Source organism: Delphinapterus leucas, chromosome 3, assembly GCF_059928025.1.
Source record: "Delphinapterus leucas isolate spDelLeu-1000000601 "Yukka" chromosome 3, BTC_Dleu_Yukka2, whole genome shotgun sequence".
Lineage (NCBI taxonomy): Eukaryota > Metazoa > Chordata > Mammalia > Artiodactyla > Monodontidae > Delphinapterus > Delphinapterus leucas.
The window spans coordinates 118217502-118339397 of NC_143131.1; the positions used below are offsets into that span (position 1 = coordinate 118217502).

Consider the following 121896-nt stretch of genomic DNA (forward strand, 5'->3'; position numbering starts at 1 on the left):
TAGGGAGAAAGAAGGGAAAAGAAATACCCTGATCTCTCTTTCTTCCTGCTCTTCTTTCCACCCCTGTGCCAAGCTTCTGCTCAACCCATTGGAAGCCAGAGGGCAGGGGAACCCAGGTGATGTAACCCATAGAGATCAGTGCTCCATGGTTCAAAGCAGGATAGGGAAGGATGGAGAGTGACTCTAGGAAAGGGGGTGGGTCGGGGGCAAGCAGAGTATAATTAGCACAGGAAGATAAGATATCCTTTCATGAAACAATTAAAGAAACAACTAAATGAAAGAACATATCAATATTAGGAATATCAACTAAATAGGACTATGTATGGAGCACTAAATATGTGACAGAGATGAAGGGAGGAGAGAGGGAAAGCTGAATAAAGCTAGCTAATTCTTAAGGCTTTAGTAAATCTTAGCTTTCTTTAAGTTTTCTTACTAGACCAGAGGTTTGGAGAAGGGGGGATTGATTATTTTGTGTCTTGTTTTATCAAAGAAAATGCTTTATTTTCCCTTTATTATGTACAAGGCAGAAAATTCTAGAGGCAAAAATATATGTTTGACTTTTGGAGAAAAGGGATCCTCTGTAGATTTTCATATCCTCTTATCCCAGTCTCCCTCCACCTGCACCACTGGAAAGAGGTCTAAACCTCCAGGAGACAGTGGCTTACTGAAGCTTAAATTTGGACAAAAGCTTGATGCAGACATTTGAGGTTACTAAGCTTCTGTCACCATATGGACACAATCAAACAGAAAGCAATACTGCATTGTGGTTAAGAAGGTAGGCTCTGAAGTCAGATTGCTTAGACTTAAACGCTTGCTCCACTACTCACTAGCTGTATGACCTGGGGCAAGTTACTCCTCTTTTCCTCCATGCCATCTGTAAAATGGGGATAATAATAGTACTTATTCCACAGGGTCATTTTATGAGGATAATATAAGACACTTCACATAAAGTACTTAGGATACTGTCTGGCATAAAGTGAGTGCTTAAGAATCTTATTAATAAAGCCAATTTCCTGATTCCAAAGTTTTCTGCAACCAACTCCATTTCTCTTGAATAACCTGGTCTTGGTATCATCTCCACATCTTTAGATTTGTCTCTGGAAACCGCACCCCCTCCAAGCGTGCGCGCGCGCGCGCGCGCACACACACACACACACACACACACACACACACACACGGTAGATAGTGGAGTCCACATTTATAGCAAAGGTATAATCATATACTTTTTTTTTCCCCCAGCGGGTTCCCACCTCCCCAAGGGACGCGGGGCGCGCGCGCGGGCGCGCACACGGCCCCAGCCAACACGACGGCCGCCGGGTAGCCCCCTCCCGATGGCCGCGGCGGGGTGGGGTGGGGAGACCAGTGGCGCGCAGCGCGGCGACCCGGTGTTCATATACTTTTAAATTCATTCATGTGCTCACATATTTATTGAGCACCTGTTATGTTCTAGATACTGGATTAGGTGCTGAGCACAATATAAAACTGAGAAAAAACAAACACAGCCCTTGCCCGAGGAGCTTGTGATCCAATGAGGTATACAGACACTAATCAAATTACTACAAATAAGCACTGTATGATAGGGCAATGATAGGATCATTAGTGAATCATGATATTACAGCTCAGTTTTTTTCAGATTCTAGAGAAAAGGAGTTAAGCGGGCTTCTGCGAGCTACAAGAGAGACATAAGGCTGTGATGTCCAGTAGGGTAGCCACTACCCACATGTGGCTATTTACATTTTAATTGTAAGCAATTAAAACTAAATAAATTTAAAATTCTGTCCTTCATTTGTACTTGCCACATTTCAAGTGCTCAAGTACCATATATGACTAGAGGCTACTGTATCAAACAGTAAAAATGCAGATTTCCTGTAGAAAAACAGGCAAAAGGCATGAACAGACGATTCACAAAGAGATATATAAAGATAGTTTTTAAATATATAAAAACATATCAACTTCATTCATAATAAGAACAATTGACATTCTTAAAGCATATTGAGATATCATTTTTCACTCATTAGATTGACAAAATAATCAAAACCTTGGCAGTACACTTTGTTGATAAGGATATAAGAAAACAGATACTCTCATACATTGCTGGAGGGAATATGGCAAAACTACATACAAATTTACCCTTCAACACAGTAATCCCATTTGCACAAATTTATCCTGAAGTTACACCTTTAATAACATAAAAATACCCCTGAACAAGATTATACATTGTAGCATTATTTGTAATTTCAAGATATTGGAACCTCCCTAAATATCTAACTGAAGGAGGTTGTTTGAATAATGCACTCATACAATGGAGTACTATGCAGCTGTAAAGAAGAATGAGGAAGATCTCAATGAACTGATATGAAATGATTTCCAGGAGATATTAAATGAAAAAAGCAAAGTGCAAAAGAACATATATAATATGCTACCTTTTGTGTAAGAAAAAAGGGAAAAACAAGAAAACGTGCATTATCATTACAAAAAGAAACATGAAGGATAAACCAGAAAACAACAAAATGTGTTTCCTACAAGGAGAAGGGGTGGAAGGAGTAAACAGAAGGGAGTGACCCTTCTCTGAATGTAAATTTTTATATAGTTTTGACTTTTGAAAGCTTGTTAATATCTTACATACTCAAAAATAATAAGGGAGGAAAAACTAAAACCAAAATCCAATCATACAAATGAACACACTTTATTTCAAATGAATACCATGACCACACTAAATGGGAATAAAATTTAAAAAGGGAACTAATCCAAGGAATTTATGGACACGTTATATCCTAAGTTTTGGAGAGGGTAGAGAGAGAAAAGGGCAAACAAATCCTAAACTCTTTTTAGCATGATTGTTAATTATAATGGTATGGGCAAAGCAATTCTGAAACAATTTTATATGTAATCTAAGATTGAGGAAATTGTTGGGAACCAAGTTTCTCACTGTGGAAGAAAGGATACGTAAGTATAGAATAGGGAGGACAAGAAAGAATCCTGCAGAGATAGGTTGGAATTAGAGAAACTGGCATGAACTCATGATTTCTAAAATATGAATATGTGTGTATATACATGTTTATGTCTGTACCCATGTATATGTACATATATGCCTATATTTCCTAGCTCTGGCTATTCAAAGGAAAGAATAGCCAAAGTAGCAAATATAACCCAATAGCAATGAGCATATCTGGTGTCCAGACCTTGGTTTCTAATACCATGCCCCACTAAAAGGAACCTGGGCTCCTTTGAGAAATGGCTGATACCAGGGCTGGGGCAATGTAGGTACAATTGGAGCCTGGAACATCTTGTTATGCCAGATAGTAAGTGCTAGAAGATGACAGGAGCATATTACATGGGAGCCAGCTTGAAGAGTCTCCCACTGGCCAAATCTGGGACAATCTGAGCACCAAACTAAGTAAAAACAATAATGAACTATACACCATTGAGAAAAATAGCAATCCATGAGTCCATAATCTTAGATAGATAGATAGACAGACAGACAGGTAGATAGATAGTCAGATAGATAGATAAATGGGGGAGAAGGGAGGCCTCTTGCGTAGTGCAGAACACTGAGGGCCTAGAGTCAACTTACCCATTAGGCACAGTGTCTAAATACCATGATACTTTTTAAAAAATTAATTAATTAATTAAATTTATTTATTTATTTTTTACTGCATTGGGTTTTCGTTGCTGCACCCGGACTTTCTCTAGTTGCAGCAAGCAGGGGCTACTCTTTGTTGCGGTGCATGGGCTTCTCATTGCGGTGGCTTCTCTTGTTGCAGAGTGCAGGCTCTAGGCGCGAGGGATGCAGTAGTTGTGGCTTCAGGGCTCTAGAGCGCAGGCTCAGTAGTTGTGGCACACAGGCTTAGTTGCTCCGCGGCATGTGGGATCTTCCCGGACCAGGGCTCAAACCCGTGTCCCCTGCATTGGCAGGTGGATTTTTAACCACTGAGCCACCAGGGAAGTCCCAAAATCCCATGATACTTTTAAAGGCTAATGAAAATGTTTTAATTTTTATTTCTTTTAAAAGAAACCAAAAGAAAAATAAATGTAATAACAATAAATCTAGCTTGGATCATATTAATCTTTATACCAACATAGTCATAAATATAATTTAAAAAAAATTTTATGGAGTAAAGGGCCCAGGAAGGCAAAATATCATAGGGCTCATGAAAGTCATAATGCAGCCCTGTGAGGTACTAGTGGTAAATATGGACAGGGTGCTAGATGGAAAATCATCATTTGGCAGTGTTCATGGTAAAGATAGGATCAAGAGTCATCCAATAGATGCTAAATGTAAGAGAAATCTGGGGGAAGAATAGAATATATGAATGGTCTTAAAGTATCCCCCCCACTTCTTATTAGTTGCAAGGAAAAAAATTAAAAGATGATTATACGGTGGAGGTAGTGGGTACCACCTTGACTGCATGATGAAAATTAAAACTGTATTACCTGTGAGGGACAGGTAGACATCATGTGCCTTCAGATGTAATATCCTGAGAAGGTTATGACATCATCTATACAGTATCCCTACTAAAAGTGTATGATGATATAATCACGAGGAAACATCAGACAAACAGAAAATGAAAAATGTTCTATTTTTTTAAAAAGGTGGAGGTGGGGCAGAGTTACATTCTTCAAAAATGTCAATGTCAAAAAAAGGCAAAGAAAAACTGGGAAATGTTCAAGATTTAAGGCAGCTGAAGAGACATGGCAACTAAATACTGTACCTGACCCTAAAATTGAACCTGTCCTGGAAAGAGAAAAGCCTATAAGGGACATTATTAGATCAACTTAAAAATTTGGAATATAGACAGTGAATTAGATAAAAGTATTCTACCATTGTAAATTTATGAAGTCAATAGCTATAGGGCAAAGCCCTATTCTTCAGAAATATATGCTCAAGTATTTAGGGGTAAGAGCTGTGATGTATGTAACTTACCTCAAGTGGTTCAGGAAAAAAATTGGCATTTATTATGTGTGTGTATGGAGAGAGAGAATAAATGACAAAGCAAAGGGGATAAAATAACAATAGGTGAATCTTTGTAAAAGGTATATGACTGTTCTTTGTACTATTTTTATTTTTGCAACTTCTTATAAGTTTGAAGTTATTTCCAAATAAGTTTTTTTTCCCAAATAAGTTTTTAAAAACAAAAAATAAAAAAAACATATTAGACTGTCACATACAGATGTATAACTAATATTGTATGCATAACATTGGCTAGATTTTTCACATTATAAATAGTTTCTCATGTTATTACATAATCTTTGAATCTATCATTTTAAATGTCTGCATAGTAGCATTCTAACAAACTGACACTCTAGAGTTTACTGGGCCATTTTCTTTATTGTTAAACATTTAGACTATATTCATTTTTTCCTGATTTAAACAATGTTCACAATGATTAAGCTTAAGAGCCATAAAAAAAAAAGAGCTATAGGACCATACTACCTATATTCAAATCTCAGCTCTGTGGTTTACTAGCCCTGTAGCTTTGATTAAATTACTTATCTCTCTATGCCTCAATTTCTTCAAGTCAGGCATAATATATAGTATTTATAGAAATGATGTGAACATTAAACGAGATGCTCATGTAAAGAACTTACAGTGGTGCCTAGCACGTAGTCAGCATTCAACAAATATTAGCTATTTGTGTAATTTTTTGTGCATTCAGCTTTTTTTGTTTGGGGAGATCTAACCTTTTGTAATATTAATAGTTTAAAATAAAAGCAATACTGATAGTTTGGGATATGGAAAAAAGTGCATAATATAGATATAATAATGGCAATATTTTGAACAATGAAACCAATGGTTTTATAATCCTTGATTTCTTTAATTTTTTAAAAAAGTATACAGGAATTCATCTAATAAACAAAAACACATCTCCTGCTATCCTAAAGTACACCACTAGGTGGCGATATAACCAATTAATTGACAATATTAATTTAGGTAAATTTCAAACTCAAATTTACAAAATCCCAAAATAGAAAGAGGGTTCTTTGAAAAGAAGTGTGGTCACAGCAGACACATTAAATCTACGGCTGGTGACTAAGCTGAGGTACATCTGTCCCAATACTTCACTAGGTGTTAGGTTGCCCAGACGTCTCTGAACTGATTCATCTTTCCTCTGACCCCATTTCCACCCAGCTTAAAAACCCTTTCCTCTTTCAGACTTTCCTATCTCAGTAAATGGCACTATTACCACCCGCCTATGTGTTTAAGGTAGAAACTAAAAGTTACTCTATTGTGGGGTGTGGGGCTTTTTGTTGTTGATTTCTAGTTTTGTTATACTCTTGTAAAAAATGGATGTAGTCCATGTGATATCAATTCTTTTGCTATTTCTTGAGACTGGCTTTGCAGTAAGATGCTATAAGTTTTCCCTGTGTACTTAATAACATGTAATCTCTGTTAGGTGAAGGATTCTGGCTATATCCATGAAATCAATCTTGCTAACTGTGTTGTTTATATCTTCTAATCCTTATTAATATTTTGTCTGCTTTTTCTGTTTCTGTAGGAAATGTGGTTAAAAAAAACCTCTCCCACTGTAATTTAAAATGTGTTTATTTCTTGCAATTCTGTCAATGATATTTTTACTTTATATCTGTTGAAGATATATTGTAAGTTACATATAGATTCAGAATTGCTATATCTCCTTGGTAAATTATTCCTTTATTACTTATCTTAAAAATAAATTTATGGGACTTCCCTGGCAGTCCAGTGGTTAAGACTCTGCCTTTCAATGCAGGGGGCATGGGTTCGATCCCTGGTCGGGAAGCTAAGATCCCACATGCCTCAGGGCCAAAAAACATAAAACCGAAGCAATATCGTAACAAATTCAATAAAAACTTTTAAAATGGTGCACATCAAAAAAAAAAGAGGTACCTTTAAAATATAAATAAATAAATAAATAAATAAATTTATTCCTAACAGTGCTTTCCACCTTAAAGTCTATTTTGTCTGGTATTAATATCACTACATTAACATGCTTTTTGGGTAATATTTGCCCATCATATATTTTTTCCATTCATTTGCTTTCAAATTTCTATGCCTTTATGTTTTAGCTATGTCTATGGCAAACACATATAGCTAAATTTTTTCCTTATTATCTAATATAAGCAGTTCTGATTTTAACTGCCAAGCTTAATATATTTATATATTTAAATTATTGACATATTTTGACTTATTTCTACAATTCTATGATGTGGTTTTATTTTTCAATTTATAATGCATCTTTTAAACTTTTTTTCCTCCTTGCATGCCTTTTATTGGATGGTTCTGGTTTTATTTATTCCTCTTTCTTCACCTTTATTGATTTAGAGCCTTTATGTTTCTATCCTTTTGATAATTATTCTCACCTTCTTAACATGCACATTAGAAAGTCTAAAGTTAATTTACCTATTCTCTTCCCGAATAATCAAGGGCTTTGTAAAACTTTATCTCCAATCACTTTCCTTCCCATCTTGCTCACTGTCGTTATCTAATATTTTAGTTTTAACATCTTCTCAATCTAGACTTTAAAATCATTGTTAATGTTGTTTACAATAAATGCTTATTTAGATATGTTCACATGTTTAGCAATTTTCTTGCTTACCACTTCTTGCATTATGTTATTCCCTTGATTAAAATTCTTCAGTAGCTTCACATTAGAAACAATAATATCCAAACCCTTTGCCATAGTATACAACACTTCACATGACCTGGTCCCTGCTTGTTTCCCCAGCCTCCTCTCTATCACTCTTCCCCATTGCTCACTGCCCTCCAGCTATAATCATCTTTTTTTAGTTTCTGGAACATGCTATAACTGAACACCAATTTTTTTCCCCACCTCAAATACTATGTACGTTCTTTTCCTTCAGTTCAGTATGGTCTTCTTTCTATTCTCCCTATTGCTGGCTCTCTCTCATTCTTCTCAGCTTAAATGTAACCTTCTCAAAGTGTTCTTTTGCCATTCTATATAGATTAGGTCCTCCCCATCCCATATAACAGCCCTCTGTTTATTTCCTCTATGTACTGATTGCAAGTCATAATTACATATTCGAATATGTGATTCCTTGCTTGGTGTCTGCCTCTCTGACCATATTGGCTCTATAAGAACAGCAGTGGGAGTAAAAAGAAAGCAAATGTGAATGAGAAACATTTTAAAAGAAGGGCTTAAAATTTTTTATATCAAATTAGATGAGAGGGCAAGTAGAAGGAAAAGTTAAATGTAATTAAGTTTCTCTTTTGGAAGACTATAAGGATAGAGATACCACTTGACAGAAATAGAATAATTGGGAAAATAATTCAATTTGAATGAAATTGAGGAGGGAGAAAATTACTTCTGCTTAGAAGTATTAAGCCTTAAGTAACAGTGGGACATTTATGTGAAGATATCACATAGACAATCTGAATTATGGTAAGTAGAACATAGGTATGAGGTCAGAACGGGAGATGTAGTTTGGGGAATAACTTACATATTTTTCATCCCTTATCAATTTAATATTCAATTTCTCATTTAGCCATTCCAAACCTTCTGCTTTATATATTCAACAAATATTCTTCCTGGCTCTGTGCTAAATACAAGGATACAGTAATTAACTAAGATGGGTGCTATTCCTGCTCTCAGGGAGCTTACAGCACAAAAGAGGAGAAACGAATAAGCAGTTGCAATAGCGTATGATACACTCTGCCATAGGGATTAGATAAGCATGCTATTAGGAACACACAACAGGAAAAGTTAACCTAGTCTATGGGCCAGGGAAGTCTTTCTGGGGGTGGGGGGAGTAATGCTTTACTGAAACGCAAAGGAGAATATGGAGTTATTCAGGAAAAAAGGAAAAGGAGAGACTCCTTAAGTGAAGGACACATGTATGCAAAAGCTTTAAAGCAAGAAAAAACGTGCGTGCTCAAGTGTTCCTACCAATACTTTTTCCCAGAAACCATTCTCTACCCAACCATTTAAAATTGTTTTTTGGACTTCCCTGGTGGTCCAGTGGTAAAGAATCTGCCTTACAATGCAGGTGACGCGGGTTCAATCCCTGGTCCTGGAACTAAGATCCCACATGACGGGGGACACGACTAAGCCTGCGAGCCACAATACTGAGCTTGTGCGCCTCAACTAGAAAGGCTGTGTGCCTCTACTAAGACCCAACACAGCCAAAAATAAATAAATAAATATGAGAACTATTATTTTTTTAAAAATTGTATTTCAAGTTGATTGAGGTATAATTTATATATAGTAAAATTCATCCTTTTATGGTGTAAGTTTCTGTGCATTTTGACAAACTTATGCTGTCATGTAACAATTACAACAATCAAGATATGTAGTATTTCTATCACCCTAAAAAGTTCCATCACACCTCTTTGTACCTCCCCTACCCTCAGCCCCCTCGCAACTGCTGACTGGATTTCTGTCCCTATAGTTTTCCTTTTTCCAAATGTATAAATGGAACCATACAGTATGTAGACTTTCGAATCTGGCTTCTTTTGCTGAGCGTAATGCTTTTGAGAGTCATTTATGGTGCTGCATGTATTAGTAGTTTGTTCCTTTTTACTGCTAAACAGAATTCCATTGTAGAGGTGTACCACCGTCTGTTTCATGTTGATGGACATTTGGCATGTTTCTGGTATTTTTAAAATATGGACAAAGCTGCTATAAATATCCCCATAGAGGTTTTTTTAAATTTTTGATTGAAGTACAGTTGATTTACAATATTGTGTTAGTTTCAGGTGTACAGCAAAGTGATTCAGTTATATATATATATATTTTTTTCAGATTCCCATAGAGGTTTTTGTGTAGGTATAAGTCTTCATTTCTCTTGAGTAAATACCTAGGAGTGGGTTTGTTAAGTCATAGAATAAATGCATGTTTAACTTTATAGGAAATTACCAAACTGTTCTCCAATGTGACTGTACCATTTTGCATTCCCACCACCAATGTATGAGAGTTCTAGTTTTTCCACATCCTCAGCAGCATTTGACATTATCAACTGTTGGTTTTGTTTTATTTATTTATTTTTAAGTCATTCTACTAGGTATGTAGTGATGCCTCATTGTCATTTTAATTTGCATTTTCCTAATGACTAATAGTGTCAAGCATCTTTTCATGTACTTATTTGCCATCTGTATATCTTCTGTAAAATGTTTGTTCAAATATTTTGCCCATTTTTTCTTTTTCTGTTTTTGATTGTTTTCTTATTATTGAGTTTAGTGAGTCTTTTACATATTCACGTTACCAATACTTTATCAGATATGTGTTTTGCAAATGTTTCTTCCCAGTGTGTGCCTTGTCTTCTCATTTTCTTAGACTGACTTTCAAAGACCAGAATTTTTTTCTATTTTGTAAGGTCTAATTTATTAATTTGTTCATTTCTACCCAAAGTTTTAATCCCATTCCTTTCCATTTCTTTCTAGAATAATCTTCTTTTTCTGCCTCCCATCATGCAGAAGTCTCCCACTTTTTGCAAAAATCTTCACTTGCAGTTATTTCCCACCCTACATTGTTACTGTCCTTTTTCTCCTTCATTTCCCTGCCAAATATTTGGAATGAATGTTCCTTACTACTTAGTCATTCCTGAAATCCCCGAAAATTTGCTTCCATTCACACCACACTACCAAAACTAACCTCTGGATGTCACCAAAAAACCTCTTACGTGTCGATTCCAATAATAGTTTCTAGACCCTAATTCTCTACTTCCTTTTAGCATAACCCTTCCTTCCAAAAATTATTTTTTAACCTCTTACTTTCAGCGTTCCCAAAATGCAGATCTAAGGTGTATAATAGCCCCTTAGGGATTAATTCAGTTGTTGAATGCCATGTAAACAAGAGTTTCTTTACTGAATAAACTCAACATTTTTTTGGTCTGAATTCAGACAGAAGCAATAAGTATGAAATAGGTGTTAAATTATTTACAGGTTATTAATTCCCTTAAATGACTTGAATATCACCATTTGTTTTTTCAATGACTTCGTTGTCATTTTTTAAAAATCTATACCCCCAATAGCATAAATTTCAGCACAACCCACAACTGATTTTTTAAATTCTGAATTACTAGAGTCCAAATGAGTGAAATTTTACTCTAGCTTTTTCATTATAATATATATGTTCATATATATTATATATTTGGAAGAAATACAATCCAGGAACAATCTCCAAGCACAGGGACAGAAGTAGTTATTAAAATAGCAAAGTTTGTTTCTAATATTTATTAGGTAGAGAAACTGAAATACAGTGAAATAGATTTTCCCCCTAAAAGTAAAATCATAAAGAGGCAGAGCAAAGAAGTTTCAGTTTTGATTTTGCCTCATTGGGACCATAAATAGCAAACAGTTTATTTCTCTCAGGTATTCCCCTAACCACCACTGTTTTCCTTTCCATTTGCCTTCCCTTTCTTTTTAATTTCCTCTAATTAGCATAATGACCAGACAATATGACTAAATTAAATCATTCCATTTTTCTCAACTCTAGGTCAAGGTAATTACTTCTGGTTACCCTATCTCTTCTGCCAGCTTCCCTTTACCTGCTGAAAAGTCTGCTTTCAGATGGACAGCTCCTGCTTTGTTCTTGGACAGAGCAAAGGCTGAAATTTTCCTGAAGTTCATTAGTGTCATAAGGCCAGGCTAGGGAAATCTGTGCTCTGAGGTCTTGTATGTCTCTAGCATGAGAATATCAGTACATTCTGAGCATATTGGGAGGCAGCATAATATAGTAGAAACAGCTTAGGAGTTAGACCCCAATTCAAATCAAACTTGACTGACACGTAAATAAAGTCAATAAATCCTCTGAGCATGTTTCCTCGTCTGTGAAAGAAAGATAAATAATATCTACTTTAACCGGAAACATGAGTAAAGAATCTGATAATAAGTACTCAATACAATTTGGTCCTTTCCTCCCCTCTCCAGCAAATTCTTTTAATCGAGAATAACTTTTTATTCATTTATTTATTTACTTGGCGGCTTCGGGTCTTAGTTGTGGCACACGGGGATCTTTGTTGTGGCACACGGGCTTCTCTAGTTGTGGCATGCGGGCTCGGTAGCCCCACGGCATATGGGATCCTAGTTCCCCGACCAGGGATTGAACCCACGTCCCCTGCATTAGAAGGCGGATTCTTAACCACTGGACCACCAGGGAAGTCCCAAAAATGACTTTTTAAAATGTCACCCTTTCTTGGTCCACTGATGCCAGGCCAATCCTTTCATACTTTCCATAGTGTACACTGACATAATAGTGAGATAAGGGGATATACTGCCTCCTGAACATATTTGTGTTTTAACAAGGACTCTCAGGATAGGAGCTTTTGATGTGGCAAGGGCAGTGCTAGTGGTGATTTCTGTATTATGTTCTGGGAAATCTAAAAGTTCTATGAGGCATCTCAAGAAGTTTCTGAAAACACGGTAACAAGAGACTTATTTCATTTCTGCCTGCTCTGTGACCTACATACACCACCTTGACAATAGATACATTGGTCATGAGCATTCAATTGTACTACTTTGCATATAAAGGGCTTACAGTGTTCCATGAAGATCACACAGGAAATACAAGTCTATAAATAAAGTTCAAGGCACCTTGTATATTTTGTCCTGAAATAGTGTACATTTATTATATGAAATAAATTACACATTAACATTAATTTGAAATTCTTTTTGTCAGATTAAGAGTACACATGATCTTTTTTTTGGCCGTGCCCCCTGCAGTGGAAGCGCAGAGCCTTAACCACTGGACTGCCTGGGAAGTCCCAAGAGTACGCATGATATTTGACTCAATAATTATACTTCTAGGAATCTCTCCTAGAATACACTCATACGTGTGTACAAATATGTATGTAGAACCATATTTATTGCAGCTTATTTGTACCAACAAAGACTAGAAACAATTGCTTAAGTATTATAGAATAGTCATACAACAGAATACTATGAACCCATTAAATAATAAACAATTATTAATTAAATAGCAACTACATGCTCAGAACCTTATTAAGTGCTGAAGGAGAATAAAAAGAACTATAAGCCATGGTTCTTATCCTGGAGGAGCTTATGACTTGGTTGAGAAGGGTCAAAGATGCACAGATCCCTGGCTTAAATTATATGTCTTCTATGTGAGTCAACTTTTTGGTTTGCGTTCTTTTAAATGTTTATTTATTTATTTATTTAGGCTGTGCTGGGTCTTAGCTGCGGCAGCAGGATCTTCGTTGCCGTGTGTGAGATCTTTAGTTGCGGCATGAGACCTCTTAGTTGAGGCATGTGGGATCTAGTCCCTGACCAGAGATCAAAACCGGGCCCCCTGCATTGGGAGCACGGAGTCTTAGCCACTGGACCACCAGGGAAGTCCCTGGTTTGTGTTCCTGAAGAAGAATCTTCTGGACTAGAGGATGGCAAACTACAGCCCATGGGCCAAATCCAACTCCTTGTCTATTTTTTGTAAATAAAATTTAATTGGAACACAGCCATGCCCATTCATTTACCTATTGTCTATTCTACTTTCCTGATACAGAGTTGAGTACTTGCAACAGAGATCATATGGCCCACAAAGCCAAAAATATTTACTAACTGGTCCTTTATGGAAAAAGTTTAACTCCTCTTGTAGGCCTTTAAAAAAAAAAAAAAACCTTTAAAAATGGTTTGGGCACTTCCCTTGTGGTGCAGTGGTTAAAAATCCTCCTGCCAATGCAGGGGACACAGGTTTGAGCCCTGGTCCGGGAAGATCCCACATGCCACGGAGCAACTAAGCCCGTGCGCCACAACTACTGAGCCTGCACTCTAGAGCCCACGTGCCGCAACTACTGAGCCCACATGCCACATCCACTGAAGCCCACGCGCCTAGAGCCTGTGCTCCGCAACAAGAAAAGCCACCGCAAAGAGCCCGTGCACCACAACAAAGAGTAGCCCCCGCTTGCCGCAACTAGAGAAAGCCCGCGTGCAGCAACAAAAACCCAACGCAGCCAAAAACAAAAACAAATAAATTTGTTTTTAAGAATAAAAAAAAATTATTTTTTAAAAAAAGCATTGGAGTTAAGGATGGTGGTTTTAAAATATGTCCATAAATTCTTTGATACTCTTTCCTTTAAAAGATGAAGCTGAAGTGCTGGGGCCCCCGTGTCTGGGCGGTTTGTGCTTGCTGGTGGCAGCCGCGTTGCTTTTTGATGGAGGAATGAAGTCGGTGCCTGTGGCTTCTGGGCTGGAATCAACTGTGCTCTCCCTGGAGGCAGAGGAGCTGAGCCAGAACTACGGCCAATACACTGGTAGTCGTTAGACTGACCACTGCTGCTGCAGGATGTGCAGGCTGTTTTGCAAGCCATGAAGCATATGGAGCCTCAAGTAAAACATGTTTCACAGTCTATCAAAATCTGCCCTCACCAGTGGCTGTTACAGAGGTGAGTGTGAACCCAAAATGACAAAATGGGAAGCAGCATTCCTACTAGGAGTAAGCCCTACAGCCAATAAAGGAAAGAGGTGCTCATTGACGTATTATGCATTTAAATCACCCAGACAAGGCAGGATCTCCTTAGATAACAGTCAAAAATCAATGACGCTAAAGATTTACTAGAAGTTCAAGCTAGAAAATGAAGTATATGTATGATGAATTTTAAGTTCTTTTTCATTGATGTATATGAGTACCAGCTTTTATCATAAAATACCTCAAAGCTGCAAAAAATAAATAATTAAAAATAAAAGATGAAGCTTAATTCTCCTCTCTGTGAGTGTGGACTGAACTCAGTAACTTCCTTCTAATAAATAGAGTAATGTTCAGGGACTTCCCTGGCAGTCCAGTGGTTAAGACTCCACGCTTCCACTGCAGGGGGCACAGGTTCGATCCCTGGTCGGGGAACGAGGATCCCACATGCCTCACAGCGCGGCCCAAAAGTAAAATAAAATAGAGTAATGTGCAAATAAGAGTGTGTGACTTCTGACACTAGATCATAAAAGATGTTACAGACTTCTCCTTGCCCTCAGATCACTTGCTGGAGGAAAGCCGATTGCTATGTTGTGAGGACACTTAAGTAGCCCTGTGGAGAGGTCCATGTGGCAAGGAATGGAGACCTCCTGCCAACAGCTAGCAAGGAACCAGGCCTTCTACTAACAGCCATGTGAGGGAGCCATCTTGGAAGTGGAGGCTTCAGCTCCAGGTAAGGCTTCAGATAGCTGGAGTCCTGGCTGATGTCTTGACTGCAGCTTCATAAGAAACTCTGAATCAGAACCACTCATTTAAACCACTCCTGAATTCTTGACCCAGAGAAACTGGGAAACAATATGTCTTGCCTTAAGCTGCTAAGTTTTGGGGTAATTTGTTATTCAGCAATAGATAACTAATACAAAACTGAAAGCTATAGATGCTCTAGAGCAGTGGTAAACTTTCTGTAAACTTTCTCTAGAAGGGCCAGACAGTCAATATTTTAGGCTTTTGGACCATATGGTCTCTGTGGCAACTACCCAACTTTGCTGTCGCAGCAGGAGAGCAGCCACACACAATAGGTAAACAAATGGGCATGGCTGTGTTCCAATAAAGCTTTATTTACAAACACAAGCAGCAAGCCCGTGGGCCATAGTTTGCCAGCCTCTGCTCTAGAGAAACCAATTTTAATGATATTAAGCAATGATTAGAAAGGAGTAATAGGAGCTGGGGGATTTCTCAGCTAAAGGCTGCAAAGCCAACTACCAAGGAAACTCCTGATTAGAAAAGGGTATGTGCACAATATGGTCACAATTCTTTTTTTAACTTTCCCTGTAAGTTTTTTGCCCAGAGAAGAGAAATAAAATAATTGGAAGGGTGATGAGATTTTTTCCCCCCTAAGAAATCCTAGAATGAGGACTGAGAACCCACGAGGCAAGAGAATGAGAAAACTGAAAATAGGAGAAAACTGTTCTTATGGTCTTTTCACCAAGCTGCTAAGACCTTTGAGCACCAGTGCCAAAGCTGGTGTTTTAAACATGCAAAGCAAGTTTGTTAATAATAGGAGGAAGATTATCTTCCATTAACACCTGGAAATAGGACAAGGAACTAAAAAGTAGTTGATAACTGTTAGTGAAACTAAAAAGGGACCCAAACTTTACTTAAGTCTATTTCGTACCATTTTTCTCTAAGTGTATCACATTTTCTTTGTGGTCCTTAGAACTTCGTAATTGTTCAGATCTGTACACTTACTAAATGTATTATTATGGAAAAGAATCATAACTAACGGGAATAACATGCTGACCAGATGTCTGTCAGAAGGAAGCCTGACTGAATCTTACCACCATAGTGAGAAGTCACTATTTTTAGTGGCAACTCCTCAAATTGCAGACTTGCAACCATGCAGCCATGCAACCCTGACCTGTTACAATCACAGCTAAGATTTACTGAATGCCTACTAAACACCAGGTGCTGGGCAAAACACATTACATGCATTATTTCATTTTATCCTTCCAATAACCCTATGAGGTCAGTAGTAGCATTATCTTCACCTTACAGATGAGAAAAAAACTGAGACTCAGTAACTTATTCAAAGTCACTCAGCTAATAAGGGGCAGAGATAAAATCTGAACCTGGGAAGTCAACATATGGAGCCCACAGTCTTGACCTACACCTGCTGCAGACCCTGAGGAGAAAAGTTTAAGTGCAACATTGTGTGATAGCGATGACCTTACATTTTCTTTCAAAGACAGTAAATTTAGTTGGGTGAAGAGAACTCAAGTGCATTAAACAATTGGAAAACACTCTTACAAAACACAATAGTAACAATCATTCATTGCTATCTAGTAGAATAGCCTCTAATGGGCAGTTGGTTCGCAAATCGACATGTAAGGAAAAAAACTGAACATAGACTAATTACTCTAAAATTCCTTTAAATTGCTCATAAACTACTGTTCCATAGACATAGCTTTGTAAGGAAACAACAGATTCACATCCCCCTTCTCATGCTCACCCTGGGATATATCCAAATTTTGGTTAATGGCTGAGCTGTACCATCGAAATTTGAATTCTCTCTCCTTCTCTCTTTCTCTCCTTTCCTCTTTCTCTTCTTTCCTCCCTCTCTTGTTGTGTATATTTGAATGTACATAATTTTAAAATACTTATGATGTTACTCCATTGTCATACGAACCTAGAATGGAACATATATGTGAGGGCACCAAAGTAAAGAAAAATAATAATTTTTCTTTTATAAACACAGCACAGGAATAAGTACCTCAGGGATTAGTCTGACACGTGTCTGTCATGGCATATACACACTGTCCATTCTCCTAAGCAAACCATCCTAGCCTACCCTGTGCACGGACATGATTCAGGCATAAGAGCCTCTATCACAAGCAGAGCAAATTTCTCTTTCCTCCTAGTTGTCTAAAATCAGTACAAGGAAGTCCTAGCCACAGCAATCAGAAAAGAAAAAGAAATAAAAGGAATACAAATTGCAGAAGAAGAAGTAAAACTGTCACTGTTTGCAGATGACATGATACTATACATAGAGAGTCCTAAAGATGCCACCATCTACTAGAGCTAATCAATGACTCTGGTAAAGTTGTAGGATACAAAATTAATGCACAGAAATCTCTTGCATTCCTATACACTAATGATGAAAAATCTGAAAGAGAAATTAAAGAAGCACTCCCATTTACCATTTACCATTGCAACAAAAAGAATAAAATACCTAGGAATAAACCTACCTAGGGAGACAAAAGACCTGTATGCAGAAAACTATAAGACATTGATGAAAGAAATTAAAGATGATATAAAAAAAAGAAAAAGAATTGAGGGACTTTTTTTTTAAAACTGTTCACACCAACAATGCAGTTTATTTGTTTATTTATTTATTTTTGGCTGCGTTGGGTCTTTGTTGCTGTGCGCGGGCTTTCTCTAGTTGCGGCGAGCGGGGGCTACTCTTCCTTGCGGTGCGCGGGCTTCTCATTGCAGTGGCTTCTCTTGTTGTGGAGCACGGGCTCTAGGCGCATGGGCTTCAGTAGTTGTGGCTCCCGGGTTCAGTAGTTGTGGCTCACGGGCTCTAGAGCGCAGGCTCAGTAGTTATGGCTCACGGGCTTAGTTGCTCCGCGGCAGACATGTGGGATCTTCCTGGACCAGGGTTCGAACCTGTGTCCCCTGCACTGGCAGGCAGATTCTTAACCACTGCGCCACCAGGGAAGCCCGAGGGGCTTTTTGGGATGACAGATGACAGAACTTGGGTAACCGGGATCAACAAATTTAGGAGATGCTGCTTAGAAAAAGAAAAGTCAAGCAAATAGGAGGACAGGAAAGGACAATTAAGAATGCTCTGCCAGGGAACTGATTTCAGAGAAAGAAGGCAAAGAAGGAAGGTGGAAAGAGAAAAAGCTCCCTGCAAAATCCAGTACATCCTGCATATTCCCAGGTCTCATTATATTGAGCCAAGTCCAGGAGGGAGCTTATTAACTAACAGAACTGTCATAAGGTTAAAAAAGAAAAAAAGGAGGGATTGAAAAAGGACTAGAACTAGGGTAGGGTGAGTGACACACTCCCCTTGGGCACCAAATTTAAGAGGCACCAAAAACTCAATCATCAAGATAAATAATATTTTAATGCAATAGTTTAAAAAATCAAATTGGCAAACTACCCCAGACACCTGCTTTGCAAATAAAGTTTATTGGAACCAAGGTCAGGCTCAGGGCGATTGAGGCAGGGTCATAAAAGTGCACAATAGCATTCTGTCTTCATTTCAGATTTGGTTTTTGTTCAACATAGATTTTTTTGCTCTAATTTTGAATTAAAAAAATACTACACTGAAACATTATTTATCTTGATTGCTGATTTCTGGGGCTCCCCTTAAATGTTTTGCCTTACTCACTGCACATTAGTCCTGACCTGGGTTGTAAAAGAGAGAGGGAGAAGGCAGAAAGAGATAGTCAGTGGTTTAAAGACTTACGCAGGGATTTGGGGTCAAGACCTAAAGCAGAAAAGTTGGAGATTCCATTTTATCCTGCTGTGTGCATTCTGTGCCCTGGGCGCCCTCATGCCAATGAAGGCTGTTCTTTCATTGAGCTCCTTCTCTTGCTTTGGCAGCTGCACTCACTTTTATATGCAGGTTCTGGAATGCTGGGAGCTGTATGGCAGCCAACGTCTCTCTTCTCCCTTCTCAAACATGACATTCTCTGTAATTCACTTACAGACACCTCTTTCCTTAGCCTTCTCACCCAGGGAGCCTGATCAAGGAATCTAAGAACTAAGCCTCATTTGCCTTCTCTGGGTATGCAAGTGAATTTGCATATATCTTGTATCCATTTGCATTCTCCTCACATGGGGCATTTAGAATAAAAACAACATTCATGAATCAAAATGAAGCTTGTTCCATTCTTTCTCTGTCAAAGTATGGTGCAAGTAAAAGGATACCGCAGTGTAAGAAAAGGGCTGAAATTATATTTGCCCTGGTTATGTGTAGTTTTAAAAGCAATCCAATTTGGTGGCATTTACCACCACAGAATTGGCGTTTATAGGTTTAGCCTAGAAGAACGTAATCATTCGTGACTGAAATGGCTACCCCCTTCCTCTACCATTCTTGTAGAAATTTGAGCCAAGGGCCACTAAAAGCTGAAACTGCCCTCTTTTCCTCCCCCTGGTCACCACTTGAAGGGTGGGAAGCCTGATGGTTCCAGTTAATTGATTTCTTCATTTGAGATGAAATGCATGAAGAACCAACTAAAAAGGAGAAAAGGAAGAAGGAGTGATGCTTCTCATCCTCCTTCAGCCCTTTGGGAGCTAAAAGAACTAAGGGAAGGAAAAGAGTAGCCTGGTATGAACACTGCACAGAATTTCATCTAAAGAAACAAAGTGAACAGTGGACTACTGGTCTCAAAATGAGAGGGAACCCAAAATGATGAAAACTGATATGATAAATAACAAGGGCAAGTTCATTATAGAGTTTTTTTTTTTAAAGTAGAACTGTTAAGTAAGAATATGTCGACATGCTTCCAGCACTAAGAGAAAAAGTACCTAGCCAGAGTGTGGGATCCTTATAATCTGTGTGACAGGTAGATAGTTCAGTAAATAAGGATGTCTCAAACCTTCACAGCTTGAGAAAAATCCCCTTAGTGCATTTAACCTCCTTATCTTATAATACCCAGTTCTTGAAGCAACTTTCTGGTTATCAGATGATTTGTAACCAAGAAAAGGGGTGCTCTAGAGAATGGATTTCTATTTTCAAACAGATACACCTCTTACTATAACTACCGAAGTGACATCCTGGTTTATAATTCAGAGTTTTTGTTTGTTTATTTGTTTGTGTTTTTAAATATTTATTTATTTATTTATTTTTGGCTGCATTGGGTCTTTGTTTCTGTGTGCGGGCTTTCTCTAGTTGCGATGAGCGGGGGCTACTCTTCATTGCAGTGCACAGGCTTCTCTTGTTGTAGAGCACGGGCTCTAGGTGCGGGGGCTTCAGTAGTTGTGGCTCATGGGCTCTAGAGCGCAGGCTCAGTAGTCGTGGCTCGTGGGCTAAGTTGCTCCACGGCAGGCGTGTGGGATCTTCCCAGACCAGGGCTTGAACCCATGTTCCCTGCATTGGCGGGTGGATTCTTAACCACTGCACCACCAGGGAAGCCCCTAATTCAGAGTTTTATAAATTTGGTTTAATTGATGCCTAATTCAGCTCCTGGTTGAACTGATAAAATCAAGCTTCTGACCAGCCTGTCAACAAGCCTTATCATTTCTGCCTTTAAAATGTCATATGCAGGACTTCCCTGCATGGGAATGGTGAATTCCACCATTTTGTCTTCCAGGTCACTTATCCGTTCTTCTGCCTCAGTTATTCTGTTATTGATTTCTTCTAGTGTATTTTTCATTCCAGTTATTGTATTGTTCATCTCTGTTTGTTTGTTCTTTAATTCTTCTAGGTCTTTGTTAAACATTTCTTGCATCTTCTGGATCTTTGCCTCCATTCTTTTTCTGAGGTCCTGGATCATCTTCACTATCATTATTCTGAATTCTTTTTCTGGAAGGTTGTCCATCTCCACTTCATTTAGTTGTTTTTCTGGGGCTTTATCTTGTTTCTTCATTTGGTACGTAGTCCTCTGCCTTTTCATTTTGTCTATCTTTTTGAGAATGTGGTTTTCATTCCACAGGTTGCAGGACTGTAGTTCTTCTTGCTTCTTTGGGAACAGTAGATTTTTATAAAATACTTCTATAACCATTTAAATTTTTACAATGGTCATGTAGTTCTTTTATATTAAACATTAATTTATAGTGATTGATAATGTAGTAACCGAAGTAATTCATATACTCTATGTGGATTTATTAATTCAAATATATTACATACACACACACAAAGTGAGTGTAAAAGTAAGCACTAACACATGCAAAAGAAAACATGTCAAACAATTACAGAATTTCTCATTAAGTAGTGGGATACTAGATGATTTTTATTTTCTCCTTTAAAATTATTTTTCTAGATTTTTATAAGGATCCTGGTACAGTTTTCTTGCTGCAGATAGCACTCATTGTTTATTCTTTCCTCTTTTTTTAAAAAAATTATTTATTTATTTATTTATTTTGGTTGTGCTTGGTCTTCGTTGCAGTGTGCGGGCTCTTCACTGCAGTGCGCAGACTTCTCTAATTGCAGCACTCGGGCTCTAGAGCGCAAGGGCTCAGTAGTTGCGGTGTAAGGGTTCAGTTTCGGTATGTGGAATCTTAGTTCCCTGATCAGGGATCGAACCCAGGTCCCCTCCAGTGGGAGCATGGAGTCTTAACCACTGGACCACCAGGGAACCCCTATTTATTCTTTCCAAGTTATAAAAATTATTCATTTTCAGAGTAGAAAATTTAGAAAATATATAAAAATTTAAAGGAACACTATCAAAATTCACCTATAACTTCAACATCCAAAGATAACCATTGTTAACCTCTTGGTTAATATCCTTCTGGTCCTTTTGCAGTGTTTTTCTTATTAAAAATACGATCATATCTGCTCTGTGATCTATGTTTTTGTTTGTCTGACATATTATCCAGAATATTTCTCCATGTCCATAAAGTATTCTCCAATATGATTTTTATAACTGCATAATATTCCATAATAGGAGATATTATAATTTACTAAGCCAACTCTACTTCTGGACTGTCCCAATTTTTTTTAACATTCTAAATAACCCATCAATGAGCATTCTTTTGACTATATCTTCACATCCATCCCATTATTTCCTCTGGGTAGATTCCTAAAGTTGAAATTTCTGGGCCAAAAGGTAAGGCATAAATTTTTTTTTTTTTTTGTGCTATGTGGGCCCCTCACTGTTGTGGACCCTCCCGTTGTGGACGCGCAGGCTCAGCGGCCATGGCCCATGGGCCCAGCTGCTCCGCGGCATGTGGGATCCTCCTGGACCAGGGCACGAACCTATGTCCCCCGCATCGGCAGGCGGACCCCCAACCACTGCGCCACCAGGGAAGCCCAGGAATAAATTTTTTATTGTGGTAAAATGCATATAACATTCAATTTACAATTTTAACCATATAAAGTGTACAGTTTGATGGCATCAAGTACATTTACAATGTTGTGCAAACATCACGACCAACTAGTTTCAAAACTTTTTCATTATCCCAAACAAAAATCTCATACCCCTTTAGCAGTAATTTCCTAGCCTCTCCTTCCCCTAGCCCCTGACAACCACTAATCTGCTTTCTATCTCTATTGGGCCATAGAGACTGATTTGCCTCAGTATCTAGATTTGCCTATTCTGGATATTTCATATAAAGAGAAACCTACAACATTTGGTCCTTTGTGCTTGGCTTCTTTCACTTAGCGTAATGTTCTTAAGCTTTATCTATGTTGTAACCTGTATTAGTACTTCATTCCTTTATATGACTGAATAATATTCCTTTCTATAGATATACCACATTTTGTTTATCCAGTCATCTGTGGGTATTTGTGTTGTTTCTACTTTTTGGCTGCTCTGAACATTTGTGTGCAAGTTTCTGTTTGAACATCAGTTTTTAATTCTTTCAAATATACAATTGACCCTTGAATAACACAGGGGTTAGGGGTGCTAACCCTCCGGGCAGTCAAAAATCCACATATAACTTTACAGTCCCTCCATATCCTTGGTTACGCACCCTCAGATTCAACCAATCTCAGATCCTGTAGTACTGTAATACATATTTTTTGAAAAAAATCCATGTATAAGTGATTCCTGGCAATTTAAACCCGTGTTGTTCAAGGGTCATCTGTATACCCAGGAGTAGATTTACCAGATCATGTGACAATTCTATATTTAACTTCTTGAGGAACTGTCAAACTGTTTTCCACAGTGGGCTGCACCCTTTTACATTCCCATCAGCAACGTATAGAGTTCGAATTTCTCCACATCCTTGTCAACACTTGTTATTTTGTGTTGTTTTTGTTGTTTTTTAAAATGACCATCCTAGTGGGTAAGAAGTGGTATCTCATTTTGGTTTTGATTTGCATTTCCCTAAAGACTAATGATGTTGAGCATCTTGTCATGTTCTTGTTGGCCATTTGTGTATATTCTTTGGAGAAATGTATATTCAAATTCTTTGTCCATTTTTTAAAATTATTATTATTTTTTTGCCTGCGTCGGGCCTTAGTTGTGGCATGCGGGATCTTCATTGAGGCATGCAGGATCTTTTTCATTGTGGTGTGCGGGCTCTTTGTTGAGGCGCATGGGCTTCTCTCTAGTTGTGGGAATGCAGGTTTCCTCTCTCCAGTTGTGGTGCAAGGGCTCCAGCTCCAGAGTGCATGGACTCTGTAGTTTTGTGGCACACGGTCTCTCTTGTTGAGGCACGCAAGCTCAGTAGTTGTGGCACGTGGGCTTAGTTGCCCCATGGCGTGTGGGATCTTAGTTCCTTGAGCAGGGATTGAACCTGCGTCCCCTGCATTGTAAGGCCAATTCTTTACCACTGGACCACTGGGGAAGTCTCCTTTGTCCATTTTTTGTTGTTGTTGTTGTTGCGGTACGCAGGCCTCTCACCGTTGTGGCCTCTCCCACCGCGGAGCACAGGCTCCGGACGCACAGGCCCAGCAGCCATGGCTCACAGGCCCAGCCGCCTCGCGGCATGTGGGATCCTCCCAGACCAGGTCCCGAACCCGCATCCCCTGCATTCGCAGGCAGACTCCCAACCACTGCGCCACCAGGGAAGCCCCTCCTTTGTCCATTTTTAAATTGAGTTGTCTTTTTATTGTTGAGTTGTAAGAGTTCTTTATATATTCTGGATACAAATCCTTATCAGATATATGATTTACAAATATTTTCTAAGAGTTCTTTATATATTCTGGATACAAATCCTTATCAGATATATGATTTACAAATATTTTCTCCCATTCTGTGGGTTGTCTTTTCACTTGTTGATAATGTTCTTTGATGCACAAAAGGTTTTAATTTTTATGAAGTCTAATTGTCTATTTTTTTTCTTTTATTGCTTGTGCTTTTGATGTCATAATTAAGAAACAACTGCCAAATCTAAAGTCATGAAGATTTGACACTAAGTTTTTTTCAAAAGGTTTTATAGTTTTAGCTCTTATTAAATATAATGATCCCTATCTTTGATCCATTTTGAATTAATTTTTGTATATGGTGTGAGGTCGGGATCCAACTTAATTCCTTTGAATGTGGATATCCAGTTGTTCCAGCACAATTTGCTAAAAAGATTATATTTTCCCCCATCGAATAGTCTTGGAACCCTTGTTTAAAATCAAAGTATTACTTTGAGATCAGAAAACAAAATCAAATAAACATGTATATGTAGAATGTGTCTCCTCTTTTCTTCTCTATTACTTCTATTACGTTTCATTATGTTTTTATGCCCTCATACTCAGATTAATGCAATAGCCTTCTAATTACTCTGCTTATCAGTGACAGAGTAATATCTCTTTACTACTACCATGTTATTTCCTTACTCAAGAGTGGGTCAGGTTGCTACTGTCTAAATATTAATTGGTGACTAGACCTCAGAGCATAGTTACCTCACCAAAGTACAGTCAACTGTACCTCTTAGCCTAAAATAACCAGCCAGCTTTACCCATTGCTTCTACTATAGATGGATCTGAAGGAAAATTGAGTTAAAATATATTCAAGACTGAAGGAATAAGGAGATATATCCTTTTTAGCAGGATGTAAAAATAGTATTTTGAGCTCAAAATTATCTGTCATTTTTTCTTTCCATAAGCATTAAGTGGACACCTACTACATCTCAGGATTACAAGAAGGAAGAAGATGCAGATGCTGTGCTCTAATTGCACAGAGTTTAGAAGAGGAGACAGTTATTTAAAAAGATAAATTATAATCTAACATTGTAAGTGCAATAATGAAAGTGTGAATAAAACATTGTGGAAACACCAAAGTGCAGCAAGTTTAATAATAGGAATATTTCTTTTTTCCTTAATAGATCTGTTAAATTGCCACTATAATTACCTAGAACTAATTTTGTAGTATTTCCCATCACCAGTTTATCTTTTAATTCATTCATTTACAAATATTTATTAATTGGCTACTCAGTGCAAACAAAAGCACAAAGAAATTTCTAATCTGGTTGGGATTGAGGTATGATATATGAAAAGCTAAAAAGTAATATAGCTGTGAAGTTTTCAGTAACTTTTTTTTTTTTTTTTTGGCTGCGCTGGGTCTTTGTTGCAGCATGCGGGCTCTTCATTGAGGGCCTCTCTCTAGTTGCAGTGTGCGGGCTTCTCTAGTTGCAGTGCGGCGGCTCTCTAGTTGTGGCGCCCGGGGTTCCAGAGCACACAGGATCAGTAGGTGCGGTGTGCAAGCTTCTCTCTAGTTGCAGCACACGGGTTTAGTTGCCCCACAGCATATGGGATCTTAATTCCCCGACCAGGGATCAAACCCACATCTCCTGCATTGGAAGGCGGATTCTTAACCACTGGACCACCAGGGAAGACCCAACATTTTCCAGTTTTGTGGTATGTTTAAAAATCATATAAAATTAATACGTTAGGGGCTTCCCTGGTGGCGCAGTGGTTGAGAATCTGCCTGCCAATGCAGGGGACACGGGTTCGTGCCCTGGTCTGGGAAGATCCCACATGCCGCGGAGCAACTGGGCCCATGAGCCACAACTACTGAGCCTGCGCGTCTGGAGCCTGTGCTCCACAACAACAGAGGCTGCCACAGTGAGAGGCCCGCGCACCGCGATGAAGAGTGGCCCCCGCTCGCCACAAGTAGAGAAAGCCCACGCACAGAAACGAAGACCCAACACAGCCAAAAATAAAAATAAATAAATAAATAATAATAATAAATCATATAAAATTAATACGTTAGAAAAAAATAATATAGTATGAGTCAATAGCTCTGACCTAAGGGGAAGAACCAGGTGAGAAGTATAAATTATCAGTTCTCAACCATGATGCCTCAATACAGCGATATGTTACTATAAATTGTGCAGCATGTCATAGTAATGTGTATCCATAATTAAGTTCCATAACGTAACCATTATCAGAGTTTGCACTTTATTTCACACACACACACACACACACACACATACAGAACTGAAAGTTGTTCTTATGACAACATCATTCTCATTTATTTTCATCCTAATATACTTACTTGAGTGGTCTAACTAACGAATTCTCAAGGGGGAAAGAATAATGTATCCACAAGAAACTCCATGAGGAATTCAAAAAATGGGTAGTACTTAGAGATAAATTGGAGAAGGTCACAACCCTCTATGTGGGAAAGATGAGAATGTGCATGATGTATCAGGAGAAATAAATAGACTGACCTACATGAGCAGCGGTTTATAGAGGGAAGTATAGCAACAAATAAGTTAGGAAGTCTTATAGTAGGCAATTGTTTTTGCTGCTCTGCATCCCTTTAACCTTCTTCTTGTAATTTCATCTTGCAAATCACCCTCTCCCTCTTTTCTGACTGGATGAACTTTGGGTAGGATTGACTCTAACCACAGTCCAGGAGTGAATATGTGACTCAGACCTGGTGAATCAATGTCACAGTCCTCAATTTGTAGAGATGATTCAGGAATGGGCAATAAGACGCAATGAGACTTTTACTAAGAGAGCCACGTGGTCTTATCTTCTGAAATTGCTAATAGTAACAATGCTGTGAGCTTGGAGCTGCTGACAGGTGAGCACTTTGTGCCAGGAAATGATTCAATATAGCAGAAGGAAGAACTGAGAGATGAAGAGAGGGAGTAAGTCCCAGTGATACCATCCAGCTCCTGGATCAAAGCATGACTGAAACCAGTAACCCCTAGACTTTGCAGTTATGTTAGCTGATATATATTTTTTTTTTTAATAAATTTATTTTAATTTATTTTTGGCTGCGTTCGGTCTTCGTTGCTGTGCACAGGCTTTCTCTAGTTGCAGTGAGCGGAGGCTACTCTTTGTTGCAGTGCACAGGCTCTAGGTGTGTGGGCTTCAGTAGTTGTGGCACACGGGCTCAGTAGTTGTGGCTTGTGGGCTCTAGAGTGCAGGCTTAGTAGTTGTGGCTCACGGGCTTAGTTGCTCTGTGGCATGTAGGATCTTCCTGGACCAGGGATAGAACCCGTGTCCCCTGCATTGGCAAGCAGATTCTTAACCACTGCACCACCAGGGAAGTCCTATGCTAGCCAGTAGATTTCCATATTTACCTAAGCCATTTTAAGTTATATTTTCTGTCATATATGACAAAAGAATTCTAAATTATTTGGGTCTGTTGGCCAGTTATTAATGATCCTATGGGACAAGGTTAGAAATTAAGACTTGACCCTATGAGGGGGCCACTGGAAAAAAAATAGTTTTTAAAGCAGATGTGGGACAGAATGAACATCATTTTTTTCATTATCAAGGAAGCAAATTACCACCAAGATTAATTTATTTTGAGATGTGCATACAGGAGTAGAAATGAGATTACATCTCAGACTTCCTAGACTATGACCCTAAACTGCTTGCCCTCTATGTCATTCTGTTGTAGCTAGAACTTAGTACTTTCCAAATGTCTAATCCTATCTTTTACTTAGTTCAAGTTAGACACAGAGGTCAATTAGGCTTTGAGCAAGTGAATTTCTTAAAGTATGATCCATCTTAATATGTTCAAAATAATATGGGTTTTCAATGAATATGGTAGTGATAATGTTGTCTATACCTTAACAGCCAATGAAATGTAGCAGAAATATAGTGCCATACAAAGAATGCATCTAAAACCACTCCCCTGAATATGAAATCCATGTTTTTAATGTACATCAATAATTATATCAATAACTGATTTGTTAAAAATAAAAGTTCAAAAGGGAAAACTAAGAGAGTAGGGTCCTACTCATGATTCCTTAACAGTTTTGTATGATTGAGTAAATCATGTTTCCTTCTCTATGATTCAATTTTCCTACTTCAAAGATAGAAAAATGTTAATACTGAACTTAAAATACAAGAAGATTTAAATATGGCCTTAACCATCTTCATCTATGTTCATCAGACACTTGAAGAACATCAGGGAAAGGTACTCTAGGAATATAGAAATAATAATAAAAGTTAAAATTGAGTACTTACTATATTCTAGGCACCATTCTAAATGTTTTACATGTATTAAACTATTTATGCCTTACAACAGCCCTATGAGGTAAATATCATTATCATCCCCATTTTGCTGAGGCTCAGAAAAGTTATGATTCTTGCCCCAAAGCCCAAAACTAGCCAAGATTTGAACCTAGGCAACTGTATACTGTCTTTCTACTTACCTAATAGTGCAATAAATAATCTATAAAAAGAATAATAAATGTGAAGGAAAAAATTCTGAACAGGCAAAAGCGGTGTCAAAAGTTTTTAATGGGGCTTCCCTGGTGGCGACATGTTTGGGAGTCTGCCTGCCGATGCAGAGGACACAGGTTCGTGCCCCGGTCTGGGAGGATCCCGCATGCCGCGGAGCGGCTGGGCCCATGGGCCATGGCCGCTGGGCCTGCGCGTCCGGAGCCTGTGCTCCGCGGCGGGAGAGGCCACAGCGGTGAGAAGCCTGCGTACCGCAAAAAAAAAAAAGTTTTTCATGTCTTTCATTTTGTCATAAGGGATTCCCTCAGGCTCAAGGCCTATTGACTTTCATCTTAGGCGCAATTTTTAAAAGCGTGTTGATATTTTTTAAACTCATGGAAGGTCAGTACCAGGATGGTAGTATGTGAAAGTGGGGAGAGGTGGTTACATTCTGGATATGTTATGAATTATATTACACTATGAAGCTGGCTTTTTTTTTTTTTAATTAGCAATCCTCAATACATGTAAATATTTTCTATCAGTTCAGTTTTCCAGAGAAAGATCTCCCCCTAACTCCTGCCTGGGGATACCAGTAGTCTGGCTGCTAGCTTTCTAGAGCTGGGTAGGGAAAAGAGCAGAGTGTCCTGTTTAGAATGCAGACTTTCATGTTTTCATACCCATTCCTCAGAGCCTGGTATGTCCAAGTCCAGAGCCTCTCTAGTTCAGTTTCTCCAGAGGATGACACCTTCTGTCTCCTGCATGGAAGGAGAGAAACACATCTGGCTACTTGGGGTAGGTGTAGGGAATGAGGATCTAGGTTCTACATGATCCCTACACAGACTTGTAAATAAGCCACCCCCTTCTATACCCTTCCCTCCTTGCACATATTCTTTGCCCCTCCAATTCCTGTGGCTTTCTGAGGATCCTTGGGACAAATCTGTGTGCCTATTGCTGGTGTCTGCCTCATCTGCAGTATCTAAGTTTTACCTTTCTCTGACTTAAGCCATTTTTCTTTTGTCCACCCACTTTTAGCCTTCACATACTGTGCCTTGGGGTTAAAGATGTTTCCTAATGTCATTGAATATGGAGTTGATGTTTTTATTTCTTTTTTTTTTTTTTTTTTTTGTGGTACGCGGGCCTCTCACTGTTGTGGCCTCTCCCGTTGCGGAGCACAGGCTCCGGACGCGCAGGCTCAGCGGCCATGGCTCACGGGCCCAGCTGCTCCGCGGCATGTGGGATCTTCCCGGACCGGGGCACGAACCCGTGTCCCCTGCATCGGCAGGCGGACTCTCAACCACTGCGCCACCAGGGAAGCCTTCATGTTTTTATTTCTTGTTCTCCTCCTACAAATACCTTTAAACATATTAAATATGCCTAATATCACTCATAGAAAGCTGCAAATTAAAACTTCAACAAGATACCCCTTTCCATCTATAGGATTAGCAAAGATTATTTGCAAAGTTATTGGCAGGCCTCAGTTTCTCACTGGCTGTTGGCTGGAAACCTCATAAGCCTTTCCGTAGGTAGATTGTCTGAGTGTCTTCAAGACATAGCAACTGGCTTCCTCTAGAACAAGTGATAGAAGAGAGAGAAAGCCCAAGATAGAAACTACAGGGATTTTTTTAAACAACAACTTTATTGAGATATACATAAAGTTACACACAGGTTTTTGACTGTGTGGAGTGGGGGCAGGGGTGTGGGAAGGGGCAGGAGTCAGGACCCCTAACCCCCTGCATTGTTCAAGGGTCAACTGTAATTCATATACCATACAATTCACACATTCACAGTGTACAATTCAATGGCTTGTACATTTACAGTTTCGCAACCATCACCACAATCAGTTAGAGCATTTTCAGTACTTCCAAAAGAAACCCTGAACTAAGCTATTGCACCCCAAATTCCCCCACTCCAACCTTCCAGCCTAGGCAACTATCAATCTACTTTCTGTCTCTACAGATTTGCCGATTCTGGACATTATGTATAAATGGAATCATACAATATGTGGAATCTTATGACTGGCTTCTTTCACTAAGGTTGAAGCATGTTGTAGCATATATCAGTATTTCATTTCTTTTTATTACGTGCTCTCTTTTTTTCACTATCTTTCAGTGAAATTCCTACTTATTTATATTTACATATCCAGGTTTTTCTCTCTCTCACTTTTTTAGGTACAAGAAGGACCTGGGCCTTCTTGGCTCAGGATCTGGGTTAGCACTTCCCAACCTCAGAAACAGGTCCCTTTAGAACTGAGGTTCTAGTTGGGCCTATGGTCTTCGGGTCCTTAAAGTCTTTTATAACCTAATCTTGCAAGTGACATACCACTACTTCTGCCATATTCTGTTGGTCAGACAAACCAATTCTCATACAGTGGGGGAGAGGACTACACAAGGGTGTGAATACCAGAAGGCAGGAATCAAGGCCTTCTTGAAGGCTGCCTACTACAGTGAGGATGTTGTCATGTTGCAATCCATGTTAGAAGTAAAGGCTTAAACCTCTAGCTTTGCCTCGTCTTATAGATCACCACTAACAAGATCACAAAAGCAAACAAACAAAAAGCTCACTTACGTTGCATGGTATAAAGGAAAAGCCCCCACTTAGAGGGAGCTTTGGCGGGAGTCAGTCTTACTTCAGCAGCACCTGATGTCCCTTGATTAGTATAGAAGTGAATATCTGGTATTATGGGAATGAGGAAAGGAGGCATAACACTTGGTTTTAAAAGAGAACACTGAAGAAACCAATGGCTGATAGCAACTTGACTAAACACAGTATTAGCTATATAAATAAAGTTGAAAAACACTCACCTGGCATAAATGTATTCACCCTGATGAATGATTATCTCCAAAAATAGCTGTAGTACAATAAAGAAGAAAGTAACTGCAGCTTTCTTATGGTTTGGTCATGAATATTCACTCAGTCATTTTGTCAGTCAACAAATATTAATGATACAGAAGGGGCTTTTGCACTCAATTAATATTCTCTGAGTTTCCCTTTGGGATATGACACTGTATTTAATAATATAATAAAGAAACATAAAACAAATACACGGTCCCTGCCTTCAAAAATCTTTCATTCAAAGGTAAAAAAAAAATAGACAAATGACAAACTGATATTTGTTTATTTTTACTGTTATGTTTTATTTGTTTTTAAAGGCAATAAACACAAGGAGCTATAAATGTTCTTCTTAAAAATATACATATATTGCCACTTGTAAATTCTTTTTCCATCTCCATGTGTTTTTTTTTGTGTTTTTTTTTTTAAGGAAGATGTTGCGGGTAGGAGTTTATTAATTAATTTATTTTTGCTGTGTTACGTCTTCATTTCTGTGCGAGGGCTTTCTCTAGTTGTGGCAAGCGGGGGCCACTCTTCATCGCAGTGCACGGGCCTCTCACTATGGCGGCCTCTGTTGTTGCGGAGCACAGGCTCCATACGCGCAGGCTCAGTAGTTGTGGCTCACAGGCCTAGTTGCTCCGCGCCATGTGGGATCCTCCCAGACCAGGGCTCGAACCCGTGTCCCCTGCATCAGCAGGCAGATTCTCAACCACTGCACCACCAGGGAAGCCCTCCATGTGTTTTTAGTTATTGATGAAAACTGTTTATATACAAGATGAATTTTTTTTCAGTTAAAAAGCACACAAACACATTTTAGGGTACCATCTGTTTGGGCTTATTTTCCTGGTTATTGTGTGTGGGTCAACTCAGTGGGTAATAGTAGTAAGATGAACATCTGGAGTTTTGAAATTTCTTTGAGAGATTAATTTGCATTGCACCATATAACCATGTCAAAAGAGGGCAAGTTGAATCTCTGGTAAATTAAAATACAAGGAAATATACAAAGATATCTTTACTAAACTTGATTCAGTGAAAATATTTCAGATCAACAGATTGTAGGAGCTTTTTACTTAAAATAGTTTTACAGATAGGTTTAACTCAAGACTAGATTAATTTATGATGAGTCAATAGTAAAGAATACAATTTTGCATATTTCCATTTCTGCAGAGCATTAACAAGAAATTTTAGTTTGTGCATAATCTGGTATTTATGCAAAATCAACTTAAAAGCAATATTCAAACTACCCAGTTAGGAGCTTCCCTGGTGGTGCAGTGGTTGAGAATCTGCCTGCCAATGCAGGAAACGCGGGTTTGAGCCCTGGTCTGGGAAGATCCCACATGCTGCAGAGCAACTGGGCCCATGAGCCACAACTACTGAGCCTGCGCGTCTGGAGCCTGTGCTCCCCAACAACAGAGGCCGCGACAGTGACAGGCCTGTGCACCGCGATGCAGAGTGGCCCCTGCTCGTTGCAACTAGAGAAAGCCCTCGCACAGAAACAAAGACCCAACACAGCCAAAAATAAATTAATTAAAAAACAGAACAACTCACTCACTTTAAAAAAACAAACAAAAAAAAAACTACTCAGTTAGCAGCCTCCACCCTATCTCAGTTTTTATACCCTTATAAACTAACACACAAATAGATGACTTTCCCTCAAAGGAACTCCCAGGCACAGTAATGTCAAATGAGGCTGTAAACTCTTAATATAGAAAGGAAGAGGAAGTTTAAAAAGCTTTAGGTAAAGATGACTTTCTTCCATCCTATAAAAAGTATATATATACCATTTTATCCCCTCTAGACCAGCAAAAATTTAAGTGTAGCAATACCAAATATTGAAGAGTAAGTGAAATTCTTATAAACTGTGGGAATAGTAGAAAACTGTTTGGCATTAATTATCTCACAAAGATGAATATTTGCATACTCTACGACCAACAACTCTACTCCTAGGTATATGACCAAGAGAAACCCTTGCATGTGTGTCCAGGAGGCATACATAAAAAATTTTATAGCAACGATGTTTATAATTATTTAAAAGGCTAGAAACAAGCCAACTATGTATCAACAGAAGAATAAATTGTGATATATTCACACAATAGAATGTTACATGGTACTGAAAATCAACAATCATTATACACAACAACATGAATGAATCTTGGAAACATAATACTGAGTTAAAAGAGCAAATCCCAGAAAACTATATATTGAGTGAAAGCATTTTTTATAAAGCTCAGAAACATACAAATTAAACAATATATTATTTTAGCACATATACATTTGTGCTAAAACTAAATTAAGAAAAAAAAAACCAGCACAAAATTTAGGATACTGTTACCTCCGAGGGCAGGAGGAAGAGATAGAGGAGAAACACGATTGTAGATGCAATTTACTGGTAAATATTCTAGTTCTTGGGTAGTTCATTACATGATTAAGTTTTATACCCAATATATGTGTTCCATATATCTTTTGCATGTATTAAAAAGAAAAAAAATTAAGAGATTGACCTAATTTATCCTCATCTTCTCCAAGTGAGAGCTGATTCTTATTCTGCATATAAAGAAACCGAGGGTAATGATATCACTTACACGTAGAATCTAAAAAAGTTAAACCTGTAAAAAAAAAAAAACAAAACAGAGAGTTAACATAATGGTTATCGGGGTGGGGGTGGGGGGATAAGGGTGATGGTGTTTAAGGGTACAAGCTTGAATGAGTAGTAAATAAGCCATAGAGTCTAATGCATAGTATAATGAATATAGACAGTACTATTGTATTACAATTGTGTAATGAGATAAATACTGCTACATTGGCAATCATATTACAATATATAAATGTATCAAAGTAACACACTGCACACCTTAAACTTACACAATGTTACATGTCAAATTTATTCAAAAAAAAAAAAGAAAAAGAAACTTAGGGTGGTATGACCCTATCTTCAAATAAGGAATAAGACAAAGAGTTCTGCAAAATAGAATCCCTCTCAAAGCTACTGATAGATTTTTTAAAAGAGAATGGTCTATCTAGCTGGAGCCAAGAAAATACAAGTGAAATTAAATCCAAGTGAATTAAATGGGAATTTTTTTTCTAACATGCAAATGGATTGTATGATAAACTGAACCTCTTACCTGCCAGGAAATAGTGATGATCCAAGATGGGATCTCAGCATCACTAGGTGAAGTTAAAACTTCCAGAGATAAAAGGAGCAAGAAAAATTTCAGGAAAACGGGAGGTTCGGGACAGAATACCCAGGATAAAATGAGCAAAAAATACAAAAGCTAAATGGATTAATTCTTTTTTTCACTTTTCTTTAACTTAGACTGTGCAGCAGGGAGGGGGAAGGGACAGAGGTAATAGAGATAATTAAGACACAGTCCCAGCTCTCAAGGAACTCATATTCTAGTAATCAGAGAAAAACCTTTCAACGTGTAAATGGAAGAGATACTTCTCTACAGAACCCATAAACAGTTTTTCAGATGGAGTAAAATGGCCCAAAACCTAGAAAAGGGAAGAATACTTGGAGGCTTTCAAGAACAATGCAGGTGGTGAATCTAGTAGTGAGGAAGAGGACAGTTTTAATCTCAGGCCAATGCCGGTGAGCCTGAAATCAGAAGGGAAAAAAAATAGAAAGAGAACTTGGCTTGGGCCTTGAGTGAAGGGCAGGAAAAGTTGGTGCCACAGTGGGTGGGAGTTCACATTTATGGAATACTTACTGTGTGCCAGATCCTCTTCTAAATGCTTTTTATGAATTAACTAATTTAACCCTTATAGAATACCTATGAAGCACTTGGTATTATTACCCTCATTTGATAAATGAGGAAACTGGGGCCTACAGATGTTAAGTAATTTGCCAAAGTCACAAAGTTAGGAATTTGAAAGCAGAGTTTTGAACCTAGGAGATTTGATTACCCAGCCCACATTCTTGACCACCACACTGAACAGAGGATGTTTCACCTAAATAAAAATTAGGGAAAACAGAAGAGCTAAAAAAGTATTTCATCATATGAATTCATTAAAGTTTATATACAGTTGAAGTAAACTGTAAATATTAAGATTTTTACCCTGAGACATTATTACATCTTGGTAAATATTAATGGTGTGCCTCAAAACATTTTTTTTTCCAGGTGAGTGAAGCCATCTTTATTTATTTATTTTTAACATCTTTATTGGAGTATAATTGCTTTACAATGGTGTGTTAGTGTCTGCTTTATAACAAAGTGAATCAGTTATACATATACATATGTCCCCATATGTCTTCCCTCTTGCATCTCCCTCCCTCCCACCCTCCCTTTCCCACCCCTCTAGGTGGTCACAAAGCACCAAGCTGATCTCCCTGTGCTATGCGGCTGCTTCCCACTAGCTATCTATTTTACGTTTGCCTCAAAACTTTTGTACTGGGCACTAGGAACATGGAATATTGCAGAACTAGTAGAGAGAAGCTGTGTCTCCAGGGCATGGTCTTAGGAGAAGAATCTCATCTTTTGGATCCCTCAGGAGACAGGAAGTTACTCAAGGTAAGCCTTGGCAAAGACCTCAATTTCTCATGTAATAAACTGATGTACTTTATAGCCAATCTCAACCCACATACATATTTATTCAGTCTCTCTTTGCTTTCTCAGCAATTTAATAACTGACTTGTTGGCTCACTTGCTTCAGCACTATGCTAATGAGGTAAAATTGATGGGTTTAATTCCTTTTTAGCTCTAGTGGCCATGAACTGCACCCCTAAACTTAGCATACATGAGCTGTCGAGTGACCCCAGAGAAACTGTTTGGCTCAGAACAAGTCTATCAACGTCACACAAAAGATAATGCTTTACTGAGTATGTGTCAGAACCTTCATGTTTGTACTCAAGGACAACACATTAATTTTCACAGAGAACAAATAAAGTGATTTGTTTAATGTCTCACAATGGATCTCTGGGACAATCAAGAATAGATTCTTGGAAAGTTCAACGTAATACACTTACTCAAATTGACCCTACCTATGTTATACAGTCATAATAAAGTCTTTGCACAACCTCATGACATATACTCAATCAATCTTGATTTTAGGTAGCCAATAAATAACAAGTAAATAAATAAAAGCAGAAACTATCTCAGTTTGTAATTACTTATGGAAGAACTCTTACCTGAGGACAAACTAATGAAAATATAATCAATTCCAACTCAATAACACAAATTTAATATTCCTAGAATAAAGTGATCTGAAGTAAGCTATGTAATTCATTGAGAGAAACTTACAAAGCAGTGACAGAGGTTTAGTTGGCAGATGCTACTGCTCAATAAACTAGATCTAAACTTTTAATATGATCTGACATTGGACAAGACCACAATAATAAGGGAGGTGTCTCATAATTATCCAAAGATATTCAAATGAAAAGGATGGTGAAAGATGAAGTTAAACTGGAAACTTGTTAGATTGAGAATGAGAATAAGTAAATCTCTAATGTCAGTTTGAAATAGAAACGGCTGAAATTATAGCAGGAGCAAATAAAATGAAAAAAATTGACAGATATTTGTTTGTAAATAAAATGTAAAATTTTGATGTCTGATACTTCAGAGTAGAAGGAAAAAAACCATGCTCTTGGAAAGGGCTTATATTCGAAACTTCTCCAAAGAAGAAGGGAGGGTGAAGGGGATGGGGACAGGGAGAGTTAGTTTAGTGGCAAAGAGTGCAAACTATGAAGGAAAATTGTCTAGGTTTAATTCTTGACTTTGTCACTTAGTAACTGTGTGATTTTTAGGTTTCTTAATCTCTCTGTGGCTCAGTTTTCTCATCTGTAAAATGAGTATAATAGAACTTACTCATAAGGTTGCTGTGAGGATTTTATGAGATAATAAATAGAGAGTATTTACACAGTGCCAGGTACATAATACGAGCATTATATAAACATTATACTTTTGAATAAAAGATATCTAAAGATTAACGGCAGTGATGATATTTAATCAGAGAACCAAGAAGAAATCTGATACAGGTCTGCAATCTTTTAACCCAAATCCTTAGGGCCAGATGTGTTTCTGAATTAAAATTCATTTCATATTTTAGGAATGTAAGATATTATGCTATCTATGTTTTACTTAACTTGTGTTGTCTGGGGCAGCATACCTTAATCAAACACGTATTTCCACAATGAAATGCATCAATAGTCACACCAAATGGACCAAATGAAGACTTTAAACAGAGTCAAGTCAGTTCAGACCCATTTTTGCCACAAAATGAATTAAGAAAAAAGTTTTTGGATTTTGGAATTGCAGATAAGGGACTGTGAAGCTTTGTCTGTAGAGCCATAAATGTTATTGTATTAAATAATGGAATAATAATCATGGGAAATATAGAACAATGCTGATATTAAATGAAAAACTTTTCTGAAAACCTAATGAATTTTTTTCTCTCTTAAGAAAAAAAAATGTATACATAGTGTGATGTATATCTAGATTATACATGGGATGTTACCTGGATTGTACTTGAGCGACTGAGTTTATGTGGCCTATATAAACACCTGGAACATCTCCCCAGATCTTCCCATGACTATTTCAGGTCTCTGATCAAATGCTACCTCTTCAGAGAGGCTTCTTTGATCACTCTATTTAAAATATCAGGTGTGAGACATGCACATACACATTCACACACAATCACACAGAAAACTTTTTCCCCTTACCTGCTATTTTTTTCTTTTTAACACTTATCACTATACAGCACTATATTATATATGTGTTTATTATATTATCTGTCTTACTAGACTGGAAACTCTGTGAGAGCAAGGACTTTGTTTTGTTCGAGCACCTAAAACAATGTCTGCCATTGTCAGATAGATACTGTTAGAACAGATAGATACTGTTCAATAAATGACTCAAGAAAATAAGGCTGATTGATAAACAGTGGTGGGTTCCAAGGACCAGTTCTAAAATAGCAGGTAATACTTTCCAAAAGGAAGTTCAAGGGGAAAAAAGAGGAAAAAAAAGCCATCTAAACTAAGCATCAGTTGTAATATGTTTATGAAATATGTATATTGTGGGATTCCAAAATAGTAATTAAAAAACATTTCTCCTTTATACACATACTTATCAAGTAAATATTGATTTACTATCTAGAAAGTAAAAACTAATCATTACATTATATTTACATTTAATAATTAATTTTGAGTATTTAAATAGACAAGAAGAAAAATTATACTTGAAAGACAAAAATTCTATAGCACAAAATATTAAAGAACTCCCTTTGTATTTTTCCCATGGTATATTTTGATTCTTCCCTTCACACATTTTACTCACAACAGGAAGAAATGCAACTGATCTTCTTCTTCTAATTGCCAAGTGCTACTGCACTGGGTTGTAAAAATGGCCTAAATTAGCCTCAGAGGGCAGTGGTATCTGGTTGCATGTACATACCTACTCATGAATGTATTTAGTCTTGCTCCAGGTAATAGAATGGCAACACATTGATATCCTATAGTATGCAAGCAAAGGGTTTTGGGGTCACCATAAAATGTGCAACAAAGTTCAATGGTACTTTCCAGTCCAGATAGATCCACTCTTTGGAAAAGCCCAGCTTTCCTCTCCATCTCTAACATTCATATGTTAGTTCTGACTTGGGAATTACTTTTAAAGAGAAGGAAAGAGAAGGGAAAGGTAAAAATAAGGAGTTAGGCCACAGTCCCTTGGCAAAAGTATCAAGAGTAACTACCTTTTTCAAATGACCATACTTGTAGCCTACAAATTGACATTCCATTGATCATGGTTAAAGGTAAGATGATAGTTTCATTTCAACATGTTACTTTTACTTTTGTCTTTTCCCCCCCATTACTCTTAAATCGGGAAGGGAAAAAAAAAATGTTCCAACAGCACTCTAATGGTTTTCAAATTGTGTTACCCCGGATTATGCAAGGATTTTCTATTAGAATTGCTTGAAAAAAATAATGGAAACAGACTGTTTATATATATTTCCAACAGGACAAGGGACCTCTGAAATACGACAAATTAGCACACATGTCTGTACCAGGTATTGTTAACCAATGACTCCAGGATGGGAAGAGGTAGGTAAAAAAGTTGAAGTCAGACAATTGATACAAAAAAAGATCAGAAGCTCATAGTTATATAATTTGACAATGAGATTGAGTTTAAATAATTACTGGCCCCTTTGCTCTCAAGTTGCATATTATACTTCGTGAGTTTCATCTGGATAAACACATTTTGCTGGTATTGTGGGTAAGAGGATGAGGAGTGATTTTTCCACAGCTCTATTCCCTCAACAGAGAGGATCCTGCTTACCTGCTTCTGAGAACTGGCTGAATATCATGTGAGTACTTAAGGAGTAAACTAAAGGGTCCACTTCAATAACTCAGACACCAACGAAGAAAAAGTTATTCTTGTTTAAGTGAAAATTCAAGATCACTAGCATAGTCTGTTTTAGGGCACATATGAACTATACAAGCTTCATGCTTCTGACCCTTGTCTTCAAGTCCCTAAACTGGAATAAAACCAATAAATGCCTGAGGAGCCACTTCACACCCCAAACACGTGCAAACTTTGTTCAACAGAACACTTTACTGCCAAAACGGAGCTGGCAGAAGTTTGGAGCTAAGGCCCACAGGCTGCATGATTTGCTGGCGCAAGAGAGCTTAAAAATCTTAACATAATACTGCTGAGTTTGAGTTCTACCAATTTGCTTAAGACTCCTTCCCCAAGTTTGACTTAAGAAAAATGGAAGCTGCCATCAAGAAAGACTTTACTAACACTTCATCATCTACTCAGAAATGATTTAATTCCCCACTCCTGATGGTCATACCTCTATATTCCTTGGTGGTTGTATTTATATTGTAAATCTAAAGCAGTCTATTTTGAAATGCATGTAAATTCAGTTTTGCTTGGTTGCTTGGATATAGAAGTACAGGAAGAACGACTGTAAATATACAAGATTAATTACAACAAAGTTCTGCTTAGAAAACACTGATCCAAATAACCCCCATATATCCCAATTCATTACCCTTGAAAAATGGGGGAGAAATTAAGATACAGAATATCTGTAAATTTTTATCACTTTACATTTGTTTTAGTTCATCTTCTCACATCTCTGAGTTTGAGTAATGGTGTTTTATTTTTTACATGAAAAATGTAGGAAGCCAGGAAAGGAGCCAAGATGAGTTCTTCTCTTCCACAAGGGTCAACAATAAGGTCCTATTTGGAATCTTCATAAGTTTGATGCAGTTTAATGAGGAAAACTGCACCTGAATTTAAAAATTGTAGTGAATACTTGCAACTATACCACTAACAACTTTAAATTTGTAAACACTTGAAAAACATGCAGTATTGAGAAACTATGGTTTGCTTGGGAAGGTTATCTTGTGCTTTTTCAATAAGAGATCTTTAAAGATGCTGCTTACTCCTCATATAGCTGAAAAGTAAACATAGATTAAAAAGCTTAAAAAAGACCCTTTCTAATCTTTCCCCTCAGTAGCTCCATGTATTTTATTCATTCCTCTGAAAGCCTGTTTTTCCACCTTTAGAACCTCCTAAGTATTCTAATTCTCAGCTATGATTTCATATTTTCACCAGCTTCTAATCTGCACAATATAGTTGGAAGCATTTAGGACAAAACACTCTTTAGGATATCAAGTTGCAGAAGACTGTAGTTTTAAAGATATTTATATAGTAGTGCTGCCACCTAAAGATGAGGCGAATAAAGAAGCAATTCAAAGGAAATGACCCATCATTCTTAAGGCTGTCTCAAAATTTTTCTCATTTCCAACTAGGGATTAATAAACATTTTGCTGTTTTGTTAATATGGAAGTTTGTTTCACAATACATTATTGCTGAGCTGTAATTTTCTATGGCAGAAATTTTCAAATTCAAACTTTTTAGAGTAATCTGTGATTTGGGGTCTCCAGGAAACTCCCAAAATTTGTTTCCCTCAGACATTAGGCACTGCCTACAATACACAAGTGTGGGGTTGGGGGAGGGGGGAATCAAAAGATACCCGGAAGTAAACTATTGAGGAATCTCTGGTTTAGTGGATAAAGCAGGTAATAATAGACCTATGGTGTTTCCCTTTATCGGTGACAGACTGCTTGCAACTCTCAACAACTGACATATTTTTCTAACTCAATTTTCTCGTCCATAAAATGGGGTTAATTTCACCTCTCTCCTACTTGCCTCTAAGGCTTAGCTAGGTAAGCTTCTTGGAAGGTCCTATAATAAGTGAGTTGACAAGTCTACTATTAAAACATAAAAAAAAGAAGTCTACTATTGCCTAATAAAAGAATATCTCACAGTGTATTGCAAAGTTACCTCAAAATAAAATATACTCAGTTAAATAAGGTAAAACATTGATAAGTTTTCTTAAATCACAGATTGACTTCTCTGAGAGCTATTTAAATAATGATAAAGATGGAAGGCTGTTTTTTGCTTATTTTGAAGCCGATATTTTTAACTGATCCATCTTCTATGTATGCAGTGTTGCAGGATGGAGATGTGACAGCATACAAAATGAGGGAAAAAGTTAACGTGTACCAAAAATCTTGTCAAACCTGGTCAAAGATTTCAAGAAAACTCTTAAAGGACATTTTATAGTTCTGCATTTCGCCCTAGCATAGTAATTTATGAAAATTAACTCGTCCCTTTTACTCTCTCCCTCTCGGCCCAAGGACGCATAAATAATATTTATCAGGGTTTTGTCCTTAGTCACAGTCCCTCAAAGGGGCCCAGTTTCACCTACACTGCGTGGGAGGCTGGGCAGCAACCCCACGCTTCCTGTCAAGGATTCCTGGGGCTACAGCCTGAACGTGGTCTAGCCCGTTTCTTCTTTATGCTAATTCTGCCCTCCTAGCCCCTCTCGGCGGGCGTCTGAAGGCAAAGGTGAGACCCTCCCGGGAGATGAAAGGCCTATCGCCTCCTAAGAGATGCGGGCGGAACGGGGGCGCGGGACAGGGTGACAGGGTGGTAGCGACACTGACAACGACGCTGAGGGCCCTAAGTTGGAGCTGACGCAGGCCCTACAGGGTTCCCTCCCCGCCTGAGCCTGGCTTCCGCCCTCAGAGCCCAACAAGGGAGAAGTCCTCCCGGGGGCGCTACCGGCGGTGAGTGGAGGAAGGGTGGGCAAAGAGGCCGCAGGCAGCCCCCTCCTCAGACGCGCCTCAAGGCCTGGGCCGTGGGCTGTTGACGCGCCAACGGCGGGGAGGGCGCGCGCACGCGCGAAATGGGGGGCGGAGGGAGCGCGCTCGGCTGCCGCCGCCGCTGCAACTGAAACGGAGGAACGCGAGGGCGGAGGGCGCGAGCCACGGGAGGAGTGTGGGGGGGAGATGGTGGGTAGCGGGGAGCGCGCGCTGACGTCGCCCGGAGTCACGCACGGAGCGCCGGGTTACGCGCCGACGTCTGGCTGCCACGACTTGCCGTCTGCGGCGGCGGCGGCAGCGAGCGGATCCCGCAGGGGAAGGAGGAGGAGGGAGAGCCGAGGGGGCTGTGAGTGAGCGGGAGAAGCAGGGTGTGAGCCGGACTTGCCAGCGGGAGGGAGAACGAGTGAGAGCCGAGCCAGCCATCCGAGCCGCCTCCTCCTCCTCCCCTCGGCGTCCCGCCCCCGCCTGCCAGCCCGCCCTTCTCCCTCCTCAGCCGGCAGAGCCCGAGTGAGGCGCAGCTCGGCTCGCGCCGCTGTCCAGGACAGGTGTGCGCGCGCGCGCCCTCCTCCCCTCCCCCTTTCCTCGCGCCCGCCTAGCGCCTGCCTCGCGCGCGCCCTCCCTCCCTCCAGCCCGCGCCCTCCCTCACCTGCGGCAGGACAGCGCCCGCCCGCCCGCCCGGGTAAGCCCCTCGCGACCTTCTCTGCTGCCACTGCCACAGCTTGAGGTGCCGCCCACCTTGTCCCCTCTAATTGCTCTCTTATGCCCCAGGAATAATTACTGTAGCATTGTAGACATCCCCGCACCCTTCCTCCGGGGACCCTGGTAGTGCAGCAACGCGCCCCCCTCCCTCCGGAGCGCACGAACGAACGAACTCCTTCCCACCTCCAAAAAAGAAGAAAATCACACGCCCCTTTAAAAAAAAAAAGCAATCCTACCTCCTCTGGCGCTGGAGACCACCAGTGGTGCCGTTTGCTTAGCAATGCCTGAGCCCCATTCCCCCTGACCACCTTTGCCTGGGGCCTGGGACAGTTCGCCAAACCTGGCCGACACTCCCTGCACAGCAACCCTGGCAGGAGAGGAGAGGAAGGAGGCTTCTAGGCTCCACTACCAACCCCTCCTTTCCTCTGTTCAACCCCCGCCCCACCCCCGCAATGCATACACCCTCCCAGTGTGCGTTGTAAAAATAAAAAAGAATACACTGGTGCTGACAGCGCAGACGAAGCCAGGCCCAAAGATGGGTGGCCCGAACAAGGCATTTTTGCTGCCCCACAGAGCTAGGTCAGCTCCACAGTCTCCTCTGCCTTTGTCCGAGGGCAAAACGGACGGATGTGAAGTTAGAGGGTCTCCCCTTTGAGCGACGGTAGGCCCCGGCAGCGGCTATGTCTATAGGGGAAGGGACCCCAACAAATATATTTGTCTTGAGCCTGATCTTGGGTAGAGAAAGGCCCAAGAGTCCGGCTGGGAAAACTTTCTTTGGTTCGTTGCTGTCTACCCCTGAATAAATGCTACTTTAATTTCCGTTGTCTCTGCGGGACCCTCTTGAGGCTTCTAATTCGTTCTTATATGGGCCCCTTTACGTTTCTGTCGGGCCAGGCGCTTTTGGACAGCTTTTTGCAGCGGTGTCTCTGCTGGTGTCCCGTGTCCTTGGAAGGAAGCCCCAGTGCTTTATAATAGGCTGAATTTGGTTTGACATCTTTTGGTAGATTGTCAGAGGAGAAAAGGAATTTTTTGATTACTTCAAGACCCTCACTGTTCCCCGCCCAAACTGACGTTTTCGAATTGCGGCTTTGAAAATTGGAGTGTTGACTAGAGTGTGGAGAGAGTTGCTGATTTCATTCCTTTGGGTACTAGTAAAACCATTTAAGAATCAGCCGAAAGAGAGGGAGCTGTTGACATTTGCATCGGTTCTGTTTGGACCTTTTGGGTACATAAAATGTCGGGTTCTCTGAATCTTTTATCGAATTTAGAATGTGTGCTACATTTATTTAATTCTTCTGCAAATGCTTAAAATAACATTTGGGGAAATGTGAGGATTCTATCACATGGATTGTTCTCTTCAGATTTTAAATGTTTAATTCATATCTTTAACCCTAAACATTGAAATAGCATTGGAGAGGCATAATTTTCAAGATTAGATGAGCTATAGAAAGGGAATAGACTTTTAAAAAATGGTCGGTGAAATACTATTAGTCGTTGTTGTTAAATGTTAAGATTTACTTGAGAGTTTCCCTTAATTTTCCTGGTAGCTAGCCATGAGAAGAAATGGGTAATTCCTCCACTTTGAACAGTTACAGTACAACATTCCAGTTAGTTTTAATGATTTGGGTATTGAAGATAATTGTCTGGTTTAAGACAGGCATTTAACCTAAGTAGCACTTGAAAACACAAGTTCTAATGTTTTTGCTTCTCTTTTATTTGGGAAATCTGTGATTCTGTGAAATATTAATGAGCGTATTGTTTCTGTTGGGAACTCCGTAATCAAAAGGGTTTATTACCCAGAGGTAGATCCCCTCTCTCCAAGTTTATTTTGTAAATGTGTATGTTAATTTTTACTTTTAGATTTAGATCATTTCAGACCGTATTTCAGGCTGAGGAAAATGAGGTTTTTTCCTTCTTGTTCAGCCTAGTATCTGTTTCTTTGTGAACAGTTTTTTGTTGGTAAGATTTTGTTAAAGATGTAGAGATAGAGGGATTAAAAATAAAGCAATCTCTATTCTCGAAATGTGTGTGTAGTGTTAATAAGAGAGCACACTAAATCTAGAGACGTTTATTAGGTTTTAAAAATATAAGCAAACTTTGAGGAGGAAGGAAATATTTTTTGATAGTTCTTTCATTAACACAGATATTTTGTGCATATTAATATATTTCGTTTTCCCTTTGTTTTTCCTACATTGTATTGCAATTATAATTTTAATTTTACAACTATTTGGTTTAAAATGACAATGCAAACATCTAGACACTAGAACTGGCTTTTCATTTACCAACTTAGCATATTGTTTTGGTAATTAACAAATAGCTAGGTGTGTTTTTAAATCCACAACTTTGCTAATGGATTTTCAATGTTAGGATGCAAATTTAACTTTGAAGTTCTGTTTAAGGTTAAACTCTTTGTTTTAAGACTTTTCTCTCAGACTGCCTTTTAAGGGTACTATATTCTGTAGCCTACGGAAAGCCGCCTTTCACCACCCCCTCCATTCTGACCAAAAGCCCACACTTACAGGCTTATCCTGAAATAAACTGTCTTGTTTGAGTAGTGAAAATGTGTTAAATATCCTATTTATCATTGTATTATTTTGGGAAAGGCATTATTAACCTTGTTTGCTTTTAGATACATTTATAAAGTAGGCAAGAAGCTAATAGATAAAGGCAAAATTTTATACGTATATAATAAAAAACATGAAATAAGTAAGAACATATTTATGTGGAGAGATCCAGGTCTCAGTTGTTTACTGATTTGAGCTTAAAATTCCCAGTTTATGCGTGCAAATGATATTTAACTTGTGTTTTGTCTAGAAACTTCATCAATTGCCTCTGCGCTGGGGAACTAAGAACTCAGTTCCTGGTGACAGTCACTTTTTCAGAAAATCAGGGCATTCCCAAACTCAAACCAATTCAGAGCCCCTGGACATAAACGTTTGGGACAGAGGGCAAGAAATTTAGACTCCAAAGTTGGTTCAAGAAGGCGGGCAGTTTCGAGCCCTACTTTTTTGTCCTGGGGGAAGCGATCATTAGCATGGAAGAGTGACAGGGACCGGCAGGCGCGTGCCCCCTTATCGCAGCCCCACTGGCCTTGCTGCTTTGAGTTCTCCTGAGGGGTCAAGGGCTTGGTTCAGCGCGAAGTAAACCCTTGAGGAAGAATAGCGGCTCTTCTAGAGCGGTCTTAACCAGGTCGTAGTAGTCTCAGCTTACAGGTGGAAGCGTAATGCCCCGCCCAGTTCTGTGCGGAGACCCTGCCACTCAGCCTTTGAGACCCTGTTTGGGGCCGGGGTCTATCCAGGGTCCTGATCGCTACCGTGCAAACCTAGAGGAGCCGCCGCTTCTTACACATGTATTTCTGTGTGGTGGGAAGTGCACCAACAGTTCCTATATCTCCTTCCCGACAGACTTGGGGACAGGGGAGGGAGTGCAGAAAAATCAGCACTGAAAGGGTACTACGCAGTGCTAGAGGATGACCCTAAACTAAGGGGAAGTTCTTTATGGGGCCCAAAATCTGGATTTCTATCTCTCACAGTGGGCCTCCTCTTCAGGGAGCCATTTCAGGAACAGCTGGACAGGTGGGGTGGTTCTGAGGCTGGTTCACAGGACTATCTCAGTTTTCTTCTTGGGAGCCAGGGTGCTCTGCCCTGTTTCTTCCTCTTTAGCGGGAGGTAGCGAACGTCAGCCCAGAGCTGAAGTAGCTATTGCTGGGTTGAATGGGGCCCTTGCTAAGAGAAAAAGGTAGCTGTGAATACTTAGCAGGCAGGTTTGCCCAGGAGATGAAGGGATATATCAGGGGGCTTTAAGGTCTCAAGCATTGACAAAGCTTATGCCCTGGGCTGGTCTGGGTTTCTTTATCATTAGTCCTCTCTTTACCCCTCTCTTTTCCAGGAAGCTTGGGCAGCCAGGTACTCAGATGTCTTGGGAGCTAAGAGTGAGGGAGGCAAGTCTCCTTACTTTTGGGGGCAGGGGTTGGGGGATGTTAAATGGGAATGGAGCCTACAGATGAGATAGGTATATGCTTCTCAGGATGGAGGCAACAATCCATGCCTGAGAAAGCCAGGAATAGGGCTGTGAGGTCTGTATCACCTAAGCCCCTTGCAGAAGGTGATGGGGAGCATGTAGGGGCATAGGCAGGAGGTGCCCTGGAGACAGGCCTTAGCTTTCCCACAGCTGCTAGGACTGCAGACTGCAGTGAGGGAGTAGGAGCATTTGCTATCTATCTGGAAGAAGGAAAATAGGCCCTAGTTTATGCCTCAGATCTAGGAAGAGAGAAATCTTTTATTTCTGAGCCCCTTCCTGAGACCAGAGAAGACCCCCTTTAGCTTTCACTGGCTTAGCTGTCATTGGTAATGGTCGGTAACCTAGCTGTCTGCCTAAAAACCAGCGATCATTTAATGTTTTACTTTTTGAGAGATGGGGGCTCTCCTTGACACTTAGGAGTTTCTGGGAGGAGGAGTAAAAGGGGCGAGCGAACCTGCGTTAATGAATCCCGTAAGGAACTGCGTTTCCCAGGAAATTCCTGACATTTTTAGCTCGTGAATTTCCTAAAGCCTGCTTGGTTTTCTCTTCCATCTGGGTCCTTCCAGAGAGGAAGAGTGGGCTAGGGGCTGAAGGCTCGGCAGGGCCTGGTTTATCCGCAGAGCTGGCCGGCAACCCAGGCTGGGCTCAGCCCTGAACAGGGTGCCCCCCTTCCCCAAATCTCAGAAGGAGGAGGGGGAGGCAGGCGGGCAGTCGTTGTCCCAAAGGGGGCTGGTTGAAGGTTTTGGGGTGAGTGTGGGGTTTCTTTTTGATTGTTGCTTGGGGAGAAGGGCAGAGCCAACGGGAAAAGGCACTGCGGGCACCCCGGCCCTGGTGCGGCTGCCGTCCTCTGCTCGGCTCCCCCCTGCCGGTGAGTGCGCCCGCCCGCCCGCCCGACTGTGCGGGGCTGCGGTTGGGGGGAGGGGGGAGCGGGATCATCTGAGGCCAGAGCCGCTGCCGTGCGCGGGGAGGGGAGCGGCGGGAGCGAGGGGAGGGATAGGGCTAGGTGTCTGGTGCTCCGCGCCACTGCTGCCGGCGCCCCGTCCTCATCCCTGGCAGCCCCTTCTGCAGCTAAGGTTTACTGCTGCACCACCTCTCCTCTTCCTTGCCCGCCTCTGCGGCCAGGGCTCTGCGGTAGGAGACAGTCCAGTCAAGTGACGGGTGGGCCGATCTGGGTCTGGATGGGCCCGCTGGGGAGGGGGTGGCCGTGACTCGGTGTCCCCTCTCTGCAGCGGGCTCAACTGCGCTGCGCGGGCCCCTCCCCCCACATCTTCTTTGGGGTCACTGGAAAGCAGAGCTCAGGCCCACTCCCTGTGCTTAGTATGGCAGTCCCCTTCTAACGCCAGTCCCCCAACTCCCCGGGCCGAGGCCGCTCAGGGTCTGGCCAACAGCGACAGCCACAGTGGTGGCGGCAGTGGCGGCAGCAGCTGCGACGCGGCGCGTTCTAGTCCCCCCCCCACCCCAACCAGGGGTGCGGGGTGAGGGCCGGTGGGTGGGCGCCGCCTGGCGGGCGGGCGGATGGGGGACTGGCAACGGGGAGGGGGTGCGGGTCACGTGCTGGCGGTCGGGTGGGCGCGTACAGTAGGGCGCCCGGCTACTGTACTGGGGAGTCAGTGCCCTGTTACCGGGTCTCGTCTGTCTCGTCTCTCCCGCAGATCTCGCGAGAGTGGCTGACTGGCTGTGGGGGTTGCGGCGGCAGCAGGCGGAGCCGGGGAGGGAAAGCAGCGGCGGCTGAGGCGACTGAGGCGGCGGCGGGCGGAGCGGCAGGCGGCGGCAGCGCGGCGGCGGAGCGCAGCATCATGGCGGACCGAGACAGCGGCAGCGAGCAGGGTGGTGCGGCGCTGGGCTCGGGCGGCTCCCTGGGGCACCCGGGCTCGGGCTCGGGCTCCGGCGGGGGCGGTGGTGGCGGCGGGGGCGGCGGCGGCGGCAGTGGCGGCGGCGGCGGCGGGGCCCCGGGGGGGCTGCAGCACGAGACGCAGGAGCTGGCCTCCAAGCGGGTGGACATCCAGAACAAGCGCTTCTACCTGGACGTGAAGCAGAACGCCAAGGGCCGCTTCCTGAAGATTGCTGAGGTGGGCGCGGGCGGCAACAAGAGCCGCCTCACTCTCTCCATGTCAGTGGCCGTGGAGTTCCGCGACTACCTGGGCGACTTCATCGAGCACTACGCGCAGCTGGGCCCCAGCCAGCCGCCCGACCTGGCCCAGGCGCAGGACGAGCCGCGCCGGGCGCTCAAGAGCGAGTTCCTGGTGCGCGAGAACCGCAAGTACTACATGGATCTCAAGGAGAACCAGCGCGGCCGCTTCCTGCGCATCCGCCAGACGGTCAACCGGGGGCCCGGCCTGGGCTCCACGCAGGGCCAGACCATTGCACTGCCCGCACAGGGGCTCATCGAGTTCCGCGACGCTCTGGCCAAGCTCATCGACGACTACGGAGTGGAGGAGGAGCCGGCCGAGCTGCCCGAGGGCACCTCCTTGACTGTGGACAACAAGCGCTTCTTCTTCGATGTGGGCTCCAACAAGTACGGCGTGTTTATGCGAGTGAGCGAGGTGAAGCCCACCTACCGCAACTCCATTACCGTGCCCTACAAGGTGTGGGCCAAGTTCGGACACACCTTCTGCAAGTACTCGGAGGAGATGAAGAAGATTCAAGAGAAGCAGAGGGAGAAGCGAGCTGCCTGTGAGCAGCTCCACCAGCAGCAGCAGCAGCAGCAGGAGGAGACCGCCGCTGCCACCCTGCTACTGCAGGGTGAGGAAGAAGGGGAAGAAGATTGATCAAACTGAATGGAACCCCCCCCACATGCATACACACACACACACACACACACACAGCGCCACACACAGAGAAAATATACTGTAAAGAAAGAGAGAAAATAAAAAGTTAAAAAGTTAAAAAAAAAAAAAAAGAACTGTTAACTCCAAGGGAGCACCACCCACAGAACCTCCACCAACTGACAGTTTCTCTTCTTGACTTGCCACCCATCGCTGGATGTTGTCCACTTTATCCACCATATAAAACAGTAAGCAGCTGCTAAAAACAAAAAACAAAAAAAATACAAAAAGTAATAACATTATATGAACTGTGTTTCCTACTTGATTAAAAAATATAAAGAACTGAGTGTTTATTTCCCTAATTAACCAAGAACTTTTGTACACGTTTAAGCTATTATTATTAAAAGTGTTTGCAAAATGGTCAAGATTATAATATTGCTGAATTCTATAAAAGTCCTTTTCATGTTGAGCTAACATTTGACTTTAGCACAAAAAAGAGATATTTTAGAACACGTAAAATAATATTTTTAGTTTTTTCTCATTTTGTTACCAAATTTCAAACCTTACATGGAGGTTATTATAGTATATTTGACACCCTATATACCTGTGATTAGAGATGTGTATATATATGAGGGCTAGGCATGCTGTGTGTCTGAGCTTTGTCTAAATGTTATGCAGAAGTTTGTAGAGTTAAAGGTACGTAGGTTAATTCATGCAAGGTAAACAATAAGTGCTCTCTTTTATACAATATGCATTGCATCTGGACCTTAAACATTTAAAAATGGTCAGTGAAACTTCTGTGAACATGAAGAAATTATTAAAAAAGGCATTTAAATGAAATTTGCTAAGTTGTGATTTTTACGGTTGGAACCAAAGTTATTCAAGTAGTAAAAGAAAAAAGAGAAAGAAAGAAAAGGAAATCTCCCATAATATTTTTCTGCATCTGTTTGCTTTGACTGAGTAGGCGTTTTGTCATTATTGTGTATATGAGATGTACTTGTATCGTTCATAATATATTTTTTTTATTATGTGTAGAAAGATTTTAAAAACTTAACTAACGTGCAGCAATTTCCAGTGAACCTGTACTTGGACATCAGGTAGTGAGTCTATTTGTGGTCACTAGCACTGTCTCCTAAACTTATAAGAGGTCTGAAGCTATCCTTTGATTTTTGCCAGTGCTATTAACTTATGTAGACCCGTTAAAAAGCAGAGCAACACAATTATAGTTATCCTACTGAGCCATGGATTCTGAGCTTCATTTTAAAAGTGAAAGCCAAGTTGGTGTATGTAAAGGATTTCCATGTAGCTGTGGTGCTAGTTATTACTGGCTACATTATATGCTAAGTGTATTTGTGTTCCCCAAGTGTACAAGCCTTCTATCAAAAGTATGTTCTATAACTCATATATTCAAGGTGTAGGGTATGAAAATGCAAAGCTTAGGAGAGCACTTTACTAAGCTGGTGTCCTCCCAACTGAAATTGTTTGTAACGATAGTCTTTTACAGGTTTTCATTTAAAGATGTTCGTGTGCTTTTAATTGACAACTAACTTCTTGCTGCTGTATAGTAAAATATTAATATATTTTTATCATTAAACTGCTGCATGACTATCATCTTTGAGTGAAGAGAAAATGTTATAAAAAAAGATGCCTTAAACAGTACATTTTGGTTTGGAATTCTGTAGAAAGTATTTTGGTTTAAAAAAAAATGGATCTTGTCTGACATAAAGAGTTCTGGGGATGGAATTGTTTTCTTGGCAAATCCAGCCATATAGATCTAACTGCTGTATGTAGAAGACACCACCTGTAGGAGCTGGAAGGTATCAGTGCTTCTCACATTGTAAAGCATTGGCCTAGGAAGGTGAAACAGTTGTCTTTGAAGGATTTTTTTTTTTCTGCTGGTTCTTTGGGTTTTGATTTGGTATTTTTAAGCTCCCTGGTTGAGTGTGTTGTCTTTGAGATCTACTGTATGTGTTGAATAACAAGCTATTTCCATTGTACTGTGCATTTTCCCATTAAATTGTTTGCTTTTAATATTCATACAATGTTTAATATGAGGTGACCGTACAATAGTTAGGAGTTTCTTTACTTACAAAATCACTGGAAATGATTAAATTGCTTTTCCCCTTCCCCCAAGGTGCATTTTTCTTATTTCCATATAGTAAAGTTGAGCTTTTACAGTGCATAATGTGACATTTGGAATGCTTATCAACTGCATGTAAACATTAATAACCTGCACTTTTTTGTCTTAAGGTTTGTTGAGCTGTTTTGTTCACTGTACTTTAACTGTGATATGGAAAAGACTGCATTCTCTGTGCTGTTACTAGTTAGGAAAGAGAATTGCTTTGATTTTGTCTCTTGTTTACTATAGCTTTTTAAAGTTAAGCCTTGTACTACAGGTTGTTGGAGTACTCCTAGATCAGTGTTTCATAGTAGCCAGCAATAAGTAGTGCAAGTCAACAAAAAACACAGCAAACTTAGGCAAAGTGTCCTTTCTTTGAGATGCGAGTTCTTTCATGAGGTTTTCTTTAGGGTCCGAGTTACCTAAAGTGAAGCCTTTCTTAGCTATAGACTTCAGATTCTGCTTGGAATCCTACCGGATCAAGAAGCACATGAATTGTGCAATTGTCTTTACACTATAACAGTTAAACACAATCTTACTCAGATTTTGAAACCAGTGTCTGAATTATGGTCAGTGGGTTTAAAAAGAAATCCACATGCAGATCTTTTAAGACTTCTTAAGACGTGATCATAGAAAAGACAAATGACTGTAAAGATGCTCTTTTTTTGCATCTCACTTTACCTCCCCAAGTCCCCTCCCAAACTTTCCTTCTCCCCCCTCCTGTTTCATCCTTTTCCCACCCTTCCCCCCAGGTGCTCGGTACTTTACCAAGGTTCTATTTCTCAGTGTTTTATGTTGGAGTTTTTCCTTGTTTTTATTTTACTAGTTGGTAAACCCTGTTTGTGCTGAAACAAAAAAGGAAATGGTATATTTGACCATATGTTTTATTCATAGAAGACAGTATGATCAAATGTGCCAAAAACAAGTAAACAAAACTTAATTCATGACAAGTATGCCTTATTTTTAATGATCTGCTTTGTCTTACAATTAAGGTCCAAGAACTTGGTTAAACTGTATTATTTGCCTAAGTATAAAAGAACACTTGAAATGCATTGCGTTCTTTAAAATGAGAGACATTGTCAAGTAATTTAATCCAGAGATCAGCCACCAGATTTGAAATGCCCATGTAAGTGTATGTGCTTTAGTGTTGTTCGTTTTTTTGGGTTTTTTTGTTTTTTCTTTTAAGTCACCAAATCTTTTTTTAAGCTACTTTTTATTTGTGCCTCCTATTTATCATGCTGATGTTGGAAACAGCAGTCATCCAGCCACAGAGGGAGCTAAAGTTAACTAACCAGAACTGTAGAAATCATTATACATGCCTTTGACAACAAAGGAAGTTCATAAGAAAAGCCATGTTGGCTTTTCCTCCACTAGATACAGATTGGAGGTAGATGAATATTTGCCAAATGGAAAAAAAGACAATGTGAGTCAGGAAAGACAAACTTTTCCAGCTTCTCAAAAGCCATGGAGAGTAGAAACCAAAACCAACAGGGAAATAAAAAACCTTGAAAGTCTCACTTTCTAGTTGTCCCATTCAGGGGTTGAAATTTGACTCAAAGTGAAAAATGTATCAATGTGTTTTTTAGGTCTTCACATCTAGAGATGGATAACTATTCCAGTTTGATTTTTCAGGTAATGGAGAAAGCTGCTAGTAATTTTAACCCCTGCCTAAAGAAGATAATTTCATTTGGGAGCAAATACTTGTTGCCTTGAAAAATAGCACTGTAATAGCCTATGATAATTAGTTATAGAATAACCTTTATCCCTTTTAAACTATGCAAATTATTAAATAAGTGTAAATTAGGACTCAAAGATAGTTGATTATATTGCAATCAGATGGCATTCACAAACTTAACTGGAGCATATACAAATAAAATCTATTAGTCTAAGAGTTTTGTATGCTAACAGAAAAATATAATTTAGCTACCTATTCTAAAAATGGTGAATATTATTAATATTGTACAATAGGACTGGGAAGACTGCCTCCTTTTTTGAAGAGAGAGATTAAGGATTTTTATAATTGTTTTTCATCAAATTTTAATATTTTTGTCAAATTTTTAGGTATTTAATTTGTAAAACAGTTTGCTTTGTACTGGCATACAGAAAATAGGGTATTGATTTTAAACTTTTTGAAGCCAAGTGATCAAGTACATTTGTAATAAAAGTCAATGGATCTATATCAGTTGTACTCACTGTTTTCATTTCTTATACTTATTAATATAGGAATGCTGTGCTTTTTCTGCAGGAAAACAACTAAATTTGGGTGGAAGGGAGGGGAAAAGATAAGTCTGTTGATAATGAGAATCTGGGTGGGTACCATGGCCCAAATACTTTATGTAATATTTAAGTCAGTTAAGATTTGGTATATTGAAAAAGATGTATAGGTCACTTTTTTCTACTTTTTCTTCTTATGAAATGATGTTTGTGGGGGTTGTCTCATTCATTTTTTCTGTGCTTTAACATTTTGCATTTGGCAATGTTGAAACTTTCTAAACTAACACATTTTTCTTTTATGATATTTTGGATTATCTGCCAGCCATGGTTGACCCCACCATGGGCATGATTATTTTTATCTCCCACACATGGTTCACCCTCTCTTCAATATTCCCATTCATTTTTTTCATGTTACACATACACACATTTCCATATGATTTCAGAACGGAGATTTCTGAAATTGTTCTGGTGGCTTTCATAGCTCCACGACTTGTTTTGTTACACATGTGAACATACTTTTAAGATTTTTTCCCCCATAAAAAATGAGATACCAAATCTGATGACTTTTTTCATTTTCAATATCAGAATGAGATCCGGCTTTCTATGTAAAAGGATGCTAAAACAAGAGAATCTTTAGCAACTTAGGTTTGGAAAAATTGGTGATAACTCTGAGTATAACATTTATAGTTGATGATCCCTAAATCTGAATATCTTAATGATATATATATATATACACACTTCCCCATGAGAGTGGAATGAATAGGAAAGAGAATTTATTAGAATTCCTTAAGTGAATAAATTCACTAAAGTTATTTGTGCAAAGTTGTCTGTTGAAGTTTATCCACTTTTAAGTCATATAATATTTCTGTTTATTTTCATTGAAAATTAAGCAAATTTAGGCCATTCATAGTGAAATTAATGTAAAGCTTAAGCATTCACCTCTATTAAAATTACTGTTTTCACTCAGCAACATTAATTACCATGAAGAATTTGCAATAAATTTTTAAGAAAAGCTGATTTTAATATTTGAAGAGTTATTTGATCCTAAAACAAAACCTGAATTTAAGGCCTAGGCCATTTGATAGACTCTTTTTGAGCAGAAATTTCATTATTATGGGCTAAATGAAGATCATCTAAACTAACATTAGCATGGGTCAGGTAGAATTTCATAATGCAAGACAACCAGGTGAAAAGTGAAATACATGATTGGTTTCAAGCCAACAGCTTGTCATCTTTCAGCTGCTAAACTGACTACCAGATTTTGATGTTGAATGGTCCTAGGCAATATATGCCTTTAGGAAAGTTGAGTATGGCAAACGTCACTTGTTAGAAACATTTTTCTTGAAAAGAATTTCATAGCTATTCATTTATTTTTATTTTGTCCCCATATTGTGTTTGGCATTTCCTTCCTCCCTCCCTTCCTCCTTCCTTCCCTCCCTCCCTCCCTCCCTCCCTTCCTTCCTCCCTTTCTTTTTTTTTTTTCCTGATGTGCTTTGCTTTTATGGAAAATTGTCTTGTTTGATAGGTAGAAACATGGTGGTGAGCCTCTGTGTAAAATAAGGTTACTTCTTATGGACCAGAAATATTTTACTCATTTTGGAATTATAAGATTTTTGCATTTTCATGAATACATACTTTGTTTTGGTGATTATTAGTAATTTGCTTGTTAATTAAATTTTTGTAGTATTTCCTGGAAAAAATTTAAGCTAAAGAGTCTAATTTTCTTGATTTAGGGTACACTTTAATAAGTCTAGAAGCCTCCAAGTTCAAGGACCAAACCTTTATAATCTAGAATTTTGAGAAACGTGGAAATACTCTTGTTAGCATGTGTTTTGCTCTAAACTGGATTAATGCAGAAGGATCCTAGGAGGACTTAAGATGTTCTTATTATGAAGTGGCAGTCAAATTTATGGGACAGGTGACTTATGTATTCACATTGACCAGCTCAGTGATGGCCATCCACTGATGAATTAATAGACATATGTTGGGGAATGGGTCAAGCTCCCTTTGAAATGGAGTGGGTGGGCAGTTTCCAGTGCAGGTAGTTGTTGGTGACATTTGAGCTACTTCCCTACCATAAACACTGGAATTTTCTTTTTCCCATCCTTCTTTTCCCCTGTTTTTGTCTCCTTTATCCTTCTCCTTGCCATAGGCCTACCAGTGGCACTCCAGTTTACCTCCTTAGGAAGGAAGTAATTGCTGACTCCTGCCTTAGAAAAGAACATAGCTAACTGATCCCAGAAAGATTTCTGTATTATGAGGTAATTGGGCAGTTTTTTCTGACTGTTGTTTTCCCCATAGTCTTAAGTTGGCAGTTTGAAGAGCATCGAAATTGTTAAGAAATTTGTGAATTTAAGAAAGTAAGAAGTATGTGTATTTTGGGTAAGTTCCTGGAAGCTGAGACTTACTGGTTTGGAAATTGGAGAGCAGAAAGAGGAGAGCTGTTTAATGTGTTTATGAATGGAGAGTGAGAGGTACACAAGGGAATGGTTTCAAGGTAAAGTGGAAGAAATTTTTACTGGAGGTAGGAAGAGACACTGAGCTGGAGTCTTAAATGAGAGTTTGTTTGCTAAGGACAATGAAGTTGATGTTCACTAAGGAAGTTTCAGTAAAATCAGAAAATGGGTCCCTTGTTGGATATGGGAAAGCTATTGGTCTGTAACTAGATGTTATAGTGATGATGCAATATACAAATCTGTTTTCAGGTGTAGGATGTTTGCTTTTCTGGACAAATTAAATAGCACAATTGTGGAAGGGCAACTTTCCTGGTTAAGGCAAGTTGCTGCTGGAGACTTATTTTGAGGGGAAGAAATAAGAAAGTTTCAAACTTTTTCACCGTTACCATTTTTAAACTATCAGAAATATGTATCTTACATTCTCCTGGGTTCATGTTACAATGTAGTTTACCTTTGCTTTTCAAAATGTTCTTTAGATCAAATTATTTGATTTTATAGTCCACAAAGATCCATATTATGCCTTGCATTTATAGAACCTTGAGCCTTTGTTCCACATGAATTTCTAGAAGAGGACAATAAACCGGGTAAAAACACTGAATTGCAATTTTAGGCATCCTTTCTATTTCTTTTATATTTACAATCCTAGCAACCATTTAACATTGTAGACCTTATGAGATCCTCAATAATACTATATTTCTGAAATTAGACAACACACACCCCTCCCCCTGCAACTCAAGTTTCTGTTTGTTCTCCCACTTTCTGTGTTACTTTAAAATTGTAGAATTCTCAAGAGTTCGTTGGTGGCAAATGTTAATAATATAGTTTAGTACATCTTGGAAGTTCTTACGTCCTTTGTAGGGTGAAGTGATTGTGTTTAGATTTCTGTTCCCAGTATCCCAGGAGCGTTGTAGATTATTTAAGATAAAGAGTTGCTATCATACTTGTTTTTAAAGTTACATAATTCAAGTATATTTGGATTAACTCTGTTTTCTAGTTTAGTATGGACTTATTCTCAGTGATTTTGACAGATTACTTTCAAGTTTCATTTTACCCAAATCTGTATACGTTAGTGATAAAACCTCTTTAAAGATAACTAAAAAAAAGAGGTTCTGATTTTGTATTTGGAATGTAGTGGGTTTTTTTTACAAATGTCAAATACATTAATAATAGAAGAATTATTTTTATTTTAACTTATTTTGTAGAGTTGGCACTTAGTATGGTTTTCACATAGTATTGTGTGTCAGATTTTAAATTATTATAGTTACATACTATAACTTAAGTTAGTGTAGAGCCTTCTTAAATAACCCCTCCCTTAGGAATTGTTTAAAAAGAAGTGAATTCCCAAACCTGTGTCAAGAACCAGTGATTTAAATGACTGTGAGACAAGTCTTTGAAAGGCTTCCTTGAGTCTAGTCAATGGAGATAAACGATAGCCCATTTCCATGCTGCATACAGTTGTTAGGGTTTATAAAGTTGTCAATATGTAAAAGTGCAAAAGCAGGAAAGACTGTAAAGTTGCCTATAAAATTTCTAGTTTTCATTATTTGCACTATTTATCTTTGCACTTGATTTTTTGAAAATTAAGACTAGTCACTTTCACTTTTGTTTCTAGTCTTTTCTAATTTCTTACAGAATTATGTTTTCAATATCCCTCCCAAAGCAAAACTTATATGCAATTAAATATTCTTTATAAGTCCAAGAAAATATTTCTTAGTGTTAGCTATGTAGAACAAAAATTTGTTTTGATAAAATTTTTAATATGGGCCTTTATTTGCCAATAAAATCCTTTGTAACTGTGAGTTTTATTAGACTATTTGAATAGACAAACTGAAAGCTTAGGATAGAAAAAAAATTATATATATATATACATGTATATATATATACACACACACACACACACACACACACACACACACGAAGTAGTGTTTTTGAGATCCAGTTTCCAGCCTGAAATGGCCTGATTTTGGAGTGTTGATTTGTTTTCACTGAAGTCAATGAGATTTGAGTCTAGCTGGGTATTGGCTTTAAAAGCTGGAAGTGAAGTGGGTGGCAAGTGGCAGCTCCCTCTTTCATGTAGTTTTCCATAATACTCATGGAGTTTCCTCATGGTCTATGTGATATAACTGGTATCGAAATAATTATATTAAATGAATATTCCTTTTTGGAATTCAAGGTTGACTCACTTTTTGAGGAGGGGAGGGTGGCAGGGGATAAGAGACTTTATTTTAACTAGAGGCATTATTATAACCTCAAGATGTGCTCTAGAAAGAATAGGAGAACAAAAAGTGTACCTGTGAACATATTTTTTGTCTTAGTGAGATTGCGCGACACAGTTAGTGTTCGGAATTGCAAAAAAAAAAAAAATTGACAGTTTTGTCAATAGAACAGAAATGTGTTTTGGCTAAAATTATATTTTGTAAGTTATTTAATTACTTCGTTTTATATTCCCTTTCCCATAGCCTTTTAGGCACTTCATACTTAAAACCAACAAGTGAGAGGCCTCTTTTCAGATCTGGTTTATTTTTGGAATGCCTGAGTGTGTTTCTGGATGGGTGGGGGGGGTGGGGGGGGCGGTGCGGCGGGGCTGGTGTTTTAATTCTTGACATGCTCGTCTCAGCATGTTTTGCTATTCATTCTGGATCTTAAGTTTGCAAATTCTGCTGAAAATTCAGTGATGTATTTGAAATGAGAAACTTCTCTGTGATATAGTGTGAATGTTTGTGGCTGGACTCTATTGTGGAAACTTGTGGCTTTGTTTTTAATTGAGGTAGAAAGTTAAACTTCCGTTGTTCAGATTTTAGGTTTATCTAGTGGAATTGTGCCCGGTAGTTATCTAAATATGGACCAATTTTGGGAAATGAAGGTTGACAAATGTGTATTTGACTCTAGATAATCCTTTATTCAAAATCATAAAGGCTTACATCATTAGAGTTGTCTTAGGTTTTATGTTGTCTTGGGTTAAATGTGGATGATGATCAGCATTATATCTATGAACTTCCTTTGGGAAAAGAGAAAAATTCAGTCTCCAAACCTTTTCTTGGAGACTAAATTTACCATATATGGATAATGAAAAAATTTTAGAAAGTGGCTTTGATTATTTTTAAATGGAATTTAATCAGCTTAGTTATTTTTCCTAGTTTGAAGCACTTATTTCCCAAATGTGAATAAAGGGAAAAGATCAACAATTTGGCACCCCCCTTTTTTGAGGCCATTTTTAGTTTTCTGCCCCCATTTCCCAATCCTGTTATAAAATGAATTACGGGTATCCCTCTAAGTCCCTACAACCCCTTTTGGGGGTCACAGATACCTTTGATAATCTGACAAAAGTGATGGACCCTCTCCCCAGAAAGAAAATACAACATATACAGATAATTTTGCATACAACCTCAGGGGCATCACACATCTTCTGAAACCCAAGTTAAGGATCTCTAAGTAAACTCTGTAGAGAAAATTTTAATGCAATTAATTGATAAAATTAAGAACTAAGTATTGGCATAAAACATTTCAGATTGGAATTATCGTTAGATGATGGCCCCTACTAGCAAAATGTGACATTCCAACCAGCTTTGTTAGACATTATAACATCCAGATAGAAGGAAAAAAGAAGCAAAGTTCTGAGAGCTATTTTTAAGGAGTCAGGGCATCTCTAGACATGGGAGCCACTCCTGGTTCAAGGCAGGGGTCAGGGTGCCTGACAGCTTCTAGCAGGGTAGAGTTTGATAAACCACAATGCTCAGGATGCCAAGGGGTTAGCCATTATCTTAACCCCTTTCTCACCAAAAGATTTTAGTTTTGTGTATTGGGAAACAAGACGTCACTAGGGAAGAAAAAGATTTGCCTTACAGCTTTGCTGGAACACATCAGTTTGGTGACGTATGGGACACCGGTATCATTTTTGAGAAGGTGCATAAAACCAAAGTAAATTATTCTCTATGTAGAACATTATTTACTAGTAACATTTGTTTGGATGTATTAGCTTTGACAATTTTTACCAGTAAATATTGGTTTTATTTAAAACTGGGAATCCAGTTTATAAATAAGATAGTTGATATATCTGTCCTTTCCCCCATGTAAAGAATAGTTTAAAGGTTTATGCTTACTTTTTATTTTTCTCTCTTGATGCCATGGAGCGGGGTGGGGGCGGGGGAGATCTTTGAGTCAACAACCGACAAAATATCTTCTTCAAATTTAAAAATTGAGAAAGCAGCACCTTATTTAAGTCTAACTGTATACCATTTTAGTGCATGTATTAGTTTTAATAATGATTTTTTGGTGCATGCCTTTGGGCTTATTCAAAAGTGTACAATAGGAAAGTATATGTATTTCCTTTCTTAGAAAGGAGATGTTTTTCTACTTTGCAACATGTGATTACAAAAATCTTCCTCTGTGGGAAGATTAACCATGTATTGAACTACTGAAAAGTATATATTTTTAGATATACAGAAAGCATCTACATGGAGCAGCATTCAGACCTATATAGAAGTCATAGCATTCTATATAGGACCAAAAAGGAAATAACATTAAACACTTAAACAGACTTTGTTGGGTAGAAATACCTTTAGATCTTGCATTGACTTCCAAAAAGAAAATGCCACAGAAGTTTGCTGAAAACTTTTGTTGTTTGAATTTTCTCTGTCAGTGTATTTAGCCCAAATAGAACAGCTTTGGGTTAACACATACGTAAGGATCAAAAAAACAAAGCTAACTAAATAAATCAGTCTGGTTTGCCAATCCAGCTTGACTGAAATAAGTAAACTAATCACTTGCAACATGAAAAACTGTTCAACTCCTCTAAGGTTTTGACAAAATAACCTTGGCTGATGTGGGAAGACTCCCACTTTGATTTCTGACCTGACAGTGAAGATTCATGCTTGACATGATTTCATACCTGACAGTGTCTGTTTAAGGAGCTGTGGTACAGTCTGCTAATTCAATCCCAGATACCTGTTGATTACCTGTGAGATCTAGAGTCCAAAGTAGCCAGCAGCTGTATCCCTGAGTGCTCTGTGCCCATCAGATCTCTTAAAGTAAGCAGGGTTGGGACAGGTCACAGCTCTGATGAGTGACCTCAGGTGCTGTGGACAGCCCCAGATTTAAGACTTGTATCTGCTTTCTTGGGAGTCATCACTGAACTAATGTCCCACATGGTGTTACTTACTGTAGATGCTCTCTCTTGGAGGAGGCCCAGAGCACACATCCTAATTGCTTGTGGTACTCAGAGAGGGGGTGCTAACTCTGATGCCCTGGCCAAATTCCAGTTTAGGGATGTGGGTCTTCTTGCTATTCTAATCGGAAACATGCATCGCTTCCCATTTTCCCTGTTGATCTCAGTGCAAACTGCACTAGTATATTTCTTTGCCCCGACCCCAAGTCTCTAAGATGCTGGTGTGTATTATATAGGCCAAGTTCATGCCTTATCCTAATGCTGGAAAGTTGAGGAATGAGTGAGCTTGGTGTCACAGTGCCCTGTAGTTGGAAGGTAAACTCTTGTGGTGTTTTAGGGATGAAGCTGGCCCTCTTCTTAGCATAAGTTGGGGAATGTGCACTGGCCGGAGGCTTCCAGCCATGAGGTGTGAACTGAAACCTATTTTCCCTCTTTTCTTATAGCATGTTGAGAAAATCTGTTGGGTTTTTAGCAGTCAGGGAAGGCCGGAGTTCTGCAGCTTTAATCTGGGTAACTGAGGCTAGTTTGAGCAAGTCTTTGGTTAATTAACTAGGTTCTCAGATGCCACAGACTCCGTGAAAAGTCACCATTATTTTCAATGGTTGTGATAGAATTTCCCCCAGTAGCCATTATTTTAAGATTATATTGCAGAGTTGCTTTATTTGAGCTTTTCGTGTATACACAATCCCAAACTGGAAGAAATAATAATTAAAAAAAGGAATCCTGCTGTGAAAGGTATATATTACTCTAGATTTTTCTTACTGTAAATATTGTAAGATTGTAATACTGTCGATATTTTATTAACCAACAAATGTTAATCTATGTGAATTCAGACTTATTTTAAACGTGCTTCTTATTTACTGTGTGTGGTCCCTGTTGCTGACAGTATTAAGTTATATTCTGATGTAAGATTAACTTTATTAAAGAATGTAAACATTGTTTCCTTATGGGAAAACAAATAAAGTATAAAGAAGACAATTCTTTTCATTAAAATATACTGTGTATTTACACTTGCTAGACCCAGCACCACTTATAAATTTAGTACACTGTTCAAAATTTTAGTTAACACAGCTGACATGGATGTGCTCTGTTTGAAAGTCTAAGAGTAGGTATTGTTGGAATATAAACAGTTTGTATTTGTCTGCTGTGAATCATAATCTTCAAATTTCTAATCGAGTTTGTAAAATTTTTATAGTAAAACATTTTAACGACAATTTAAAAATTTATCTTCTCTAAAGAATGGTCAAAACAATATCCTTTCAGAAATAGAATTGTTCTCTAATATCTTTCCAAAATGATTTTGGTTAAATGGACCAGATGTATGTTAGTTAAAATTGAAGACAAAGTTGTAATATTCTTTGAGTTTACAAGTTAATCCTTATTGGAGATGTGCCAATTATACAGTAGAATATCATTAATTTGCACTGTTTGGGGACCCCATTAAGAATGCTGAATTTTTCCAACTAAGAAGTAAGCAAATGCAATTTAAAAAGTAAATTTGAGCATTCTGTATTAAATATGTGCAGTTATTATCACATGAAGAAGCTCAGTGTGTCGGGCTGTAATATAACCATACTTGCTGTCATGTTCTCCCATCTCAGTGCTGGGAACTCACCATGTGGAAACCAAGCAAATGTGTTGTGCATCAGCCGGCTTGAGTTTGTTCAATATCAAAGCTGAAACTAGCGAGGTCTGCTGTACTGCTTATTGAAGTATTGTGATTCTTTTAGGCATTGATTCTTACAAAATATATACTGTAACAGTATACTTTGTACAGATTTAAATTTTATTTGAAAAAAATGAAATAAAGTAGGCAAAAAAATAAAGATGTTTATTTTTCATGTGACTATATAAACAGATCAGTCTTTTGTTTCAGTGCCTTTGGTGGGGGTGGTTATGGTTGCTCTTGGAATTTTTGGGGGGGAGGGGGGATAGAAACCATTTTAAGGATTCAGCAGCAGGTATACTTGCCTAATCATTAACTTGCTGTAAGGATTAAGTGGGCTGTCTCACACTGGAAAACTGTTTTCTATTTTATTTTAAAACAAATTTAATTTTAGAGATTTTATGTGAATGGCTTCCCCATCTTGCTTCTTGAGTCAGTTTTTTAAATTCTCTGGTGGTGTGACGGTTAACCAAGCTATCACAATTGAAGAGAAAGAGAAACTTTTCCCATAGATCATGTCCCTTTTCCATAGAAGGCTTTTTGTTTTCTGTCGTTTTAAATTTGAAGTTGGTTTGGGTTACAAAAGAGTCATGACAAAAGATGAAGAGAATCCTCTGCAGAAAATAGCAGTTGTGCTTGAAAATAAGATCCTTTCAAAAATGCTCTTCTAGTGAGTGGAGTGGTAGACAGTGAATGAAGTTACCAATAAAAATGTGGCACAGGAGTGATCCTTCAGAATAGTTTTAATGGGACCTTCTCAGAGAAGATTAGATTATCTGACCAAAAAGAACCATCCCATTTATGGCCTCTGACTCAAAAAGCAACAGTGGCTTCAGGTGTATGGTATTTTCCTCAACCTTTAGAAATGGAGTTGGAAGTTTTATTTGTGCTTTCTCCTCATTTTATCTTTTCTGATGCTTTCACTTACTTTTAGGCTGGATATGAGAAGGTTCAGAACAAGCAGTTGCAGGAACAACGTTCCTGCAAAAGTCACACTATAGAAAATTTTTTCATTGTTATTTAAATGTGTATGACAGTAGTTATACTCTGAAAACCGATGCATGGCCATAGAAATATCTCAAGTTCGCAGTAGCACAGTTTCAGGCTTCCCTGGGTAAATTCCAAGAAAGTTTTGTTGTTGTCGTTGTTGTTTTGGGTTTTTTCCTGCTAAAATGGCCCTCCTTTGTAGAGAACAGCAGACTAGCTGTTGGACTACAGCTAGCCACAGCTAGCTAGCTTTGGACCAGCTTCCACATCTGACAATCACCAACTCCAGTAAAAATAATACAGACATTTTGCTGCATGAAAACTTAAAGCTGAGGGTTTTGGGTAGGTAGGGCAGGTACTAAGAAACTCTAATTTTCCCTAAGTTCGGTAGTGCCTCTGATTTGGGTGGCACACAGAGAACAGGTGGGTACTTCCTGAAGATTCCCCTCTCTCCTCAAGGTGGAATCGGACAAACTCCTGGGTCCCTGTCCCAGAGGAGGGCTCTCTAGTACAGGACGTTGTGGTAGAAACTCTAGCCACGATTTGTAGTAAGTATAAGGGAGTGAAAAGCCAGAAGCCAGGCCCCTTCCTAACTGTCCTGTGGCCTTAATCTTTAAAAGATTCCAAATGGGACTATGATTAAATATGCCCTGTGGTTATTTTGGAGGGCTGGAGGTGAGTTCTATTGCAGGGCTACAGGGGGAACATCCCAGACTTGGGATGGGTCTGAACTATACAGGGCAAGGCTTACAGGCCCATGTGAGCCTCTCAAGAAAGGGGCCCAGCATGGTCAACAGAACTATTAGTCATTTTTATTCAGCACTTTCTTTTCTAAAGTGATATAATTGGCAATTGCTTCCCACCCCCCACCTCCAATGGATGTTAACTTTTATTTAACCATGTGGTATGTCATTTACTTAGGCCCTTTTGCATGGTTTTTAGAACTCCCTTTGTTCCTAGTGCCAGTAACAATTTCTAGGCGGATTGGACTTTTTGACTTGGGGTACTGGGTTGTGGAAGAGGTTCTGCTCATTCAGGATCAGAGGAAAGAGATCCCTTTTTCCCTGTTTGGCTGCCCGGTAACCTCAGGGCCAGCACAGTCACTACTGCTTTCACTTCAGCACCATCCCCCACGCTTCCGGAACTTGAGGAGGAGCCACTTTTTTTTCTCTGAAAATGGGGATTCTGCCTTAATTTTGCTAATCTCTGGAGTGTTTCCAATAACGTCGTTCCAGTTTTCCTACCAACATTGATTTTCATTCATTTTGATCAAATCAGGCCATTTGGCACTTAGGCTGGCAGTGAGAATATGTCGCAAACAGACTCACTGAATGTTGCAATGTTTAAAAAAGCAGGATATCCCTACCTCACAGCCAGCAGGGTTGTCCAGTTAACCCCACCATCCTAGGAATCCTGACTCTCCCTGCATGCTCAGCTCACAACTCAGACCTTCCCCAGGGAGCAGGAGTTTCTCTGTCAGCCTCCTAGGAAGATTGGCAGCCGCTCTGACCTAGCTCGGCCTTCTCTTTCTGTCTCTGGCAGTGACACTAAGGGTGGGTCTGTACTGCCACCATCCTAAATTTTTCCAAGCCCCCCCACTTTTTTGTTTTTAAAGCTAATATCGAGTGCTTAAAATATGCAAGCTGTGTTTTATCTAGGTTATTTCATTAAATCTTACTACAACCCTATGAAATAGGCACTATTATTATCCCCATTTTACAGAAGAGGAAACTAAGACAAAAAGAGATTGAGTAGTATGCCCAGGGTCACACAGTCAGAATTCAAGTCATGAGTCCTGGCAAGCTGAGACCCTTGGTCTCAGACACTCTAGTGCTACCTCCTCCCCTAACTTGCAGGGTCTTCCTGACTTTGACAGTGCCTTACCTCAGGATGTATTTAGCTGGATGGCAAAGCCAGCGTTCCCTGCAGCAAAGGAAGATTTCTCTGTATAACTCAAAAGCCACATTTCCTGTTCTGAAGGTTGATTCATGAATGAATCCACATTTTCATTTCCCCTGCCCCTTTCATGGGGGAATGACTTACTCGGAGCAGGTCTGAGGAAAGCTGGCAAATGGCCCTTCCAGGCCTCTCTCCACTGCTCTTGCTTTAAGTACAGCGCTGAGTACTATTCCTGCCTCTTCCCATCCTCACCACGATGACCTGATCAAAAAGCTCTGTGAATGAGCTCTTCAATTCTGTCTAGCGGAGCTGTCGATTTCTTTCTTGTTCCCAGATTATACCCCCCAGCAGACACCCTATCATCCTTATGGCTGACCTCCTATCTGGGTTCATTTGGCTCCAGATATAGGCTCAAAAAGGAACAGGAGGCAGTCTCCAGGAGAGGATCTGGGTCTGCCCAGATTCCCCAAACCTCGCTATTTTCCAACAATTGGCCAAGTAATTGGATCAGTCAGGGCCAGCCCTGTAGTTTCCAGCTCAAAGTTTTGCTTGGGCTGTTACGTTTCTGAAGGCACTTTCCTGCATCCTCTAAAATACTACTTCCCAGATGCTTCCTGACCTCTAAGGGAAGGTCCAGAGTGTCACTCTCCAGGGGCTTCTTCCAAAAATAAAATATGAAATTCCTTGGGACTTAGGGGTGGTTTAGAAGGCTGTGGTATCTATTAGAACTCTTGTCTGAAAAGGGACGATCATAATCCCTCATAATCCCTCATGTTTCTTGTATCCTCTAAAGCAGTGATTCTCAAGGTGTGGCCCCTGGACCAAGAGCATTAGCATCCCCTTGGAAATTGTTAGAAATAGAAAAAAAAAATTTTCCCAATTTTTTGGCTGCACCACACGGCATGTGGGATCCTAGTTCCCCAATGATTGAACCCACGACTCTTGCACTGGAAGCGCGGAGTCTTAACCACTGGACCACCAGGGAAGTCCCCAGAAATAGAAACTTCTTGGTCCACACTCCAGACGGAACTGAATCAGAACCTGCAGGAACCCAGCAATCCCTGTTGTAACAAGCTCTCCAGGTGACTCTGAGGCACAGTGAAGTGTGAGAACCACTGCTCTCTAAAGCAAAGCTTCTTTATCTCTTTTGGAGTTTTAGGTTTGAGACTCATGAAAGCTTGGGGCCCTCTCGCCTGCTTCACAGACCTCCTCAAGTCCGTGTTAAGAATCCCTGCTCTGGAACTTAGAGCTTGTCCGTGCCTCTCTGGCTTCCACCCTCGCCACACCACCTTGAGAAGGGGTGGCCACATGCTCCCTGTTTGTTCCTTCATTCATGCCCTATTGGTTGTCGCTGAGAGTGGACAGCCCCCGTGCCAGAGAACACAGGGGAAACGGCTTCCTGCTCCATTTGTGCTGCAAGTGTAGCCTGTGGCCTCTAAACAAAAACCAAATGCTTGGGCATGGGGCACCAGGCCAGAGCCTGGGCAAACAGCAAAGTGATTTCTTCTCCTGGAGCTGGGAGCTGTGTGTCAGAGCAGAACTGCTAAAAACTGTGGAGCTTCCTGTGACAGTCCTGGCTGGGGCATACTGACGGCAGCTAGAGCTTTGTCGGTGGCAAGTCCTGGTTATGCCTGTTGTCCCTGTTTAATTGTTTGCAGCACCCCTGTTCAGTTACACGGTATCCTGGTTTGGGTAACAGATTATATGGTCCCCCATTTACTCACCTAATGGCCTCCTCGCAGGTCTCCTTATGGCCGTTCTTGCCTCCTGTAATCCATTCTCCACACAGCAGCTTGCCCATAAATATGGTTACAAGACCCTTATGATCTGGCCCCATCTAACTCCTCAGTTTTCTCTCCTTCCTTTCACCTCCTTGTTCATCTCTCTTAAGCCATACTGGTCATCTTCCCGTGTCTTGAATGCATGGAGCCCATTGCCACCTAAGTGTCTTTGGCTTTGCTCTTCCTTCTGCCTGGAATGTGCTTCCCTACAGATCCTCACACAGTGGCCCTTTTTCATAAACAGGCCTCAGCTTTCATGTTCTCCTTTCAAGGAGACCCCCTTCCAATCACTCTCCCTCACAGCACTGTTTCCTTTTTCTTCCTAGTGCTTATCACTGTCCAAAACTCTTTTCTTTTTCTGTTGATGCGCTAACACTGTGAGGGCAGGACTGAGGCATCCCCAGTGCCTAGACAAGCCTGGCACACAGCAGATACTCAGTAAACATCTCTCAGCTAGGCGGTTGGACTTCATCCACTCCCAGAGTGCCTCTGGGGGCTGACTTCCTCATCCATGTTGAATGCAAGTACTATCATCCTGTTTTATCTCACCTCTTGCCCACAGGTGGCATAGGACAGGGACCCTGAATATGAGATGATTCTTCTCTGCCTGCTGCCAACTCTCCTTAGCTTCCTGCACCTCCCACCTCTGTACGGGCCTCAGCATCTCCTCTCCCTAGGTATTTCATCTCCAGATGAGGTTCTGGGGAAAGGGCAATAACCCTGGCCTCAACAGATAGCTTAATGCCCACTCTGCCCACAACTGCCCCCCAAAGCACTGTGGGTTGGGGCTCCAGCCATTCAGCATGCACTTAGGGGGCCCCTTGGCCACTGAGCATTTGATGGGCAGCATTCTTCTGGGCTTCTTGATGAGCTGGGAATTCACTCTCCCTGGAATCCACTAGTTGAGGGAAGGGAGGAGACTAGCTATCCAAGAGGTTATATGCCCTGTTTCCAAATGCCACAGGGTAGGAGGTGTCCAGAGAAGTATGGCTTCCATAGAGCACCAACATCACTGGTGACGTTTCACCAAGCCCTGGCTCTTCTACTCTCTGTTACTTGGCCCTCCCCCGAGTCTTTAAAATGAGAGTGGTGACAACTAAACCCCCTCCCTCCCATAACATTCCAGGGCAGCAGCGAAAAAGAACCTCCCTCCTTCATTCTAAACCTGAGGAGGAAATGAGGCTCCTGAGCTCAGCTGACTTTAAAATAAATTTAGGCTCCAAGATAAATTTAGGGCTATGGAATATGGACTCAAATAGCAAAGTCATACAGAGATAGGAGGTAGAGTTTGAGAGTTTCCAACCAACTCGCCATAAAGTGAGACCCTGATGAGAACCAGGCTGCTGCATGGTGGGCAGAGGATAAGGAAGGGGAAGCAAGGACTTGGAGACCAGACCATCACTCTGGAGGATTTCCAGGGCCTTTGTCCGAGTTCTGGCCTTTGGGGAAGGAGCATGGAGGTGGAGGTTAAAAATATTAGGTTTGAAATCAGATCGATGCAGATCCAGACTCTGTCACTCACTAGCTTTGTGGCCTTCAGCAACTCTACCTAACCTCCCCTGGTCTCAATTTCCTCATCTATAAATGGGATAAGAGTTCATGTGATTGTTGGGAAGATTAAATGAAATCATTCCTGTGAAGAACTTACAGCACAGAGTAGTGTTTAATAAATGCTTTCATCATCATTATCCTTGCTGTTGTTGCGGTTGTCGGTCAGAAGGGAGACAAATGTGGAACTTGTGTAGCCGATAGGAGCCCTGCTTCCATTAGCCTCTGCGCTCCCAGGTGGAGGAGCCGTGAAAAGAGCACATGCCTCTCAAGAGTGACCAGCTAGACTGCATTTGGCTGAAGGGAGGGGAACCCAATCTGACCCCTTCCCATTTCAGCTTTGGTCCTACCTACATACCTTTCTCCTGCCAGCCCAAGGAGGATCCAGTCTGTGGTGCTCTCTTCACAGGCCCAGATGTGTACTGGACCAGATTTATTTTTGGTTTGTCGCTTACTATCTCTGTTCCAGGCCTGGAATGTCTGAGGTTTTCTAGGGATGGTGGAGGAGAGCGCTCTTTTGAAAAACAAAACGAGGTCTCAGTCTAGGGGCTCTGCTTCCTTCTGGCTACAGGCAACAACAGAGAATCTGCCATCTGCCAAGGGTGCAGGATGACTAGAGGTCAATGCTGAATATTAATTCACCTGTTGGACATCTAAGATAGCAGTTAATCAGGCCTGGGGAACAGCTCTTGCATAAGGAAAGGAGAGATTTGCCTTTGGCAGAAATTTTTATTTATTTATTTATTTTTGGCTGCGTTGGGTCTTCGTTGCTGTGCACGGGCTTTTCTCTAGTTGTGGCGAGCGGGGGCTACTCTTCATTGAGGTGCGTGGGTTTCTCATTGCGGTGGCTTCTCTTGTGGTGGAGCACGGGCTCTAGGCTCATGGGCTTCAGTAGTTGTGGCACACAGGCTCAGTAGTTGTGGCATGTGGGCTCTAGAGCGCAGGCTCAGTAGCTGTGGCGCACAGGCTTAGTTGCTCCGTGGCATGTGGGATCTTCCCGGACCAGGGCTCGAAGCCATGTCCCCTGCATTGGCAGGCGGATTCTTAACCACTGCACCACCAGGGAAGTGCTGGCAGAAATTCTTAAGCTGGGGCTTTTGGGGGTCTGTAAAGCTCCTGAAATTTTATACAAGATTATACCTGTATGTGCAAGGTACATTTTTCTGAGAAGAGCATCCATAGTTTTCTTCAAAACTCTCAAAGGAAGTTACAGCCCAAATAGGTTCAGAATCACTGGTCCTGATCTGAGAGTAGAAATAGAACCCTCCTCTAGGGGGTCTCTGAGAAGCTGCATTCTTCAGCTTGGCTGATCAGAAGGACTGAAGAGGACCTGGAAGCAGGGCTGCTTAGGCTTCGAGGAAAAAGAGCTATTCTCTTTATTGCACCTAGGTTGACTGGTTGGAGCTTGCCCTCTCCATTTGGAAGTTGGGGATTTTGAGCTAGCTAAATATCCCTTATTTTCTCTGAAGTTTGGTTGCAATATTATAAAGCACTCTAAACTGCCATATTTTGTGCCAGATGGGGGGACTGGCCTGGTGTCAACTCAGAGGTGGGAAGCAGGGTTGAGTGACTGTGCTAGGTTGGTGTGGTAGCAGTAATGGTGGGGGGTGAGGTGCAGGGGTCTCCTTATGTTGCCCTCATTTGGGTGCTTGTTATATAGTTGGTACTCAGCCACAGTTTTTGCACTGATATGTAGTTGTTTCCTTCCTTTTGGAGACGTTAAATCTAAGTTCCGTGGTCCATTTTTTAATTTCACCAAGGCAGTGGCTTCTCCTTACCCTTATGGCATCTTTTCATGAGAGGCTAGGAGCCCCAGTCTTCTCCCCAGCTGTGCTTATTTACTCCTTGCCCCTCATCCTACAAACCCTGAAAAATAGCTCTGAAAGCCAACTTGGGGCCTTTGAGATTGTTTGCTGCTCCTTGGAATATGATTCCATCATTGAGTGTATTCCAATTCTGGCCAGTCCTGGTACTGTCTCCTGCTTTCCTCAATACCCATCATTCCTTGTTGCAGCTACTCGTTCATGTTAAAAAATGGCATCTATCTCCCTGCTGAGAATTTTCCCCCTCCTCTCAAACCTCAAGTCCATGTGCTCAACCCAGCTTACTGGATGGCATCAGAATGCGACAGAGGTTTCCTAAGGCTTGCCTGTCCTCCTACCTGAATCAGGCAAACACTCTCTTAGCTCAGAGTCAGCTCACAAGTAGGAAGTATGGGCTGAGACTAGCTGAACACAATGGTTCCCTGGTCTCCCCCAAGAGCAGAACCTGATCCCTCTAGGGTGAATTGGCTGACAGAAGCTCCATGGGACAAGAGTTTCACTTTTCTTTGGGGGCCTTGAGTTGGAGTATTCTCTAGACATGAAATAGAGTCAAGTCTCTAGGACATAGGCCTCTGATTTGGAGTCATCAGACCATATAAGGCCACTCAGCCCACCCAAGAACGCAGGTACCCCCATCCTCACTGCCACTAGGGGTCTGGACAGGGGCCACCATCCCAGGACTACCCTGATCCTCACAGAGCTGAGGGGTCTGATGGAGGTATTAAAGCCCACACAGGGCAACATTTTCTCCACATGCTCTTCCAAAAGGCTCTCTACGCAGGGAAAATGAGGTCTTGGGAGGATCTGCCTGAGCCACATCCCCTCTGTGAAAGATGGGCCTACAGACTGGAGACCATGATGTCTGACAGAGAGTCAGCCCTTCCTCCTCCTCCTCACCCAGGGCCAGCAAAACTGTTTCTGGTCCTTCCATCTTGCTTCATTGCTCCTCTCCTGCACACTGATCCACTTAACCCGCTCATTTTACGCTGGCTCTGAATAACTATGACTTGAGTTGTCTCTTGATTGTAGGGCTCTGAGGATGATAACAATGGAAAGTACCCACCCTCTGGTGTTTGCTTCCTCCTGAACCCTGACTTCTACGAAGGAATTGTGAGGGAAAGGAAAGGCCTTCGAGGCCATCTGGTCTCACAGTCTGCTGCCAGGCAGAATGAGCCACCCCTTGGTCCAGGCCGACTTGTCCTTTTAACCTTATAATAGTTCCTTGGGTTATACAGAGGCTTTTTATTTTGATCAAATGTATCTGTCCTCTCCTTCATGGCTTTGTATTTTATGGTTTTTAAAGAAGGTTTCCCTATGCCCAGATAATAAACATATTCTCCCATATTTTCTTATATTTCTTTCATATTGGGTTGGCCAAAACTTCATTCGAGTTTTTCTGTAAGATGTCACGGAAAAACCCGAACGAACTTTTTGGCCAGCCCAATAGTTGTACTTCTATGTTAGTTCTTTAATCCATCTGGAATTTATGTTCATATATGGTGTGAGCTAGGGATCTAACCTTATTTTCTTTTCTTTGGGCAGAGGGTCACGTGTTGCCCAGAATTATTTATCCTATAGGCCATCCTCTCCCCCGTGACTTGAAATACTACTCTTCTCATATTCAAAAGTCCCGTAAATATATGTGACTGTCTGGATTCTCTATGCTGTTGCATTGAACTTTTTTATATTCCTTGTACAGTACCATTTTAATAGTTGTAGCTTTTGAGTGTGTGTCGATACAGTGTATTTTTCTCTTTCATTCTTTTCCCCAAAATTGTTTTGTTATTCTTACATATTTTTTCTTTCCAGATGTACTTCCCAGTCAGCTTGTCAAATTTCATTTAACAAGTCCTATTGGGATTTTGGTTGGGATTTTATTTATCATGTAAATTAAGTTGGGAGAGAGTTGATATCGTTACAATATTGAGCCTTCTTATCCAGAAATAGAATGTCTCAGCTATGTTCTTAAGGGCCTCCAGGGGAGACATTCTCTCTTCTCCTGACCCCTGCAGTCTCTCAGTGTCCATTGGCTGGTGTCCTGAGCCACCAGAGCCTGGTGTTGCGGTGTCCTGTGATTCTAGCTTACTCATTCCCTCTTCCCACTCAGAGATGGATGAAACAGTTGAGTATTTGCTTTTGCTCAGGAATTCCAAGCTTTATCTGTCCAAGACCCAAAAGTACTCAGGGGAATTGTCCTATCTCTTTTATGCCCTGCTTTCATATCCCATTCCTAGAATCCCCCTTCTCGTCTTGCTCTCTCAGGAATTCCAATATTTCAAATCTAGAGTAGTACGGCTTAATATTTTCTTTAGTCAGGATTTCCCTGAGAGTCTGGTTGGCCTGAAACACAGTCTCTCATTCTGACCTTCTGTCTTTTCACATTGTTCCATGTAATTTCTAAGCTTCATTCAGACAAGATGATAGCTTGGAAGGAGAGCTCACAGGTATTCGAGAGAATAGCAGTGTTAATGATTCTATGCCCGATGCCTACACTAAAAGGAAGAGCTTATTGCCCCTGACTTGCCAACAGATAGCAGCCTATGACTCTGCTCACCACCCTCAACTTTACAGAGTGTCTAGGAATTCCCAGGCATTTTTGATTCCTGATTTCTGTGCACCAGCCTCAAGAGGCAGGTTGTTAGATCCAGCTGACTGCCAATGGCCAAGAGGTCCTAGCCCTTCTGCTCAAAACTCTTCCAGGGATAGCTGTATCCAGCTGTTTTGTTGCCAATATGAAAGCCAAAAAAGCCAGAGCTGAAGTTTTCTGGGCTCTCAGAGCAGGTGTGGCAGCCAGGAAGTAGGAAAAAGGAGCCTGACCAGGGTCCAGGTCCTCACCTCATCCCCCAGAATAGCTGAATGTGCTTTAAGGCCAGGTACGATGGCAACACAAAGATATAGGCAGTTTGCCCAAAGTGTTTGCATATACACCTGAGTACCAAGAAAGGCCATGGAGTCCAGACACCCAGACATGTTTTGCCCGGCCATGTTCCTCTCCTGTTTCTGCATCCACTTGGCTGTCTCTGCATCACCTCCTCCTGTTTCCAGGTACCTTTGGGTGAGGTCAGCACCACTTACCACTAAAATATCCCCTTGATAAATCTTCACCTGCTGCTTATCCAGTGAATAAGATTTCAGGGTAAGGACTGCAGAATTTGTCATAGTGGTTGGAAAGTTACTCCAACATAAGACTTCCATAAAATGATTCCTAGACATTTGTGTTTCAAAGGACAGAATGAGCCACTCCCGCATAGTGAACCAATTTCAAGGCCAGGAAATCTGCCACAGGGGCTGAAAAGTTCTATAACACAAACAGAGCTACAGCGTCTGATTCCTCGAGGTCTCGCTTCCAAACATAATATGCTGCAAAGAATTTTCCCTAACCATCTCCCACCACACCCCCCAAGTTGCTCAAGGCCCAGCCAGCCACCCAGTTTTACATGTCTAAATCTGAAATCAAAGTCCCAGGCAGGGAGAGGGATTGTCACAAGTAATTGCAACATCCCACAAGAATTTGTTTGGGAGTTAAAAGGAGCCAAACCTGGGCCTTCTCCAAAGCTTGCAAGTCTGAGTTTTTTGAGAACCACATTTGATCTGTTCCAATACGTTGAATGTAAACGTTTGTCTTGTGCCTGCTTGGCAGCTCTAGGGGACTCTGCAGGGCTCCTGTGGCCCACCATGGCAACCCGTGTGACTTCCCCTAGGAGAGGACAGTTTCGGGGACTGCCTGCTATGAGCCACAGGCCCCCAGAGTTGGCCTTAATCTTCTGAGCCCTGCTCGAAACACTATCCCAAGGGAAAAGGAGGAGTGAGGGCTCTGAGGGGCAAAGGCTCCCAAGTGGCTGCAGGAAGAGACTTGGATGGGAGGGGAAAGGGCATAGGCATCCTGCCACACTGCCACATCCTTTCTCAGCAACTTCTACACTTACTCTTCCCTTGCCCTCACCCTTACCTTGTCTCATTTTAGCCTTACATGTTGACTTCATGACATTATTTAGAGATGATGTTCTTTCTTTTTCCATATAGAAAATAACCACCTTCAAAGTGACAGCTTAGGGCTCAAACACAGTAGCTATTCCAGCTACATCTGAAGACAGACCAGCATTATTAGGGATACAATTGGTTGTTATGAACCAGACAGTCGTCGTCGTCGTCGTCATCAAACAGGTACTACTTGCTGAGCCCTTACCTTATGCACAGGCCCCTTGTGAGGCTGACCTTATTACTTCCCTATTTAATGGAGTAGGGCCAGGCCTGGTGAGGTTAAATGGCCTGCCCCAGTTCTCCCAGTTGGTCAGAGGGGGAACTGGGCCTCCAGAGGGCCTGAGCAATTGCCATGGCTCATTTTCTTCTGGAAGAAGCAGAAGGAAGCAGAGCCCAGCAAGGCGCCTGCCGGCCCCAACAATCTAACACTGCCAGCAACGGTGGGAAGGGGCTTTCACAGCATGTCTTACCTGGGTCCCAGGTCCCCTACAGCCGACCCAGGACCACAGGGACATGATGACTCAAGGATGAGGATGCAGTGGGAGGGGAGGGTGAGGGCCAGCCAGTTCTGTCTTGTTCCTTAGAGAACTCTCATGTCGTTGTAGGCAACGGGGGGGCCCTGTGCGCACGGGAGTCCTGCCTACCTCCTCCCAGTTCTCCAGGACTTCACAGGGGAGGCTTTCTCCAAGAGGGGTTATTCCTCATCCCCACCACTCTGGCCCTAGCTTCAAAGAATGCAAAGAGAGCCAGAGCAGGCCAAGATCAATTTCTACTTGAAGGCCAACAGTCCTACTGTCCCTCAGCCCAGTTTCTTTTCAATATAGCCTAACGTCTCTCTGTCCCCTCTACTGATTTACATGGCAGGTTTATTTAATTAGCCAGAGGGGAGTCAAAGTGCAGCTTGTCCTCAGAGTTAATTAATACTTACTGAGCCACCACACTGTGAGTGATGCCAAGATTGGACTGTGTCCTCTATATCAGCTTAGGGAACAGACTTCAACCCCTTGTGCCTGGCTGGGATTGGGAACTGGAACCAGTTAAAGAGTAGGGATGATGGGGCCCTGAGCTATTGTGAGGAGCAAATGAGGCCGTGCACCTAACATGTTTGCCACAGTGCCTGGCACATAGTAGGGACTTAGATATTGATACTGTGTTTGTAAATTTGAAAAACAAGTGGCAGGGAAAGGTGGCCGAGAGGCCATGTTCCCCTCTGGGGCATGTTCCAAGGGAGAGAGGGGTAATGGTAGCAAATACCACAGGGAACACAAACCCTCAGGCACACTCCCACAAGCATTGTCCATGAAGAAACGCAGCATGCTTCTCCCTATTTTCACCAGGCTCCTTTAGAAGATGGGGAAGGACTTCCCTGGTGGCACAGTGGTTAAGAATCTGCCTGCCAATGCAGGGGACACGGGAAGATCCCACATGCCGCGGAGCAACTAAGCCCGTGTACCGCAACTACTGAGCCTGCGCTCTAGAGCCCACGAGCCACAACTACTGAAGCCCATGAGCCACAACTACTGAAGCCCGCATGCCTAGAGCCCGTGCTCCACAACAAGAGAAGCCACCGCAATGAGAAGCCCGTGCACTGCAGCAAAGACCCAATGCAGCCAAAAATAAAAAATGAATTAAAAAAAAAAGACACAAAAAAGTTGAACATGAAAGGATTGAAAAAAAAGAAGATGGGGAAAGTGCAGGTGGTTGACCCTGGAAGAATTCAAGCAGAGCATGAGTAAGTGGAGACTCTCCTTTAATTGTGATCTGATTGCTAAGGGAAGGAAATCTGGCCTGGGCAAAGGAGTGCTGCTGGCCTATGCGATTCCTGCCAGGCCAGGGCCCTTCCCCTCCTTCCATCACCCCATCTCTGCACACACTGGAACCCCACTCCACTCTTATGTCAAAAGACTTTTGACCCTGGCTTTTCTTTCAAATGGTGCTTCCTTGGGCCCTCTCCTGTGGAGTGCCCTGACAGAGGCATCACTAGGGCAGGATTTGGTGACAGTGCTTGCCCTCTCCCTCTGCCTTCTCCAGGGCTGCCATGCCTGACGAGCATCTCATAGTCTGCCCTGTTTGACTGCTTGGCTGCAGGGGAGTCCCGTCGCCCAAAGCCCGCTTTGCGGTTGGTGGCTTGGGACAGCCTGCCCTAACTCTCCCAGCTCAATATCTGGGCAGCTTCAGTTCTTCTCTTGGGAGTGCTGGCATAGCCAGTGCCTGGGTGTGTGGGCTCTTCACTCTTTGTCTGCCAGGCTTGACCCCATGATCCTATTCAGAGCCTGCCCCTGAGTCTGGATGAGAGGTTACCATGAAGCTACCCAACCCCAGGCATGGATAGTCCTTTCTGGATGCTAAGGCCAAGTAGGAAGACACACTACTGAGGCAAGACCCAGTGGCTGTCTCCGCTGCCAGAAAGATAGCTTTTCTAAGCCAAACGCTGAGGCAAGATACCTGCAGCCCTAAGACCTAGACAGATTTGGACAGGAGGGCACAGTGAGGCTTAGAAGTTTCATCCTGGGTTTGCCACATCTTCTGTACAAAGCCAGATGCTGGGTGGGAAGCATTCTTCCCAATTACCTGAGATGACTTTGGTAAGGAAAATGGAATGCGAAATGGGTCAGAGACTGACACAGCCAGACTGTCAACTACAGCCAGCTCTGGCGGGCCTGAGGTTCTGGGGCCCCTGCGCCCCCTGCTGGCCCCTCAGACAGGCTCCTGCCCTTTGGCTTCCTCCTCCCCAGGAAGCAGCCTGGTGCTTCCTTCTCATCCCAGCGCTACTTCATCGGCTCCCTCCCGCCTCACTCTTTTAATCTTTTCACCTTTGGACCTAGCCTACAGCCGCTCCCTCTTCCTTCCATAACCTGGGCTTCCTCCTTCTGGACAAAAACCTCTGAGTGTGACCCACGGTTTTTTTTGTTTGTGGGGGGAGGGGGGTTGTTTTGGTTTTTGTAGTGTATGACCCAGCCTCTTGAAGAAGACCTCGGAACTGTGCAAGTGGCAGCCTGCCTCAGCCAGCACCTCAGAGCAGGCTCTTCTGCTGCTTCCCAGAGGGCATCCAGCCTCCAGCTCTTCCTTCTCTCTGTCTCTCCCACTGCAGAAGCCCACCCTTACAGAGCCTCTAGGGGTGGCCCCTCTAGCTCTCCCAGACCAGCCCTCCACACCACTCCAGACTGGACCAGGAATATCTTCTATCTCTCTTTCCCTCCCTCCCTCTTCCTCTCCCTCTCCCCTTCCAAATCCTGTCCACTTAGCAAGTTCTAATGGCTCCAGTGTTCCCACTCCAGCCCATCTCCACTATGTCCTCTCCTGAAGCTCCTGCTGCCAGGCTACTTGCTATGACAACAGTCTCTTAGGTGTGTTTGTCTTCTGAGATTGGAAGCACCCAGAGGGCAAGGACTTTTAACCTCCTACAAAACCAAGGGCAGTGCTAGGCTCCCAATGGGCACTCGGGACCCCGTTGAACGCTGATCCTCTCCTACTAACCTACCAGCACTGCCTCAGGGCTCTCTGCCTGCGCAAGGTCCGGGGAGTGGCAGGTCCGGTGCGGCTGTGCCTTCAAGGCTACCATTGTCAGGTCACTGCAGAAGGAGGGAAGATGGGGGCCATTTCCCAGAATGGGTGAGAATGACAGGGAGGCTTTTATTTCCAGGGTGAAGGGAGGGAGGACCAGTCGGGAGTGAGGTGCCTGGGTGTCAGTTATCACGCTGGTGGAGAAGCCCACGCGCGATGTAGGGGACGTGGATCCCAGGAAAACCCCCAAACCTCATAGTTGCCTCGTCCTACCACCCCTCCATTCCTCCCAAGGGCGATCTGCCTCCCGGTTCGTAGCCCTGGGACAGATCCTTGCGTGACCTCGGGCGGCGCCCAGTGCTGCTGTGGACAGCTCATCCCGCGGCGGTGGTGGCGGCGGCGCCCGGCGTGTCCCCAGAGCCGCCAGGGGGCGAATAGGGTGCCCGCCGGCTTTTGGGACGCCCGGGGCACCGGCGCTAAGCGCCGGAGCGTCCCGGCCAGGGAAGACGCGCCCGCCAGAACCTCCTTGGCTTCGCCGCCGCCGCCGCCGCCGCAGCGGGGCCGGGCCGCTACTTCCAGCCCCGCCTTCGGGCCGTCTCGGTCGCTCTGGGCGCCCCAGGCCTGGGTGGGGGCGCAGCCGCTGCGCGCCCGCACAGGTGACGGGCCGCCAGCGCGCCCAGCTCCACGCGCACAGGGCACTGCCCGGCGGACTCGCCTCGCTCGCATCCCGCCCCTCCTTCGCCCTCTTGGCAGCCCCGGCTCTGCTCTCGCAGCCGCCCCGATTTTGGGGCCGGCGATTGAATAGGCCGCACCCCGGGCGCAGCAAATGGAGGACGCTGGAATTTAAGGAGGGGGCGAGGGAGGACGCATCTCAGCCCCCTGCCTTCTCCCCACCACTGCGAAGCGGCCGCAGGCGACGCGCAGGCCGGTCTCTGCGCCCTGGGGCTCTGGTCTGGCCCGGCGCCGGTGCCGGTACGGGTGCCAGGGAGAGACCCCGCGCGAGGTTGGCCGGGCGCAACCGCGCTGCACCTGTTGGAGCGGGCCTCTACGCGCTCGGACCCGAGCCGGCCTCCACGGTACACGCTACCCGGGCGTGTACTGAAGGGCCACAGTTGGCTTTAGGAAAACAAAACGAAATATTTATCTAGAATGGATGTATGCGTATGTCGGCTCCTCTCTGGGTCAGCTGGTTAGGACCATATTTCGTTAAGTCTCAGCCTGCAGCCTGAGACCCCCGACGGCTTAGGACCTGCCCCCTGGCTTTGGCACTGCTGAGGACCTTTTGACTTGATGAGATGCTGTTTCCGTTGAAAAACAGTCTGTTCTTTGGAATCCAAATCAGCTTTTATCAAAACATGTCGGGCCTGACAGAGTTGGTGATAAACGTGTGTGTGTGTTTAAATCCTTTTTGTGCCCACACACTAGCCTGCATCCATTCTAGGTAAATATTTCTACCATTGAACAAAAGGAAGTCAAGTTTGTTTCGTTTCAAAAGGAGTCTTAGAAACAGTATCTCTCTACTTGTGGCTAGTCAATTACCCACACTTTATTTTGCTTTGATTTGGTTAGGTTTAGGGGGTTTTGCGACACTGGAAGCAAGAATTTAGGTTAAAGTACGTCTCAAGCTGCACATGAGCTCTGGTTTCAAATCCTAACATTTAGCACAGGCTTTCACAGCGGGAGTGCCAGGGTTGACATCTGTGTCCGGCTGTATTCTGATTCATGCCGGTCAGAGAGATGCTCAGACAAACCCCTGGGAGAGGGGATCCTGAATGGTTGCACTCCTCTGCCCACCAGGAGGGAGTCAGGAATCCACAGGACAAGACGAGTTTGTCGGCTAAGGGAGCCAGCGCTATATGTCTTAAGTTGCTTTCAGGCTCTGGGATGTGGGATTGGGCTGCAAACTCTGGACTCTAAATCTGTTTAGCATACAGGACCTGGGTCCCAGGAGACTCTCTACCTTCTCCTCAGTTCATCTGGACATGAAAGGTGGGCTCAGAAATCAACAAATCAACCGATGGTCAGAGAGCCTGGGCGATTCTGCAGCCCTGAGGGAGCCTCACCCATTCCGCACCCCCCCTCCCCCCGCAATACAGCACTAAGGCTCTGCTGACAGGGCAGGGATCCACCCCAAGCCCAAGGCAAGATCCCACCCCCGCTCCTTCTGTCCTTCAGTTCCCCGTGTGTCTGAGACTTCCTGGCTCTGTGAAGGCAAGGAGTAGCCTAAAGTCCAGAGCCTCACATCTAAAGAGTGGCACTTGTGGGAGCCCTGGCCCCAGTCCCCAACCTCAGGAGGCTCTGGAGATGGATGGGGTCAGGTGAACAGCGGCATGACTGCAGCCTCTGACCTTAGCCCAGACACCAACACTGCTGCCACCCTGTCTTCTTTGAGCTTTCCCAGAGTTGAGCGCTCACCAGATACGGCTCCCACAGAGTTTCCCCATTCACCGGAATGCAGCCACGTGCCTGGAAGAGCACTCTTAGTTCAGCCCACCCGAGACCTCAACTCCCATCCTCTTCTTGAGTCAGCACTACACTTCCCCCTTCTCAGCTCTGCTGGGGAGCCCTCTATTCCCAGGAGAGCTACCTGGAGGAGGCCATGTCCTCACTGCCTCACAGGTGGGAAGGGATAGACATGAACACATCTGCAAAGGCTCTTCCTGGACCCCCTTAAATCCCAGTGAGTCGTCCATCCCACACTATTTATTGGTTACTGACTTTGGGCCAGGCACGGTGGCAGAGGTCGGGGAATACAAAAATAAATGAAGCCGTTCCTGCCCTTAGAGAGTCCATGGTGTCTGATGGAGGAGTTTATTCTTTAACTCATTCTTTCACTCAAATGAATGAGTCCCTTTGCCAACTGCTAGGGAGACAGCGAAGAAGACAAGCACAGCCCCAGCCATCCTAATAGTACCACCTTGTAGACCCACAGTCCGTAGGGGAGACAGACATTAATCAAGCCATCTGGCAAATAGAGAACTATAAGCCATGATAAAGAGAATCACAGGATGCTTGTGAGCACGTGTAAAGGGCCGGGGCGGTGTGTGTGTGTGTGTGTGTGTGTGTGTGTGTGTGTGTGTGTGGAGAGGGGGAAGACCGGCTGAGGGGGAGGGGCAGTAGGAGGGGACTGACCGGGACCCAGACCTGGCAGAACCTGGTATGGTGCTTATCTTCCTCATGAAACATGACCTCAGAGCTTCGAGAAGGCCCCTCCCTGTACCCTATCCCTCACCCCCACACTCAGGAATTCTGCCAGCCTCTCTCTCTGAGGATGCCAGTCGCTTTTCCTTGCCGCCCGTTGGTGGCAGGAGGCCACAGTGCCCCTTGTGGCCACTGACTGAAGTTTCCAGGACCGTAGAGGGGTGGGGTTTTAGGCTGTGGAGCCGCTGTGTCCCAGCCTCCTGAGCTCCACCAACTAGCCTCAGTCCTTGGGCAGAGCCTCTCTCTCTCGTGCCTCTTGGTGTCACCAAAAGGGGACTCCAGGTTGGCCTGCCTGGGAATAATGCCAGGCTCCCTCAGCTGACACACAAGTGCCTATGCGGCTGCCACGAGTTAGCCAGCAGTAGCCTATGGTGGATAAGGTGGCCTAGACCCACAGGCAGCTGTGCCTCTGCATTTGCTTCCTTTTGTCTTTACAGATGTGGTGGATGTTACCTCCTGTGTGCTCCACATAGTGAGGCCAGAGCCTGGGATCCAGGGGAGTGCTTTACACACCTGCTTCCCTCTGTGGCCCAGGCCTTTGGGGATGTGGGTCTCTTGGCCTCTCCCTTTCCCCTCTGCCAGCCACTCCACATTCACGGTGGCTACAAAGCTTTGTGGCTGGATTTGGTTGCCCTTGAGACCCAAGCACAGAGAAAGAGGCCACTTGCCCTGCTGGTATCATCGTCTCTGTGGAGAGGAAAGTTTGAAAATCCTCATTGGAAAGCTAGAAGCAAGCACTGACCAAAGGCATGATCCTTGTTAGCACTTTCTAGCCAGGCACACATCCCAGCCAGGGCACTTGGGCCTCAAATGGCAGGGCTGCCCGCCTGCCTGAGTTACTCACAGGAGGAAGGTGAAGCAAGACCTCCTTGAGCTTTTAGACGTGGAAGAACTAAGGCTAGCAGCAGGACCACCTGGGGCTCCAGGCAGGGGTAGGGGCAGAAAAGGAGAGCATTCCATGCCTTAGAACCTGGTGGGCACCTTTCTCCTCTCATTAGGTTAACTGAGCTCCTCTTTAAGGTATTATAAATGCTCAGTGAATTCTGATTCTGTTAGGTTGGACAGCGCTAAGGTATCCTGGGTAGATGCTGGGAACACAGCAAGGGACAGGTAATAATAACAGTAACACTACCATGTATTGTTCACTTAATATGTGCACTCTGAGCTCCACGCACTGCATGAATTTTAGTATTTAATCCTTACGACTTTCGCAGAGAGAACTGCCGTTGTCATCCCCATTTTATAGCTTAGGAAACTGAGGCTCAGAGAAATGAAGTAATTTGGCCAAATTCACACACAGCTAATTAGGATTAAAACTGAGATCTGTGTGCCTCCAGGGTTCACACCTTCCTTCTCTCCTACAGACCATCCTCCAGAGCCCAGAGCTGGGAGAGGGAAGAGCACTGGAGAGAAGGAGTGGGTGCCATGCTGGCCTCCGCCCTTGGTCAAGTTCATCCTGCCTCCACACAGACTGTCTTCCTGTGGCCTTGGGGATGGTGGCCTGAGGATGGGCAGTGAGGCCCCCAGATGCCAGGGCAGGGAGGTGGCTGCTCACTCATGTCTCTGAGAGCTGAGCTCCCCAGATACCTGGGCTTCCTGATCTGCTCCCCACCTTGGGCCTAGGTGGTGACTTCTCAGAGCCTGGCACCTGGCAGGCAGGTGGGCATAGGATCGAGGACACACCCTTGGAGCCAGAGGCACCTTCTGAGCTCAAAGCCAAACACGAACACATGGGCAGAGAACCTGCCACTGAAGCCATTCATTTATCCTGTGTGCCCAGAGCTTCCCCTGGAAGCTCTACCACATCACTTCTTCCCAGAGCAGCCCTGGCTTCTGTGTTATGGAAAGGTGTGGGCCTAGGGAGGGAATGGGGTGGGGGCGAGGGGTGCAGAACTTCTGCAAACAGGATGTGGTGCCAGAACCCAGAGCTGCCCTCCCCTCCCCAGAGGAAACCACAGACCTTGGGGAAAGAGAGTCGCCGCTTGCCCAGAGGAGCCATGGGGAGGGAAGGGGTTCAATATGGGGATTATTACATTCAGTCCTTAAACCACCCTAAGAAGGTGCTATAAATTATTCATTTTACAGGAGAGGAAACCGGGGTCAAGGTCTTTCCCAGCTGGGAAAGCTGGGTCCCTCATCTGCCAGGTAGCCCCCTGTTAACTCCTCTGCTGCACCATCTCCATGGCCTTTATCAGGTGATGGCAGTGGGGGGCAGGGGTGGGGGTAAGCAGAAGAGAAAGGGGCCCTAAACCCCAGGCCTTAGAGAGGGGAGAGGCAGCCGCAGGTGTACATAAGGTGTTTGACCTAAAGCCCGAAGGTGACCGCCACTCATTGGTTGATTCCAATTGAGCCCCTTCCACATGTAGGTCCAGCGATGGCAGCGTCCCTGTCCTCTGGCAGTGAAAGGGGACAGATGCTTTACCAGGCGAGTACCCTGGAGACAGCGTGTGGAGGTGTGGAGGGACAGCCAGCCCAGCCTGAGACGGGGAGGGATCAGCAAGGCTTCCTGGAGGGGAGTCCTAAAGAAAGAGTAAAAGTTAAATTAGGGAGAGGAAGGGATGACTGGAGGTAGGGGCAGAGGGGACCACAAGAGCAAGGCCCAGGGAAGCCTAAGCCCTTTGAGAGCCGCTGAGAAATGGGGGGTGAGGGGAGCAGAGGCAAGAGGAGAGGGTGGATGGGCAGGCCAGAAGCCACAGCGTTTCCAAGCCCAAGGAACCTAGGACAGCCAGACACCCTCCCACAATCTCCCTGCGGACATCGCTGCGAACCGGACCGGGAACATTCCAGCCTAATCGAAGCTCAGATCGGGAGCTCCAGAGGCTCCACACGCTGGGGCCGGCCTCCCCCGGGGAGCTTGCCCGCTCCCTCAGGCCAGGCCCCAGTAGGGGCTAAGGGGCCCTCAAGGGTTCAGACCCTAAAGAGGCTGGAAGTTTTCCCTCTCCGGTATGGGGGGGGGGGGAACTGGGTAGGGATGGAGCAGAGGGGAATGGAAATGGAGCCGGAGGGAGGGCCCACCTGCCGGACAGAAAGATCCTGCCTGAGGAACAGGACTTCAGAGCCGTCAGGGTTCTCAAGGGGCCCCCGCTCAAGCCGGTATTTCGGAAAAGGGCTGAAGGGCAGGATTTCAGTCCCAGCCTGAGCCCAAGCCTGTGCTGCCCTCTACCAGGCCCAGCCTCGTCTGCTCTCGGCTTAAGTGGGGACACAGGCTAGGATATGGGAGCAACAGCCCCCCCAGCCCTGGAAATGGGGTGTCAGATGGCCAACTGGACTGCATATTCTGTTGTCCGTTAGTCATTTTTATTTCTTCATTAAAGCTTCCATCCTTTTACTATGTAAACAGCATCATGCTTAGGAAAAGAGCTAAGGAGGTGGAAGGGTATGGGGACAGAAGTCTTAAATACATTACCTAATGTCACCAATTACAGCCTAAGAGAGAAGTGACCCCTATCCTCTTTATACACTGGAGAAATTCCTGCCTCTGATCTCCCAGCTCCCTTGGTCTTCTCTCCACCCTGCCCCCCACCCCGCCCCCTCACAGAGAAGCAGGTCTCTGGCATTGGCAATAGTTAGAGACAAAGAAGCAGTGAGAGGAAAGGAAGAGAAACCAGGCTGCCTCAGGGTAAGGGGACCCCATCCCACCTCACAGGCTGGCAGGACACCACCTGCTGGGAGTGGGGGTGGAGTGGGGGAGGGCGACTCTCCCTTCCAGGACCTCTGAGCTTCCTAGTTCAGGTCCAAGGACCTGGTGTCATTATCAGGGGGACCAGGCCAGGAGGAAACCTCCCCCAGCTGACCTGGTTGACCTGCTTCCAGAAGCTGGCCAAATTCTTTGCATGGCCTTGTCCCCAAGGTGTCATCAATAACAGTAGCAGTGGCCACAGCAGCAGCAGCAAAGGAGATTATGCATGGAGGGTTGGCTAGGTGTCTGCACTGAGCTCCCACATTTTTCATTATCTTTTGAAGTCCCCACAAACCTCAGGAGATTTTAATAACCCCATTTTACAGATGAGACGACTGAGGCTCAGAGAAGTTAAGTGACTTCCCTAAGTCATATAGTTACTAAGTGACAGTGTCAGGACTCAAACGAGGTCTCACTGACTCCAGAGGGTGAACGAAGCTGCACTGCCTCTTCCCTTCCCCCGCCACGCCCGCTCACTCCCAAACCCAAGGCCTCACAGGGCAGCATCTTCTACGCTCTTCAACCCTTCTGACCTCTTCTTCCTCACGCTCAGTTCTGCCCCAGCTCCTGGCCCACCTTTGCAGAGCTGGGGAGGAAGCAGGATGGTTCTACTGCTGGGGTGGAAGGGCCCGTGCACCCTGGCACATGGGAAGGGGCCCGAGCTCAGCTTGGCACACTGACTGGCTTGGCCTGGCCAGCAGGCATCACTCACACGTCAGAGTAGCCATGGTCACTTTTGTTAGTCGAGATGACTGCATTCAAGAGGGAAGAGGAGAGAAGGAGGGGCCCAAGCCCAAGAGGGCAGAGTGGGCGATCAGGGACCATAACCTCCTAGGGGCACAGGTGAGCGGAGATTTGTGGCTCAGGCTGACACACCAGGCTCTGTAGGTGCCCTCAGCACCCACCTGCCCTGGGAGGTTCTCTCCCCACCTCTCCACTGCTGCCTGCTCTGACCCCACCATGCCTGGGGAACCAGGGACCACCTCCTTCACCTCCCAGGAGCCCAGGCTCTGGAATCAAAGGAACCTGGGTTTGAATCCTGGGACCCTAAGCAAGTTACTTTATCTCTCTGGGTCTCAGGTCCCTTAACTCCAAACTGACAGAACATTGTGATAAAGGAGCTAAAGAAAGAATGTTTAATAGTAGTAACATTAATGTTTATTCAGCACCCACTGTGTGCCAGGATGTTTCATGTATTATCTCACTAAATCCTCAAAACCGCCCTAGGAGTTCAGTGCTATTATCATCGCCCCTATTTTATAGGCAAGGAGACTGAGGCTTAGGGGAAATAATTTGCCAAAGCTGGCAAGCCACAGAGCTGGGATAGGCCTCCAGGGTCTGTGCTCGCAGCTACCTCGATGTGTGATGTGCAGCTGGCTTGAGTGTTTGAGCCCTCAGATCCTCTGGCTTGCTTCCTATTCCACTTTGCAGAGGGGCTGCAAGAGTCCCTGGTATCAATGGGGAATGCTGACCTCAGGGGTTGGCACGCTGCCCAGGATCCCCTTCCTAGGCCTTTTTGAGCCAGTGACAGACTTCTCCTGGTCACCTCCCTGAAAGGCTCTTCTTCCTTCCCCAGGGCTGAGGCTGGGGATCTGCCTCAGGTGTCCCCGGGTGACACAAGTGAGGACAGCAAATGTCAGGAGGATCCTGTGTACTGGGGTGCATATGTTTTGAATCTTCTCCCATCTGACCACTTAATTGATCTAGGAAGGGCCTGAGGTTCCACTGGGTCAACAGATCAGGAAACTGAAACTCAGAAATATTAAGTGATATGTGCAAAGTTGCCCATCATGTGCAGGGTGGAGGGAAGATTGTGGAGCCAGGTGGCCAGAGCCCAGAATCAGAAGTCTTAACCCCAAGCTCTTCTCTGTCAGGGGCAGACTCTCTAATTTGATAGTTTGGGGCAGGTGCAGCCTGTTAATGGGCCCAGGCACTGCCTGTATTCACACATGCTGAACTGTCAGGATCCTGAAGCCCTGTTCCTACTCCCATTACTCAATAGGGCCCTCATTCATTTATTAGGTTGACAATTATTTATTGAACACCTACTGTGTGCCAGATCCTATACTAAGCACCAAGGATGCATTGGTGAACAAAAGCGGACCCGGTGCCTGCTCTCATGGAGCATATATACCAGTGGAAAAGAATCAAACAAATATGTGTCCAGTTACAAATTGTGATACACGCCAAGAAGGAAAACTACAGCCGATTCTAAGGCAGAACAACAGCGGGGGCATAACTTAGACTGGGGGGGGTGGGGGCGAGGAGCAGCGGGCGGGAAGACCTTTTGGAGATGACTTTTATATACGAACATAACCAATCAATCAGCCAGTTGATTAACCCAGACCAGAGAGGTGGTCAAGTTCCACATGCTATGATTTCCAGAGTAAAGAGGTTTCCGTTCGGCTTTCCTCTCCATCAAGGAAAAGTGCTGTTGTCTACGGCCGTTTTGCCATTTGCCTTGAGACTGCAGGTCCCGGTGATCTCAGAGTACAAGTGAGGGAAAATATAATCTGACTTGGTTTTTTGGATAAAACAAGAAGTGCTGGGTCCCCCCTCGCCCAGATCGGCGCCGGCCCCTGCCTCACCACCCGCCCTCAGAAGTGCGGTGCTCTGTCGCCACCTGGTGGATGTAACAGACCACGCACGGGGTCGCCCGGCCTCCCGGGTCTGGGGTAGGATACGGAAAGCGGCTTCCTTCGGGCGGAGGCTGAAAAGGAGGCAGTGGGTTTGGATGACTTCCTGGCAGGGGGCGGAGATGGGGAGAAGGAGCGAGGGTGGATGGAGAACTGCTGCTTGAAAGTCAACTGACTGGAGACCGACAATGGCCCCATTGTGTCCGGAGCCTTGACCTTGATTTCCTGCCACTGTCGTCTCCCGGCGTGGCATCACCCGGGGCTGATTGGCCCGGAGTCCGTTCCGTGACAGTGGGCGGGCCCCGGGCTTGGATGGCGAGCACTGGGCTCCCCCGGGGGCTGAGACACGCGACTGGCCCTGTCCCCCCAGGAATCCCAGGGAAGGCGGGTAGGGCAACGGGCCGACGCCTCTCAGAAGTCATTTCCTCCTTGCTGCCCACAGTCAGGAGTTTGGGGCAAGAACTCGGGACTTTCTTTGAAAAGCAGTGCTACCTTATGGTTAGGAACTGGGATCTGCAGTCTGAGAGACCCAGCTCCAAATTAGGGGATCCCTGGACACAGCCTTTAAAACCACCCACTCTTTTCTTCTTTCTTTCTTCCTACCTCTCTTTCTTTCTTTTTTTCTTTCTTTTTCCATTCTCTTCCCTTCCTTCCTTCTTTCTTTCTTAGCACATACTGGGATACACATTCCCTTTGTAAAAAATATTACACAATACAATAAAAAGTTACAGCTCCCCACCTTTGTCACACACACACACACACACACACACCCTCAGGTAATTGCTACTGTTAGATTGATGTGTGTCCTTCCCGACCTCATTCAATGAATTTACATGAGTCTGTACATATGAAAATATATGATTCCTTGTATGTACTCTCCGGGCCTCAGTTTCCTAATCTGAAAAATGGGAATGAAAATAATAGTAGTTAATTCTGAAAAGTTACTGAGAATGTTACCTGAGATAATTCATGTGGAGCGCTTGGCTCGGCACCTGGCACACAGCATCTGTGACTATTGTTGTCATCATTCACCATGATTATTATCATTATCATTGGGACCCAGACCCAATTCTAAGGTCTGGATAGAAGCCCTGTCTTCCTCCACAGCCTGCTCTTCCCCCTCCCCCTTCTCCTTCCTAACAGCCTGTGATAAAAATCTGTGTTCCCTAATGCCTGTGTTTTTTAAAAACTAGAAAGAGCATCTGGTGTTTTCTGCATGTTCTCTCCTCCCCTTCCCTTCCTTCACCCCACCCGCCCCTTCCCTTCCATATTTGACCTAGATGTGACTGCTCACCCCACCGCAGAGAGAACATTCCATTCTGTGTCAGAAGAAGAGTTTCATGGCCCATACGATGCTGTTGGACCCACAGTGTTTGTACATAAAGGCTGTCTGCTGGGTAGGGGTAGGGCTAGTGGCTGAAAGGGGGCAGGGTGGGGGGCGGCACGCTCTGTGAAAGAGCACATAGTAAAGCAGGTAAGTAAGCAGTAGGGTCGGCTGTTAGAGCAACCCAGGGTGTGGCCAAGGGCAAGTCATTTCACCTGTCTGAGCCTCAGTTATCTCACCTGTGCAATGGGGCTACTAACAATAGCCACCACATTCAAGTGCTATGAGGATAACAGGGAACCTGTGAAGGGACTTGGTACTGAGAAAGCCAAATAGTAGTTATGTTGGAAAACTAAGTGTCATGTTTGTTTAGCATTTTATGTTTGCAAAGAGAATTTCTAACTTCTTTTTTTCTTTTTAATATAAACTAGTTTTTGCTGCATGGAGAAGGAAGTTTGGTTTGGATTTACAAGTCTCAGGAGAAAGGCAAATGCCTTTTCCTGGGCCTCTGTTGAAGCAGCCAGGTGCCACTTCCTGGAGCTGTTGCTGGTCCCTAACATAGCCACAGAGAGCATCAGGATACAGGACACTGAAGGACCTCACTGTTCCAGAGGATGTAGCAGGAAATACGTCAAATCCATGTGAGTAAGACAAGGCCAAATCACCCATTCCACAAACAGTCATGGAGCAGCTGCTTCATGCCCAGCCTGTACTACAGAGCCCTGCACAGCTGAGGGTCCCTGGAATACAGGGGTTTTTTTTGGCGGGCTTGGTGGGGGGAACTTACTGCACATACAAGCTAATATTTATTCAGTGCTTATTAGATGCCAAGTGTGTTATAAGGACAACAAACAAGTCTTAGATAAGATCTTTGTCCCCCTATAGCTTGTGTTTTATTGTAATTTTTAAAAACTTTATTGAAGTATAGTTGATTTACAATGTCATGTTAATTTCTTCTGTACAGCAAAGTGACTCAGTTATACATACATACATACGTATATATATTCTTTTTCATGTTCTTTTCCATTATGGTTTGTCACAGGATATTGAATATAGTTCCCTGTGCTATACAGTAGGACCTTGTTGTTTATCCATCCTATATAAATACAACAGTTTGCATCTGCTAACCCCAAACTCCCCATCCTTCCCTCCCCTACCCTGCCTCCCCCTTGGCAACCACAAATCTGTTCTCTATATCTGTGAGTCTGTTTTTGTTTCATAGATATGTTGATTTGTGTCACATTTTAGATTCCACATATAAGTGATATCATATGGTGTTTGTCTTTCTCTTTCTGACTGACTTTGCTTAGTATGATAATCTCTGGGTCCATCCATGTTGCTGCAAATGGCATTATTGCATTCTTTTTGATAGCTGAGTAGTATTCCATTGTATATATGTACCACATCTTCATTATCCATTCATCTGTCGATGGACATTTAGGTTGTTTCTATGTATTGGCTATTGTAAAGAGTGCTGATTTGAATATAGGGATGCATGTGTCATTTTGAATTAGAGTTTTGTCTGGGTATATGCCCAGGAGTGGGATTGCTGGATCATATGGCATCTCTACTTTTAGTTTTTTTGAGTAACCTCCATACTGTTTTCCGTAGTGGCTGCACCAATTTACATTCCCACCAACAGTGTAACAGGGTTCCCTTTTCTCCACACCCTCTCCAGCATTTGTTATTTGTAGACTCTTTAATGATGGCCATTCTCGCTGGTGTGAGGTAGTTCCTCATTGTAGTTTTGATTTATATTTCTCAAATAATTAGTGATGTTGAGCATCTTTTCATGTGCTTATTGGCCATCTGTATGTCTTCTTTGGAGAAATGTTTATTTAGGTCCTCTGCCCATTTTTTGATTGGGTTGTTTGTGTCCTTTTGTTGTTGAGTTGTATGAGCTGTTTGTATATTTTGGAAATTAAGCCCTTGTTGAGCGCAACATTTGCAAATATTTTCCCCCAGTCTGTAGGTTGTCTTTTCGTTTTTTTCTTATGGTTTCCTTTGCTGTGCAAAAGCTTATAAGTTTGATTAGGTCCTGTTTGTTTATTTTTGCTTTTATTTCTATTGCCTTGGGAGACTGACCTAAGAAAACACTGGTACGATTTATGTCAGAGAATGTTTTGCCTATGTTCTCTTCTAGGAGTTTTAAGGTGTCTGGTCTTATATTTAGGTCTTTAGTAGCTTGCTTTTAATGGTTCTTCTATACATGTTACTTTCCTCTGCTTTTTTGGGGGGTGTTATACGCACATTAAAATTTATCTTTTTGAGTGTACAGTTCTGTGAGTTTCAACAAACACAGACATAAAACCACCATCACAATCAAAATATAGAATGTGTCCCCCCCCAAATTTTCCTCTTGCTCTTTAGTGATAAATAAGACTTCTCCCCCAACCCCAGCCACTGGAAACCACTGATCTGATTTTGTCATTATAGTTTTGCCTTTTCCAAAATGGATTCTTACAGTATGTAGCCTTGAGTCTGCTTCTTTCTTTTACCTTAATGCTTTTGAGATTCACCCACATTGTTGTACATATCAGCGGTTTGTCCCTTTTCTCTTTAACTTTTCATTCTAAAATGTTTCCAATATAAATTTAAAAGAATAATAGTGTGGGAATTCCCTGGCGGTCCAGTGGTTAGGACTCAGTGCTTTCATTACTGTGGCCTGGGTTCAATCCCTGGTCAGGGAACTAAGATCCCACAAGCCACACAGCCAAAATAATAATAATAATAATAGAGTGAATGTCTTTAAATCTACCACCTATATTCAATAATTGTTTGCATTTTGCTATATTTTAAAATAACATCTATAACAGGCATATATTTGCTGAACCATTGGAAAGTAAGTTGTAGGCACTGACACTTCACCTCTAAAACTTCAACACATATCACCTAAGAATGAGTGATGACCATACGTTATCACACCTAAGAAAGGTGACAATAAATTCCCAAGTGTCATCTACTATTCATCCATTTGCAAATTTCCCAAATTTCAAAAAAGACTTTTATAGTTTTTATCCACTTGCTAGAGGGGTTTTTTGTTTGTTTGTTTGTTTGTTTTTGGCCGAGCCCGGCAGCTTGTAGGATCTTAGCTCCCCAACCAGGGATGGAATCCTGAGGCCCCAGCAGTGAGAGTGCCAAGTCTAATCACTGGGCTTCCAGGGAATTCCCAACTAGAGTTTTATTTCTAAACTTTTAGTTTTGAAATAGTTATAGACTCATAGGACGTTGCAAAAATAAAAGAGTCTCATGTACCCTTTAACCATCTTCCCATAAAAATGACATATTACATTGAGCTGTAGTAAAATATCGAAACTAGGACACTTGCAGTAGTACATTACTGTTAACTAGACAACAGAACTTATTCCGTTTTCACCAATTTTTTTTTTTTTTTTTTTTTTTTTTGTGGTACGCAGGCCTCTCACTGTTGTGGCCTCCCCCGTTGCAGAGCACAGGCTCCGGACGCTCAGGCTCAGCGGCCATGACTCACGGTCCTAGCCACTCTGCAGCATGTGGGATCTTCCCGGACCGGGGCACGAACCCGTGTCCCCTGCATCGGCAGGTGGACTCTCAACCACTGCGCCACCAGGGAAGCCCTACCAATTTTTAACCTGCATTCATTCGTGTGTGTGTGGGGGGTGTATGTTTAGTTCTATGCACTTAAATCCCAAGTAGAGATTCTTGTAACTACCACCACGGTCAAGGTTGTTACTGTTGAGCAGAAGCAAGAAGAACTACAGTCCTGCAGCCTGTGGAACGAAAACCACATTCACAGAAAGATAGACAAAATGAAAAGGCAGAGGACAATGTACCAGATGAAGGAACAAGATAAAACCCCAGAAAAACAACTAAATGAAGTGGAGATAGACAACATCCCAGAAAAAGAATTCAGAATAATGATAGTGAAGATCCAGGACCTCAGAAAAAGAATGGCGGCAAAGATCGAGAAGATGCAAGAAATGTTTAACAGGGCTTCCCTGGTGGCACAGTGGTTAAGAATATGCCTGCCAATGCAGGAGACATGGGTTTGAACCCTGGTACAGGAAGATCCCACATGCCGCGAACAACAAAGCCCATGCGCCACAACTACTAAGCCTGCACCCTACAGCCCATAAGCCACAACTACTGAGCCCACGTGCCACAACTACTGAAGCCCGTGCGCCTAGAGCCCATGCTCCGCAACAAGAGAAGCCACTGCAATAAGAAGCCTGTGCACCACAATGAAGAGTAGCCCCTGCTTGCCACAACTAGAGAAAAGCCCGTGTGCAGCAACAAAGACCCAATGCAACCAAAAATAAATAAATAAATTTATTTTAAAAAAAGAGAAACATTGAAAAAAGACCTAGAAGAATTAAAGAACAAACACCTACAAGAATTAAAGAACAAACAAACAGAGCTGAACAATACAATAACTGAAATAAAAAATACACTAGAAGGAAGCAATAGCAGAATAACTGAGGCAGAAGAACGGATAAGTGACCTGGAAGACAGAATGGTGGAATTCACTGCCATGGAACAGAATAAAGAAAAAAGAATGAAAAGAAGTGAAGACAGCCTAAGAGACCTCTGGGACAACATTAAACGCACCAACATTCACATTATAGGGATCCCAGAAGGATAAGAGAGAGAGAAAGGACCCAAGAAAATATTTGAAGAGATTATGGTCAAAAACTTGCTAACATGGGGAAAGAAATAGCCACCCAAGTCCAGGAAGCACAGAGAGTCCCAGGCAGGATAAACCCAAGGAGAAACATGCTGAGACACATAGTAATCAAACTGACAAAAATGAAAGACAGAAAAAGTATTAAAAGCAACAAAACAAAACAACAAATAACATACAAGGGAACTCCCATAAGGTTAACAACTGATTTCTCAGCAGAAACTCTACAAGCCAGAAGGGAGTGGCATGATATATTTAAAGTGATGAAAGGGAAGAGCCTACAACCAAGATTACTCTACCTGGCAAGGATCTCATTCAGATTTGATGGAGAAATCAAAAGCTTTACAGACAAGAAAAAGCTAAGAGAATTCAGCACCACCAAACCAGCTCTACAACAAAAGCTAAAGGAACTTTTCTAAGTGGGAAACACAAGAGAAGAAAAGGACCTACAAAAACAAACTCAAAACAATTAAGAAAATGGTAATAGGAACATACATATCGATAATTACCTTAAATGTGAATGGATTAGGTGCTCCAACCAAAAGACACAGTCTCACTGAATGGATACAAAAAACAAGACCCATATATATGCTGTCTACAAGAGACCCACTTCAGACCTAGGGACACATACAGACTGAAAGTGAGGGGATGGAAAAAGGTATTCCATGCAAATGGAAATCAAAAGAAAGCTGGAGTAGCAATACTCATATCAGATAAAATAGGCTTTAAAATAAAGAATGTTACAAGAGACAAGGAAGGACACTACATAATGATCAAGGGATCAATCCAAGAAGAAGATATAACAATTATAAATACATATGCACCCAACATAGGAGCACCTCAATACATAAGGCAAATGCTAACAGCTATAAAGAGGAAATCGACAGTAACACAATAATAGTGGGGGACTTTAACACCTCACTTACACCAATGGACAGATCATCCAGACAGAAAATTAATAAGGAAACACAAGCTTTAAATGGCACAACAGACCAGAGAGATTTAATTGATATTTATAGGACATTGCATCTGAAAACAGCAGAATACACTTTCTTCTCAAGTACACACGGAACATTCTCCAGGATAGATCACATCTTGGGTCACAAATCAAGCCTTGGTAAATTTAAGAAAATTGAAATCATATCAAGCATCTTTTCCAACCACAACACTATGAGATTAGAAATCAATTAAAGGCAAAAAAACGTAAAAAACACAAACACATGGAGGCTAAGTAATACGTTACTAAATAGCCAACAGATCACTGAAGAAATCAAAGAGGAAATCAAAAAGTACCTAGAGACAAATGACAACGAAAGCACGATGATCCAAAACCTATGGGGTGCAGCAAAAGCAGTTCTAAGAGGGAAGTTTATAACAATACAAGCCTACCTCAAGAAACAAGAAAAATCTCAAATAAACAATCTAACCTTATACCTAAAGGAACTAGAGAAAGAAGAATAAATGAAACCCAAAGTTAGTAGAAGGAAAGAAATCATAAAGATCAGAGCAGAAATAAATGAAATAGACACAAAACAATAGCAAAGATCCATAAAACTAAAAGCTGGTTCTTTGAGAAGATAAACAAAATTGATAAACCTTTAGCCAGGTTCATCAAGAAAAAGAGGGAGAGGACTCAAATCAATAAAATTAGAAATGAAAAAGGACAAGTTACAATGGATATGGCAGAAATATAAAGCAACCTAAGAGACTACTACAAGCAACTCTATGCCGATAAAATGGACAACCTGGTAGAAATGGACAAATTCTTAGAAAGGTATAAGCTTCCAAGACTGAACCAGGAAGAAATAGAAAATATGAACAGACTAATCACAAGTAATGAAATTGAAACTGTGATTAAAAATCTTCCAACAAACAAAAGTCCAGGACCAGATTGCTTCACAGGTGAATTCTGTCAAACATTTAGAGAATAGCTAACACCTATCCTTCTCAAACTCTTCCAAAAAGTTGCAGAGGCAGGAACACTCCCAAACTCATTCTACGAGGCCACCATCACCCTGACACCAAAACCAGACAAAGATAGTACAAAAAAAGAAAATTACAGACCAATATCACTGATGAATATAGATGCAGAAATCCTCAACAAGGGTCTTCCTTGGTGGCGCAGTGGTTGAGAGTCCGCCTGCTGATGCAGGGGGCACGGGTTCGTGCCCTGGTCTGGGAAGATCCCACGTGCCATGGAGCGGCTAGGCCTGTGAGCCATGGCCGCTGAACCTGCGCATCCAGAGTCTGTGCTCCACAACGGGAGAGGCCACAACAGTGAGAGGCCCGCGTACCACAGGAAAAAAAAAATCCTCAACAAAATATTAGCAAACAGAATCCAACAACATATTAAAAGGATCATACAACATGATCAAGTGGGATTTATCCCAGGGATGCAAGGATTCTTCAATATATGCAAATCAATTAATGTGATACACCATATTAACAAACTGAAGAATAAAAACCATATGATCATCTCAATAGATGCAGGAAAAGCTTTCGACAAAATTCAACACCCATTTATGATAAAAACTCTCCAGAAAGTGGGCATAGAGGGAACCTACCTCAACATAATAAAGGCCATATACAACAAACCCACAGCAAACATCATTCTCAATGGTGAAAAACTGAAAGCATTTCCTCTAAGATCAGGAACAAGACAAGGATGTCTACTCTCACCACTATTATCAACATAGTTTTGGAAGTCCTAGCTACAGCAATCAGAGAAGAAAAAGAAATAAAAGGAATACAAATTGGAAAAAAGAAGTAAAACTGTCACTGTTTGCAGATGACATGACACTATACATAGAGGATCCTAAAGATGCCACCAGAGAACTACTAGAGCTAATCGATGAATTTGGTAAAGTTGCAGGATACAAAATTAATGCACAGAAATCTCTTGCATTCCTATACACTAACAACGAAAGATTAGAAACAGAAATTAAGGAAACGATCCCATTCACCATTGCAACAAAAAGAATAAAATACCTAGGAATAAACCTACCTAAGGAGACAAAATTCCTGTATGCAGAAAACTATAAGACACTGATGAAGAAATCAAAGATGACACAAACAGATGGAGAGATATACCATGTTCTTGAATTGGAAGAATCAATATTGTGAAAATGACTATACTACCCAAAGCAATCTACAGATTCAATGCAATCCCTATCAAATTACCAGTGGCATTTTTTATGGAACTAGAACACAAAATCTTTAAAATTTGTATGGAGACACAAAAGCCCCCGAAGAGCCAAAGCAGTCTTGAGGAAAAAAACAGAGCTGGAGGAATCAGACTCCCTGCCTTCAGACTACACTACAAAGCTACAGTAATCAAGACAATATGGTACTGGCACAAAAACAGAAATATAGATCAATGGAAAAGGATAGAAAGCCCAGAGATAAACCCACACACCTATGGCCAACTAATCTATGACAAAGGAGGCAAGGATATACAGTGAAGAAAAGACAGTCTCTTCAATAAATGGTGCTGGGAAAACTGGACAGCTACATGTAAAAGAATGAAATTAGAACACTCCCTAACACCATACACAAAAATAAACTCAAAATGGATTAAAGACCTAAATGTAAGACCGGACACTATAAAACTCTTAGAGGAAAACATAGGAAGAACACTCTTTGACATAAATCACAGCAAGATCTTTTTTGACCCACCTCCTAGAGTAATGGAAGTAAAAACAAAAATAAACAAATGGGACCCAATGAAACTTAAAAGCTTTCGCACAGCAAAGGAAACTATAAACAAGACGAAAAGACAACCCTCAGAATGGGAGAAAATATTTGCAAATGAATCAACAGACAAAGGATTAATCTCCAAAATATATAAACAGCTCATGCAGCTCAATATTAAAAAAAACAAACAACCCAGGCTTCCCTGGTGGCGCAGTGCCTGCCGATGCAGGGGACGTGGGTTCATGCCCTGGTCCGGGAGGATCCTGCATGCCGTGGAGCAGCTGGGCCCATGAGCCGTGGCCGCCGAGCCTGTGCATCCGGAGCCTGTGCTCCGTAATGGGAGAGGCCACGGCAGTGAGAGGCCTGCGTACCGCAAAAAAAAAAAAAAAAAAAAAAAAAAAAATCAAAAAATGGGCAGAAGACCTAAACACACATTTCTCCAAAGAAGACATATAGATGGCCAAGAGGCACATGAAAAGCTGCTCAACATCACTAATTATTAGAGAAATACAAATCAAAACTACAATGAGGTATCACCTTACACTGGTTAGAATGGGCATCATCAGAAAATCTACAAACAACAAATGCTGGAGAGGGTGTGGAGAAAAGGGAACCCTCTTGCACTGTTGGTGGGAATGTAAATTGATACAGCTACTATGGAGAACAGCATGGAGGTTCCTTAAAAAACTAAAAATAGAATTACCATATGACCCAGCAATCCCACTACTGGGCATATACCCAGAGAAAACCATAATTCAAAAGGACACATACACCACAATGATCATTGCAGCACTATTTACAATAGCCAGGTCATGGAAGCAACCTAAATGCCCATTGACAGACGAATGGATAAAGAAGATGTGGTACATATATACAATGGAATATTACTCAGCCATAAAAAGGAATGAAATTGGGTCATTTGTAGAGACGTGGATGGACCTAGAGACTGTCATACAGAGTGAAGTAAGTCAGAAAGAGGAAAACAAATATATATTAATGCATATATGTTGGATCTAGAAAAACGGTACAGATGAACCAGTTTGCAGGGCAGAAATAGAGACAGAGATGTAGAGAACAAACGTATGGACACCAAGGGAGGAAAGCAGGGTTGGGGTGGTGGTGGTGGTGGGACGAATTGAGAGATTAGGATTGACATGTATACACTAATATGTATAAAATAGATAACTAATAAGAACCTGCTGTATAATAATAAATAAATTAAAATTTTAAAAAAGATTGATAACTGTTACATCACAACTCTTAACATCACTAGGAGGAACTCTATAGTGCTACCTCTTTGTAGTGAAACCCACTCCCACTTCATGCCTCACTGGTCCTCCTCCCTGACCCCTGGAAACTACTAACCTGTTCTCCATCTCCACAGTTTTGTCATTTTGAGAATGTTGTAAAAACGAAATCATACAGTATGCAACCTTTTGAGATTGAATTTTTTCACTAATAAGCGTAAGGTTCTTGAGCTTCCTCCAGGTTGTTGCATGTATGATCGGTAGTTTGTCCTTTTCTATTGTTAAGTAGTATTCTTACATGGATGTGCCACTCTTTAGCCATCCACCAGTTGAAGGATATTTGAATTTGTTTCCAGTGTTTGGTGATTATGAATCAAGTTACTGTGAACATCTGTGCAACAGGTTTGTGTGAGAACATAAGCTTCACTTCACTTGGGTAAATACCTAAGAGTGGTATTGTTGGGTTGCTTGGTAAGTGTAAATTTTTTTTTTTTGCGGTACGCGGGCCTCTCACTGTTGTGGCCTCTCCCATTGCGGAGCACAGGCTCCAGACACGCAGACTCCACGGCATGTGGGATCTTCCCAGACCGGGGCACGAACCCGTGTCCCCTGCATCGGCAGGCGGACTCTCAACCACTGCGCCACCAGGGAAGCCCACATGGTAAGTATAAATTTATGTGAAATGGCTAAACTGTTTTACCAGCTGGCTCTACCATTTTGCATTCCCACCAGCATTGTATGAGAGTTATGGTTGCTCTGCATTCCTGCCAGCATTGGGTATTATCACTTTTTTATAAAAATGTCAGCCATTCTAATACATGTGTAATACTACCCCACATAACTCTTAAACCATAAGTAAGACCGTGTCACGACCCTTCTTAAAATATGCTTCACATCACACTCAGAATAAAATTCAAGCTCATTTCTGAGGCCTGCCAGACCCTCTCTCCTGACCTCTGGGTCTCACTCGGCTCCAGCCGCAGCAACCTCCCTGTTGTTTCTCTGACACCCTAAGCTTGTTCCGCTGGAATGTTCTTACCCTCGGTATCCAGGTGACTCAGTTTCTCGCTCCATTTACTCTAATATCAGCTTCTCAGAGGCCTACCCTGATGGTCCAAATGAGCCCCATCCCTCCACTCAGCTCACAATTCTCCTACCCTGTTTTATTTTTCTTGAAGGCACTCATCTCTGCTTGATACAATACTGTATCAATTACTGAACTGTTTACTGTCTGCCTCCCCCATAAGGACAGGGATTGGCTTTTTGATGACTGTTTCCAGTGCTGAACCCAGTGCTTGGCACATAGGAGACACTCAATAAATATTTGTTGAATGAATGTGTATCGGAGACCTCTTGTGACCCTCCTCCCATCCTGGCCCACCTTTTACTCAGCCGTCGCCGTGGCAACCAGTTTTGGGGCAGGTAAAAGCCCCCTGGGTTAGCTGCTCCCCACAGGTCTTGCCTTCTGCCCAGGCTTGTGTCTGGACTCAAGCACTGTGGCTTGGAAGTGTGAGGAACTTAACCCTACTGGGGCAACCCTGGACCCACAGATATATGCTTGCTTCTCTGATGCTCGGTGGACAGTTCTGAGGTGCCCTCCGTGTTGCTCCTCAGCAGATCCTCCCCACCGGATTGAGCCCCACTTGCCCACAGTGGTGACCAACTCCGCAACACACCATTGTCCTGCTTTCCTTCTTTCCAGTCCCCCTCTCCCCACGGCCCTACTCCTGTTCCCAGGGGCCTGGTACATAATAAATATTTATTAAGCGAATAAGGTAATTACTAGCAACACACATGCACACACACACACACAAAAGAAAAGAAAAAAGAAGATGTATGTCCACACAAAGGCTTGTCATGAATTGTCATAGCAGGTTTATTTATTTATTTTATTTTAGGTTTTTTAAAATTGAAGTATAGTTGATTTACAGTGTCATCTTAGTTTCTGGTATATAGCAAAGTGATTCATAGATAGATAGATAGATAGAGATATTCTTTTTCAGATTCTTTTCCATTATAGTTTATTACAAGGTATTGAATATAGTTCTCTGTGCTATACAGTAGGACCTTGTTGTTTATCTCTTTTATATATAGTAGTTTGTATCTGCTAATCCCAAACTCCTTATTTATTCCTCTGCCACCCTTTTCCCCTTTGGTACCATAAGTTTGTTTTCTTTTTTTTAATTTATTAATTTATTTTATTTATTTATTTTTGGCTGCTTTGGGTCTTCCTTGTTGCGTGCGCACTTTCTCTAGCTGCGGCAAGCAGGGTCTACTCTTCGTTGCAGTGCATGGGCTTCTCAGTGCGTTGGCTGAGCACGGGCTCTAGGCACGCGGGCTTCAGTAGTTGTGGCTCGTGAGCTCTAGAGCGCAGGCTCAGTAGCCGTGGCACAGGGGCTTTGTTGCTCCGCAGCATGTGGGAACTTCCCGGATCAGGGCTTGAACCCTTGTCCCCTGCATTGGCAGGCGGATTCTTAACCACTGCGCCACCAGGGAAGCCCATACGTTTGTTTTCTATGTCTGTAAGTCAAAGCAGCATTATTCATAATAGCCCAAAACTGGAAATGGCCCAGGTGTCCATCAACAAGCAAATAGATAAATTGTGGTATATTCATACAATAGCTTACTACTCAGTAATAAAAAGAAACAAATGCTGATAAATGCTACAACATGAATGGACCTCCAGAACATTATGCTGAGTGAAAGAGGCCAGACAGGAAGAGTACATACTGGATGATTATATTTACACTGTTTTTTTTTGTTTGTTTTTGGCTGCACTGCGTGGCTTGTGGGATCTCAGTTCCCTGGCCAGAGATCGAACCCAGGCCACAGCAGTGAAAGCGCCAGATTCTAACCACTAGACCACCAGGGAAATTCCTGGATGATTACATTCAAATGAAGTTCTGGAACAAGCAAAATGAAGCTATGGGAACAGAAAGCAGAGCTGAGATTGACTGGGGCTGGCCATGGGGAGGGAGGATATTGACTGGAAAGAGGACTCAGGAAAATTGTACAGATTATGGAAATATTCTATGTCTTTCATAGAGTGGTGGATACTTGGGTATTTGTCAAAACTCACATAACTGTACACCTTAAACATGTGCATTCTATTGTATGCAAATTATACCTCAATAAGGCTGATTTTTAAAGTGAATTAACTATAAATGCTATGAAGGGAAGAAAATATGGTATGTAAGAGAGAATGCGGGGAAGGAAGATTACTTTTGATTGGTTGGCCAAGTGATTCTTGAGGAGGTGACATTTGAACAGAGATTTGAATGTCAAGAGGGAGACAGCCATGGAAAGATCTAGGGGAGGCCATTCCAGAAAAAGGTCAATGCGGGAACAAAGACCCAGAACAGGAAGGAGTTTGGTAATCTTGGGACCAGTCTGAAGGCCAGTGTGACTAAGTGAAGTGGGTAGGGCAGAGAGGGGTACGAGACAGGGTGGAGAGTTGGGCGGAAGCCAGATCACTTACGACCTTATCAGCCCCAATAAAGGTGTGGAATTTGAAATGAACAAAATGCAAATCCCTCATGGGTCTAGTGGAGCAGAAACACATAAGCAAATAAAGGCAAATACAGGGTCATGGGTGATATTTTGGGGACATGTACAGGGAAAGAGGAGGGAGTAGTCAGCGCTACCTGGGAACATCTGGGAAGGCTTCCCAGAGGAGGTGACATTTCAGCCAAGACTTGAAGGAAGAGTAGAAGAGGAGAAAGGGTATTCCAGTGGAGGGTGCTGTGTCTAGAGTAGCCCAGAGGTGAGCAGCTCCATGGAACATTCAAAGACCTGAGCATAACATAGGTCTAGTTGGAGTTTTGCCTCTAGGGGAGTGGCAGGAGATCTGAGGTTGAAGAGAAAGGCTTTTAAATGCCTCATCAAGGACTTCCCTGCCGGTCCATTGGTTAAGACTCTGAATTTCCACTGCAGGGGGCAAGAGTTCGATCCCTGGTCAGGGAACTGAGATCCCACATGCCGTGAGGTGCGGCCAAAATACATAAATAAACGCCTCATCAGACTTGATCCTGCAGGGGATGGGAAACCCCTAGAGAATTTTAAGTAAGAGAGTATTAGGGCCAAGTTTATATTTCAGATCAAGACCTCCAGATTGGGCACATGGAGAGCAAGACTGCTGGTTCTGGTGTGAAATCACGGGGAAGGCCTGAACAAGGACCGGTGGGGCAAGGAGAAGGGCCAAACTCTGCTACGAGGTAATCAGGGCTATCTTGAACTCAGGGAAGTTCAGGTCTCTGGCTTGAAGGCCTGGCTTCCCTGCCGGACGGTGGTCCAGTTAAGCCAGACACACGAGGAGAGACAGGTTGAGGAAAACATCTACAGAGTTTGAGGTACCAGAGGGCCATAAATGCTAACTTTTACGGGCTCTGCTCCCTCAGAGGGCTTGTTACTTGAAGATTCCTAGGCCCTTGCTCCAGTGATTTGGAAGCAGTGGGTCTAGGATGGAGCCCAGGAAACTGCATGTGTACACAGTGCCCCTCCCACTCTGAGGCAGGTGGACTCCACACCTACAGAGCTGTCAATGTGGCCTCTCCAGGGAGGGGCCTGGAGCAGGAGGTGGACAACAGGCACACTCTCATCTGGACTGTGGCCAAAGCAGCCAGAAATTCAGGCAAAGGTGGTGTCCAAAATAAGGCTCTAGGGGTAGTGGGTGCAAAGGTCTCCCCTGCTGCAGCTAAAGAGTTGCACTAGAGAGAAACAACAAGGTTCTACTGTATGGCACAGGGGACTGTATTCAATATCCTGTGATAAGCCATAATGGAAAAGAATATGAAAAAGAATGTACACATATGTATAACTGAATCACTTTGCTGTACAGCAGAAATTAAACACAATATTATAAATCAACTATACTTCAATAAAATTAAAAAAAAAAAAAAGAATTGCACTAGAGTGGCCCTGGTCATCATGTGTAACTCCTGATCACCTGACCAAGGAACCACAGAAATTAGTGGTAGGGCCAAGATGAAGCAGATACCTTTTAACTTGTTGCCTCTCCGAGGGTGTGGATGGAGGGTAGCCGTGGTGAGGATACATGGAGGCTTCGGTGACCTGGAGATGTGCTCTGTGCAAAGAGAGCAGCTTTTGTGCGCATCAGTTTCCCCTTGCGACATCTCTATGTGCCTGGGCCTATTATTATTTCCACTTAACAGATGAGAAAACTGAGGCCCAAAAACATTTAGTAAAATGTTCTGGGCTCCAAGATGAGTACGTAGGGGAACTGGGGCTGGAATGCAAGTCTCTGGACACTCCTAATCATAGCATTACCCTGCCTCCCTGAGTGGGAGAAGTCACTTCACCTCTTAAGTCAGGGGTCCCCAAACCCAGGGCCATGGACCGGTTTCAGTCCTTGGCCTGTTAGGAACTGGGCCACACAGCAGGAGGTGAGTGGTAGCCGAGCAAGCGAAGCTTCATCTGTATTTACAGCTGCTCCCCATGGCTCACATTACTGCCTGAGCTCCGCCTCCTGTCAGCATTATGGTGAGTTGTATAATGATTTCATTATATATTACAATGTAATAATAATAGAAATAAAGTGCACAATAAATATAATGTGCTTGAATCATCCCGAAGCCATCCCCCCCACCCCACCCCACCCCCGGTCCGTGGAAGAATTGTCTTCCATGAAACCAGTCCCTGGTGCCAAAAAGGTTGGGGACCAGTGTCTTAAATGATTGTCCAAGCAAGGGATGGGGGAGAGTACACGTTTTCCTTGTCCTATCCCTTTCAGAAAGTGTCTAAGTCCTCACCATGTGTGTTTTCCAAAGGCAAGGCTCCCAGGGCCCAGAGGAGCTAGGATTTAGAGCCTCATGGTACAAACCGACTTGTAGGGTCCCAGCCAGGAACAATCGCCCATCTTCTAAGAATCTCACAGCAGTGCCACATGCCTCAGCTTTATCCAAGCAACAGAAGGAGGTGGTGGAGGCGGCGGTGGCAGCAGCAGCCTCAGCAGCAGCAGCAAATCTGTCCCCAGTGCACGACAGCATTGTTTTGCTGTGATGGAATACACGTGGCATATGTCTGCAAAGTTACTATCTTGAGAGCGGGTAGAAAGGGGGTTTTTCATGTGCCAGATTTCACTTTCCTTTCTGAAACAATTCCTGTAGTAAACAGAGGTTTTCTGATCTTGCTAAGATCCAGAAGATGGGAATTCCTTTACACATTTTTAAGTAAAACTATTGTCTCGTAGAGTTTCAGTCTATTGATGGTGCAAATGTTTTTTTTGTGGTACGCGGGCCTCTCACTGTTGTGGCCTCTCCCGTTGCGGAGCACAGGCTCCGGACGCGCAGGGTCAGCGGCCATGGCTCACGGGCTCAGCCGCTCCGCGGCATGTGGGATCCTCCCAACCGGGGCACGAACCCGTGTCCCCTGCATCGGCAGGCAGACTCTCAACCACTGCGCCACCAGGGAAGTCCGGTGCAAGTGTTTTCTAAACGTGGAAGCTCTCCTGTGCCCCCTCCCTCCCTCCAAAGGCCAGGACAGGAAGAGGCACTGCCACCTATAGGCGACCAACTCTGTTCCAGTCTCAGACCACCCCAGTGATGAGGCCACCGTCTGTCCTGTGGCTGCCATCCCCTGGCAAACGGAGTGGGTAAGAGGAAAGGCTTGCTGAGCATGGGAGGCCTGGGGCGGAGGCGGAGAGGCAAGGAAGGGCCAGGAGGCGAGCAGAATGTGACTTTTAGGAGGAGAATTATTTTGAACTACATCTTGTGTGCTGACAGCATAGTGATCATTATTAGGACCTCAGATGCAACATGAAGCCCGCCCTGAAGTTAAATTTTCCCTTTCCGATAAGCATGGCCTATCAACCCAGCCTAAGATAGCTCAATGCAACCTCCTCCAAGGTAGGGGGTTGAAATGCTCCAGCTGCTCCCTCAGTTACCTTTCATTAAGGACTTTGCCTTATTGGTAAACAGGGGCACCTGTTTGCCTTAGCCTTATCAAATCAACCTGACAACTACTTTGTGCAAGAACCAGAGTTGTATTTGCATTTTTCTACCCACATTTAGTTTTGGGGGGTGCTGTTACATGGAGGGGCAGACCTGTGGCCTGAATGATGCTCAGACAGATTTTGATTGGCTTTCACAGTGTTTTTAAAATTGGTTTTCACATCAAAATCCTGTTTGCCGGCTTCTCTTGAAAAAATCAGAAAACTTGGCCGCACTGGGCCACATTCCCCTGGGCCAAGTGGCCAGATAGTGGCTCCCTTTGCACAGAGTTTGCTCTCCAGTTTGCCATAACCCCACCACTCCCCATCAGCTCCCTTCCACACCCTAAGAAAAGGTACAAGTTAAAAGGCAGATATGGAGAAACGAGTTTCAGTCTTGGCCCACCCCTTACCTCCTAGGGCCCCTTGAACAGGTGTCTACATCTCTCTGAAGCCTGTTTTTAATCCCTAGGAAGAAGAGAATAATGAGATAATGCATGCAGAGCACTGGCCAGAAGCCTCGCCTTAGAGGAAGCACTCACTGAGAATTTGCCCTGTATGTTTATTGGTGATTATGACTAATTCCTGTCAGTGACGCAGGTGAGACCCAACACTGTATACAAATGGACACACCTACTGAAATGTAAGTTTGATATAAGCAAGGATTTTGAAAATCTGTTTTGCTTATTCCTGCATCTCTAGAGCTTAGTACAGTCCCTGGGACATCGTTGGCGGTTGGCACTTAGTAAATGTGCTGACTGAATATGTGGATTTAACGTTTCCCTGAGTTCTTATTCTTCATATGTCATGTGCTAAATCATCATTAGTCCATTGTATAAATATAAATGCAAATGGACATATGGGCTGAGTATTTCAAATTTATATGGGCTGATTTTTTTTTCTTATTTTCAAAATATCAAAAGGTAGGGAGATTCTTAAGAGTTGATGGGAACTTCATACTCAGTTGAGTCACAGCCTAGGAGAAAAATGTGTTTTCCTCCAGGACTGGGTTTCTAAGATCATTATCCGAATGCCAGGCCACTTCAGGAATCAGTGCTTCAAAAAATCACAATTAAAATTGCACGGCTTTCTGTGATGCCTCTTGAGAACTCAAGGTGCTGTACAAACACATTTAAAGCATGAAGTGCTCCCTGAAGCACTTTCTTCAGAAGTAATACTTCCAGAGAGGAGAGTACACTTAGGTAAAACCAATGGTGAGTTTTATGCCATGATCTCAGCAAGACAACCTCTGAGTGCTGGAGTTTGCACCCCAGTGGATGCAACTTTCCTGGAAATATGGAAGGTGAGTTGGCTCCCAAGTGGATTCAAAGCTATCCTACTGGAATAATATTGGAATATTATGTTACATGTGCCTACAGGACTCTTCAATAAGCTTGTGGTTTTGGTATCGGTGGCCTGTAGGGGTCAGCTGTGTTTTTTGTTTGCTAGGCATCCGCTCTTCCTAGTGCTGGTAACTAAGCTTCTATTTTCCTGGGGAAGCTGTTCCTTCCAAATTTTAAACTGTGGGGTTTGGGGGGGTGGGCTAACCTTACTCCCAGGCTCCAGAGGACAGCATGGAACTAGCCAAGATGTCACATCCTCTGGCTGCAACCACACATTCAGAGAAAAGCAAGTTACCCAAAGCCGATGCAAACAGTCAGACTCCAGTCTGGAGCTTTTCTTAGTACTGTTGGGAAAGAGAAAGCCTTTTGTCTGCTGGGAACTTTTTGCTATGAGAATGTAATTCTGACACTCTCAGAGGGACTGCCTGAGAATGCAGAGAAGAGAGCTGAGAGAGCAAGAGAGGAGACTCCTGGTGATACTGTTTGAGTGCCCGGATCTGGCTATGCCTGAAGTTCAGATTTGCCTCTGGACTCCTGGTTTTAAGAGCCAATAAATTCTCTCTCCCTCTTTCTTAAACTGATTTGAACAGCATTTTAGTCACTTGCAATGGAGACACTCCTGACTAGCAAATTGGAATTCGAAAATGTAAATCAGAAAAAGAGGCATAAAAATGTGAGACTCATTGCTCAGGTAAAACCCAAAACCTTAAACCATGACCAGAAGCAAACTCATGCCTCTTTCTACTTCACATGAACCTCAAATTCCATTAGAACCAGGCAGAGCAGTGAGCTAGTGAACAGCAGAAGTGAAATTTTCTTCTCCTTTCTTTAACATCCTCACACACAAAAAGAATCTGGTCGTTCTTTTCTGGGTTTTGTGCATGTGCTGGCCACACTCACTGGCTTTCCTTTCACATGTGTTCATTTGTCTGCTTCCATGGGGGGAAGACATTGAAATAAGCCAGAGGCCAAGTCTTAGTGGATTTCTCCAGTGCTTTAAAACTCTGTTCTTAGGGGAATTCCACAGTGTTTGCCATTGAGCCTGAGAGCTCCAGAAAGTCGTTGTTTGACTTGTGCAGCATGTAGAGATGTTCATTTAACAGGGTTACTGAGCGCCTCTGCCTGCCAGGCCCTGACCGCCACACACGTGTGAGCAAGGGGGCACAGTCTTTCTCTTTTTCAGGAGGGGTGGTTTCTAGTACTTCGTCAGCCCTTCCTTACCCTTTGGGGCTGCACCTTTGCCCCTAGTCTCCCTTCTGACCAGGTTGAATTCTGCTGCTAAATGATTCTTTACAAAACACTGCATCCCATTCCCATTTCCCATTCTGAGGAGCTTCAGTGGTTTCCTATACTTTTTGTATTAAATCGATACTCTTCTCAGGCCTTAATAAAACTAATACTAATAATAAAGAAAAGTGAATAGTTTGGAGCACTTACTATGTGCCAAGCGCCACATTTAGGTTTCATATGCATTATCTTAGTTAATCCTCAAAATAACACTATAGATACACTGGGGGTGGGGATGAGGGTGGGAAATAAAAACACTGTAAAGTAGATAACAATGTTATCCCTATTTTTTTCCAGATAAGGAAGCTAACGCACAGAGAGGTTAAATAACTTACTCAAGGTCATGTGGCCAAGAAGTGATGGAGTTCGACCCTGTCACTCTGGCTCCAGACCCCATGTTTCTACCGGAAGATTTTGCTATCTCAAAAGCTCCTCTACAATCTGCTGTGTCTCTACCTTATTTCTCACAACTGTCCAATTTCCACAGTCCACTTAGGCTGATCTTATGGCTATGCCCACCATTCTCTAGTGTTATTGCCCTTGCTTATTTGTTCATTCATTCATTCAGCAAATATTTACTGAGCCCCTGTCTCAGGTGTTCATGTCGTCCAGATGATATAACCAAGAATGCTCTCTTCTCTCACCACTTCTCCAAATCCTCCAAATTTCAGACTTTGTTCCAGACCCTTTCTTTTATACATCCCACTTCAGCCAATGCAGCTGGCATGGCATCCCTCTCCATGAATGCTGAGGGCAGAGAAGGGCATGACATAGTTTAGCACTCAATTTCACAGGGGCTTTGTGACCTCTCATGCTGTCTCACTGTCCTATCAGGAGTGTGATGTCTGGAGGACCGAGTCAGAGAACTTGCTCCTTTCATATCCATCACAGTGTGGAGTGTAGATTAGGCATCCAAGAAACATTCTTTCACCCAATTGGTGACTGAACAAATGGGGTCCAATGAAAATACGATTTTTTTTTTTTTTTTTTTTTTTTGTGGTACGCGGGCCTCTCACTGTTGTGGCCTCTCCCGTTGAGGAGCACAAGCTGCGGACACGCAGGCTTAGCGGCCATGGCTCACGGGCCCAGCCGCTCCACAGCATGTGGGATCTTCCCGGACCGGGGCACGAACCCGCGTCCCCTGCATCGGCAGGCGGACTCTCAACCACTGCGCCACCAGGGAAGTCCACAACGATTTTTTAAAAAATTAATTTATTTATATTTTTGGCTGCGTTGGGTCTTCGTTGCTGCGCTCAGTCTTTCTCTAGTTGCGGTGAGCTGGGGCTCCTCTTCATTGCAGTGCGCGGGCTTTTCCTTGAAGTGGCTTCTCTTGTTGTGGAGCATGGGCTCTAGGTGCGCGGGCTTCAGTAGTGTGGCACTTGGGCTCAGTAGTTGTGGCTCACGGGCCCTAGAGCACAGGCTCAGTAGTTGTGGCGCACGGGATTGGCTGCTCTGCGGCATGTGGGATCTTCCTGGACCAGGGCTTGAACCCATGTTCCCTGCATTGGCAGGCAGATTCTTAACCACTGTGCCACCAGGCAAGCCCTACAATGATTTTTTAAATGGCCTTCTGAAAAACTGTGAATCTGGGTTCTTCCTTTGACCTAGAATTCACCTCAAGTTGCTGACAGTCTCCTGAGGTAGGTATTATACCCATTTTACAGATAAGACTGAGGCTCAAGGAAGGTGGGTAACTTGTCTGATTTCACAAAATGAATAAACCTCAGAGCACAGTTTCCCAACCCCTGCATCATGCTGCCTCCACAATCCTTGGATTGTTCTCCTGAGTTCACAAATGTTGAAAATCCATTGCAGTTCCAGTGGCTAATGGACTTTCACAAAAAATATGCTTCGTCAGGACCTTCCACACAGACATTTTTATTTCTGGGAATGGAAACTTGTGAAGAAACTCCAGTGACTTCTACATCTGGCTGGCTGCTTACTCCTGGGACTTGAGGTCAAATCCTAGAAAAGAGTCATGTGGGATGTGCTCCCTGGCCATGTCTCTAGTTCTTGGATGCTGCCAAGTAACATTCCTTGAGTTTGTACTCATCTGATAGCACTCCTTCCTCAAGGGGGTGGTGGGGATGGGGGTGGGGAACGTTCTATTTTTTCCTTTGGTGGTTATGCCCTGTCACACCCAAGCAGCTCAGTAAAAGGGGAGTGGCCAAGGACCTTACTGAAAACACCGTTCTTTCATCTCTTCTCCCCCAGCATGACCCCATATGTCCCAGCTGCCCTCTCCAGCCTCGCTCCCTTGCAGGGGCAGTTATCTCCACCTTGGCCCTCACCCTCACCTTGACCTGCCCACAGTAGAGCCTCAGAGGCCCTGTGCTTTCCCCTCGGGCCTACATCAGGTTCTTCTCACCTGCTCCTCCTTCTCTGCAGTCCTCACTTTTGCAGCCTCTCAGCCTCCCTTCCCTTAATGCTATTAGTACACGTTTCCATTCAGCAGCCTCTCCCCAAACCACTGCTCCTTCTCCTTTTTCTAGATCCCTTCTCCATTCTCTCTGCTCCTAGCACTTCTCCCCTCCACTGCCTCCCTCAAACCTCATTCTAGCCCAACTCTTCCCCAACCTGTCCCTAACCTGCAGTTGGAGTTCCCCTCCTCAGATCTGCCACCCCAGGCGTGGCTGCCCCTGCCCTGCTCCCACCATCTTCCTGCCTCCGAATCTCTGCCCTTTGGGACCTGGGCTCATGTTTTAAATCTCTTCTCTCCTATTAGTACACCTCTGACTGGAGTCATGGCTCTACTTTATCTTTCACAGCTGTCTTTTATTCCCATTTGTATGCTAGTTTCTTTTTTTTTTTTTAAGATTTTTTTTTTGATGTGGACCATTTTAAAAGTCTTTATTGAATTTGTTACAATATTGCTTCTGTTTTATGTTTTGGTTTTTTGGCCACGAGGCCTGTGGGATCATTGTTCCCCGACCAGGGCTCAAACCCGCATCCCCTGCATTGGAAGGCGAAGTCTCAACCACTGGACTGCCAGAGAAGTCCCGCTAGTTTCTTTTTTAAATAAATGTATAAAAATAAAGAAGTGTCACTTAAAATGAAACTATTAAGTAAACAGCACAGGTGGTACTTGGATATGAGGGACAACACCGATAAACTCCTGATCTTCAAGAATCATGCCTCAAGCAGCCTGGAATTGCTCATTGCTCATTGCACACATTCTAGTGTGCTCACTAGAAGTTATTTATAAACTAACTTTTTGGTTTAAAATCCCACCGGCTGAGAGGGAAGGACGACATACATGAAACCTCCATAGTGGTGCAGGGACTAGAAGAGTAAAACTTAAATGGAACTCAGAAAGTGAAGGGACGAAATAAGCAGTGGCTTTCAAACCAGGACCTCCATGGAGTGTTAGATTTTCATTTTGAAGCTGATGGTCTATGTCTAGCAACGGGAAAGTCATAGAGGTGCAGGCATACGATTATAGTGAGCAAGGGGAGGAAATTGAGAAAATCGATATCTAATCTGAAAAACAAAAAAGCTTTTCAAGTAGGACGTCCAGGCTTGTTCTAGGCTTTGCTCTGGGAGTGTTTCAGTGCTTTCTCTCTCTGTTGGAATAGAAGGAGGCCTTCAGGACAGGAGGTCTGGGCCTGGGCTTCAGCCCGTCTCCTCCCCTCTCCTGAATGAATGAAGTCTTACTACTTTCTCCAGCAAAGGCTGCACTACTTGTTGAGAGGCTTATGGGGAAAGTTGCCAAAGAGCAATCCAGTTATCAGCCTCAGCCCCAGCCCTCTCAGGTACAGTTCGCGGAGCAAACCCTCGAACCTAGTTGGGTCTAGACCCAGAAGACACGGAGAGGAGCAGCCCACAAGCGAACCTGCGTGCCACGCACTGAACCGGGTATGGTGGGGACACAGGCCCTGCCAGCCAGGCGCTTGCACTGGCGGCGAGGGGATAAAGTCTGGAGTCTCGGAGCACTGATCGAACTTGAGGGGAGTGCCTGTTGGAGTCTCAGGTATCCATCCCAACTCGGAGGGCTGAGCAGCCAGGCCAGAGACGGACCTCGAGTCTCCGCGTCGTCAACAGCCCGGGAGCGCTCCAGGAGGCGCTTCCAGGACCAGCTGCAGGGAACTGGGCTCTTGCTATGACACCGCCCACCGCCTCGCCCCGCCCCGTGCGGGTTGCCAAGGTGATCAGGTGACTCAGAGCTTGCGGCGCTCGGGCCGGTTGTGACGTCAGGCGCGCCCAGGCTCCTCACTCGCTCCTTGGCAGGTGCGGCGCGACTTGTGCGGTCCCGTCTGATCCCAGCGGGTCCGGGCCGAACCAGTGCCTAGCAGGTTCGAAGAGAAGAGAGGTAAGGTGCGGCGGAGCCGGACCCGGCCAAGCTGGGACCAGGGAGGGGGTGAGGCGCGGGCAGGGCCCTTCCGGGGTTTTGCGCACCCCCGAGCTCCCCAGAGGGCGCCGGAAGAGCGAAGGGCCCCGGGGCGGGATGGGCCGGCTCCGGCCGAGGAGTGCGCACGGGCTGGGAGAGAGGCCGGGAGCTGGGGAGCGGTTGAAGCCGGCCCGATGCCCACCCCGGCTCATCGCGGCTGCTCCTCCGGGTCCCGTCGCAGCGCCGCTGGCGGAGGCTGGGAAGATCCAGCGCCGCCCGCCCGGCCTCTGGGCAGTGGACTAAGGGGCTCCGCGTTGCGAGAAGTCGGCTGACTGAGAGCTGGGCTCGCCACACCCGGTCTCGGGAGACGTCTGCGGGAGGCTTCTGCATCTCTTCGCCTTGGGCTGCGATTTCTAGGGCGCTGCCGGGGATCCACTCCGTGCTCTGAGCCGGGCCTGCTGGGGGCGGGAGAGCGCTAGGGAGCCCCTCGGGTGGGAGCAGGGGCCGGGGGTGTTCAGGAAAGGTGTTGCGGGGGAAAAGGAATCTTCACTATTGAGAACGGTGTCTAGGAATCTGAATAGACCTGTTGGAGGAAGTGAAATCTGAGCGGAGCCCTGAGGGGGGCGGCTAATCTCCGGCAGCTGTGGGCATTGGACAAGTAGAGGGAGGGAAAGGGGACCTCTGGAGAAGGAGACCTTGAGCCTCGCGCTGGAGGTAAGGGAAGGACGATTCGGCGACTTACTGGACCGAGTGCTAGGGCGGTTTTGGGGGCGGAGGGGAAGTTTGGAGATTTAGGTTAGGGCCGGTTGGGAAAAACTCTTTGAGCGCTTAGCTGAGGGTTTGTGTACTGTGGGGAGCCATTGAAGCGTCGGCTGCGTTGGGGTAGGGGAACACTGGGATGGGGAGACACCGAGGAGGCAGTTGTGACAGCCTGGAAAAGAGGTGACAACGCCTAGAACTCTGGTCCGTTGGGATTCTGTGAACCCTGCTTCTGAAATCTTTGTAGCAGACAAGGATGTGGGAGCAGGCAGCCAGGTGCCAATTACCCCGGCCATTGTTAGCAGATTTTTTTAAAAATTCCTTCTTATGCGGGAAAGGAAGCACGCAGCTGCGGCTCATTTTCTCTTCTCATTTGGCCGGGTGAGTTAATGACTCTCTGAGGGCTTTGCTACCCTTGATATGCACTGAGGTTGTATTGTTCACAGCACTTACCCTTTAGAAATTTCAGAGTGTTCTACAAACACCTCTTATCCCCAGGGTGAAACCCAACCCTGAGCGAGTGGTAGGAGATTTAATGCAGAGAAGTTATTGAAGGATAATCAGTGCCCCAAACATGAATGGGGGCATTGGGGAAGCTGAAAGGAGTCCCCTGCTCTTTGTTAATTGTAGAACAGAGTTCCCCTTTCCTACCTGCTACCCTCAGTTTGTGGGCTTCTTAGGTAAGGCTGCTTAAGTGTTAATTGGCCATTTTGTCTTAAATTCTTGAGAAATAGGAAGAAGATATTTTGATTTTTGAAGAGGAATGATTTGGTGATATATGGGTTTTTTTCCAGCTCTGAAATTTACTGATCCTGTGAACAACAGCAAAAAGCACACAGTTGTCCTTTTTAGATCGAACCTTTCACAAACTTCTGTTTTCTGGGAGGAAGTGAAATAGCTGAAACTTCTCACCAATTTGTTTTGTATTTGTTTGACTCCAGAAAACAGAATTGGACTCCAGGAATCCTGTACAGTAAAAGGCAGTTGAGGGAATTGCTGAGAACTTGGCAAGGTGGCTGCAGCTGGTTTATGCATTAAACGGAGAAACCAGCACAGCACTCAAGGGAGGACAAATCCAGAGTGCTGGCAGCTGGGGAGAGCGAGCTTCCCAGTCAGATCAGCCACATCATTCTCTGTAAAAGATGTCTTAAGACAGGTCATTTGAGCATTGAGCAAATATGTGTTTACCACATATTTCTACTTACCCGAAGAGTCCCCCCCCCTCCCCGTGTACCTATTCATTGGCTGGGCTTGTTATGATAGAGCTTTTTACAGGGCTCTCCAGAAGCCCCATAATATTAAGAATCGCTGGAAGTTAGATTTCTGGGCCACATTTTTAAAAAACTGTTAACCATTTTCTAAATGGTCTTTGGAATTATTTGGAACGGCCAACTAATCATGCTTCCTTTGGAAACAGTCTGCGCCCCCCTCCCCCAGACACTGTAACGATGTGCTGTCAGGGCGGTTAAGTAGGCCGAGAGTTTTGGGAAATTTTCTGCTTTCATTCACCCCGGCCGCCCCCACAAATGTTCCCATTGGTAGAGAATTTAAGACTTCAATGTTAGGAAAGAAAGATAGTGTTTCCCTCAACACAAGCAATGATAAACACCAGGCCTGGCTGTTCTGTTGAAGAACAGAAATACCCTCCCTTAAGGGGAACTGGGCCCAGGTGAGAACCAGGGCTAGGGTATGAGCCAGAGACCCCCACGGAGCGTTCTAGGCCTGCACCTTTGTCACCCAAGGGCAGGCCCTCCTTTCTTGGCTGGAAACAGTCCTCAACCTTGAAACGGGGTAATGGACTGCAGCACACCATAGCAGGTCCTCTGCACAGCAAGGCCTCCTAGGGGTTTGTAATGCAGAGACTCTGCCTGGGCAATGGCGCACAGACCGCTTATGGCCAACTTTTCAGCATAAAGCTCTACACTGCCCTCATGGAAGCCAAATCTCTTCTGAAGCACAGTAGTCAATTCCTGGATCCGTCAGCCCTTCCTCACCAAGAACATTCTGTGTCCTGGTGGCCAAGATAATGATTTCTGTCCTGGTTGGTGTAACTCGGACCTCAACTCCAGAGTACCCATCTTCAGCCAGCTCCCTAGTGAGAAACTCGTTCAGTTCAGCTTTGAATATGCCGTCAGTGACAAACTTCCTCTTCTTGGAAATCTGCACGGCCATCTTGCCACCGCGCTCCGCCGAAAGGAAAGGCTTCACAGAGGGTACCCCCCCCATAAATTTATTTATTTATTTATTTATTTTTGGCTCTGTTGGGTCTTCGTTGCTGCGCGTGGGCTTGCTCTAGTTGTGGAGAGCGGGGTGGGGGGGGGCGTTACTCTTCGTTGTGGTGCGTGGGCTTCTCATTGTGGTGGCTTCTCGTTGCGGAGCACGGGCTCTAGGCGCGCGGGCTCAGTAGTTGTGACTCACAGGCTCTAGAGCACAGGCTCAGTAGTTGTGGCGCGTGGGCTTAGTTGCTCCACGGCATGTGGGATTTTCCCCGCCCAGGGCTCGAACCCGTGTCCCCTGCATTGACAGGCGGATTCTTAACCACTGCACCACCAGGGAAGTCCTTCACAGAGGTTCTGAAGGAATATTAATGGGAGGCTTTTATGAAATTTGAGCTCCTCTAAAGCAGAATATTTTAATTTTGGGATGATTGGTATTTTTTTGAGACGCAGTGAAATAAAGAGGTGGACATTCTAAATTTTTTTGGTAAAAGCCTCATTCAGCACCCTAAGGCTTTTTTGTTTTTGTTTCCGGGTGTATTTGGGCTTGGTTACCAATAAGCCAATAATCAGATCTGGAGGCCTGAGGGTAAGTGCATGTTTGCATTTCATATGTAAATAATTTCATACTGTTTCACACTTTATCCAGCTGGTTTAGAGTGCCTGGAGTAAACCTTGCAGCTTCTTGGGCTTTGGACCCTACATCCTTTCGACCCAGCATCCTTTCAACCCTAAAGGAGTTACTTACTAAGCACTTCAGAGACTGAAGTGGGCAATAATGCTCACTAAATTGAATGAGGAGTGAAATAGTCATCTTTTAAAATTTCATTCTCCTGAGTCACTCTGCCAGTCCTCCATCAGATAGAGATTCAAGTGCTTGCTGACGTGCCCAGGGAACTACAGAACTACAACGTCCATCTCTCGGACTTGTGACATTTGTTGTCTATGCATAGTTCTCACAGGGAAGTTCTGACAGGAGAGGCTTCCTGTTTTTCTCAGGCTGAATTGAGTGCTGTGTTCTAGGCCTCCAAGCTCCTCACGCTTGACCAGCCCTACTAATTGGCTTGGCTGTACAATGGGAGTCAGCAATTAAAACACAGCAGTTTAAAAGCAAGGGGCTTGGGCATGAGTTGACCCTCCAGGCTCTGGCCAAAAAGTTTCACACCATTTTGGGCACTATATACAAAGGGCTCTTCAAAAGGCAGTGAGCTTAGAATGACTTCTTTTGTAGTTTTTAGGAGACAGATGTGGAATATTAATACTGATTTAGGCCTCAAAACCAGAGCTAGGAAACTGGATGGGCCCTCAGTTCTAAAGCAAGGGAGGGAGTTCCCTGGTGGCACGGTGGTTAAGAATCTGCCTGCCAATGCAGGGGACATGGGTTCGATCCCTGGGCCGGGAAGATCCCACGTGCTGCAGAACAACTAAGCCCATGCACCACAACTACTGAGCCCGCGCGCCTAGTCCTGTGCTCTGTAACAAGAGAAGCCACCACAATGAGAAGCCTGTGCACCGCAACGAAGAGTAGCTCCCCAGTCTCTGTAACTAGAGAAAGCCTGCACGCAGCAATGAAGACCCAACGCAGCCAAAAAAAAAAAAAAAAAAAAAAGCAAGGGAGATAAATGGTTTGAATCCAGTGTCTGTGGGTAGCAAGTCTGGTATGGCTTTGTCAAAAACAAAGGATGGTTTATATTTTTCTGAACCTTTTGATTAAAGGCATACCTCGTTTCATTGTACTTTGATCTGTTGGGCCTTGCAGATACTGCGATTTTTACAGATAGAAGGTTTGTGGCAACCCTGTGTCTATCGGCGTCATTTTTCCAACAGCACTTGTTCACTTTGTTTCTCTGTGTCACATTTTGGTAATTCTCGCAATACTTCAAACCTCCATCAGCAAAAAAGATTACAACTCGCTGAAGGCTCAGAAGTTTGTTAGCATTTTTCAGCGATAAAGTATTTTCTTTTTAATATTTATTTTATTTATTTATTTGGCTGCGCCGGTTCTTAGCTACAGCATGCATGTGGGATCTAGTTCCCTGACCAGGAATCCAACCCGTGCCCCCTGCGTTGGGAGCGCGGAGTCTTAACCACTGGACCACCAGGGAAGTCCCACAGCGATGAAGTATTTTTAAATTACGGTGTGTACATTATTTTTTTAGACATAATGCTATTGTACCCTCAATAGACTACGGTATAGTGAAAACATAACTTTCATCTGCACTGAGAAACCAAAAAATTTGTGTGACTCTCTTTATCGTGATATTCAGTTTATTGTGGTGATGCGTGTGAATGATTTAAGGGAGTCTTGGTAATCATGGTGAGAGGAGGGTTTGATCTACCTGAATTTACTCATTGGAGAGTAATGCCTTATTCACAGATGCCTTTCATCAGTTCTCTGATTTGTGTTAAAGAGTCATTAGTCTCAAGAGAATTGGCCCAGAAAATAAATCACGACTGAAATCTACCTGGCCTCCTGGCCAGTGTTCAAAGAAAGGCAGGGGTGGGGAACAATTGAATTGCAAAGGTATTTGGGAATAGGAAGACCTGGGAAGTGGTGCTAGACTTCTGCTCTCAGTACTTCACCCATCAGCTTTCAGTACTGGGACCTCGGGCAGGATCATTTGGGGACAGTATGTGTGAAGAGGGGGACTTCTATAGGAACGTGCCTATCTCATGAGTCCTTGTCATTAAACCTATACTTACTGCTTTCCTGCTGCCCACTAGCTTCCCAGAGACCCCAGACCCCGTGTCCCCCCTTCCCCCACCCCCAGCCTTTCTTCCGCAACACCCTCTCTAAAGGCTGGTGTGAGTCATCAATCTCTGATCCAATTTCTGCGTCCTCTGGTTCTGCTGACTTTGCTGAACTAAATCTTGGTGATATTCGATGTGTGATGGTGGCAGAACTCCAGCGAGGGGTAGTTGCATTCTAAGGGCTTGGAGGTGGATGCTTCATCTGTTTCTCACACTTAATTTGTGTTCCACCTGCATGATTTTTGTCTTATCTCTTTGCCATCAGTACTATTATTTAACATTTTTCTTTAAATTATGCCATTTTTTAAAAACTCTAAAAGTTATTTGAAAGGGAAACTATGATTGGCTTAAACTGGAAACCACTATCACCTGCCACAAATAGAAAGCAAATATTAAAAAGCATAACTATCAAAATTAAGTTGTCTGTCCACATTCCCCAAATTGTTCCACATACTCCAGTTGGAAAAATACTGCCTTCATCCAAAGATATGACTCACTCTGTTAATTTTTTCAGGTGGCAGTAAACAGGTGGTAGGAATGGTTTGGGGGTAGGCAGGGCTTCAGAGAGGGCCCCTTGAATCCCATCTTCTGAAACTCTGCATGGCTATATGACACCAGGAAGACAGCAGAGTGAAAAATGTAGGAACTAAAAATAAATACATGCAGTCAGTTGAAACCACTGGTGTTTCGACATGAGGTTTGCCAAAAGGAGGCCCAAGTGGTGGTGAGCCTGTATACTACATTAAATTCTAGGCCCTCCACCAGGGATGTGACTTCATTGATGCTGTGTTCTGTTGTCCTTTCTGTGCAGGTGCGCTCTTGGAAAACTCAGGTTTTTGTTCGGGGTGGATGCAGTTTGTTTTCTTGTTTTTGTTTTTAATTCATCAATACTCCATACTACTTTGGGCCCCTTGTCTTCCATACATACAGTTGCTCTTGGTGGATGTTACTAATGACAGAACTCTGAAGTTATCATCTAGCATGTGTTTTTTCTAACCTTTTTGTCCATAATGCGTATTCCTTTAAAAAATTCTATGAAAATGAAAGCGGGGGGAGTGAGCTGCCCTGGGATGTCTGGTCCTTAGGGTGCTCACATGGCAGGTGTGACTGGTACTTGCTGGTGTTCAGTGAAATTCACTTTTGTCCTTTAAAGCCGCCCTGCGGTGCTGACTGAGCTGCCGCTCCCGCAGAGGGTCAGGAGAGCGTGCTTTAATGGTGGAGCAAAGCCAGGGCTGGGCTGGTAGCCGGCAGGAACCAGGAGTGCTTAGTTAAATTGCCAGCACATGAAGCTGTAGGGGCCTTTTTCTAAGCCGTCAAGATTTCAGTTTTCCCACAAAGCCTAGTCTAATGCTCTGGGAGGGGGCAGGCAGAGCCTGTCTTTCAGGGGCCGTGCTGGTGAGGGACCTGGCCTGGGAAGTGGCCTTGTCAGGCTTGTTGGGAGGGATAGACTGTCCCTTTCTAGTGTGTCCTGTCAAGTTGGCAGGAAGCAGAGTTCCTCCCTTTTCTCTCTCTCCCTGCTCTAACCTATTCTTTAATCTCCCCAACTCACTTTCTCTGTTAACAGCTTTCTTCCCTTTTTCTTTCCCTTCTGTTCACTGCTGCTTTTGCTTCCTACCCTCCCTCTTGCTGGGCTCATTTTCCCTCCATTGTCACTTTGAGGGCTGGCTGTTTGAAGTTCCAGAGTTACAATGCTCTCCTGTACATCCCATGACTAGATGTAATTCAGAGGTCCCCAGCCTTTTTTTCTGAGCAGGAGCCAGCCTTCACTTCCCCATGGCTTTAAGATAGCAGCATCAGTGGGGTGCTGACCAGAGTTCCCGAGCTGAGGGACGCAGCTGGTGGTTGGAGTTCCCAAGGGGGGACTGGGCAGTGGGGGGGTGGGCTTGCTGGCATTATGGGAGCTGTCAGACAAGGGGCTGAGTGAGGTCCACCTTTGGGGTGTCCTTCCAGAAGCTGAAGGCAGAAGGCTGTCCTACATTCAGGTAGTCCTCTGGCTTCTGCAGAGGACCATCCGTGACCAATAAAGGCTGGAGAAGGGGCCCTTGGTGAGGTTGGCCTGGAACCCATGGGACTGTTCACAGCTGTGGATCCTGCCCTGGTGCTGGGACAAAACATGTTCTCAGTGGTAGCTGGATGGTTGTTGGAAGCATCTAGAAGTGTGGCCTTTCCTGCTCAATGAGTGAAGAAATAGGTTATTTTCTCCTAAAAGCCATGGGGCAGACATTACCCAAAGATATCTTTCATTTTTTACTGTGTGTAGTCATCTCTCAGTAGTTCCAGGACCCCTTCATACCAAAATAATGTGGATGCTCAAGTCCCGTAAATAAAATGGCATAGGGTTTGCATTTAACCTACGCACATCCTCTGAATACTTTAAATCATCTCTAGATTACTTATTATTTTTTTTATAAATTTATTTATTTTTGGCTGTGTTGGGTCTTCGTTGCTTCATGCGGGCTTTCTCTAGTTGTGGCAAGTAGGGGCTACTCTTCGTTGCGGTGGGCAGGCTTCTCGTTGCAGTGGCTTCTCTTGTTGCGGAGCACGGGCTCTAGGCATGTGGGCTCAGTAGTTGTGGCTCACGGGCTCTAGAGCACAGGCTCAGTTGTTGTGGCGCATGGGCTTAGTTGCTTCATGGCATGTGGGATCTTCCCAGACCAAGGATCGAACCCCGTGTCTCCTGCATT

The 121896-nt window shown here is 43.3% G+C and overlaps 2 protein-coding genes, 1 long non-coding RNA gene and 1 pseudogene across 5 annotated transcripts; all 4 read left to right on the forward strand.

The window, feature by feature from the left end:
• The first annotated feature begins 14239 nt into the window (after positions 1–14239).
• Positions 14240–14743, forward strand: LOC111182567 (mitochondrial import inner membrane translocase subunit TIM14 pseudogene; annotated as a pseudogene).
• A 27422-nt stretch (positions 14744–42165) lies between these two features.
• PURA (purine rich element binding protein A) lies at positions 42166–54299 on the forward strand. Of its 2 annotated transcripts, none has more exons than XM_030762756.2 (2): positions 42166–42260; positions 48889–54299. In XM_030762756.2, the coding sequence occupies exon 2, from the start codon at positions 49033–49035 to the stop codon at positions 50002–50004; it is 972 nt and encodes a 323-aa protein (XP_030618616.1). In that variant the 5' UTR covers positions 42166–42260; positions 48889–49032; the 3' UTR covers positions 50005–54299. The 2 variants fall into 2 exon arrangements, with proteins under 2 accessions (XP_030618616.1, XP_030618614.1); XM_030762754.2 differs by lacking the exon at positions 42166–42260 and adding an exon at positions 42792–43196.
• A 5049-nt stretch (positions 54300–59348) lies between these two features.
• IGIP (IgA inducing protein) lies at positions 59349–63800 on the forward strand. Its single transcript, XM_022588949.2, has one exon. The coding sequence runs from the start codon at positions 63473–63475 to the stop codon at positions 63632–63634; it is 162 nt and encodes a 53-aa protein (XP_022444657.1). The 5' UTR covers positions 59349–63472; the 3' UTR covers positions 63635–63800.
• A 52-nt stretch (positions 63801–63852) lies between these two features.
• Positions 63853–108045, forward strand: LOC149749650 (uncharacterized). 2 transcript variants are annotated; one of them, XR_016392773.1, is made up of 4 exons: positions 63853–75822; positions 76977–77371; positions 90415–90624; positions 107002–108045. It is a non-coding gene; the product is annotated as an uncharacterized LOC149749650 (long non-coding RNA). The 2 variants fall into 2 exon arrangements; XR_016392772.1 differs by lacking the exon at positions 107002–108045 and adding an exon at positions 100128–106973.
• Positions 108046–121896: the final 13851 nt, after the last annotated feature.

What these genes read in the sequence shown, in the direction of transcription:
- PURA (XM_030762756.2), top strand. Translation starts at nt 49,033, where the DNA reads ATGGCGGACCGAGACAGCGGCAGCGAGCAGGGTGGTGCGGCGCTGGGC.
- IGIP (XM_022588949.2), top strand. Translation starts at nt 63,473, where the DNA reads ATGTGCAGTTATTATCACATGAAGAAGCTCAGTGTGTCGGGCTGTAAT.